Source organism: Lithobates pipiens, unplaced genomic scaffold (assembly GCF_037356315.1).
Source record: "Lithobates pipiens isolate NorthernLeopardFrog02 unplaced genomic scaffold, aLitPip1_a1.2 Scaffold_4, whole genome shotgun sequence".
Lineage (NCBI taxonomy): Eukaryota > Metazoa > Chordata > Amphibia > Anura > Ranidae > Lithobates > Lithobates pipiens.
Window position 1 is genome coordinate 1279370 of NW_027507852.1, and position 121286 is coordinate 1400655.

General features: G+C 43.7%; 1 protein-coding gene across 1 annotated transcript; it reads right to left on the reverse strand.

Moving 5' to 3' along the window:
* Positions 1–1488: 1488 nt before the first annotated feature.
* LOC143956684 (Fc receptor-like protein 5) lies at positions 1489–107556 on the reverse strand. Its single transcript, XM_077466878.1, has 9 exons — positions 107350–107556; positions 97583–97651; positions 95545–95580; positions 57343–57615; positions 36205–36495; positions 27800–28081; positions 15541–15600; positions 13875–13971; positions 1489–9430 (listed from the first exon to the last, which is right to left on the reverse strand). Exons 2-9 carry the CDS (start codon positions 97608–97610, stop codon positions 9394–9396), a joined length of 1104 nt encoding a protein of 367 aa, XP_077323004.1. The 5' UTR covers positions 97611–97651; positions 107350–107556; the 3' UTR covers positions 1489–9393.
* Positions 107557–121286: the final 13730 nt, after the last annotated feature.

Below are 121286 nucleotides of genomic sequence, written 5' to 3' on the forward strand. Positions count from 1 at the left end.
GCTCATTTACTGAAAAAATGCAACAGAGGGTCAAACACATATGCTATCTGCATACAAAAGGAATAATTAAGTATTGTATGGTAACAGAGGATTCACACCCCCATACATATCACCACACCAACCACACTAAAACTATTTATTATTTTTTCCACATCTTCAGCACACAACTAAAATATATATATTTTTTCTCATTTTCTTTTTTTTTTTTTAAATCAAGGTCAAACTGCATCAGGCAGACTATATAATACTTTCAGCGCACCCCTTTTCTATTGCAACTCTGCATAGGGCAGAGGGTGCAACACATAAGAACCTATTACTTTATTCAAAATATGATTTTTTTTCTTTCACTTTAAAGGGATTTCCACGTGGGACTCTGCAGTAAGTGCAGATTTCCAGCACCCTTTTCTATTTTGGAAGTTTTTACAAATATTTGATTCTATTCTCACTGATTAAAGTATCATAACTGATTACTCTTAAGAGGAATAGCGCCACATCTACACCCCTTCCCATTCACATTTATTTGCTCCACCTGGGTGGTAGTAATATGTAGAGGCAGCAATTCCTTTTTCACCTTCTTTTTGACTATCAAAAACCTTTTTTTACTTATTTCACCTCAGTCTCCTGTTTTGTGTACTCCATGGCGCAGTATGGCCGCGTACACACGCGGGGACTGTTCGCTCAACTTTGTCCGTCAAACAGTTTCAGCAAACAGTCCGCTCAAAATTAGCATGGACGGACTTGCCCACACACGACGAACGAACAGTTTGCTGAAACCGTGCACGATGACGTGAACGGCACGTACGACGGGACGGAAAATACGACGTCCTATACACTGCATTACAACTTTCGGCGTATAAATCCTTTCTGAGCATGCGCGGAACTTAGTTTGACGAACAAGCCTACACACGAGGGGACTGTTCGCTGAAACCAAGTTTCAGCGGACAGTTTTTCGGAATTTCCGAAAAACTTTGTTCAGCAGACTGTTCGCTGAAACTGTCCGCTGAAAGCCCACACACGGGCGGACTGTCCGCCGAAACACTGTTCAGCGGACAAAGTTGGGCGAACAGTCCCCGCGTGTGTACGCGGCCTATCACACACCATTATTACTTACTGATTACCTTGCACTTTGTATTACTTATCACTGATCTCTAAACTCTGCATTACTTACTACTGTCCCCTGAACTCTTCAAACCCTGCTAGGTTATTACCATGTTGTTCAGGTAGATCCCCACCAGGTTGCCTGCCCTCGCAACTTGCAGTTTCTGATCCAACTATTCATTTTTTATCATGTCAAAGTGTGTTTGATGAGAATGTAAGGCCATTTGTCTGAAAGTTGAAGTTGAAATTAATTGTAGTGCCACCCCCTGAAGGAGCTGTTTGAATATGCTTGGTTCTGTACTCTGCCTCTCAACTCCAAGAACAGTCCCTCTGGCACACCTAGTAAACAATGGCGATGCAAGCACAGTAATAAAGAGACACAAACTGTGGTGAACCAGAAAATTTGTTTACTGGGAGATTTTCCACCAACAAAAAAACAGTAATAAGGTGACCCAGTAGTTGGAGATAGCAAGACTCTGATTTATAATAGTATAACACAAAGCCACATGCAGTTTTCAAATAGCACAATCAAACCAACTTAAATGGCTCTAATGTGGCCTATGTGCTCAGGGATGAAGGGAAACAGGACTGGCTTAATGAGGGTCAGTCCATTTCCCTAAAATCCAGAAAACACAGGCCCAGGTGGCAAACACATGATGCAACAGGCATTAATATGAATTATCAACTTTAGGGTTAACGTTAGAGTTCCTCCTTAGTGAGTTTAACTATGAACACTGAGTCACTGCTAAATTAAGAAGAAACAGGAAAGGCCTCAAATGTCAAGTATCTTCAGCTAGAGCTGCATCGGTACACTTGATGTCCTGTTTGACAGGATGAGCAAAGTGTATTTAAAGATATCCTGGCAGACAAAGTGATGTAAGTATGTTGGCAGTATCCTGGCAAACAAGATGGACACTGTGACTCCTCAGCAGAGTGTAAGTGTTTCTACAGGTGTAGGCACAGGTAAGAAAAGATTGTCTGTATGCAGTGTCTTTAAGGTGGGCAAGTGCCCGCTCACCAATCCTGCGACCAAGGGAGATGTCCTGACAGACAGGTTCTTCAGGTGGCCTGACTGGCTACCTTGGTACAAGAACACCTCATGTCCTCAGGAACACCTGGAGATACACCCAGAGTCTTCCCTCAGATGGAAAGGCTGAACCGTCTGACCATAACACTATGGCAGAAGGCATAACAACACCTGGAGCTGTGGCAGGAAGGTCCCCCTGATGGATAATGGCAACCCCTCTGGTCATGTCCGTCTTCCCTTCTCTCCTCATGGTGTTTCCTCACCTTGTGGTCAGATGCTCAGCTCCCAGGCAGTCTTTAGTCCTTCCCTCTCCTGTGTGCAGGCTAGGGTGTGTAGTCTCTGCCCCCAGGGATTGCTATGGGGCTGCTGGCGATAGCGACTACATATCCCACAATGCTTTGCAGCTGCTGGAGTCTTTTTGGTAATTGTCTCACATCCTCCTACCAATTGGGAAGCAGGGGAGGGAGCAAGGCAGGTAGCTGCCTGTGTGAGCGCAGCTCTCACACTGTGCAGAGTCAGTGAGGAGATGGAGGGGGAGAAATCCCACGCAGCAGGTGACAGGGAGAGCCTGTCTGTGTGTATCTCGTCAGTGGCCAGCGGGAGGTGCAGGGCCTCAGAGTGACAGAGCAGCACCTACTGCAGAATATTTCAAAATGATAATGATTTGAAGCACACTTGCAAATCCACCGAGTAATAGCTCAAAAAGAAGAAATACAAGGTATGGACTGGATGCAAGCCCCTAATTTGAATCCTACCGAAATATTGTGGGAAATTTAAATTGTACATGCAAGGAAACCCACAAACATCTTGCAACTGATAGACGTTTGCATGGAGGTGTGGTCCAAAATATCAGAGACTAATAGGCAGTTATGTAAATGCCCTATAAAATAAAATTTTTGCTAAATGGGACAATACAACTTTTTGAGGCCAAGAGTATACTTTTTCCACGGTACATACAATATATTGTTATTTTTGCTGAATAAATGATTGAAAATGCAAATTTTCATTGTGTTTTTTTTTTCAGGCATTCACCTTTTAACTGTAGAATATGTATGGGAGGCAATAATTTTACAATTTTGTGCGCCACATCCAAGGTTATAGACCAGAATCTTGGAATGCCCCTAGTGGTGGACTTTTAAGGCACATACAATAGATATCAAATTTTAAAGATACAAAGAAGTTTTTTTATTGAAAAGATTAAAGGAGTACATAAAGCAAGGAATGTATAAATACACTGATAATCTGTACATATATAGGTTAGTTAAAATACCCTACGCGTTTCGGAGAGACTAAATCTCCTTCTTCAGGGGGTATGTACAATTGTAAGAGATAATCTTTTGAAACAGAAAATAAGATATACATTAGAGAGAAATTCCTATCTTCAAGAAAAACGTGTACATAGTATATTCCATATACTTCACTATTGTAATAATCACTTACATATTCATAATAGTGTGTTGAATAGACATTCCATCAGAATTATGATTAAAACACGACAGAAAACCAGGGAGGGTGTTGCCGATGGTTGTTTTGCCCCCCTGAGACCTTCCAATGTGGTCACTCCGACAGTAGGGGCCTAAAGACCAGCAAGATGTCAAAGAGAGACCAAACCCCTAGCATTGATGGGTAGTTGGAGCTGAAAGCTCCCAACCTGGGAGAGACACTGGGGCAAAGCAAACGGTCCTAGGTAGGAAAGAGTAAGACAAAATAAGATATCATTTTTCAAACCCATCGCAGGGAGAGGGATAACTAGGTATATCAATGCATAAGTAAGTAAAATAAAAATGAATAAATAAAAAAATAAAAAGAACATCATACCTGAAAAACAAAGCATAGTCCTAGAGGTGATATCAACACATAGAACAGCACCTAAAGGAGTTTATATTTATAACAATATTATAATTGTAGTTATATATTTATTCTCAACTAATATATAGTAAATAAGCCAGAAATATTGTGGTTAGGCAAGCCGCTATGGCTGTCAAAATGAGTCATATGAAAATATGGATCTGATCCTATAATGAAGCGTTTCTAAAAGACACTTCTATAGGGGTCAGACTAACATATTGGTCTTTAATGTTTAAATATGATATGTAGCCAGACGGCACTATTAAAGTGACCAAAATATTACAAAGGCCACCATATTGTACAGATATCTTATTATAATTATTTTAGATCGTGTTAAAATAAGGGGTAAGGTAATTCTAATTAAGAAAAGCCAACAGAATTAATTATAATAAACAAATAAAACAAATAGGAATTATGCTAGTAGAATTTGAATGCCACCAATGATGTAAATATATTTCATTCCTTAATAATTATCATTAAATTTAAATGTAATTTTAAATTTAAATTATGCTAGTAAAATTTAAATGCCATCAGTGATGTAGATATATTGATATATTTCATTCCTTAATAGTTATCAATAAATTTAAATTGACCAAATATTAGTTATTATTATAAAAAATTCTCTCATTGTTTTTACATGATTTTATCTGGAAAGAATAACCTGGGCGGCTTGGTGTGCCGGGCGCTGCCCCGGGAATACGTACCCAACATAACACAGGAAGGATGATCAACAAACAGGTGGGGGCTAGATTGGGATCCTCTATCGGAGAGAAAACATATAGAGGGACAAAATATTATACAAGTGGGAAAAAGAGACCATCGGCATGAATTTAAGCATAAGCTCTCAAAACATGTTGCATGTATAGGACACAGCACATATAAGCCTAATGAACAGTATACATGATAAGGTGATAAATGAATCATACATACTTTTAAATTAGCACGAAGCATATTAGATGTACAATAATCAACACAACTATGCCTAGTAGACAGTATGCATGATATAATAATAAATGAATTATACATAATCTTAGTTATACATAATCTTGCCTTTTAACTGTAGGTACTGTTTGAATGAAGGGCTAATGTGTTCCTAGCAAATATGTTGCAAAAGTGAACAATCCCCAGGTGTGGATTGCTTTTTAACATAGGTAAATACTTCTGTGATTTAAGACATCTGTAAAAGCCTTTATCACCCATTAGGCAGCACATTTGAACAAATGTCAGACTGAGGCTGTGGCACAGAAGACCTCCAAAGATTAAAAACATGCTACAGAAAACCACAGACACGCCGCATAGGATTACAGACAGGAAACACAAGAATACAGACATGTTCCTGGGGATTGCCAGATGCCCTCTTTTGTGCAGTATTTTATACTGAATTTAAATAGATTCCTGTAAACTGTACACTAGAAAATGTCTTATTGGTTGGCTATAAGTATTATACACAAAGCAATACATTTCTAAGAGAAATCAAAAGAACTAATTTATGTCATGAATGATAATGTCATTGATACACCAAGTAAGTATGTAACCCTTATTTATTCACATGGGGAGGTAATATTTGGGTGCCCCCTTTATGTTAAAGGGTCCTTCCAGATTCCCATAAGTACCTTCACGTAGACCCACACAGCTGCTAGGCCAGGGTTGTGGGAAAAATCCCCCATGTTGAGGGCAAGTGGCCTGGTATGCTTTAGGATGGGGCAAATGCTCAACTCCCACTTTTCTGGCCGGACAGGCTGCATGATCAAAATAAAAAGGGTCTGGCATGGATTTTTTAGGGTGACCCCACGCTTCTTTTTTCTTGATTTTCGTGTGGGGTCACCCCCTGACGGGTCTGGTATGGAATTTTTGGGGGACCCCACGGCATTTTTTTCAGGTGAGGTCCCCCTTGACATCTGGGTCTGGTATGTGTTTTTAGGGAAACCCCATATTATTATTTTTTTTTGTGTGGGTTACACCATCACCATCTATATCAGACCCTCATCTAGGATAAGGGTCAGGTATAGATGAATGGAATTCCCAGCCTTTTTCTTACGAACAGATTGATGCATCCATCTTTCTGATGCAACCATCATTTTGATGACAAATTAAATTTCTTTGTAAGTGTTGCTATAGTAGGTTGTATACAGTACATTGTACAGATTAGCAACCTCACAGGCAAGGTCAGGGCATCTCCCAAGAATTTTATTTATAGGAATCTTTGTATTCCTAATGTTGAACCTAAAGCATTACTAAAATAGCTGCTCCCCACAAAACAGACATTTAAAAAATGTTTTTTTGCTTTGGCAAATGTCCCCACAACAGTGTCTAACACTCCATTTGTTTGACAATGCCTTGCCTAGTAGTCTACAAAATGACTATTGATGTTTTTTACCATTCACCTCTCAGTGACTTCAATGGAGTTTGGATTTGTCACCCATATTTTACCTATTTATGTAAATTTAGGTATGTTCAGTTCAGGTTAAAGCGGGGTTCCCATTTAAAAAAAAAATTAAAAATTAAAAGTCAGCAGCTACAAATACTGCAGCTGCTGACTTTTATTAATGGGACACTTACCTGTCCCAGGGTCCAACGATGCGGGGAATCGAAGCCCTGCTCGTCCCCCCCTCCATTTGGCGGCACTGGCATTGTAACTGTGGGTGCCCGGCTGTGGCTTCACAGCCAGGCACCCACTGCACATGCGCGAGTGGCGCCGCATGCCGTGATTGGCCGCGCAATCAACTGGGACCTGTCACGTGTCCCAGATGATTGACAAAAGGAAGGGGGCAGAGCTGAGCCCTTACTGCACCAAGGGGAAGTGATATCAAGAGCCCAGGCACTGAAGGAGGCAGACTACAAGGGACCCCCTAGCAACAGGCATTTAGACGTGAGTAAAAAAAAAAATCCAATTTTTTTTTAGACACATTCATGATTTTTCTTTTTTTTTTTTTTGGGGTGGAACACCACTTTAAGTTAAATAGTCTGCATCTCCACTGTACTCACAGTCCTGCAGCACCTTAGATTTAATTGTAGTTTTTGGTGCATCCATAACATGGGCTTCTACTGCACCACCCATGCAATTACGGTCTCCACTGCATCTACAGTCTGAGCCTCCAATGTGCCATTTCTGTACCCGGTACTTCCAGAATCCCCCCTGCATAAAGCTACATGGTGCCCCTTTCTTCTTTCATGTTCCAATACCTGACACCTACCCGCCTCCATGACTGTGAGTACCTGTTGCATAACCTGTGGATAGTTTGCAGCCAAATCTAAACTCCTGCGAGGGGATCCGTGGAAAACACCATCTACATAAAATAACTACATCTTATACCGCGTACACACGACCGGACTTTCCGGCAGACTAGGTCTGATGGTCTTCCTGACGGACTTTCGGCGGAGTTCCGAACGAGCGGACTTGGCCACACACAATCACACCATACTCCGACAGATTCGACCACGATGACATACGACTGGATAAGGAAGTTCATAGCCAGTAGTCAATAGCTGCCCTAGTGTCGATTTTCGTCCATCCGACTAGCATACAGACGAACTGATTTTTCGACCGGACTCAAGTCTGTCGGAAAGATTTGAAATATGTTCTAAATCGAAAGTCCCTCTGATTTTTTTTTTTTTTGAGGTCAAAAAGTCCGCCCGTGTGTACACGGCATTAGATTCCTCTCTCAGGAAAGGCATGGATGCTTTTGCTCATTGAGGAGCAAGGTGTAGTTGGACTTGTATTAACAGGGGTGCTTTCCATTGATTTCCAGTGCTCAGTTTTGTTATATTTATGGTAGGGCCAAAGGCATGACTTTCTATTACACAAATGAAGTCCGACATGCTAAGATGGACAAATTGTTATGAAATACTTGTAGGACTCAGTCAATGTCTGTGGCAGCACTTATTGCAAACATTAATCCATCTTAGCACAGCTATATCCATTAAAAAGGTTTTATTGATTTATACTTCAAAAAAAGGAAAAAAAAAACACAATGCATATATCCCTTAGGATTAATTTGTTGAAAGCAAATAGTATGTTCACTTTTCAAGGGAATTCCCCCCTAGCTATGGTTAATCCCCAGGCCCATGCACTGTCATGTAGCGAAACATGACTGTCCTAAACTAAATGCAAATACCAATTAAAAAAAAAAAAAATTAGTACAGTATATATGAATTTCACGTCTCATTCACTTGAGCCCTCTAAACAGTGCTTCTCTGTGGATAAGCGTTTGATAAGCAGGGAGGAGGCTCTATCTCGTCTACTGACCACCTGTTTAAACCCCCAAGAAGTCACACCACCATGCACTGCACATGGTTGTAATGCTGTACCATGCAGTTTAATGGGTTAAATTCAGTGGGTGCTATGGCACTGAACTTGACGGGGTGGGGGGTTGGGGGCAGTTTTCGATGCACCCTGGCATGTTTACACTCCTGTCCGCTGTCTTTGCATAATTGGCTTGGGCTCAACTGGATTTTTTTACTGATCTTCAACTGCAATTGTAAATGAGGCCTTAGGGAGTTGCATCCCCAAATCATGTATAAAGGTGTCTGCTATGCAGTTTGCATGTCTTAATGACAGGTTTGCTTTAATGAGCTCAAAGCCTTAAATAACTTAACAACGCACTTTGAAGTCAAAAGAAATTATCTATTTTCTTGGAAACCCACTTTAATCTGTATTTTTTGCCTCGTTTTAGATTTTCATTTGTATTTTGTGTCTGCATGGCAAAACCAGACGATTGATGACAAAATTATTATTAAACATGAAATACATGATAAACGCCAATCATTCTACTGGATTTTACTCAGCTTTGATATTATAACATAGGTTGTTAGACCATAAAGATGTAGGTTGGACTAATGAAAGGTGAACGCTCATCTACTGTATGTCTTAGCCCTTGTACACACGGTCGGACATTCCGACGGAAAATGTCCGATCGGACCGTGTTGTCGGATAATCCGACTGTGTGTGGGCTCCATCAGACTGTTTCTGTCGGAATATCCGACGGACAAAGTTTTAGAGCTGGGCTATAAAACTTTCCGACAACATGATCCGATTGTGTGTAGAGAATTCCGATCAGACAAAGTGCCACGCATACTCAGATCAAATTCCTAGACCAAAGCTATTGGCTACTAGCCTGAACGTAGTTCCGTCGTAACGAAATAACGTCATCGCGTTCTGAACAATCGGATTTTCTGACAACTTTGTCCGACCGCGTGTAAGCAACACAAGTTTCGGACAAAATCCCACGGATTTTGTTGTCAGAATGTCCGACCGTGTGTACAAGGGCTTATACATTTATAACGTACATTCATATCAGACAAAATGCTTTTAAGTCTGATTAATAACTTCTGGGCTGAAAGGGAATAAATACATGCATGGTGAATGGCATTGCAAGTTCTTGTAAAGGAAAGCAGCAGAATTTTTTCCTTTTTCAGTTGTATCACTGTGCCTGTGCCTGTGCCACGGACTTCTTAATTCTGAAATAAAACAAATAAATTAATTCATTAATTTAAAAAAAATGTTGAACAAACAAGAAGCTTAATAATACAGAGGGCAATGTTGTTCCCAAATAAAAAATATTTTTAATCATATCTCTATTTATTATATATCTTAAATTGAATTATCACAGCCTATAGGCTATTTTTCTCCTGATAAGTCTGGTGTTCGGTCACTGCAAATACTTGTATGCTTTGCTGATACTGGCAAGCATGTACATGATTGTTTTAAAAAAACGATTGTTTGGCAATCAGGTCTATCTTTGGGCACCTTTGGATATGTATAGTTAATAGTACAGCATCTCTAATAAGTCACAGTGTCCTCATTCTTCTGAGTAGGGACGCCCTCCCAGTTAGGCACTACTCTTCCCACCAATGCACTGTTCATTTCAATGGTAAGTTTGTACACCTCTTGTCCCTCTAGCATTAATATATAAACTTTTGGAATGAATGGAGATCACAGCATGCATAGCCCTATCTGGGAGGATTTTGAGGAAGTTGTGAAGCACTGAGCAGGTCACACAGTAAAGATCTCAGAAGAGTGGGGACACTTAGTTATGTGGTTTTCTGGGGGTTCTGAGGGAGGGCTTAAGGTTCACCCAGGGTAACTGCACTAAAAATAAAGTTGCCCTTTAATTACAATAAGTAAATAGTAGAGCAGTTTGAAGAGAAGCTTTAGCAAACAATAATAATCAGAATACAGATTCATTTAGTCAGTTAAAAGATTAATTACATGTATTTGCATGTAACTGGTCAACTTTCCTACAGCATATGTACTAATTCAGTAAGCCAGCATAAAGTGAATGATTATGTGCACAATGCTGTAAACTATTAGCAATCAGTCAAGATTATTGTGTCTAATTGATTCAGTGGATTGCTCTGCATTACATTACTGTACTCAACAACTATGTTTGTCATTCTTTGTACTGTCCCAATGGACAAGCCCAATCCGCTGCCCTTTGGGTGCTGGAGCACATGGGCCTGTTCATCCAACACTGTTCACCATCTATTAGACACATAGAAAATCCCTGATACCCACAGAGTTAAATAATGGAACTGATTATTTATATGCTATGCCTGTAAGGATTCCGTTCACCTGTTGGTGGCACTGTGCTGCTTTGGGCTGTCTGCTGCAGTTCTAGTGTGCACCAGCAGGTGTCCCCCAGAAGCTAGTAGGCTGTAATAATCAGCCACACCTGCATTCAGCCATTGGGTGGCTATTTAAGGCTGCTCTTCCCTTACCCCGGCGTGTCACTATTCCGATCGCCTCCTTGTTGCCATTCATGCCTGATACCTGTCCTAAATAGGGATGAGCCGAATGTACGTAAGTTTGACGCAATCATCGGGTGTTCGCCCGTTCATCAAACAGCAAACAATATGCGCCGTTCGCGGCAAATTCGAAAGCCACAAATGATATTAAAAGTCTGTTACTAACATGAAAAAACAAAAGTGCTAATTTTAAAGGCTTATATGCAAGTTATTGCCATGAAAAGTGTTTGGGGACCTGGGTTCTGCCCCAGGGGACATGTATCAATGCAAAAAAAAGTTTTTAAAACGTCCGTTTTTTTGGGAGCAGTGACTTTAAAAATGCTTAAAGTGAAACAATAAAAATTAAATATTCCTTTAAATATTCTGCCTGGGGGTCTCCTTGGTTTGCCTATAAAGTAGCACATCTTTCCTGTGTTTATAACAGTACCATAGAGCCCCCCCCCCAATCAGTCCATTACCAGGCCCTTTAGGTCTGGTATGGATATTAAGGGAAATCCCATGCCAAAATTTAGAAAAAAAATGGCGTAGGGGTCCCCCCCAAAAGTCCTACCGCCGCTTCAGGTCTGGTATTGATTATAAGGGGAACCCCAAGCCAAAATGAAAAAAATGGCGTAGCGGTCCCCCCAAAATCCATACCAGACCCTTAACCGAGCATGCAATCTGGCAGGCCGCAGGAAAAGGGAGAGTGGGAGAGCGCTGTACCACGACACATGCCCTCAACATGGGGAAGATGGTTCGGGGTCCCCCCCAAAACACCTTGTCCCCATGTTGATGGGGACAAGGACCTCATCGCCACAACCCTTGCCCGGTGGTTGTGGGGGTCTGCGAGTGGGGGGCTTATCTAAGTCTGGAAGCCCCCTTAAACAAGGGGACTCCCAGATCCTGGCCCACCCCTATGTGAATGGGTATCGGCTACATTGTACCCCTACACATTCACCCAACAAAGTCACAACATATTAAAAATGACAGTAGACAATTTGGGACAAGTCCTTTATAACAAAAAAACTGTCCCGCGATTTCCATTCATCTTCAATCACAGCATCCAATAATCCGATAAGAAAAAAAAACTCTGCCTCCATGGGAGGCTCCCGCTGACTGAAGCCTCTTTGCGATGACAGCTGCTCTATAGCTTAGGGTGGGACCACCCGGTGACGTAAATGGATGACCCCGCCCTCTAATGTTATATGACATCACATAACTTTAGAGGGGGGTGGGGTCACCCGTTTTACGTCACCGGGTGGCCCCACCCTCAGCTATATGACAGTTGTCATCACGAAGAGGCTTCAGTTAGTGGGAGCCTCCAACAGAGGCAGAGGTTTTTTGTTTTTGTTTTTTTATCGGGTCGTTGAACACTGTGATTGAAGATGAATGGACATTGTGGGACAGTTTTTTTTTTTTAACAAAGGACTTGTCCCAAATTGTCTACTGTAATTTTTGACATTTTTAATTTTGACACTTTTTTGGTTGAATGTGTAAGGGCCTCCCAATTCCCAACCCCCCCACCCATGTGAATGGGTATCGGGTACATTGTACCCCTACACATTCACCCAACAAAGTCTCAACATATTAAAAATGACAGTAGACAAGCCCTTTATAAAAAAAATAATTTTAAATAAAAAAAACTGTCCTTTGATGTCCATTCATCTTCGATCAAAGCGTCCGTTGACCCGATAAGAAAAAAAAATGGGAAAAAATCTCTGCCTCTACGGGAGGCTCCCGCTGACTGAAGCCTCTTTGCGATCACAGCTGTCATATAGCTGACGGCGGGGCCACCCAGTGACGTAAATGGGTGACCCAGCCTCCTTCTAACGTTATGTGACGTCACATAACTTCAGAGGGGGCGGGGTCACCCTTTTACATCACTGGGTGGCCCCTGCCCTCAGCTATATGACAGCTGTCTTTGCAAAGAGGTTTCAGTCAGCGGGAGCCTCCAACGGAGGCAGAGGTTTTTCCGTTTTTCTTTTTTTTTATTGGGTGATTGGACGCTGTGATCGAAGATGAATGGACATTGTGGGACAGTTTTTTTTTTAATGAAGGACTTGTTCCAAATTGTCTACTGTAATTTGTAACATTTTGACACTTTTTTTGTTGAATGTGTAGGGGTACAATGCACCCGATACCCATTCACATGGGGGGGTTGGGATCTGGGGTCCCCTTGTTAAAGGGGGCTTCCAGATTTCGATAAGCCCCCCGCCCGTAGACCCCCACAACCTCCGGGCAAGGGTTGTAAGGATGAGGCCCTTGTCCCCATCAACATAGGGACAAGGTGCTTGGGGGGGACCCCAAAGTACCCTGCCCATGTTGAGGGCATGTGGCCTGGTATGGTTTAGGAGGGGGGTGAGCTCTCCCCCCTCCTCCCTTTTCCTGTGGCCTGCCAGTTTGCATGCTCGGATAAGGGTCTAGTATGGATTTTGGGGAGCCCCTACACAATTTTTTTTCAATTTGGCTCGGGGGTTCCCCTTAAAATCCATACCAGACCTGAAGGGCCTGGTATGGATTTCGGGGGGAACCCTATGCCATTTTAAAAAAAGATTTGGCGCAGGGTTACTCTTAATATCCATACCAGACCTGGGGGAAAGCTCAGCTGTTACTTTTAATGGCAGAAGCCATACTGTGAGTGCAGGGCTTCCACATGTCTGAAAAAAACTCTGGTCAGCAATTTATAAGCGTGCTGTTTCCCTATACGCTGATTGCTTGACAAAGGGGCAGATGTGAGTAGCAGTCCCACCCATCCCCGACATCAAGGTTTTAATCTGACAGCTGCACAGAGAACATCCAGTGGGTTTTCTGGCCAATCCCTGGCTGTGCTTGATATTCACACTTGTGCTGTAAGTTACTACATAATTAACTTATGGAGTAATTCCGGACAAAGTCCTTGTGCAGCGGGATAGTGGGACAGTGTTATAAATGCAGGAAAGTCCCGCCCAGTTTGGAACTGTTGGGAGGTATGATAAAACAGCTGAGACTGGATACTGGATGTCCTACTGTGGAGTGTAAAAAAGGAGAATATATATATATATATATATATATATATATATATATATATATATATATATATATATATATATATATATATATATATATATAGTCTGATATTAACATTTTGGGTTATTTTGCAAACTGAGTTAATCTTAAATGCTGTAAATGCTGATTATACCTTTGTTGAATTACATGTAAGTAGACACCGAAGATAGCAAGTACACATATCAAGACTATAATTTTTCCAGCAAGTACGCTTCCATACAACTTTAAACCTGTGAAACAAATAATGTTTATTACAAAGAATTATATATATTTTTATTAATTTTTTTGATCATAATGCCATGTGGACCAAAGTAAATATATGAAAATATGAATACCTGGAATAGTTAACATGCCCAACAGCTACAGTATATGAATAAAAGCTTTTATTATTGTAGCACCCCTACGTTTATGTAGGTTTAGGTAGGTGCTTAGTGTTTTTTTTTTGATAGTGCGGGATATAGAGACAGATAAAATTGGCCAGGGTCTTGCTCCTTTTTTGGCCTGGTTGTTTGTTTGGGGATGGGAGTGTCAGAGTAGATGGGGGTGTGGCCGTCTACACTTGGGCTCAGGGATACCTCCTCTGCTTGACAGTGGATTTTTCTGGAAAGAGAGGAAGGACTGAGGCCTGAGTGGCTGGAAACTCATGTGAGAGAATTGACCAATGGTTATTTTCTTTGGTCAATGAGAGGTCTTTCATAAAAAGGGGGTTCACATGCTCCAGTGGAGTCGAGAGGGAGATCACCAGGAGTCTGAATGCTGGAGGGCTGGGGGTTCAGAGACCCCGGAGCCTCCGGAAGGAGGCTTGAAGGCCCGGGGGTTCAGAAACCCTGGAGCTGGATAGCCGGAGGAGGAGTCCAGGGAGGCCAACGTCTGGTCCCTGGAAGAAAAGTCGTCATGTAGTACTGAAGGAAGACCGAGTGTCCCACGCAGGGATGCGCCGGACAGCAAGGAGGAGGAAGTAGGAGGTAAGCGGACAGAGAAAACTTTCTGTGAGTAACATGGACTGTTGATTGGGAGAGAGCAAAGGGAGTGCAACCCAGTGGTGCTAATCCATAAATGAATATTGTGCATCCAAGGACCACAGTATCAAGCACTTTTCCAGGTCTGACGGGGATTTGATAACAAGAGTCATGGAAATAGGCAGTGTGGCCTGTGACTTTGGAGTCTACATCCACAGCATTATTCAGCGTAATGCTTTTCTGCCCATATTGGAAGTGCCAAGGTCTGAAATAGTAATTGGAATCAGGAAAGGATCGCTAGAAGGGTGTTAACTACCAAATACTACGGCAACAAATCAGTACCCTTTTTTGGATTCAAAGCTGGGGTCGGATGGGGCATCTCATATATTCCATTCAACAGCCCACAGATTTACGCCTAGAATAAAACCTTATAAAATTCAGAGTTTGTTTGGTGTCCTGATGTTGCATGGATGATTGAAAGCGGGGACATTTGACAAAAAGGTAATGAACAAACACAGCAGCTCCTAAGGGTGTAGTGCACTACACTATTTTTTGTTTTTAAAGTTATTAGTGCTAATGACGGGCTGTATAACATAGTAAATGCATGGTCACGGCATAGTGAATACATAAAATTGTGGTCATTTATATCACAGGAATCATTCTTAAAAGCCTGATTTATAATATGACATGCCCCTCTTTAACATTTTCTGCTCGGTTTTACTTGTATGTGGTTGAAAACTTAAGCATACCTTGTTTAATAACGTTTTCTTTTATAAAAGACAATAAAAATGGAAGAGCTCTTAAACATATCTACTAGGATAAATGTCTGTGAAACTATACCTGCTTTTGACAGAATGCTGTCTTTGGAAGTATTCTCCTGGCATTGTCTTTGGTCTCTTCCTAAAACAAGGACATCATTATATTTCAATTAGAATTAAAAAAAAACAACTGATTTGCTACATTATAGATCAAATCCATACTTTGGGCTTAAAGAGGAACTGCAGTCTGCTCACATAATTTGTAATGAAAACATCTTTGCCATTCTGAAGCTTCCCTCCAACCACTTTGCATATTACTTTATATATACTGTCATTCTGTACTTGCCAAATATGCAGCAGAAATCTCCCTCCACTAAGTTTGGCTGCAACCATTGTAACTGTGGGCAGCTGAATCTGCTGCCTGTTCACTTCCTGGATTTACACAGAGACACAGAGGCACACCTCCAGCTCTGCAGCTCACATTGGCCCTCTTATGACTCAACCCTCCTCCCTTCCTGGCAAACTCTCATGAGAGTGAGAGAGAGAGAGCTGTGTATGATGTCATAAGCCTAGGCTAATGACGAGACAAGAAACAGGAAGTGGGCTGTATAAGGTATTTACTGGCAGAATTTTTTTTTTTAAAGTAAAATCTAAAAGAACCAATTGCCTTCAGAAGTCACCGAATTAGTAAATAGAGTCCACCTGTGTGTAATTTTTTTCTTTAAATACTCTTTATTAAACTTTTCCTTTATCTTTTTTTACACAACACATACATACAATTTAATAAATAAAACACTTGTTTCCAGTTATCTTGATAGTTCACAAAAAGGAAGTAAACAGGGTCACTTTTCCAGCGCTTAGGTATAAAATTACGGTAATCCTAATTAAACTAAGCAGCTGCTATATAGATACAAAACATTATAACATTTAAAACAAAATAAATCAATTGATAGTATGTGAATTTAGGTGAAAGATAGTTTGGAATATCTGTGCGACAGTTCATATAAAAAACATCAGCTGTTTGGACGTTCGACCATCACCCTTCCACTCCCTTAGGAGTTGCACTCACCGAATTCCCAATTAACAATCGCCTTTGCATATATATTAAGCTTTTACGATCGCTGCCAAAAGAACATCAGCCCAGATCTCCAATAATGATCAACCAAAGGATATCAAACGTTCTGGTCCTATGATTCGCTCAGAAACCTTTTAAGTAGCTCGGGCACAAAGAAGGAAAAAAATCCTCATAGTCTGAAACTGTAAAACTTTTACTCAAAATAATCCCCTTCTCTTATGCCAATGCACTTACAAACATAATATCAAAGCGTTCAGTATAAAATATTGCACTGTGTATTCAGTTCCGATACTCTCACCGCCTCTCGTGGAGATATGATTGTTCTTGGTGGTTCCCGGGTAGGAGAACGGAGCCAGTGACAGATGCAGCAACCGGTGTGGTCATGCCTTGATGTGTTTCATCATTCTCTCTTTGTCAATAGGCCCACACGGCACAGACTTTATAGCCTACCAGTTTTGTACATTAACCCCTTCTGCATATCGGTGCACAATCCTCACTGGTTCCCACCACCAAATGGTCAAACTCGCACTATACAACCCTATGTGTGATATCTACCAAGGGTCAAACAGGCATTTTCATAAACTATGGGAATGGTGGTCGCCAAAACAAGCAGATCAACATGTCAGTGCCTGTTCAAAAGAAAGCCGTTGTAACCACTGTCCCCCAAAGTTTCCAAAATTAAATACATGCACATACATACGAAGAGCTCCACATATCAATTCATGATTAGTTAAAGTGGTTGTAATCCCTTACAAACCACTTTGACCTACAGGTAAGCTTAGATTAAGGCTTACCTGTAGGTCAGAGAAATATCTCCTAAACCTATACGGGTTAGGAGATATTTACCTGAAGGCATGTTCTGTAGACAGCGGCGCTCAGGCACACTGGGCAGGCCGCAGATCGCGGCGATATGCTGTGAGTGTTGGCTCCTGTGCGCATGCGTGGGAGTGACGTCATCGCTGCTCCGGCGAATCACAGCGCCGGAGCAGCGAGACCCACCAAGAAGATGGACGCCCGGAACTACAGGGGACAGCGGTGACTTCGCTGGCTCCTGTGTCAGGTAAGTGACGCAAAATGGACTACTATGTGATGCATAGTAGTCCATTATGCTTTACCTTTGCAGGGAATCAAAGCGGAAGTAATCCCCTCTTTAATATAATGTATTTCATAGACTTTAAGCAATAATAATAATAATAAAAACTTGGTATATTAGAGGGTGACTGCACAATCAAAAACTCTATCCATTAACATAAATCTGTTCGATAATGTAAACAGTTAATTAATCGATGACCTCCAATAGTTTTCTACATTATTCATTCTGCAAACATTATTATTTCAAATGTGTCAGCACCGCAGAAAAAATTGTAACCTAATGTGACCCAAATTCTAAAATATTCCAAGAAAAAGAATTATTAATAATAATAAGAAAAAAATGTATATTTGTTTTAAAATTGTGACATAAGTTTTAAAATTAAAAATTGGTTCTAAAATATTCAAATTATATTGAACATCACGTAAATGAAACATGTTAAGTGTAAATGATATAAAATAAACCTAAAATAAAATTTATTAAAAGAGACTGGATCTTAAACCTATAAAATTGAATAGTATTTTAATTCCCACATTCAAAACCACCTCTGTAAACCAACCTTTAAAGGGGTGCCCCCACCCTAAAGGGAAACCCAAATTTGAAGGAGGGGAGGGGGAGGGTATGTTCATACATTCATGACTAACGGGACAAATAGAAAGAACTACTATAAATTCCTCATGTATTCTTTTCGCTTGTACAGATAAGCATATGTCCATTATGTTAGATGTAAGAAGTAAAAAATGAATGAATGTATTAGTGGTTAACCTACTTTCATTCACATGACTGAAATAGCTAATGATAACTAGGGTTTATATATCAGAGACCTATACAGTAATATATCATGTAACGTGAACTTGATCAATAATCACTAATAAAGCAGTTAAGCAATTAAGATTGAGTTCAACGTTCAAACCTGAAGGTTGGAGAGTTTTAGTGAGATATATCCATTTTGTCTTATACATGGATATCTCTCTTACCATATTTGAACCCCTCCATGTAGGGCTTAGTTTCTCTATGCCCCAGAGCAAAAGACCTGAAGGGTCTCTATTGTGTTTGTGTCTGAAATGGAGTGCCAGACTATGATCCTTGCACCCAATCAGGATGTTATAAATGTGTTCTGAGACTCGTTTGGCCAGAGTTCTTTTTGTACTTTTGTATGTCTATATACATAAGGCTGCACGGGCACTGTAACGCATAAATCACGTGTGTAAAGTCGCATGATATACATTCATTAATATCGAACTCCCTGCCATTCGCCATGGAAATAATAGACCCTAATCCTCTAATATGAGTGTTGGTCTGTTGGCACGCCTTACATCTTCTGCAGGCATAGAAGCCATTCCTTTCCCAAAATATTCTCGATTTTTCGGGTTGAATACTTTTTTAACGACTCTATCCCCGAAAGAAGGTGCCTTCCTATAAATGAACATTGGTTCCTTAGGTAATGCTTTCTTGAGGATGTTGTCCATACTTAGACTCTCCCAGTGTTATTTGAATATCTCCTCTACCTCTCTAAATTGAAACTGGAATTTACTGATGAATCCCCACTCTTATCTCTCATCTTTAGCTCTCTCTTTGTCTTCCAAACACAGGGTTTGTGAAAATTATCCCACTTGTTGAATCCAAAACATCTGTTTGATATTCGATCTCCACAAATCTGTTTTTTAAGATTTCGGATTGGGCCTGATAGTTAAAACCATTTATCATTTTCCTTCCACTTCACAATTACGTGCCACTTTGTGTTAGTCCATGGGTCTTCAAACTATGGCCCTCCAGTTGTTCAGGAACTACAATTCCCATCATGCCTAGTCATGTCTGTGAATGTCAGAGTTTTACAATGCCTCATGGGATGTGTAGTTTCACAACAGCTGGAGGGCCGTAGTTTGAGGATCCCTGTGTTAGTCTATCACAGTTACGTTTTTGGTTGTGATATGACAAAATGTGGAAAATTTCAAGGGGTGTGAATACTTTTTCAAGGCATTGTATATACAGTGTGTGTGTATATACAGTATCTCACAAAAGTGAGTACATCCCTCACATTTTTGTAAATATTTTATTATATCTTTTCATGTGACAATGATGAAGAAATGACACATTGCTACAATGTAAAGTAGTGAGTGTGCAGCTTGTATAATAGTATAAATTTGCTGCCCCCTCAAAATAACTCAACACACAACCATTAATGTCTAAACCGCTGGCAGCAAAAGTGAGTACACCCTGAAAATGTCCAAATTGGGCCAAAGCGTTAATATTTTGTGTGGCCACAATTATTTTCCAGCACTGCCTTAACCCTCTTGGGCATGGAGTTCACCAGGGCTTCACAGTTTTCCACTGGAGTCCTCCTCCATGATGACATCACAAAGTTGGTGGATGTTAGAGACCTTGCGCTCCTCCAACATCCATTTCAGGATGCCCCACAGATACTCAATAGGGTTTAGGTCTGGAGACATGCTTGGCCAGTCCATCACCTTTACCCTCAGCTTCTTTAGCAAGGCAGTGGTCATCCTGTTTGGGGTCATTATCATGTTGGAATACTGCCTTGTGGCCCAGTTTCTGAAGGTAGGGGATCATGCTCTGCTTCAGTATGTCACATTACATGATGGCATTTATGGTTCCTTCAATGAACTGTAGCTTCCCAGTACTGGCAGCACTCCTGCAGCTCCAGACCATGACACTCCCACCATCATGCTTGACTGTAGGCAAGACACACTTGTTTTTGTACTCCTCACCTGGTTGTCGCAACAAACACTAGACACCATCTGAACCAAATAAGTTTATCTTGGTCTCATCAGACAACAGGACATGGTTCCAGTAATCCATGTCCTTAGTCTGCTCTTGTCTTCAAAAAACTGTTTGCAGGCTTTCTTGTGCATCATCTTTAGAAGAGGCTTCCTTCTGGAACGACAGCCATGCAGACCAATTTGATGCAGTGTGTGGCCTTTAGTCTGAGCACTGACAGGCTGACCCCCCCCCCCCCCACCCCGTCAACCTCTGCAGTAATGCTGGCAGAAATCATATATCTATTTCCAAAAGACAACCTCTGGATATGATGCTGAGCCCGTGCACTGAACTTCTTTGGTCGACCATGGCGAGGCCTGTTCTGAGTGTAACCTGTCCTGTCAAACTTCTGTATGGTCTTGGCCACGTGCTACCGCACAGCTTCAGGGTCTTGGCAATCTTCCTATAGCCTAGGCCAACTTTATGTAGAGAAACAATTCTTTTTTTCAGATCCTGAGAGAGTTCTTTGCCATGAGGTGCCATGTTGAACTTCCAATGACCAGTATGAGAACGTAAGAGAGATAACATGAAATTTAACACACCTGTTCCCCATTCTCAGCTGAGTCAGCTGAGTCCTTGTAACACTAACGAGTCACCTGACATCGGGGAGGGAAAATGGACAATTGGGCATAATTTGGACATTTTCACTTAGGGGTATACTCACTTTTTTTGCAAGTGGTTTAGCCATTAATGGCTGTGTGTTGAGTTATTTTGATGCAACAGCAAATTTACATTGTTATCATTGTTATACAAGCTGTACACTTACTAATTTGCATTATAGAAAAGTGTAATTTCTTCTGTTGTCACATGAAAATATATAATAAAATATTTACAAAATGTGAGGGGTGTACTCACTTTTGTGAGATACTGTATGTATATATATATATATATGTGTATATATATATATATATATATATATATATATATACACACACACACACACACACACACACACACACACACACACACACACACACACACACACACACACACACACACACACACACACTTATGCACACAGAATATACTGAAAAAAACACATTCACTTATTCCTAAAAAAGCAAACACTTCCCCAGCTTGGCAGTGTCAAACTGGAGGATATTTGCTGTTACAGATAAGTCCATCACAGTTAGTTTTGGGCATGAAACAATTATGTTCCAGAAATGATTGTCATTTGAAATGCATTTCTCTAACAAAATGTAACTAGGCTAATTACTAGTTAGTTTCTTTAGGCTGTACATTGCTCCTTGCTTTAGGCTACCCTTACACAGGCAGAATAGGCTAGTTGAGACTTCATGTCAGCCATAGAAGCCCTAAAAGACAACTGTCTTGGCTGCCCAAGGTGATAGACACTGGTACTGTCCATCACTCAGGTGAAATAAAAATGATCACACAAGAGTTGCATCCATACTATGGTGCACATATCAAACAATCACAACTTCCATCTTGGCTATTTAAAGTGGTTGTAAATCCACAAAAAACAAACAAAATAAACCTGTGCAAAACAAAGGCATAATGAGCTAGTATGCATAGCATACTAGCTCATTATGATACACTTACCTTAGATTGAAGCCCCACAGTGGTCCCACTACACAGCTCCAGCCAGTGGCATCGCTCCCGGAGTTACTTCCTGGTATTGCGGGCTCCGGTGCTGTGATTGGCCGGAGCCGCAATGACATCGCTACTGCATAGGAGCCGCCACTAACGGCACACTAGCTGAAGCAATGTCACGAACGAGCCATTGCTTCAGTGCGCATGTGCTGATGACGTCGGCACATGCTGATACAGGGGATGTCTCCTAAAGCATGCAGGTTTAGGAGATATCAGGGGTAGCTACAGGTAAGCCTATTATAGGCTTACCTGTAGTAAAAAGTGGATTGTAAGGGTTTACAACCACTTTAATATAGTTAAGCATTCAATAGAAATGTCAGGTGTACAGTACGTACCTATCTGATTACTTGGAAAAATACTAAAGTCAGCTTTTTAAATATTTACCAAGGCGACAATTTCCCTTTTCTTTCTGTATAAAATTACCTGGGGACCATGCCAGTGCAAGGCATTTTCTTCAACAGGGTAACAGTGCAGCCTGCAGAATTCCCTGCAGTGAAATAACTGCAGCATTGTTAACCTAATGAACTCTGCACAGTCACACAAGCAAAGTAGAAGGGATCCTAATTAGCATTGTTACCACTGGGAACCATCTTTCCCAAAACTAGTGAGTTTTGGCCATGCTTACAGTATCTTCCACCCTAAGGTGTTGTGATTCACAGCATAGCACTGCCCATACCACCTGGAGAGGAGGCCATTGGAAATTAGGGAGCTTCTATTATCCTTCCTCTCAGCTGCAATGGCCGGAAGAGTGTGGTAGAGCCCAGCCCCTGAGATGACATAACGGAGGCTATGAAGGGGATTTCCAGCATAAGGTACTATAATTAAAAAAAGGAGTGCCCATAATTAGGGGCAAAGAGCTGAAGATAAAAAAAATGACTATAGGTGTACTTTAAAGTGGATGTAAACCTTCACATATATCCCCCATGAAGAAAACAGACTTAGATGATACACAGAGATGAAACAATTCTCCCTATATACATTTTCTACAGCTTTCTACACTCTTAAGAATGTGCAGATCGTGTTAGAAATTTTTCTCCCTGTTTCAGAAGTGGGTGTGGCGTCTGGGCATACACTGTGTGTGTGCTGATTGGAGGAATGGCACACACCCCCCCTCCACATAGGCAGAGAAATTAAGAAACTTGCAGAGCTACAGTGTGAATAGGCCAGCTCTTTGCTTATATATCTCTAAGCTGCCTTCCTGACACAAATTTCCAACTGCTTTTAACTCCTGTGTCAGAGAACTTGTCAGAAGTTATCATACTGATAACAGAGGAATGGAAGCAGCAGAAAGACACGGTACTTAGTGCTTTGGAGAAAGATAAGTAAACACTACAGATATATGTGCCTAGGTCAGATTTCATGAATGGGGTTTACAACCACCTTAACCACTTGCCTACCAGGCACTAACACCCACTTCCTGCCCAAGCCATTTTTCAGCTTTCAGCGCTGTCGCACTTTGAATGACAATTGTGCGGTCATGCTACACTGTACCCAAACACATTTTTTATCATTTTCTTAACACAAATAGAGCTTGCTTTTGGTGGTATTTAATCACTGCTGGGTTTTTTATTTTTTTTCTGTCAGTAATTTTTGTAACTAAGTAAGATAGGCGGCACTGGTGGGCACTAATAGGTGGCACTAGTGGGCACTGATAGGCAGCATGGATAGGCGGTACTGATGGGGATTGATGGGTGGCACTGATGGGTGACACTGATGGGCATTGAATGACAACAGTGATGGGCATTGATGAGCAGCACTGATAGGCGGCACTGATTGCCAGCACTGACTGGCATCACTAATGGGATCTGATTGCTGCCACTGGTGGGCACTGATCGCTGGCATTGGTGGGCACTGTATGGTGACTGTATGGTGACACTATTTTTCACTATTGTAATCAGAGCACTGATGATCAGTGCCCTTATTACATTCCTAAATGCCTCCCTGGGTGGAGATGCCGCTGATTGGCTCTTCTGTCAGTGTGAGGCGAGGAGCGCTGATTACCAGCACTTACTTGTTTACATGTGACCGGCTGTGATTGGACACAGCCGATCACATGTTTAAAGAGCCACGGACGCGGCTCTTTCCACAGATCGGTGTCGCGACGTGTTGATAGCTGCGCTGCGTGCCCTCTCGGGCGCACGAGAGTGGCTGTTCTGGGACCCCGTCATATGTCGGGGTCCCAGAACAAGGGCCCCACTGCCCTGCTGTCATTTGACAGTGGGCAGACGCCAACCAGTTAATATACTGATGTGCTAATAATTGTATTAGAATTACACATCAGTAATGGGGTTGTATTTAAAGTGAACCCATGCCTAGGCTATGTACATTAAAGTATTTACATATTCTGAACAAGCAGTAAAAGCACCCAAAACAAGCACTTATTCACCTCTGTATAGACATCGTAGGGAAATTAAAGAGTAACTCCACTTTTATTGAGAAAAAACATTCTCCTCTGGGTGATCATGTACATTACAAGAATTATAACAAACTTTGTTGCAGATTCCTACCTTTTGTTATTCTGAAGAAATCCTTGTGTGTTTGCCTGTGTCCATGTGGTAAGTGTATTTAACGGGAGTTGTTTCATAATTATAAACAAGCTGCTGCACCTGCAGGGCTTGAAAAAAAAATTGCAGGGCCTGCATCCCTTTAGATGTGATTTCCTATCAGGAGTATCGCACAAAAAAATGTAATTTTGTTGCAAGGGATGCCAGAAATCAGACATTTTTTAATGCAGGCTTCAGGGAAAATCAGTGAGTCAATCACACAAGCAGGAAATAACATACCTGGGGCCGTTATGTACATATTCTGCTACGTTGCATTGTATTTTACAGAATATTATAGAGTTGCGGATTGAAAAGGAAAGGTAATTTTTAACCACTTGCCGCCCGCCATATAGCAGAATGACGATGGCAAAGTGGTTTCAATATCCTGATTGGGCATCATATGATGTCCTAAGGATATTATGCCACTGCGCTCCCCCGGAGGGCACACATTGCGGCGATCATTGTTGCGGTGTGTCAGTCTGACACCTTGCAACACCGATCTAGGTAAAGAGTCTCTGACGGAGACTCTTTACCATGTGATCAGCCGTGTCCAATCATGGCTGATCACGATGTAAATAGGTAGAGACGGAGATCGGATTTTCCTCACTCGCATCTAACAGACGCAAGTAGAGGAGAGCCGATCAGCAGCTCTCCTGACAGGGTGGTCTGTGCTGATTGTTTATCAGCGCAGCCCCCACCTCGGATCTCGCCCAGGACCACCATCATGCTGCCCAGGACCACCAGGATGGCCATCCATGCTGGACCACCAGGTATGCCCCTCCTAGCCCCCAGGGAAATGCACATCTGTGCCCAAGCAGCTGCCAATCAGTGCCCACTAACAATGCCTACCACTGCCAGTGCCACCAGGGATGCCCATCAGTGCCTCATATTAGTACCGTGTATCAGTGCCCATCAGTGCCACGTATTAATGACCATCAGTGCCCTGCAGTGCCGCCTATCAGTGCCACCAATAGATACCCATCTTTTCAGACTTTCAGTGCCAATCAGTGTCGCCTATCAGTGCCCATGAGTGCCCAAAAGTGCCGCCTATCAATGCCCATCAGTGCTGCATATCAGTGCCACCCATCAGTGCCACCTACCAGTGCCCATCGTCGGTGCCCTTCAGTGCCCACTCATTGGTGCCACCTGATCGGTGCTGCCTTATCAGTGCCCGTCAGTGCCGCCTTATCAGTGCCCATCAGTGAAAGAGAAAACTTACTTATTTACAAAATGTTATAACAGAAACAAAAGAAAAACCGCAGAGGTGATCAAATACCCCCAAATAAAAGCTCTATTTGTGGGAACAAAATTATAATAATTTAGTTTGGGTACAGTGTAGCATGACCGCACAATTGTCATTCAAAGTGCGACAGCACTGAAAGCTCAAAATTGTCCTGGGCAGGAAGGTGTGTAAGTGCCCAGTATTGAAGTGGTTAAAAACATTCAAATACAATATGAACAGGTTGCAATTTTGATGCAGTGCGGAATCTGCAGCAAATTTGCTGTAAATTTGCACTGCATCTAGTGTGAATGAGGCTAAATTTCACAACAGAATCACTAAAATGTTTTTTTCTGCTTACTTTCTATTGCAACAGAATCTTGGCATGTTGCCAGCCCTCTGCCAATAAATACACAGTAGGTGTTTCTATGCTGTTAGAAATCAACTGAAACTTGACTTTAAAGTGGATATAAATCCCCCCAAAAAATGTTTCATTAAGACTCATATCTGTTACAGCAGAGGATGTCATTTCATCTGTGCCCAGTCTTGCCATGAAGAGTTAATCCAGTTCTGAGCAATCCTCTTATCTTTCTTAAAAAAATTAAGATAGAAACAGACACACAGAAAAATAAGTGTCTGTTCTTCCCCCTTGCTGTGAGTGACAGGTGATTTACTTATCTCATGCACAAGTGTGAGAGAGGCATTCTGTGTACTTCACAACCCCCCTCCTTTCTTCTTCAGCTCTCCCAGGATTGGCGGCTCCACACCTCAGCATGATTGGGCATGCTGAAGTAATGTGGTGACTTTCCTGGGTTTTGACTGGATGTTAGTGATCATGGGGCATAATCCACAAGACCAGCAGAAGTTCAGTGTAAGAAATATCGATGCCTGGCAAAGGGGAATGTAGAGGTGAGCGTTGAGTCTACATGTATTCTGCTGCATATGTTTGGTAAAAAATACCAATAAGCGGATACTGATTGGTTTGCGCAAAGGTTATAGCACCTACAAACTATGGTATATATATTGGAATTTGTATTCATTTTTTTTTTATACTAGTAATGGCAGGTATCAACGACTTATAGCGGGACTGCGATATTGCGGTGGACAATCTGACACTAACTTACACTTTTGACACTTTGTGGGAACCAGTGACACCACTACAATGATCAGTGCTAAAAGTATAGACTGTCACTGTACTAATGACACTGGCTGTGAAGGGGTTAAACTTCTAGGGCTATCAAAGGATTAAATATGTGCCTAACCAGTGTTTTTAAGTTTACTATGTGGTGCTTTCACTGGGGGATGTGCTGGTTTTTATTCCATGCTTTACAGGGAAACAAAATCCAGCACATCCCCACTGACAGGACAGAGCTCTGCCTTGTTTACATAGGCAGAGCTCTGTCCTGTCTTCCTCCTCGCCGATCAGTGGGTGCCGGTGGTGATCCATTGACCAGCACTTGTTGATTGGCTAGTGCTGTGACTAATCACAGGCCTAACAGTGTGCTCACGGTGTGCTTGAAGCCCCCTACCCGGAAGAGCAGAATAAAGTATATATCCCCATATTTCTGCGCAGCTGGCCTCAAATGAACCAGTGCAGCTACAGTGCATGGTCGACAACTGGTTATAGTCTGTGTGGCAACATTTGAAAATGAATTACCTCTCAGTACAAGCAGCTAGAGAGGTCAGGGTCAGGGATGGGTTGTTTAAAGTAGAGAGAATCGCCGGTTGTCATCAGGGTCACCAGAACTAGTGTCCCCATTGGAAGATGTCACCTCTATGCCTATTGTGGTAACAACCCAAAATTTGGGATATTCTTTCACTTTCACTCTAGGTGATAACTGTAAACAAAACAAATTGAATGCATGAATCTTGCTAATGGGGCACAGACCGCAATAAAAAAATTGGCAAGTGTTCTATTTCCTCTCCACTTCACCCAAAACTAAAAAAAAAATTTTTTTGCTTTGTCAAGGCATTTGTCTGATATATTCAACATTTAATTGTCTCTTAGCTAAAAACCAAACCTACCTTCTACTGACAAGAATTGCTCAAAACTCCTTTGAGATAAGATCTCTTCTCCTAATAGTGTTACAGATGTCTGACAGGAGTAGCATCCATCAAAACTCAGCGTGTAATTGAAGGTAAAATGATTAACCTGATTACTTGATTCAATTTTTATTCCATTTCGATAAAATCGAGATCCATGGATTTGGGAAAAGGAAGAATTCAGTACGTCACATACCAGTTCTACTTGCCGAGTTTGGCTTTGTTGGCTGTAGGCGTAACGCAACCTTGGCATTGGAGGCTTCTCTGAAAAACAGTTTATTGCATGATACAGTGACAATTACACATATGAACTAAATAACCTTACATAATTATTAAAATGCAGGCTTTATGACAGGGATTGGTTATATGCAAAATGAATAAGTGCAGTTGAGATGAGCTGGGGGAAAGAATGCTTATGCTGTACACTTGACTGTTTTTTCCATCAGAATAAACTCTGACGGTCTTTCCGGCAGAGTTCCTACGGAGTTCCACTGAAACAGGCTTGCCTACACACGATCACACCAAAGTCCTTTCATTTAGAACGTGATGACGTATGACGGGGCTAGAGAAAGGAAGTTCAATAGCCAGTAGCCAAAAGCTGCCCTTGCGTCGTTTTAGCATACAGACGAATGGTTTTCCCAATAGGAATTGATTCTGTCAGAAAGATTTAAAACATGTTCTATTTCTAGGTCCATCAGCATTTTTGAAAAAAAAAGTCAGATGAAGCCCACACACGATCGGAATATCCGATGAAATGATTCCCTCTGACTTTTTCTGCTGGAAAGTCTGACCGTGTGTACATGGCATTAGAACAAAAAAAGTCTAGAAAAGCTAGGGTGAATGTTAATGATTTTTTTTAAAGCTAATGATAAGGTTAAAGAAGAACATTGCATGGGAACCAGTGCACATAATAGACATATGCAGAACATAAAAATGTGTTTCTTTTTGTTTCAGATAGATTTGCTATGTTACTAATTAAATTTTGTTTATTTGTCTCAAACTTTGTTTTGTTTCGGAACGATTCAAAATCAGATCGGTTGAATTACATTTGGATGAATCGATTTCTGTGTGAAGAATAGCTGGAAGTTAACGAGTGGGCCTGGAAGCCGACCGTTGCATCCTTGTCAACATGGGGTCCCCCCCAACCCAAAGCGCCTTTTTTCCATGTTGGTGGGGACAACATGGAAACTCTGGGTGGTGGTTGTGGGGATCTGCAGGTGCAGGGGCTGATCAGAATCTGGAAGTCCCCTTTAGGAAGGAGGTCCCCAGACAGTGGCAACAATGGGGGGGACTGAGGGGGCCATGACTCCCCAATATTATAGTGTGTCCCCCCATGTGCCCCCAAATATACTCATTAAAACAGCCGGTGCCGCAGCTGTCTAACTCATCACTTGTCTGTCAGTCTCAGAGCCGCTGCCTCAAGAAATTCGGAGCTAGGTGACTTCATATGATGGCCGCTGGCCACCGCTTTTGTTAATGGGAGTTGCAGTCTGCGGCGTTGGCTGCGTGCAGAAGTTCTCTGCTCCCGGTGCGTGGAGTCTAGAGAGCCAGCCAGAGATAGCTACAACTCCCGGTCACCTTGGTCGGATCTCTTGGATCTGGACAGTGGACACACATGTGGCTGGCCTGGGCATGCCACTGGTAACTGCAGTACACTGTGCAGTGTGCACACACCAGAAGGTGACCCTAGGACACAAGAGCATCACCCACCCCCTTAGGACTAAAGGAGGCCATGCAAGGAGGAGGACCTGTCCTGCAGAGCCCTGAACCTGAGTTGGCAGCTGCCGATTCAGCCCATAGCTGAGGTGAGAGACCCTGACACCCCCAGCTGGCCCCCACATGATCATACCATCTATCTCCTCCCCCATACACCTCATTTACCCTGCTCCAGTGCCCATGGCCTGTGAATCCTGCTAGGAGCTGGTCACGGACCTGTGAGTTCCATTGGCCAGTCATCTGTGGGTCCTGCTGGCTGCTGGCCATGGCCTACAGGCCAGTGGCCAGCCGGACCTACAGGCCAGCAGGACCCATAGGCTATTGTCCATTACCAAAGGGACCCACAGGTCAGCAGCCAGCCTGTGGGTCCTGATGGGAGCTGGCCTGGGTCCTGCTGGCCCCTAGCCTAGGGTGACCAGAAGTCCCCGGTTTCCAGAGACAGTCCTGCTTACAGACACAGCACGGCCGCTGTGTGCAGTCTATCATAGGAACCCATCCAGAAGGTGGGACTTCATATGACAGCGGCTGCCGGGTAAGTGGGAGATCCGCACTCTTTGTAATCCAGCGGCACTGGCCCCCCCTTCCCTCTTATCTCTCTAATCACCATGCACTGGTGAGGCTGCATTGATGGGCACTGGGGAGGCTGCATTGATCTACATTGGTGAGGCTGCCTTGCTGGGCACTGATGAGGCTGTGCTGATGGGCACTGGTGAGGCTGTATTGATGGGCACTGGCGAGGCTGCTTTGAAGGCACTGGTGAGGCTGCTTTGATGGGCACAGGTGAGGCTGCTTTGATGGGCACCGGTGAGGCTGCTTTGATGGGCACTGATGAGGCTGCATTGATGGGCACTGGTGAGGCTGCATTGATGACCTCTGGAGTGCATTCTTTTTTATTTTTTTTATTTTTTTCCATAAAAGTTTTATTTTTCATAAAGGAAAAAATTACAGATTGTGTTACATAGTATGCCAGAGGTACAGTCAGGTAGATAACATATAAGTAACCATCCCATACATAAAAAACTATGAAGCAAACTTGTTACTGGGTATGTGGTCTAATGAACACGCAAAACATTTCGATTGGAAAAGTAAAAAGGTCCCCTAACCCCAAGAGCTCTGGCTAAAAAAGTGAGTGTAAACTTCGGAGGGGAGAGAGGAGAGAAGGTGATGTCTGCCTTTGCGCCGAAAAGAATTCTATCCGAAGTCAGGGGAGAGAAAAAGGCACCTTGGCGCTTGGCGTATTCGGGGTCTGATTGGTCCTTTCCTTGGAATAGGGTGAGCTTTCCTGGGTATAGCGTGTGCCTAATGGCCTCAGATTTACCTGGTAATTAGAGCGGTCGTGTCAGTCTTCCGTGTAAGGGGAAGGGGGGTAAGCATCTGGCGTCAAGTCATAAAGCACGAGGGTACTGTCAGGGGATCTGGGATGGGAGGGGAAGGAAAAGGGGGAGGGGACAGGGGGGAAGGGGAGCACATAAGAGGGGTCAAAGAGAGGGAAAGAGGAGAGGGAATAAGGACCTTTGTGGTCCACCCTCTGACTCCCACCAAGACAAGTCTTTCATAGGGGCTAGGTATGGTAGCTCCAGTTCCGGGTATGAGAAGCCCCATTAGCTTTGGGGCTGATATGAGGGTGATATGAGGGGCCCCCTCCAGTCCCGGACGCGTCATCATGTCAGGGGGTCATAGGATCAGTTTCATTCAGAGGCTTGGGCGTTCCTGGAATCATGTGTGAATGGGCTTGTAGGGGACCCGATATCCGCCGAGGAGCGGAATTGGGTCCAGCGTTCCCATGTACGCGCGTATTTGTGGGGGGAGTCTCGAGCAATATGGATGAGCTCCTCCATTTCCGCTATCTTCCCTACCCTGTTCAGCCATTCAGAGGTGGTCGGGATCTCAGTGGATCCCCAATGTACCGGAATGCATAACTTGCCTGCGTTCAGCATGTGCATGCCCAGGGACTTTCTGTAGGAGGGAGTAGAGTTGGGGGAGTGGTGGAGAAGGAGCCTAGCTGGTAGAAATTTGCTGATTTGTAACTTGAGAGGTGATTGTGTGGACCTGCGCCCAGAAAGTCTGGATTCTGGGGCATGACCACCAGATATGAATGAAGGATCCCGGTTCTGTCTGGCATCTCCAGCAAGTTTCCGGTATTGCGGCATTAAATTTATGTAGGCGAAGCGGTGTGCGATACCACCTGGAGAGAAGTTTGTAGTTGTTTTCTTGTGTATGTACGTTTAGAGATCCCTTGTGTGTGGTGATCAAAATGCTTTCCCAGTCAGCTTCTGAGAATTCTGCCTGAAACTCTCTCTCCCAAGCAGGACAGGCCCTTCCATCCTTCGGAGAGTACAGCCAGAACAACATAGCGTGTATACTTGATATCAAATGTCGTTGTGGAGTGGCTTGGGAACAGAGAGTTTCAAACGGGGTAAATGTCCGAGATAGAGCTTCCGCTCGGTTAGACGCTCTAAGAAAGTGGCGTATTTGGAAGTACGACCAAAATGGGAGAGGCTCACTATCGGGCCTAACAGGGAGGGAGTTATGATCTAGAAGCTTTCCACCCTGATAAAAGTGGTGAGCTTGTATATCTTCATGGGGCCATTCAGATTTCAAAAAGCCTTTGGTCATGCCGGGGAGAAATGCAGGGTTCATGCGAATCGGCGTAAGTGGACCTGAATTCGACGATAATTGGAATTGTTTGCAGGCTAACCTGAAGCTATTAAGGGTAGCTCCTATGAGGGGGTGTTCTTTCGCTAGCTTAGGTACATGGGAAGGGAGAATCCACAGCAAGGTCTTAATAGGTAGGTTGGAGAACTGGCTCTCAAGATGAACCCAACCCTTGGATTCCTCTTGGGTAACCCAGTCCACAATTCTACTCAAGTGGCAAGCAAAAGAGTAGTTCCGTAGATTTGGGAGGCCAATGCCACCCAAGTGTTTGGGCTTTGTGAGTTGGGCGAAGCTTATCCTAGGCTGTTTATTCTTCCAAAGGAATTGTTGGGACAGACGTTTGATGCGTTGGAAGAACGAATTGGGGATCGTGATAGGGATTGTCTGTAGCAGGTAGAGAAAGCGCGGGAGAACGTTCATTTTTAAAATGGCCGCGCGGCCAAACCATGAAAATTGGGGTTTGTCCCATCTGCGTAAATCTTCTGTCATCGTGTGGGCTAGTGGGAGATAATTTTTAGAGAATAGGTCGGATAAGTGGGTTGGAAGCTGGATACCTAGGTATGTAATCGAGTCAGTCTTCCAGGAAAATGGGAAGTTCTCTTTGCATTGTATAACTATATCTGGAGGGAGGGAGATGTTTAGGGCGTTGGATTTGGAGAAATTAATTTTTACATTAGAAAGGCGGTTAAACAGAGGAAAGTCTTTCAGCAAGTTGGGGATAGAGGTTAACGGTTCACTAAGGAATAGGAGAATATCATCGGCGAATGCCGCTAGTTTATGAGTGTGTCCTGCTACGTGTATTCCTTTGATATTGTCGTTCGCCTGGATGCATCGTAGTAGTGGCTCGAGTGTCAGGATGAAGAGGATGGGAGAGAGAGGGCAACCCTGTCTCGTCCCGTTCCGGATGGGGAAGGCGTCTGACAGGTGGCCATTGACCCTGATTCTTGCTGTTGGGGTGGTGTATAAAGACATAATCAAATTGTATAACCTATCTGGTAGGCTCTGGTAGGCCCAGGTAGCGTAGAACCGCCCCTAAATAGTCCCAGGCCAACCTGTCAAACGCCTTCTCCGCATCCAGAGACAGGAAGAATCCCTTTTGTTTATTAGATAATATCCAATGATGAAGGTTGATCGCTTTTATGGTGTTGTCCCTAGCTTCATGGCCAGGGACAAAGCCCACTTGATGGTTGCCAATTAACGTGGGGAGAAAAGGAAGGAGGCGATTTGCCAGGATCTTGGCGAATATCTTAAGGTCTACATCCAATAATGAAATTGGCCTGTAATTAGTGACAGCTGTTGCATCTTTTACGCTTTTCGGAATCACTGTAATGTGAGCCTCCAAAAGCCTATGAAAGGGCGGTGTTGTCGCGTTTAGTGAGTTGAATGCTCTAAGGAAAGGTTTTGTTAAAATATCGGAGAAGGTTTTGTAATAGGGAGCTGAAAGGCCGTCTGGACCAGGGCTTTTGCCTGGTTTAAGCTGTTTAATGGCCGATTTAAATTCTTCCTCAGTAAGTGGATGGTCTATGTCTTGAGCAGTCTCTCTAGGTAGCTTAATAGGGCTATATTTTTGTAAGAATTGCGTGATGAGTGTCTCTCTGTGTATGCGTTCCTTATCATTTGCGTATGTAGGGGGAAGATTGTAGAGCCCTTTGTAATATCGCTCAAACTGGGTTGCTATGTCCTTAGGAGAGTTGTAGTGCATTCTATTCTTGTCAACGCCACTGTCCCCAGATCCTGCCCCCCCCCATGTTAATGAATATGGGGTACATAGTACCCATACACATTCACCAAAAAAGTGAGTGAAGACAAAACACAAGTTTTTGACAATTCCTTTATCAAAAAATAAAAAAAGTTCCCCACTGTAGATCCATTGTCAATCATGACGTTTGCCGTGCTGCTGGACCCGAAAAAAGAAAAACAACAGAAAAATCCCCTGTTCTCCCTGAAAGCTCCCGCCGGCTACCTTCTCTGCAGTCTGACATTTGTTAAATAGATAAGGGGCCAAATCACCAGATGTCAGAGAATGACCTCGCCCCCTTGTGACGTCACAAGAGGCAGGCTCGCCCGCTGATGTCCTTGGGTGACTCCACCCTTTAGCTATTTAAGAAAAGGTGGAGTAGGCAAATGGTGGAAGCCTTCGATGATATTTTTTCCCCCTTCGGTGGTGGCGGCAGGTGGCATGATTGACTATCAATCTATACTGGGGGACATTTTTATTTTATTTAAATGTCATTGGGTGACTCCACCCTTTAGCTATTTAAGAAATGTCAGACGGTGGAGTAGGCAAATGGTGGAAGCCTTCGTTGATACTTTTTCCCCCTTTGGCGGTGGCAGTGAGTGGCATGATTGATGTTCGATCTATACTGGGGGACATTTTTATTTTATTTAAATTATTTGAATTGTCAAAAACTTTTGTTGGGTCTTTCTTCACTTTTTAGGTGAATAGGTAGGTGCACCCCATGGAGTGGAGGGGGCAGAGCCCCAAAACACCCCCCCCCATGTTGACAGCATGTGGCCTGGTATGGTCGGGGGGCTGCTCGCTCATTCTCCCTCCCTTTCCTGGCCTGCCAGGCTGCATGATAAGGGTCTGGTATGGATTTTGGGGGGGGGGACATTTTTGGCGTGAGGTTCCCCTTAAAATCCATACCAGACCCAAAGGGCCTGGTATGGATTAAAGGGGACCCCATGCTGTTTTATTTTCTGAATTTTTCATTACCAGCATTCTTTTGTTTACATTTCAGCACTCAGCGGGAAAGCCCATTGACAGCTGATGAATCATTGGTTGTTAAGGATGTGGTGGCCGGCTTTCTGACTTGCTCCTTAAAGAGGGATTCCACCAAAAAAAAAAATATTAAAAGCCAGCAGCTATAAATACTACAGCTGCTGACTTTTAATGAATGGACACTCACCTGTCCCGGGTTCCAGCGATGCCGGCAGCCGAGGCCGATCGATCGCTCGGCTCTCGGCTGCTGTAGTCACCATTCTAGGTGAGGGAATCAGGAAGTGAAGCGAATCGGCTTCACTTCCCGGTTCCCTACTGCGCATGCGCGAGCCGCGCCACGCAATAGGAAATCTCCGCGCTGTCACTGGGACCCGTGTGTCCCAGCAGACAGCGCGGCAGGGCAGGAAATGGCGTAGACTCCCACGGGAGTCTATGCCCGGAAGTAGGTGAAAATACCTGTCTTTGACAGGTATCTTCACCCCCCTCCCCCCTGAAAGGTGTCAATTGTGACACCGGAGAGGGGGAGGGATCCGATCAGCGGAGGTTCCACTTTAGGGTGGAATCCCACTTTAACAACAAGCTATTCTTCACACATAATTCAAAACGGTCGATCATTTTTCAGCTGATCCGAATATGAATCGTTTTGAGAATTTGGAATTTGTTAGAAAACAAATATACGAAATTAAATTAAATGAATTTCAACTAAATTCATTACTATACATCCAATAACATATAGACTGAAACACGCATGTAGCACATAACACTTGCCTTGTTAACATCTGTGCAGTGGATGCCTCAGATACTTTACATATTGCATAGTTCTCCAATCTGTATCCTGCATAAAACCTTTCAAAAAATGAACTCCCTATTCCACGACCCAATATAGAGGGAAAAAAAACACCCAAACATATCTGTTTGGAAACCTACCAAATACCCTAAAATACCCATATCCAAAAGATTTAGATGGTCTATCAGTCCCCAATCCCAGTTTATATTTTCTCACTTTGCAGCTCCAACATATTGTGGGCTGGGTCCTGGAAGACATACAGTATTCAGCTTATATCATTCTTGAGTACCTATTTGGAGGCCTTATCCGCTTACCACTATATGCCAAAAATTCGCTCCCAGTGCCCTACTGTACTACTTGAACTTATGGGGAAGGTCTGGGAGACATGTACTGTAAATGCATTATTCATACTGGAAGTTCCACAAGACTTGCTGCCATAAGGGCAAATGACTCACTATCAGAATTAACTTATTTTGTTTCTTGTTGTTGGCATTGTGGTCATCTTACCTATCACAAGCAAAACTTCTTCTTTGGTAAGTTGAGATTGGATGATTCTTCCTGAAATATTAACTGTATAGTCGCAGGAGTAATTTCCAGTGTTCTTTATCTGTAGTTCAGAAAAACTCAGAACTCCAAAGTTATCAGATTCATATGTTTCCCTTCCATTTTGATAAAGTGTGATTCCAGTTGCTGCTGAAGACTGTTCTTTGGGTACTTGACATTGAAGGACTGCTGATTGATCTTTTATAAAGACATGTCTCTGGGGTGTCACAAAGAGTGATGGTGTGGGAGGTTGCTCTGGAAAATAAACCATTACATTAAACAGAACCAGTCAGTTAATTTCAGTAAATTGTTTTTTGCTTCACAGTTTGTAATTTACATAGACTTCTAGATGTTATACAGTATATACCATAAACTTACAAGAAAGTATCTATACCAGTCCCGAACAGTTCTAAAAAAGACCTATGATACGTCTAGGGATGAGCTTCGTGAGCTCATCCCTAGGATGAGCTACGTTTGACTCGAACATTGGCTGTTCGCCCGTTCGGCGAATTCCGAACGTTATGGGCCGTTCGCACCAAATTCGTGTGGCGCTCACGGCCCACAATGCACTGCGTCATCGCAGTGCATTGCTGGCTCATGATTGGCCAAGCATGCACTGTGACCCCGCATACCAATCACAGCGCCAGCAGCGAGGAGAGCCATGATTGGCCACCGGCAGGATGCCTGTGGCCAATCATAGCTCAGGCTGTGTAGTACATGCCCCACACTATATAAGGCCGTCAGCGCGGCGGCCTTGTGTAGTGTGTTGGCGTCTGAAGCAGTTAGTGGGTGTTCTGTGTACCTTTAACACAGTACACACCGATCGTTATCGGCCGATTTTCGATCTTGCTCTTCTGTAGTGGTTGTTGCCTGCTTGCCCTGACCGCAGTATACACTGCTATATTCACCTCACCTATATAGCTAGTGATCTATCTTTTATAATAGAGCTTGCAGTCAGTAGTGTTAGGAGCTTGTGCGCGCTGTCTGCGTGCTCTGTACCCAGTACACACCGCTATATCCACCTACATAGCTTTTCTCTATTTGAGCCCACTTGCCATCTGCAGGAGTTATTGGAAGTTGTGTGTGCCTCCAGCACAGTATACATCTGTATATACCCCTTTATCTCTGGTGTTCTATAATAAAGGCATCTGCAGGAGTTAGTGGGTTTTTTTGTGCCTCCAGCACAATATACACCTGTATCTACCCTTTATTGCTGTTCTCTAATAGAGCCATCTGCAGGGCTTAGTGGGTGTTGTGTGACTCCATTACAGTATACCCCTTTATCTCTGGTGTTCTATAATAAAGGCATCTGCAGGAGTTAGTGGGTGTTGTGTGCCTCCAGCACAATATACTCTACCCAACTGCTGTTTTACCCAACTCCCTTCAGGCCATTACCATGTCTGAAAGGCCAGCAAGGAGAGGCAGGCAGGCGCGAGCCGATAAAAGAGGGCAAGCAGGCTCTGTGTCTAGAGACAACAGTGCTGGTCGTGGACGCGGTGCATTGCCATCAGCACGTGGCCATGGGACACGCTTGTCCTTCTTTTTGGCAGCTGGACATGTTGAACCGCAACATGCCAACGACTTGGTAGAGTGGATGACCAAGCCCTCTTCATCCTCCTCATCCTCTCTCACCCAGTCTCAGGGTACTAGCAAAGCAGCTGCCAACGCATCGTCTTCCCTCCTCTCAATGTCATCATCAGTGACTCCTTCCCTAGACCCACCACGTCCTCCTGAGGAGTCTCCTGAACTCTTTGAGCACAGTGTTGGGTACATGCTCCAGGAGGATGCCCAGTGTTTTGTAGGCTCTGATGATGACACTCAGCTAGAGGAAGGCAGTAGCGTGAGCGCAGAGAGAGGGGATGCTCAAGAAGGACAGCAATCTGGCAGTCATGTTCCACAAGCTGCAGCATACTGCCAGGTTTGCTACAGCGATGAAGAGGGAGGGGATGATGAGGGCACTGACTCCACGTGGGTGCCTGGTAGGAGAGAGGAGGAGGAGGAGGAGGAGGAGGCACATGTCCAACGAGGCAGGATGCCCTCCGGGGGCCAGCTTAGGGGCAGCACACCGACTGAATCACACCGCAGAGCTCCGCCTGTGCAGGGCGCTGCCTCTGCGCGTTATTCTAAAAGTTCTTTGGTGTGGGCCTTTTTTGAGACGAGTGCATCAGATAGCACAGCTGCTATTTGCAACATATGTCTCAAGCGTATCTCGTGTGGCCAAAACATCAGCCGCTTGGGCACCACATGCTTGACCAGACATATGTTGACCTGCCATGCAGCTCGTTGGCAAGCGTACCTCAAAGACCCACACCAAAGAACAAAGCGGACCTCTCCTTGCTCCTCATCAGCTGGCATCTCCAAACCCCCTAGACCTTCAGTCCTCTCTGAAACCTGCTCTGAGAGGAATGAAGGTGTAGAATTAGGTGTGTCACAGCCAAGTGCTTCCGGGCACTCTGCTAGCAGTACACCCACGTCCGATTATAGCAGGCATGTCACTGCCCCAGCTGCTGGACCGGCAAAAGAAGTTCACTCCCAGCCATCCACATGCCCAGCGGTTGAATGCTAGCTTGGCTAAATTGCTAGCACTTCAACTGCTGCCTTTTCAGTTGGTAGACTCGGCCCCCTTCTGTGCGGTTCCTCAGTGGCAGGTCCCCAAACGCCACTTTTTCTCACGGAGGGCGATTCCGGCTCTCTATCGGCATGTGGAAGGCAATGTCCTTGCCTCGCTGGACAGGGCGGTCAGCGGTAAGGTGCATATTACCGCTGACTCATGGTCCAGCAGGCATGGACAGGGACGTTACCTGTCTTTCACGGTCACTCTTCTGGCAGCTGGGAAGGATGCAGGACAAGGTGCAGTAGTGTTGGAGGTTGTTCCGCCACCACGCCTCCAAAATGCTACTATTGGTTGTGACACACCTCTCTCCTCCACCCCCTCCTCTTCTTCTTCCTCCATGGCCTCTTCCAGTGCTCTGTCCTCAGAACCAGCGGTGCTCCGTAGGCGTTCCAGGGGCTACGCAAGCAAAATGATGCCCTGCCGTGCTTGCGCTGGTTTGTTTGGGGGACAGGAGCCACACTGGGGCGGATGTTTTGTCAGCTCTGCAGGGGCAGGCCGAGAGGTGGTTGATGCCACGCCAGCTTAAGCCAGGAATGATGGTTTGTGACAATGGCACCAACCTCTTCTCCGCCCTCCGACAGGGACAACTGACCCATGTGCCCTGTGTAGCTCACGTCCTTAACCTGGTGGTGCAGCGGTTCTTGGGCAGGTACCCCGGCTTATAGGATGTCCTGAAGCAGGCCAGGAAAGTCTGTGTGCATTTCCGCCGATCATTTAATGCCTGTGCTCGGCTGGCTGAGCTCCAAAAGGAGTTGAACCTGCCCAAGAACCGCCTTATATGGGACATGCCCACCAGGTGGAACTCAACGTTGGCCATGCTGCAGCGGCTGCACACGCAGCAGAGGGCCATCAATGAGTACCTGTGCGACTACGGCACCAGGACAGGGTCAGGGGAGCTCGGTTTTTTCTCACCACGCCAGTGGGGCATGATCAGGGATGCATGCACTGTCCTGTCACCGTTTGAGGAGGCCACAAGGATGGTGAGCAGTGACAGTGCATGCATCAGTGACACTGTACCTCTTGTCCACCTCTTGGAGCATACGCTGTGTGGAATAATGGACAGGGCACATGAGGCAGAACAGAGGCAGGAAGCGGAGGACTTCCTTGCCTCTCAAGGCCCCCTTTATCCAGACAGTGTTCCTGCTGTGCCACCCATCACACAGGAAGAGGATGAGGAGGAGGAAGAGGAGGAGGAGGATGATTGTGTCAGCATGGAGGTGGAGGCTGGCACTCAGCATCAGCAGCAGCAGTCTTGTAGGGATGATTTACAGTCCCAGGAAACACGTGGACTTGTACGTGGCTGGGAGGAGGTAGCTGCGGATCATGTTGCCCTTAGTGACCCAGAGGACTCCGGACCGAATGCCTCAGCTAACCTACGCTGCATGGCCTCCCTGATCCTGCAAAGCCTGCGGAAGGATCCTCATATTCTTCGGGTCAAGGAGAGGGACCATTACTGGCTGGCCACTCTCCTTGATCCACGGTACAAGGGTAAGGTTGCCGACCTTATCTTGCCATCGCAGAGGGAGCAGAGGATGAGACATCTCCGGGAGGCCTTGCAGAAAGGTCTGTGGAACGCGTTCCCAGAGACTGGGAGGTTACAAACTCCTGGTCCTGGACAACGTGTTGCTGAGGCATCGGTCAGAAGGAGCGGTGGAGAAGGTGGCCGTCTGACTGATGCTTTCAGACAATTTTTTAGTCCGCAGCCCCAAGGTATGATCGGTTCCAGCAACCATCGCCAGCGTCTGATTTACATGGTGCAGGAATACCTAGGGGCAAGGTCAGACTTGGACACCTTTCCCACCGAAAATCCTCTGGCTTACTGGGTCTTGAGGATGGATTACTGGCCAGAGCTTGCACAGTATGCAATTGAGCTACTGGCCTGTCCTGCATCCAGCGTTCTTTCGGAACGCACCTTCAGTGCTGCTGGTGGCTTTGTTACCAATCACAGGGTGCGCCTGTCCACCGAATCAGTTGATCGACTGACCTTCATCAAGATGAATCAGTCTTGGATCACCCACAGCTACCAAGCACCTGAAGCTGATGTAACCGAATAATTTTTTTTTAAATATCACATCCCTTCAAGACTGCCTATGCTGATGCTGAGTGACTGTCCTGTTATGTTGATTGTCTATCCTCTTCCTCCTCCGCTGATATGTTGGAAGAACATTTCTGGTTCTGGGTGATGCCATCAGCCCAATTTTTCTGCCCCTGTTTAACAGGGGCGTTTAATTACAATTTTTTATGCAATGCTTTGCAGCAGGGCTAATTCCTGCAATAAAACTAGAGTATATGGGAGAGGTTGCAGTGTGGTGGCACCAGCACCAGTGCCTAAAGCCCAATTGTTCTGCCCCTGTTTAACAGGGGCGTTTAATTACAATTTTTGATGCAATGCTTTGCAGCAGGGCTAATTCCTGCAATAAAACTAGAGTATATGGGAGAAGTTGCAGTGTGGTGGCACCAGCACCAGTGCCTAAGGCCCAATTTTTCTGCCCCTGTTTAACAGGGGCGTTTAATTACAATTTTTGATGCAATGCTTTGCAGCAGGGCTAATTCCTGCAATAAAACTAGAGTATATGGGAGAGGTTGCAGTGTCGTGGCACCAGCACCAGTGCCTAAGGCCCAATTTTTCTGCCCCTGTTTAACAGGGACATGTAATTACAATTCTTGATATAATATTTCACAGGAGGGCCCGTTCCTGTGCCCACCCAGAGTAACTGTGAGGACTTATAGTGTTGTGGCACCAGCACCACAACCACCAAAGGTCAATTTTTCTACCACTGTTCAACAATGGCATGTAATTACAATTCTTGATATAATCGTTCACAGCAGGGCGCTCCAGCATCCACCAAGAGTCACTTTGAGGGCTTACAATGTTGTGGCAAAACCAACACCTTGTTCCGCCATTTCTGCAGAGCATATAGGGCAGGCCCCTACTTTCAAACATCCAACTTACAAACATCTCCTACTTGCAAACGGAAGGAGACAACAGCAAGTGAGATGAAAAAAGATGGTCGACAAAACAAATTATACAGGGGTGATAACTCTTTCCTATGTTTTCCAAAAAGCTTAAAAATAGTTTTTTTGACTAGAGCTACACTTTAAAAATGTACCAGTTGAAAATTACAAACAGATTCAACTTAACACAAACCTACACAGTCCCTGTCCTGTTTGCACCGCCTGTATACTGCTGTTCTGAGTATATAGGGCCTGGGGGCCACACGCATTTCCTTTTTTTAATATGGGTACGGGGTTCCCCTTAACCACTTGCCGACCGCCGCACGACGATATACGTCGGCAGAATGGCACGGGCAGGCATATGGGCGTATATATAAGTCCCTGCCTGCCCGCGGGTGGGGGGCCCGATCGCCATTCGTTCGGGAGAGATCCGGGATGAGGGGACGGCCATTCATTCATGGCCACCCCCTCGCGATCGCTCCCGACGAATGGAAATCCTTCGTGACATCACTTCATCTCCTGTATTGTAAACACAGGCAGAGGAAGTGATGTAATCTCTCCTTGTGTCGGTCTTTTCGTTCCGGCACCGAGGAGAGAGGATCGGTGAGTTGCACCCAACACTACACATACAGTAGAACACGCCAGGCATACTTTTCACCCCCCCGATCACCCCCCAATCACCCCCCCCCCCCAATCACCCCTGCCCCCCCAGTCACAGTGACACCAAGTGCATTTTTTTTATTTTTAATTTTTTTTAATTTTTTTTTACATTGGTGTCATTTGTGACTGTAATAACTGTTAGGGCAGTTAGGGTTAGCCCCCTTTAGCTCTAGGGTGCCCCCCTAACCCCCCTAATAAAGGTTTAACCCCGTGATCACCCCCCGTCGCCAGTGTCACTAATAAGCGATTTTTTTCTGATCGCTGTATTAGTGTCACAGGTGACGCTAGTTAGGCAGGTAAGTATTTAGGTTCGCCGCAGCTTTTTATAGCGTCAGGGACCCCCATATACTACCGCATAGCCCCCTGATTGCCCCCCAGTTAACCCTTTCACCAGTGATCACCATATAACTGTTACAGGTGACGCTGGTTGGTTAGTTATTTTTTTTTTTGTTTCAGGGCACCCGCCATTTATTACCTAATAAAGGTTTAACCCCCTGATCACCCGGCGGGTGATATAAGTTTGAGGGTCAGATAAGGCCTGCGTCGCCCCAGCGTCAGGTTAGTGCCAGTACCGCTAACACCCACGCGCAAAGCATACACCTCCCTTAGTAATATAGTATCTGATCAGATCTATATTAGCGTTGTCTGCATTTTAGGTTTCCCAAAACGCATTGTTAGCGGGATCAGCCCAGATACCCACTAGCACCTGCGTTTAGCCCCTCCGCCAAGCCCAGCCCAGCCCACCCAAGTGCAGTATCGATCGATCACTGTCACTTACAAAACACAACACACATAACTGCAGCGTTCGCAGAGTCAGGCTTGATCCCTGCGATCGCTAACAGTTTTTTTTGTAGCGTTTTGAAACAGTCGCTGACAGGCTAGGTGCTTTTTTACCTGTGAGTCTCACTAGTGTACCCCTAAATTTAGAGCCCAAAATGGCAAAGCGAAGGTACACTAGTGAAGAGGCCTACACGTTTCTGAGCATGACAGATAGTGAAGAGGACGTCACTCATCTGTCAGATTCAGGCTCAGAATACGATCCTGTAGAGGACAGCGGCTCCATGACAGATAGCTCTGACGACGGAGATGAGGCCGCTGCTAAGAACAGGTGTGCCCAATCCCGAATGTATTCTGTTGTTGAGGTGCAGGAACCGCAGGTCACTCGTATGGAGCAGAGACGTACTAGAGCCGCTCAACCTTCTGGTGAACTGGAAAGCACCAGCGGCCTAGTACACCCTGGACGTACATCCAGCACTGCAGTAACACGTGGTGACGTGGCGAGTCCCATAAGTGCAGTTCAAGCTGGCGAGGTGGCAAGCACAAGTAGTGTCCCGCTGCCACCAAGAAGAAGACAAAGACAGGCCCGTCGTACCCATAGTGCCCTTCCTGCAGAATTCGCCAATCCTATTTGGGTGCCCACATCTTCTGCAGAACCCGTACTTCCCCCATTCACTGGCCAACCTGGCATTAACGTGGAAACAGTTGATTTTAAGACACTTGACTTTTACTCACTGTTTTTCACCGAAGATCTCTATAGATCTATTGTGGACCAAACCAATTTGTACGCTGGTCAACACATCGCCACTATTCCCCAGTCCGCCCTTGCCAAACAATGGAAACCAGTTACGGTTTCCAAATTTAAAATCTTTCTGGGCCTCTCCCTCAACATGGGCATAACCAAAAAGAGTGAGTTGCGGTCATATTGGTCCACTGACCCAATTCACCATATGCGCGTGTTCTCTGCTTCCATGTCCAGGGCACGATACGAGATGATTTTGCGGTTCATGCACTTCAGCGACAATGAACTCTGTCGTCCTCGTGGAGACCCTGAATACGATCGGCTCTACAAAATTCGGCCCCTCATAAACCACTTCAACCAACGTTTTGCAGACTTGTTTACTCCCCATCAAGTTGTCTGCGTTGATGAGTCCCTGATTAAGTTTTCTGGTCGCTTGTCATTCAAACAATACGTCCCCAACAAGCGTTCCAGATACGGGGTCAAGATGTATAAGCTCTGTGACAGGGCCACAGGCTATACACGTAGTTTCATGGTTTATGAGGGTAGAGATAGTCACGTAGAGCCGGAGAACTGCCCTGATTACATAGGAAGCGCTGGCAAGATAGTGTGGGACATGGTGTCACCCTTATTCGGAAAGGGGTACCACTTGTACGTGGACAATTATTACACAAGCGTGCCACTGTTTAGTCACTTGTTTGATCAGCAGATTGGAGCATGTGGCACCGTGCGACCTAATCGCCGGGGCTTTCCCCAGCGGCTTGTAGAGTCCCCTCTTAGGCTGGGGGAGAGAGCCTGCTTGCGCAGTAATAATTTGCTCGCTATGAAGTGGAGGGATAATAAGAATGTTTTCGTTCTTACCTCCCTTCATGCAGACACGACGGTCCAAATTCCTACGGCGACTGGTATTGTGGAGAAACCCCTCTGTGTCCACAAATATAACCTTAACATGGGAGGGGTGGACCTCAATGACCAGTTGTTAGCGCCGTATCTAGTTGCCCGTAAGGCCAGACGCTGGTACAAAAAAGTGTCTGTTTATTTATTCCAATTGGCTATACTGAATGCTTATGTACTACACAAAGCTTCAGGACGGACTGGATCCTTCCTTAAATTCCAGGAGGATATCGTCAGAGCCCTTCTGTATCCAGACGGTGCTCCACCTCACCTTCCCCTACCAGATGCAGTAAGCCGGCTGCATGAGAGGCATTATCTTTATGCCCTCCCGAGTACCCCTACCCAACGAGCCCCCCAAAGAAAATGTCGTGTCTGCAGAAAGCGCGGATTTAGGCGTGACACCCGTTATTGTTGTCCCCGCTGTCCTGACAATCCTGGTCTTTGCATTGGTGAATGTTTTGAACGCTACCATGAACTAGTTGAGTATTAGCGTAGGGTACAGCATTGCACAGGCTAGGCACACGTTCACAGGGTCTCCCAAGATGCCATCGCATTTTGAGAGACCCAAACCGCTGGAACCGTTACAACAGAAGTGTTAAAGTTACATAAAAAAGTGTTTAAAAAAAAAAAAAAAAAGTAAAAAAACCAAAAAAACAAAAAAAATATAAAATAAAAAAACCAAAAATAGTTGTCGTTTTATTGTTCTCTCTCTCTCTATTCTCTCTCTGTTGTTCTGCTCCTTTGTACTGTATTCTATTCTGCAATGTTTTATTGTTAACCATTTTTTGTTTTCAGGTACGCCATTCAGCTGTAGCGTGGATTTATTTATCTTGACAGCAACAGCGTTTGCTCCCACGATATGTAAAGCCACGACTCCAGCGCTGTCGGAGGTGATTTCACCACCACAGTTAAAAAAGAGCATATATGCCGAAGCATGGGGGCATAAGGGGTGGAGGAGCGATTTTGCTCCTAATGCCGCGTACATACAGTCAAAATTCCGACGGAGGGCTTGCCCGTGGAAAAGTTTGAATGTATGTACGCGGCATAACTTTTTTGTGGGAGGATGCCCCCATGCTTCGGCATATATATATTTTAGGCACAGATTGTGTTATATGTGTTATTTTTTGCTATTTTTTTTGTATTTTCTTTGCAGGTATGGTAAGTCCTACTGTTATACTGTAATGTTACTTTGTTTTATTGTTAACCATCATTTGCTTAGCAGGTACGCCATTCAGTTGCAGCGCGGATTTATTTATCTTGACAGCAACAGCGTTTGCTCCCACGATACATAAAGCCGCGACTCCAGCACTGTCGGGGGTGATTTCACCACCACAGTTAAAAAAGAGCATATATGCCGAAGCATGGGGGCATAAGGGGTGGAGGAGCGATCTGCTCCTACCTTTTGCGGGAGGATGCCCCCATGCTTCGGCATATATAAATGGTGCATGTATGCCCACCATTAGAAGTGGGTGGATGAAGGGAGGTATCTAATGGTGGGCATACCCACCGATCAATATTTTTTTTTCGTTCAGCCCACAGGCTGCATGAAAAAAAAATTACAATATATGCCCAACCAGTTCCAGCAACATACTGGTATGTTGCGGGACTTTGAGTGCTTATACCAGAATGATGCCTGCAGGTTTAGGTATCATCTTGGTATCATTCTTTTCAGCCAGCGGTCGGCTTTTATGTAAAAGCAATCCTAGTGGCTAATTAGCCTCTAGACTACTTTTACAAGCAGTGGGAGGGAATGTCCCCCCCCGCACCATCTTCCATGGTTTTCTCAGGCTCTCCTGTCCCAACAGGTAACCTGAGAATGCAGCCGGTGGTTCCGCCAGCTGACCATAGAGCTGATCAGAGACCAGAATGGCTCCAATCATCTCTATGGCCTAAGACACCGGAAGCTACGAGCATTTCATGACTTCGATTTTGCGGGATGTAAACAGCGCCATTGGGAAATTGGGAAAGCATTTTATCACACCGATCTTGGTGTGGTCAGATGCTTTGAGGACAGAGGAGAGATCTAGGGTCTGATAGACCCTAATTTTTTTTTAAAAGAGTACCTGTCACTACCTATTGCAATCATAGGGGATATTTACATTCCCTGAGATAACAATAAAAATCATAAAAAAATATATATAAATGAAAGGAACAGTTTAAAAATAAAATAAAAAAGCAAAATAAATAATAAAAAAAAAAAAAAAAAAAAAACACCCCTGTCCCCCCCTGCTAAGGTGCAACATCGAACGCAAGCGTTGGTCTGGTGTCATATGTAAACAGCAATTGCACCATGCATGTGAGGTATCACCACGAAGGTCAGATCGAGGGTACTAATTTTAGCAGTAGACCTCCTCCGTAAATCTAAAGTGGTCACCTGTAAAGGCATTTAAAGGCTTTTAAAAATGTACGTAGTTTGTCGCCGCTGCACGTTTCTGCGCAATTTTAAAGCATGTCATGTTTGGTATCCATGTACTCGGCCTAAGATCATATTTTTTATTTCATCAAACATTTGGGCAATATAGTGATTTTTAGTGCATTAAAATAAAAAAAAGTGTGTTTTTTCCCCAAAAAATGCGTTTGAAAAATCGCTGCGCAAATACCGTGTGAAAAAAAAAATGAAACACCCACCATTTTAATCGGTAGGGCTTTTGCTTTAAAAAAACACTTCATGTTTGGGGGTTCAAAGTAATTTTCTTGCAAAAACAAAATATTTTTTCATGTAAACAAAAAGTGTCAGAAAGGGCTTTTTCTTCAAGTGGTTAGAAGAGTGGGTGATGTGTGACATAAGCTTCTAAATGTTGTGCATAAAATGCCAGGACAGTTCAAAACCTCCCCAAATGACCCCATTTTAGAAAGTAGACACCCCAAGCTATTTTCTGAGAGGCATGTCGAGTCCATGGAATATTTTATATTTTGACAAAAGTTGTGGAAAAAATACATTATTATTTATTTATTTATTTTTTTTTGCACAAAGTTGTCATTAAATGATATATTGCTCAAACATGCCATGGTTATATGTGAAATTACACCCCAAAATACATTCTGTTGCTTCTCCTGAGTACGGGGATACCACAAGTGTGAGACCTTTTGGGAGCCTAACCGCGTACGGTACCCCAAAATCCAAGCACCACCTTCAGGATTTCTAAGGGTGTAAATTTTTGATTTCATTCCTCACTGCCTATCAAAATTTCATGGAAGATAGCACAAAATCCCCCCAAGTGACCCCATTTTGGAAAGGAGACACCCCAAGCTATTTGCCGAGAGGTATGGTTAGTATTTTGCAGACCTTCATTTTTGTCACAAAGTTTTGAAAATTGAAAAAAAGAAAAAAAATATACATTATTTTTTTTTTTCTTCATTTTCAAAAACAAATGAGAGCTGCAAAATACTCACCATGCCTCTCGGCAAATAGCTTGGGGTGTCTACTTTCCAAAATGGGGTCATTTTGGGGGGTTTTGTGCTATTTTGGCATTTTATGGCCTTCAAAACTGTAATAGGTAGTGAGGCGTGAAATCAAAAATGTACGCCCTTAGAAAGCCTGAAGGCGGTTCTTGGCTTTCGGGGCCCCGTACGCAGCTAGGCTCCCAAAAAATCCCACACATGTGGTATCCCCGTACTCAGGAGAAGCAGCAGAATTTATTTTGGGGTGTTATTTCACATATGCCCATGGCATGTGTGAGCAATATATCATTTAGTGACAACTTTGTGAAAAAAAAATAAAAAAAAATAAAAGTTTGTAATTTTCCCGCAACTTGTGCCAAAATATAAAATATTCCATGGACTCAACATGCCTCTCAGCAAATAGCTTGGGGTGTCTACTTTCTAAAACGGGGTCATTTGTGGGGGTTTTGTGCCATCTTGGCATTTTATGGCCTTCAAAACTGTAATAGGTAGAGAGGCGTGAAATCAAAAATGTACGCCCTTAGAAAGCTTGAAGGCGGTTCTTGGCTTTCGGGGCCCCGTACGCAGCTAGGCTCCCAAAAAATCCCACACATGTGGTATCCCCGTACTCAGGAGAAGCAGCAGAATTTATTTTGGGGTGTTATTTCACATATGCCCATGGCATGCGTGAGCAATATATCATTTAGTGACAACTTTGTGAAAAAAAAAAAAAAAAAGTTTGTAATTTTCCCGCAACTTGCGGCAAAATATAAAATATTCCATGGACTCAACATGCCTCTCAGCAAATAGCTTGGGGTGTCTACTTTCTAAAATGGGGTCATTTGTGGGGGTTTTGTGCCATCTTGGCATTTTATGGCCTTCAAAACTGTAATAGGTAGTGAGGCGTGAAATCAAAAATTTACGCCCTTAGAAAGCCTGAAGGCGGTTCTTGGCTTTCGGGGCCCCGTATGCAGCTAGGCTCCCAAAAAATCCCACACATGTGGTATCCCCGTACTCAGGAGAAGCAGTAGAATTTATTTTGGGGTGTCATTTCACATATGCCCATGGCATGCGTGAGCAATATATCATTTAGTGACAACTTTGTGAAAAAAAAATAAAAGTTTGTAATTTTCCCGCAACTTGTGGCAAAATATAAAATATTCTATGGACTCAACATGCCTCTCAGCAAATAGCTTGGGGTGTCTACTTTCTAAAATGGGGTCATTTGTGGGGGTTTTGTGCCATCTTGGCATTTTATGGCCTTCAAAACTGTAATAGGTAGTGAGGCGTGAAATGAAAAAATTTACGCCCTTAGAAAGCCTGAAGGCGGTGCTTGGTTTTCGGGGCCCCGTACGTGGCTAGGCTCCCAAAAAATCCCACACATGTGGTATCCCCGTACTCAGGAGAAGCAGCAGAATTTATTTTGGGGTGTAATTTCACATATGCCCATGGCATGCGTGAGCAATATATCATTTAGTGACAACTTTGTGAAAAATTTATAAAGTTTGTAATTTTCCCGCAACTTGTGGTAAAATATAAAATATTCCATGGACTCAACATGCCTCTCAGCAAATAGCTTGGGGTGTCTACTTTCTAAAATGGGGTCATTTGTGGGGGTTTTGTGCCATCTTGGCATTTTATGGCCTTCAAAACTGTGATAGGTAGTGAGGAGTAAAATGACATATGTATGCCCTTAGAAATCCTGAAGGCGGTGCTTGGCTTTCGGGGCCCCGTACGCGGCTAGGCTTCCAAAAGTCGACCACATGTGGTATCCCCGTACTCAGGAGAAGCAGCAGAATTTATTTTGGGGTACAATTCCACATATAACCATGGCATGTGTGAGCAATATATCATTTAGTGACAACTTTATGTAAAAAAAAAAAAATATATTTTTTTGTCATTATTCAATCGCTTGCGGCAAAAAAATAAAATATTCAATGGGCTCAACATGCCTCTTATCAATTTCCTTAGGGTGTCTACTTTCCAAAATGGGGTCATTTGGGGGGGTTTTGTACTGCCCTGCCATTTTAGCACCTCAAGAAATGAGATAGGCAGTCGTAAACTAAAAGCTGCGTAAATTCCAGAAAATGTACCTTAGTTTGTAGATGTGACAACTTTTGCGCAAACCAATAAATATACAATTATTGACTTTTTTTTTTTACCAAAGACATGTGGCTGAATACATTTTGGCCTAAATGTATGACTAAAATTGAGTTTATTGGATTTTTCTAATAACAAAAAGTAGAAAATATCATTTTTTTTCAAAGTTTGCGGTCTTTTTACGTTTATATCGCAAAAAATAAAAATCGCAGAGTCAGTCAAATACCTTTAAAAGAAAGCTCTATTTGTGGGAAGAAAAGGACGCAAATTTCGTTTGGATACAACATTGCATGACCGCGCAATTACCAGTTAAAGCAGCGCAGTGCCAAAGTGTAAAAAGACCTCTGGTCATTTACCAGCAAAATGGTCCGGTCTGAAAGTGGTTAATATGCGTACAAGACCCAAAGGGGCTGGTAATGGGCAGGGAGGGCTACCCATGCCATTTTTCTCAATGATTTTCAACCAAATTGCAGGAACCAGATATAACATTAAAACCGCAAGCAGTTTTCAATGATGTTATTTCTGTTTAATGTCATTTTGTGCAGGGACTGTTCTAAACACGGGAAACACGTGGCACTTCACAGGCATACTATAGACACCCCCCAGGCACCATATTTAAAGGAATATTTCACTTTTTTTCCACTTTAATCGTCAGTAAAATCAGTGCTCCCACCTAAACGGCCATTTTTAAAAACATTTTAGGCATTGACCCATGTCCCCTGGGGCAGGAGCCAGGTCCCCAAACCCTTTTTAGGACAGTATCTTGCATATTAGCCGTTAAAATTAGCACTTTTAATTTCAAACGTTCGAGTCCCATAGACTTCAATGGGGTTCTAAAGTTCGTACGAATTTGGGGTCCGTTCGAAAGTTCTGGTGCGAACCGAACCGGGGGGTGTTCGGCTCATCCCTAGATACGTCTAAAGAGGCCTTGATATAGGAAAGTTGGGGGGGGGGCACTCTCTTTTTTTATAATTTTTTACACATTTAGGGGTCAATAAATAAATTGTCCACTGTACAGATGTCATACGTGTACCGCTACCCCCTGTTGTGAATTTACAAAGAAATAATACATTTTGCTCCCAAAAGAACACTTCTTCTCTCATGAGAATTAGGTAACTAATTTATACGACCCATTGAAAAGCTGGGATGCAAGAAACGAGAACTCATATTGAAACAGACTTGCGGGAACATTAAGGTCCCATTTCACAAAACAAAGAAGATGGGTACCTATATGTGGGGGGTAAATAAAAACTACAAAACCTTTTAATTCAAGGAGAATTTGGGTAAATGTGCCCTATTGTGTCAGAGGATGATATTGCTTTCCTAGTCAAACCACAATGTTGACTCAGGCTTGTTCCCCAAAACAATGGCAGGAGACACCAGTTAATTATACGCCAGGATGACAAGAAACCAAACCAAAGTGAAATGACAAATACATATATCTATATATGATATGAACATATAATATGTTATGTTACAATGTTGCAATGGATGTTATAAGAATCAAGGAAGGTATACCAGAGTCTTCCATATCTTTGATAAATCATTTACATTATCTATGATATTTGTAGGTCACAAAAGATAATTATAATTTTAGTATCTGATGATCTAAGAACTTTGTTATAAAGAAAATATATATGAATATGAAAGTGTGATTTTATAAGTAGAAATGTATTAAGAAACTAATTAGTATTATGAAAAACATATACCGTATTTTCCGGCGTATAAGACGACCTTTTACACGTAAAAAAATTGGCCAAAAAGCAGGGGTCATCTTATACGCCGGGTCAGCTCCTCGGATGCCAGCTGGGTGTTCGGTAATACTGTATGTAGCTTCGGCTACATACAGTATATACCGCTGAGCCAATCCTGGTGAGCGATGTATTCAAATGAATACAAAGCCTGCTCGGATTGGAGTAATGACCTCTGCCAATCCGAGCAGGCTACTCTGTAGCCTGCTCTGATTGGCTTGGAGAGTCAGAGCGGCGCGGGCTGATGATGTTACAGCCTCTGCCAATCCAAGCAGGCTTTGTATTCATTAATAGAATACATTGCTCGCCGTGATTGGCTCCAGCAAATGCAGGAAGAAGGAAGAAATATGAAGCCTCGGAAGCCTCGAAAGCCGGGTCGTCTTATACGGTAAGTACAGATTTAAAAGCATTTTTGTCCTGTAAGATTAGGGGGTCGTCTTATATGCCGGGTCGCCTTATACACCGGCAAATACGGTAATCATAATTATAACCATATAAAAATGTAACCTACGTTTAGATTAACACATACTCATTGGATATATCAGAATTATTCAGTTATCCATATAGATAATCATTCGGTGTGATATTGATTCATATGTATAACCTGTAACCTTCCTAGATAGACCAGATTTAATAGATATACATGTATATATAAATATAGAACTATTTTATGTGATGTAGATGAATCAAAATTATGTTAAGATTATTTTATATTATGTCGGTTACTAGCATCCCTGAATACTATATATATATATATATATTGTGAGGGGTTAGCTCGGCAGCGGGTGTGTGTGACCCCCTGGATGGGTTCACAACACAAAATCAGGCACAGCAGACAGCGTTGTAGGTGCAAAAAACAAAAGATGCGGTTTATTTATGCTACATGCAGTGAAACATATAACAGCCAAACAAAAATAAAACATGAAAATAAATCCTGGTCAGCTTGACCTCTAATTACACACTTAGATTCCCTGTCTAACAACTGAGTGCAGCCTTGTGCTGCACCAGTCCCTGTCTCTGTTGTAGAGGTTTGCCACACAGGCGTTAACTCACCGCACAGAACAGGTGTCACACTCCCCAGTCTATACAACACAAAACTGGTTCCAGGATGGAGCATCTCCCTAAGCATGCTGGGGTTTTTTGTAGAGGTCTTAATGAGCCCACTTACTTCAGCTGGGCTCATTAACTCTTCCCCTCTAGTTGTACAAGTCTGCATAAAGCCTGAATCTAGGGCACACATATTTCCCATCCTGGATACAACCAGGTGACTTTACCTGCCTGCTGCCACAATATATATTAGTATAGTATACAGTATATTGTAATATATATATACACAGTATGAAAAATAGAACATATTATTTAAAAGATAGTTCAGAACACATTTTCTACTCTCAGACATGCCTAGTGGTTGAAGGTGATATTACCTGAAAATTCACCAAAGTAAATCATTAGTTTTTGCTTAACCAATAGGGCTGAGCATATTATAAGTTTTATGATCTTATTGTCTGAGAGGGTATTTAGAAGCAAGAAAGATGCAATGAAAGGAGAGAGGCTCAGGGACCCAGCCTGACGGACACTCAGGGACACACCCTGAGAAGGGACACTGGGAGATACAGACTCCCAGACAGACTGACACCCATGCACCATGCATGAATACATATTTTGACATGCATGAAGATTCTTGAGCCCTGATCCTTGGGACTCGGAGGTCCCAAGAAGTAAATCCTCTTTAAGAGTATCCATTTTTGAAAGCTACAGCAGCCATCTTAACTCTGGTAACCAGCCATTAGGAACAGTAGCCATCTTGGAATGGGTAATTATGTCATGTTGATTTTATCATGTATGTTCTCTCAAATATTGATGTATTGAATGTTAAACTACTAATGATCATTCTCCCGAATCAATAACCGCCTTTTAGATTTTTCTCTAAAGATTCAGTTTTTCATTATACTTTTCTTTTTGCATAGTTGCCAATTTTATTGACAAAACAAACATCTAATTTATATCACATTGTTAACCACTTACTTACCTGCAGTATAGTAATGCTTGCACGTGTGAAATACAGACGTTCTACCAAGAAGTTATCATGGTGGTATTATGTCCAAGGTACTACGCCCATTTTGCGGGTGTTTCCATTAATTTTCAAGATGTTCATGTGACACAATCAATATTTTAATTTCATATAAATATTTGTTTTTCTTTGTCAACCAATAAATGTAACTATTTTATATGATCACATGTCTCCGTGAATAAGTTTCATATGTATAGACCGTGCCATATAGATTGATTTTGTATCTTGAAAATATCCTCGTTAAAAATTATTTAATGATAAATACTGTGCAGCAAAACTATCCTTAAAAAGCAATACACCCCATAAGGGCCACTGAATTTTTGGGTCCCCTTTGTAACCACAGCCAGGCAACAGGAATTTTTAACATTCACTTAGTAGTCAAAAAACAGTCCAGGGTGCTTTGTTTTGTTTTTAATTCATTGGGGAATAAATTTGGATAGGGGTGGTATGTGTGGGATGCCCATAACTATAGTTAAATGTAACCTGAGGTCTTAAAATGGTCTCTGCTATCCAAAAATCACACACCGCTGTCTTCCCATAGGATGTGCCGATCAGCTTGGCTGGTAAAGAAAGGATTTCAAACACTGAATGCAGGTGCTTTTCCTTTGTAGAAAAATGCCAAGGCACCTGTTTTCTCTTTAGAATTCCCAAGCAAGAGGTGTAGGGTAGCTGCACTGGCTCTAACTTGCCCCTCTGTAGATTGCTGGCTGGGTATTTTACCTGGCTGCTTCTCCTCTATAGGCTCTGGGGTGTCATTGGTTAAGCTACTCACCCAGTCCCTTTAAAAGATCCTGTAGCTCATGTGATAACTGCTGAACAGGCCTCCTGCTGGACATGTCCCAATGGCTCCCAGGGTGACTTAGCTAAGCCTAGCTGAGGCTGAAAGGGTGTGAGGCTTCCTCTGCTGTTTGCTCGCTTCCTCTTTGGCTCCTTCTTCTGGCTCCTTTTGCCTGGAGGCAGAGCCCCCCAGCACAGGGGTCCCCTCCCAGGTCACTGGGCTATGGACTCTCACATGGCCAGGCTCCAGATGACTTATGGTCTATCTCTCCACCTTCTGGGCCATCCTCGCCCAGGGACTGGTGGATACTCCATAAATATTCAGGCCTCCTCTCTGCCCTCTAAGTTCTAGAACTCTCCAGGAGCTTCTAGAATCCATGAGGTGACAGAGACCCAGTCCTTGGAGCTCTGCCAACCTAACTCTCAGCAAATTAACCCTGGCTCCTCTGACTACAGCCAGAGCCTCAACTAAATTTTCCTACTGTACGTAGGGGTGCATAAGCATAATAAGTGTCCAAAACGCAGTATCTTCCAGAAGTATCAAAAACATAAAAAACTGTATTATGGATACTAGATGGAACTGAAGATTCTAGGAGATAAATGTAATACAAAGAATATGGCAGACTTTCATGGTTCCCATTAGAATTCTTAAAACATACGCACAGCAAATGTTTATTACATAGCCCCCTTAAAGAGGAAGTAGATTCTAATGGGTTTTATTTCCTCTTTATTCCCTGCAAAATAAAAGCATTGCATGCTAGCCAATTTTGTGGCACTTACCTGCAAACGAGGCCCGCGATGTCCGCGATTTCCCTGCTGGTGGAAGCATTCATCTTCACCCCTCTTCCTTCCTGTCACTGGCCAGACCCGCGTGACGTCACTCCAGTGCATGAGCGCGGGAGTCCCCAGTCACGGCACACGCTGGGGAAAAAACGGCTCAGAGGGCCGTTTCTTCAGTGCGCATGCACCGATGACATCATCGGCGCACTACAAGGTAAATGTCTCCTAAACGGCGCACGTTTAGGAGATATTTTCAGTACATATAGGTAAGCCTTATTATAGGCTTACTTATATTTAAAAATGTCTCAGACGGGTTTACAACCACTTTAAGGTATATCTTAAGCCTACATTTTTTCTTTAAATAATAAGTTCACCTTTCTCAGATTACATGTCACACACGTATTTAGGGTGTAATATGTAACATGTTGAGCATCTACCACCTCTCCGCCAAATCCACCTCCTCCTTATGACAGCGGGTGGGGGAACTTTTCCATGTGTCCACTGTCACAATTTTAAAACAGCATGGCTTTGCAGGGCCTCACCCACACAGCCACATCATTCCTTCTGTGAATGAATGATGTGGCTGTGCGGGTGAGGCAGAGTTGATTATGTCCTATGCTTTTCAGTTCCAACTATTGGCCAAAATACAGTATCTTCCTGAAATACCCAATTAAAAAAATGCATTATTGCCACTAGATGGTGCCAAAGAATACAGGAGATAATTGTATTACAAACAATGTGGCAGACTTTCATTGTGCCTATACGAAAAATTAAAACATCTACAAAAAAAAAAACTTTTAATATATGGGACCCTTAAAGTATATCTAAAGCCAACAATTTTTTCTTTCATTTTAGACAGAGTAGAGAAGGTTAAACCTTGTCAGGAATTTTTCTGTCTTGTGTCCCATTTGGTACCTATAGGTACACCCTGAAATAAGAGGAAAATACCCTCTGTTGCTCTCAATGACCCCATTGGAAAATTTCCCTCTATTTCTGTTATGGTGGCAACTCAACATTTTAATACTGGTGACCGTACTTTCCAGGGCAAATAGAGAGAGTTAATTTCCCAGGGGACACAAGGAGCAATAAAAACCTTGGAATAAAAAATGCCCAACACTCCAGCAACTATTTTGACGATATGCTGGATTTAGGCCTAACAAGATGCAATGAGTAAAACTTTTGATTAAATTGGACCTTGTGCCCATCATGCATTTTGGTGAAAAGGAGTAGGTTTGATTACTAAAGCAATAAAAAGTAGTGGGCTAAGTTACACCTGAAGTTTTATGTAAGATTCAACACTAGATTGAAATGTACTCAATTTTCATACTTTTATACAAAGTATTGGTAACTATGCAGCCAAAGTATGTGTGGTAACAGCATGCAAAAAACAGGGCCTTGGTGATTCCAAAAATGAAATCCTGTCCTGACCAAAGAGCATATGATGCCATCCATTACTGTAAAGGGGAAACCAATATAATTCTGGATGGGATGAAGCAAGGGTAAGCAGAGTTCCCAACTAATGCTGCCAGTTAGCCGACATGGCATAGCATAAGTGCAAATAACTACAATAAAGTGCAAAAGGTAACAGACTTCTTCTACTTACCCAATACTCTAAGATCTACAAAGTTGCTTTCTGATGATTTACTTCCATTGTTTGTGTAATATATGCAGAAATAATTTCCAGAATCGCTTGTTTTAAGGTTAAAGGTCAGTATATTACTTGAAGTACTATTGGAGGTTGCTGCTGAGTCTTTGTAAAAAATGTATCCAGTAACAGTGGATGGATTGTTAGCCACACATCTCATTGTGATAACTTCTCCCACTATGTATACCGCCTGCTCAGGCTCAAACTGAATAACTGGACTGGTGAGTGCTTCTAGAAGGCAAAGGAAGTTACAATTATAGTACAAAAAAACATTAGGACCCATGTCAGCAGACTTGTGTTGATAGCATTAGTTTGAGATCATTCAGAATTAATTGACAGGTGCATTTAAAGTGATAATAAACCCATACATAAGCCTGTTGGTAGAGTATTAATATTATGCGGTGGAAGCTTCTTGAATACAGAAAACAACTTTACTTGCATGGAGGATAGCAGAACATGTGTAAACAGCATGGAAACAGAAACACAACTGAACACTGAGGAAAGCATGTACTTTCATTACATCATGCCATAGATTTACATGCACATTACACTACAAGATTACAGTGCCACCTGCTGCATAAACAGGTATAATGCATATATTGTCACAGTATATAAGCGACTTGCTGTTGTTCTTCCAACAAAGCTCACTAAAGTAACTAGCCTCGGGGGATTGACAAATCCTCCTACATACATTATCTGCAGCCCTCTCTTTTCCAGAGTCTTTGAACGTACAAAAATCAGATGGTATTTCTCAGCTTCCAGGAGTTAGGGGCAGGGATCTGATGTCGCACACTGCACAGTACAGAGCAGAGAAGAGAGCTGAGTGTAATATGACACTTGAGTGGAGGGCATGGGCACCTCCCCCATCTGCTAAACAACATGAACATGCTCATCTAAGCCAGTGGATCACCTTCTGAGTGCAGGTAAGGGACAGAGGGGTGATATGTAACCCTAGATTGCCTGGTGTCAGAAAAAACTGTCAAAAGTGTCTCATGAAGAATGCAGGGGAAAGAGAAAGGAGTCAATGTGCTATGGATTGAGGCAAATACACACTATATGAAAATATGCTTTGTTTATTTTTCACTCATTTCACTCTGTTAGGGCCGGTTCACACTGCGAGGCGAGGCGAGGCGACACGGCTCGCCTCGCCTCGCTCCCGCAAGTCGCCCCCATTCAGTACTATGGAACCGTTCTGAGAGGAGCGACTCGAGTCGCTCCGACTCAGAAAAAAGGTTCCTGTACTACTTCGGGGCGACTTCGGGGGCGACTTGCATTGACTTCTATGCAGAAGTCCTCTGCAAGTCGCCGCTGACCCCCCCTGCAAGTCGCGGCGAGGAAGTCGGAGACGCCTCGCCGCGGCTCGCTGTGTGAACCGGCCCTAATAGAAACTAGCACAGGTGGCACAGATAGACCGTAACAAAGAAGTATGGATCTTTTCTTCATTTTAGAATCAAACTTACCAAGGTGGATGCAGCATCGGCCCGATGCTTAGGGTTTCAGGTTCTTGAATCCTGTGTCCGGTTTTCAGGCAGGCTGAAAACTGTGCACATCATAATAGGGTGCCCAGAGCCTCGGGTCCTCCCTGGCAGCTGTATGATGCTTAACAACTCACACAAACACTTAATGAAAGTGCATGGGGCGCTGCGAAGGTCTGTGTGTATGGCTGTGCCCCACCCCGACCCCCTCTCCTCCCCCTCAGTCCTAGCTGTGTGTCAGCCCCATATTTGCCGCCTATGCCCGGGCCAGGCTAAACAAACAAAAAAAGATGCAAAAAAAAAAAAATCATGTTTAATAGTTTGTTATAAAATTTAGCAAACAGGTCATTTTTCTCCTTCATTGAAGTGCGCTGATGAGGCGGCACTGATAGGCTGCACTGGTGGGCACTGATAGGCTGCACTGGTGGGCACTGATAGGCATAGTTAAGGTGGCACCAATAGGCACAGATAAGGTGGCACCAATTGGCACAGATAAGGTAGTACTGATGGGCACAGATAAGGTGGCACTGATGGGCACAGATAAGATGGCACGGATGGGTGGCACAAATGGGTTGCACGGATGGGTGGCACTAAGGGGCACTTATAGGTACCACTGATAGATGTAACTTATGGGCACTGATATGTGGCACTGATAGGTGGCTCTGATAGGTGGCACTGCTGGGCACTGATGGGCGGAACTGATGAGCACTGATGGGCACTGGTAGATGACACTGATGGGCACGGATATGTGGCACTGGGATGCAGCACCGTTGTTGAGGCAGATTGCGGGCACTGATGGGTGGCACTGCGGGCACTGATGGGTGGCACTGTGGGCACTGATGGGTGGAACTATGGGCACTGCTGGGTGGCACTGACGGGGGGCACTTATTTATTGATGAGGTGGCACTGGCAGGGCTGGCCATGATCGGGACTGATGTCGGCCCTTTTTTTTTTTTAATTATGAATTCTCTTTTTCAGAATTGATCTGGGTATTAAGACCCCTTTCACACTGGAGGCATTTTCTTTTTGCGCTAAAGGGCTAAAAATAGTGCCTGTAAAGTGCCTAAAAAATGCCTCCCCTGCAGCCCTAGTGTGAGAGCCCGAGTTCACACTGAGGTGGTGTGCTTGCAGGACTTTAGAAAAAGTCCTGCAAGCATCATCTTTGGAGTGGTGAATACACCCCGCCCCCAAAGCACTTCTGCAGCAGGGCTTTGTGGGCGCATTTAACCCTTTCTTCGGCCGCTAGCGGGGGTTAAAAGCGAAAAGCGACGCTAAAATGATGGTAAAGTGCCACTTAAACGAACAGCTCTTTACTGCTAACACCCAGTGTGGCTCAGTGTGAAAGGGCTCTAAGAGATACAAATGCAGCAGATGAGCATATAGTGGCATAGCTGGAGAGGGCACAGCAAGGAACTCATCCAAGAATTTCATCCAATCATAAAGATTTGAAAGAGTACGTTTCCACACAGAAAAAAAAAACAAAATGATATTACTAGAAGAGCTATTTGTGAATACCATACCTCCCAACTTTTTTAGATAGGCACGAGGGACACCTATTAGCAAAAGTATGTAGGCATTAGTAACACCCCTTGCCATGCCCCATTAAAGGAGAATTATACAAAAAAAATGGTTCGTTAAACCCATAAGTGCTTTATTTTTTATTTTTTTACCACTATTATTCCTTTACACTGGCTTTTGAAATTTACAAATGCAGCAATTTAGACATTGGGTGAAAGGTTTAGCACTGGGAAAAGATAAAAAGTGCATTTTATATACAACTATATAGATCAGACCAAAATGAGGGGCAAATTAGGAGGTAAGAGGGACAGAGGGGGTTGATTTACTAAAGGCAAATCCACTTTGCACTACAAGCACACTGCAATTGCATTTGTAAGTGCGGTCACTGTAGATCTGAGGGGAAGATCTGCTGATTTTATCATCCAATCATGCGTAAGCAAAAATGCTGTTTTAAAAAAAAAAATCACCTTGCATTGCCCATAGCTCCCAACTGTCCCTGATTTTGAGGGACTGTCCCTGATTTGGAGCAATGTCCCTCTGTTCCACATTCCACCTCATTTGTTCCTCATTTTGGTCTGATCTATATAGATGTATATAAAATGCACTTTTTATCTATCAAAAAGTGTTGTGCTCTTTGTCTCCCCCTACAGTGCAGTACCCGGCAGGAAGAGCACAGGTAAATGCCTGCCGTTTTTTTTTTTATAAGACTAGCTACTGTATTTGTGTTTATATGTGTTTGCATTAGGGTTGCCACCTTTTCTTCAAGTCAAACCCGAACACTTTATCTGCGCACAGCATTTTTTTTTTTTTTTATAGTATAAACTTTAGATATATTTCGCTATTAAATAACATTTCTAATCTTATGACATTGATAACAAGAGTTCCCCTTTACATCAGAGTCCACAGAGTTCCCCTTTTACATCTGAACTTGCAGAGTTCCCTTTCACTGTAAGGGGAGACTCTTCAGACTCTGATGTAAGGGAGAACTCTGGGGACTCTAACATAAGGGATGCTCTGGGAACCCTGATTTAAGGGGGAACACTAAGAACTCTGATGTACGAAGAGGACTTTGATGTAAGAAGGAACACTGTGCCCTTTGGTGTAAAGGGGAACTCTGATGTAAAGGGTGCTCTAAGAACCCTGATTTACCTAAGTGTACTCTCTCAGAGGCAGGAGAGAGAAGGGGGGAGACTTCAGTCACAGACAGGGATGAATGGTGAGCTCACTCACCCCTTGGTAGTCAGCACCTCTCACCCAGATGTACTGTATCTGAGGCTGCCAGACTTCTAATTAAGAGAGTAAGAGATACAGATCAAGCCCTTTCTCCTTTCCTGTCTGTGTGTGTGTTTGGGGGCGGGGGGGGGGGGGGGTGCTGGCTTTAGGCAGTGTGAAAGAGGGTGTAACAGACACTCTCAGCTTAGATAACTGCAGCCGATAACCCTGCTGGGAAGCCATGGTCTAGTCTGAATAATGTGTCCGGGTTTCAGGCAGTCTGAAACCTGGACGCATGGTTCCAAACCCGAACTGTCCGGGTGAATCATGGACAGGTGGCAACCCTAGTTTGCATGCATGTGTGTGGGGGTGTGCATGTGTGTGTGAGCATGCATGTATGTGTGTGTGTGCGAGCATGCATGTATGTGTGTGTGTGTGCATATGTGTGTGTGTGTGTGTTCATATATGTATGTGTATGTATTAGGGTGACCACATTTCCAAACTGCCATTCAGGGACGCCACCTTCCCCCCCCCCCCCCCCAGCACAAAAAAGATGATTTTTGATATTTTTTTGCCGATTTTTGGGGCAGGGGCATATGAAATCAGCGGACCCCTGTGCAAGATCAAAAGTGGGCCCTAGGCATTAAGAACAACAACAATATGGCACGCAAAGCGTGTCGTAGTGGACATGTCTTAAATTGCGCTAAATATTGGCTTAAAGGGGGTGTTGTTAAAGAGAGTCTGAAATGACTTATATAGTGCAGAATTTGGTAATGCTAAATAGGGAATGCAGAGTGTATGGTGGTGAGTAGTATGTACAGGAGAGGAGTGCGGAGTGTATGGCGTGGAGTAATATGTACAGGAGAGAAGTGCGGAGTGTATGGCGGGGGGGTAATATGTACAGGAGAGGAGTGCGGAGTGTATGGCGTGTAGGTAATATGTACAGGGGAGGAGTGAGGAGTGTATGGCGTGGGGGTAATATGTACAGGAGAGGAGTGCGGAGTGTATGGCGTGGGGGTAATATGTACAGGAGAGGAGTGCGGAGTGTATGGCGTGGGGGTAATATGTACAGGAGAGGAGTGCGGAGTGTATGGCGTGGGGGTAATATGTACAGGAGAGGAGTGCGGAGTGTATGGTGTGGGGATAATATGTACAGGAGAGGTGTGCGGAGTGTATGGCGGGGGGGTAATATGTACAGGAGAGGAGTGCGGAGTGTATGGTGTGGGGATAATATGTACAGGAGAGGAGTGCGGAGTGTATGGAGGGGGGGGTAATATGTACAGGAGAGGAGTGCGGAGTGTATGACATGGGGGTAATATGTACAGGAGAGGAGTGCGGAGTGTATGACATGGGGGTAATATGTACAGGAGAGGAGTGCGGAGTGTATGACATTGGGGTAATATGTACAGGAGAGGAGTGCGAAGTGTATGGCGGGGGGGGGTAATATGTACAGAAAAGGAGTGCGGAGTGTATGGCGGGGGGTAATATGTACAGGAGAGGAGTGCGGAGTGTACGGCATGGAGTAATATGTACAGGAGAGGAGTGCAGAGTGTATGGCATGGGGGTAATATGTACAGGAGAGGAGTGTGGAGTGTATGACATGGGGGTAATATGTACAGGAGAGGAGTGCGAAATGTATGACATGGGGGTAATATGTACAGGAGAGGAGTGCGAAGTGTATGGCGGGGGGTAATATGTACAGAAAAGGAGTGCGGAGTGTATGGCGTGGGGGTAATATGTACAGGAGAGGAGTGCAGAGTTGATGGCGTGGGGGTAATATGTACAGGAGAGGAGTGCGGAGTGTATGGCGGGGGGTAATATGTACAGGAGAGGGGTGCGGAGTTTATGGCGTGGGGGTAATATGTACAGGAGAGGAGTGTGGAGTGTATGGTGGGGGGGTAATATGTACAGAAGAGGAGTGCGGAGTGTATGGCGGGGGTAATATATACAGGAGAGGAGTGCGGAGTTTATGGCGTGGGGGTCGTTGGTGGAGAGAGGAGGAAGAGGAATGCAATACCACCTCCTGATAGTCTGTCAGCCACTGCTATACCACTTGGTGGTGGGGCACTCCGAAGGATGTAAGGGGGCACTCTGGAGGCACTAAGGGGGCACCCTGGGAGGTTGTAAGGGGGCACTCTGGCGGTACTAACTTAGTCAAAGCCCCCTTACATCCTCAGGAGTGCCCCCTTACATCCTCCTACAGAATTGCACTGAATCTTTAGCAAAGTTCCCAGGATTCCAGATGGTACAACTGCCCTCTCAATAGCAGCCAGATTGTCTTTGAAGATGGGGAAGGAGGCAAGTTGTCAAAGAAGAATACTTGCAGTGATTTGGGGGGATAAGAGCGTGCTGTATGTGCTAGGGGGGCACACTTTGGGAGGGGAGAGATTGTGCTGGTTGAATAAAAAATCTGAACCCCCCCCCCAGCACAATTTCTCTCCCCTCCTAAAGTGCCCCATAGCACATACAACATGCTCTTATCCCCCAAAATCACTGCAAGTATTCTTTTTTGACAACTGCAAGTGCCAAGCATTAATATTCTGTACAAACCTCAGATCAGCACGTCCCGTCCTGTTGTGTCCAGCCTCCTCCCCCTCCTTCTTCTGTCTGTGACATCAGAGCCGAGGACAAGGGGGGGGGGGGGACTTCAGTCCGTTTGTTAGTGTGAGGTGGGCAGGAGGGGGGAGGAAGGGAGAGATGCCATGCAGTACACACACTGTAATCGCAGCGTGTGGGAACAGAAACACCCCACACAAGCTGCAAGCCAGTCACTGGAGCCAAGTGCGGAGGTAAGAGAACCAGCAGTGACTCCCAGCAGCACTAGCGCGGAGGAGGAGGATGTGAAATCCTCCTCCGCTTTCAACGCTGGGCAGTGACGTCACTGGTTGCCAGACGCAAGGGGGCTATAGCAACCAGTGATCAGGAGGAGGTGGAGGCGGAGCTAGAGCCAGCGCTATGGCAGCTCGGTCCGCCCCTGTTCTTAGATTGTCAGTTTCATTCCGGGACACTGTATTGTCCCGGAAGGAAGGTGCCCGGGACCGGGGACAAAGATATAAATTACGGGATAATCCCGGGCAATCCGGGACACGTGGGCACCCGAGTATGTATGCATGTGTGTGTGCATGTATGTGAGTGTGCATGTATGCATATGTATGTGAATGTGTTTATCAGTGGCGGTGCATCCAAAAGGGTACACAGGTGCCGCCCCCTCTCTCTAGCCACCCCCTCTATGACCAATGGATAGATTCATGCATAGCATAGCATGAATCTATCCATGGCCACCGGTTCCACCCCAATATTTAGGTGTCTGGTCCCTTTTGGGGTGCCGGGCTCCTGAATTACAGTGGCGGGGGTGTTTTTGAAGCACCCGATTAGAGCCATTGGCACTAATAGGCTTCAAAATAGGTGAACTGCCCAGGTGTGTTAGAAAAGTGAATTAATATTTACTTTCCTAACACTGAACTGCCTCTCCACCAATCAGGTGTGCGGGTCTGTTACCTGTCACCTGATTGGCTGAAACGATAGGCGCAGCTATTGGACACCTATCAGGAGGAGAGGATGGGAGATGAGGATGGCAGATGCATGGAGGACCCCGCTCATGGCCGTGACCCGCTGCCCCACCAAGACAGGGTAAGTGGCGGGCAGACGGTGAGCAGGTGGTGGGGATTCACAGTGGCAGCATTTGTTGGCACACTGCCAGCATTTAATGGGCACACCGGCAGCATTTAATGGGCACACCCACCGGCAGCATTTGATGTCCACAGTGGCGGCATTTGATGTGCACAGTGACGGCATTTGATGGCACAGTGGCAGAGGTTGATGGGCACAGTGGCAGCATCTGATGAGTACAGTGGCAGCGTTTGATGGGTACCCTGGCAGCATTTGGGTACACTGGCAGCATTTGATGGGCACACTGGTGGCATTTGATGGGCACAGTGGCAGAGTTTGATGGGCACACTGGCAGCATTTGATGGGCACAGTGGTGACATTTGATGGCACAGTGGTGGCGTTTGATGGTACAGTGGCTGCAATTGATGGGCACAGTGGCTGCAATTGATTTTTTTGTTTTTCAGAAGTTTGCTTGCGCCCCCCTAAAAATTTTGAGCACCAGCTGCTACTGGTTTATATGTGCATGCATATGTGCATTTATATATATATGTGTGTGTTTTTATATATGTGTGTGTATGTGTATATATATATATATATATATATATATATATATATATATATATATATAGTATATGTGTGTGTATTATGTGTGTTTATGTATGTGTCTGTGTCTGTTTACATGTATGTATGCACATTTTATATAAAATGCTGTTTCTCCGAAAAGCGACCCATGCTCAGATTGCTTTTCAGAGGCATTTGACAGCCGGTAGAGAGGCAATATGTTGCCTACTGACCACCTGTTTTAACCCCTTAAATGCATCATCACTATGCTGCAACTGCATGCAATGCACACAGTTGCAGGGGGGTTGGAGTGCAGCCCCATTCACCTAGGGGTATACTTCAAGGGTGTCCTGACTTGAAAAAGATTGTGAAACACCTACATAGAGGAACCGGTCTCTCCATTTTCCTCCTGCAGCCGCTGAATGCCTGTGGGTGGGAGAGGAGGAGAAGAGGGGGGAAATGGAGAAATTGGTTCCTTTATATGCAGCCACCCACTTGGGACTAGGCCCTGGTGTTCCATCATCGGGCTCGGAGAAAAAAGCCCTGTCCGGAGGTCGGGGGGGGGGGGCTCCATGGTTTCTTGCATCGGACCCTGAAGGTTCCAGTTATGCCACTGGTAAATCGACCCCTTTATTTCAAATCAGGAATAGCTGGGAGCTATGGGACAGATTTTGCATGTCTACAAAGAAAACAGTCCATGGGGGTTATTTACTAAAGAAAAATCCACTTTGCACTGCAAGTGCACTTTGAAGTAAAGTCGCTGTAGATCCGAGGGGGTCATACAAGAAAAATAAAAAAAAAACAGCATTTTAGCTTGCACATGATTGGATGATCAAATCAGCAGAGCTTCCCCTCATTTTAGATCTTCCCCATAGATTTACAGTGACTGCACTTCCAAGTACACTTTCAGGGCAAATTTGGCTTTCGTAAATAACCCCCTCCCCCCATGTCTATTTTTGATGAGGCAGATGTGGAAGGAGGGGGCTGCTTTCTATTTAACCCTTGTAATATGTGCTGGTGTATGGAAATAAGGAATTCAAACATATTCAGCACAGCGGTTTAGATATTGCATAATAGTTAAACTTTGTTCCTGTTTTTAATGTTGGAAACATCAGAATATGATGTGATTTTTCTTGCTGCTTAAACATTGCAGCGCTACATACACCACAGGACTCTGAGTGGTCAACATGGACAGGAAAGCAAACAGATCACAGTAAGCGGAAGCCAAATATAACCACCAGATAGTACATTGTGCCATTAGTAATATAGTTTCATACAGGAAAGGAAAAAATGACACATGCTGGTACTATTATATGAAACCTTTGTGTATGTATAAATTGTTTTACCAGCACATATAGGGGCTTATTTACTAAAGGGAAATCCACTTTGCACTGCAAATGCACTTGGAAGTAAAGTTGCTGTAGATCCGAGGGGGACATGCGAGGAAAATAAAAAAGCAGCATTTAGCTTGCACATGATTGGATGATAAAATCAGCAGAGCTTCCACTCATTTCAGATTTACCCCTTAGATTTAGAGCAACTGCACTTCCAAGTGCAATTTCAGTGCAAAGTTGAATTGCGTTTGTCTGTATGCTGACGGACCAAATACGACGCAAGGGCAGCTATTGGCTACTGGCTATTGAACTTCCTTTTCTAGTCCTGTCATACGTCATCACATTCAAAACGAACGGACTTTCGAACAGACTTTAGTCCATTCGTGTGTGGGCAAGTCCATTCGTTTGGAAGTCTGTTGTAACTCTATCGAAAGTCCGTAGGGAAGACCGTTGGACCTTTTCTGCTGGAAGGTCTGGTCGTGTGTGTACGCGGCATTATTGTGACTTGCTAAAGCTCCTAAAATTATTATTACATCATTTATTTAATACTTACACGTTATGTTAATTTGTCATGGAATAATACCCAAGCAATGTCCAATAACTCTTTAAAGCCTTACTAAAAGAGAAGAATGTTTTTGTTTTGTTTTTAGAAATCATACTTACCTAGGTGGATGCAGCATCAGTCCAATTCTGCATCTGTCCCCGTTGGCTCTAATACTGAGAAGTGAGCTATCAAAGACCACTGATTGCTCAGTGAGCAGAGAGCGGTGACTATCAGTCACCACTCTCTGCTTTGCCCTCCCCAGAGCCCACTGCGGGAGCAGCTGGCTCAGGCTTTCAGCAGCTCACTGAGAGGCTGAGCCAGGTGACGTTCCAGGCTCCTGGGTGGATCCCGACCATATGATCGCAATCTTTCCTCAGGCTGGACTGGCTCTGTGACGTCAGTCGACAGCAAGCTGAAGTCTGCTGTTGGCTGAAAACTTGTCACAGGAGTGCAGAATGAACTGAACTCAGACAAACTTTGACTGTACATCTCCTTTAAATAAAGAGTTATTTTTTAAGTGTTAATTCTTAAAGTCCATCTAAGCTAAGGTTAAATACAATCTAGGTACATCAAAGCATCAAAGCAAAATATGTGCAAAACTTTTTTTTTTTATTCTTTCAATAAAAATCCGCCTTGAAAAGCATGTATCCCCCAACAACTTGCTGTAGAGAATGGCTCTTAATCTATGTGTGGAAGCAGTGGTCTCTGTGCAAAGGTCCCACATGCCCCCTGTTGAGTTAGATTTTGAGCTCTCCAATTAGCAAGGAGCATGAGCTCTGCTGATTAACCTGTTCATAACCGAAGGTAAAACAAACCTTAAAGCATAACTCCACTTTTGTTGAGAATAAAGCATTCCCCTTTGGGTGATTGATGTACATTGCATGGGTTATAACAAACTTTGTTGCAGATTCTTACCTTTTGTTATTCTGAATAAATCCATGTGTGTTTGCTTTATAGTTACAAATTAGGTGAGGCTGAAAAAAGTCCAACCTATGTGTGTGATTATAGGTCAGTATTACATTGTATATCCCTGTATGTTGTGGTCGTTAAGGTGCTCTAATAGTTTTTTGAAACTATCGATGCTCCCCACTGACTAACTAATATCCTCCAGACCCTTTATTAGCTTTGTTGCCCTTCTTTGTACTCGCCCTATTTCCAGTACATCCTTTCTGAGGACTGGTGCCCAGCTCTGGACAGCATACTCTAGGTGCGGCCGGACCAGAGTCTTGTAGAGCGGGAGAATTATTTTTTTATAAGGGGAGTTGATCCCCTTTTTAATGCATGCCAATAATCTGTTTGCTTTGTTAGCAGCAGCTTGGCATTGCATGCCATTGCTAAGCCTATCATCTAATAGGACCCCCAGGTCCTTTTCCATCCTAGATGCCCCCAGAGGTTCTCCCCCCAGTGTATAGATTGCATTCATATTTTTGCCACGCAAATGCATTATTTTACATTTTTCTACATTAAACCTCATTTGCCATGAAGTTTCCCACCCCATTCATTTGTTCAGATCTTTGTGCAAGGTTTCCACATCCTGCAGAGAAGTTATTGCCCTGCTTAGATTAGTATCGTCCGCAAATACAGAGATTTAACTGTTTACCCCATCCTCCAGGTCGTTTATGAACAAATCTAACAGGATCCATGTACTCACCCTATGGTCCATGCCAACGGACCTTATTTTGCACAGTAAACATTTATGGGAAACTGTGTCAAATGCTTTTGCAAAATCCAGATAAACCATATCTACGGGCCTTCATTTATCTAGATGGCAAAGAAGGTTAATAGATTTGTTTAGCAAGAACGATTCTTCATGAATCCATGCTGATTATTGCTAATGATACCGTTCTCATTACTAAAATCTTGTATATAGTCCCTTATCACCCCCTCCAAGAGCTTGCAAACTATTGATGTTAGGCTAACTGGTCTGTAATTCCCAGGGATGTATTTTGGGCCCTTTTTAAATATTGGTGTTACATTGACTTTTCTCCAATCAGCTGGTACCATTCCAGTCAGTAGACTGTCAGTAAGAAATAGGAAAAATGGTCTGGCAATTACTTGACTGAGTTCCCTAAGTACCCTCGGATGCAAGCCATCTGGTCCCGGTGATTTATTAATGTTAAGTTTTCCAAGTCTAATTTTAATTCTGTCCTCTGTTAACCATGGAGGTGCTTCCTGTGATGTGTCATGAGGATAAACACTGCAGTTTTGATTACTAAAGCCCCCCAATTCCCTCGTGAAGACTGAGGAGAAGAATAAATTCAATACCTTCACCATCTCCCCTTCCTTTGTAACCAGATGTCCTCATTCTTTATGGGGCCAATATGGTCTGTGCTCCCTTTTTTACTGTTTACATACTTAAAGAATTTCTTGGGATTTTTTTTGCTCTCCTCTGCTATGTGTCTTTCGTGTTCTATCTTAGCCACCCTAATTGCACCCTTACATTTCTTGTTGCATTCTTTATAAAGTCTGAATGCTGATAATGATCCCTCAACCTTGTATTTTTTGAAGACCTTCTGCTTTGCTTTTATATGCATTTTTACATTGGAGTTAAGCCATCCAGGACTTTTGTTTGCGCTTTAAAATTTATTACCCAATGGGATGCATTGGGTAATGCCCTTATTTAATATGCTCTTAAAATAAACCCATCTCTCCTCCGTGTTCTTTGTTCCTAAGATTTTATCCCATTTCATGCCTTCTAGCAATGTTTGTAGTTTAGGGAAGTTGGCTCTTTTGAAATTCAGTGTCTTTGTATTCCCCTTATGTTTCCTATTTGTATGATTTATACTGAAGCCAATTGACATGTGACCACTGTTTCCTAAATTGCCCCGTATTTCCACATCCGTGATCAGGTCAGTATTGTTGGTAATCAGTAGATCCAGTAACACTTTATTTCTAGTTGGTGCGTCTACCACCTGAACCATAAAATTGTCCACCATGTTTGTCTGTGCCTCTGTACTGAATGGGTCTAATGGGAGTGGTTTCATAATTAATTGTCAGGCGTGCAGCTAAAGGGCACTAAGGAGGAAATCTGCTGGGCCTGCATCCCTTTAGACATGCTCCTATTGAAAGTATCTCTCCAAAAATAAAATTTTTGTTGCAAGGGATGCCTGAAATCTGACTTGTATTTTAGGCAGACTTCTGGGAAAATTGGTGAGCCAATCACGCAAGCAGGAGATTATGTTTCTAGGGAGTGGCCAGTACACACTCTGTGTATAGAACAACTCCAGGTAGCCATATTGCAATGCATTCTCAGAAAATGACAGTGGCTGCAGATTGAAAAGGAAAGGTAATTTTTAATAACATTCAATTACAATATGATTAGTGTCACAATTTTATATGTGTGATATTATTTTTTCTTTATGTGCTATTTTTATTCCCCATGAAAGTGGAGTTACCCTTTAACGCCCAGACCAAATTTTGCAACTTTGACATGTGTTAGTAAAACAAGTACATATGATTGAAACTACTTGGTGTACCTAGGTGGATTATACCTTGTTCTTTTCAGTACAAATTGGGCTTTCATTTGGTGTTAAAGGTCCAAGGAAAACTGACTCAAAATAGTAAAAAAAAAAAAAAACATTTCTTTACATTTAGTGGTATATTTGTTGCTATTACCATAACTTACCACCAAAGAACAACCTAAAATAAATTCTCCTTCTCCTGATGATTGTAGTGATACCACATATGTGTATGGTTTTTGTTGTTTGTTCCCATAGCAGGGCCCAGAAGAAATCGCACACATTTTGCTTTTTTCGACAGTACATAAAACACACTGACACTAATTGACACTGATACTAATTTTAAAAATGCAGCTTTTATTAAGATTCTACCTAAAATATGCTGACCCTGCCCTTTGACCCTGACATTGATCTTTTACCAATACATTGGCCCTAACATTAAGCCTGACACTGACCTAGATCAAACTTTGATCTAGCTATTTTTTCTTAATTTTTTAAATTTTATTACTTTTTTTAACACAATTTGTTTGTTTTCATCTTCCTCTCCAGCAGGGAGATCAAGATACCATGTACAATGTATCTTTCTCTCAATTAATAAGAGAAAGCAAACACATGGGCAGGCTCCACAGTGACAGATCCCTATGATAGCCAATCAGAGGCTATCACAGCAAACAGTTGACTGGGAGTCCCGGGTCCCAATCATAATACGAAACCTGGGGGTCTCAGTGAAAGGTCAGTGTCTGTGCTTGGAAGGTGCTGTGCGGCACGTTCCCATCACAAACAGGAACATATATAAGTGGCGCCCAAGTTTAAAGCCCACCTCCTGGATGCTACACATATATTGCTGTGTCATTATTGGATTTAAGAGTTATAGGTCTGACTCAGCAGGGGGTGCAGAAACCCCATTGTTTCCATACAGAAATCAGTAAGCTGTGAAGCATGACTTATCTTTTACAATTGTGAATGAACAGTGAGTGATGGTGGGGCTGTGCAACCTATTTAACGGTGCAGTATTTGTTTACTAGCAGCCAGCAGATCTATCACACAACAGTGCAGTGCAGCAACCACAGTATTAACACCTACAACACAAGCACAAACAGAAAAAATTTAATTGTATGTACAAAGGGCCACAGGTCATAACGGGAGATTAGTAGAAGTAGCAGTAGTTTCAATACTTATTCTTTAACTTCTGCCAGAGTGTCAAAAGCACCTGTTTTATGTTTTAGTTTCACTTTGCCTTCACGACTCCACCTTATGAGTTATTACAAGCAGAACAATTCTGCTGCAGCAAGAAATTACATTAGTTCTTATATGAATCCAATGTACAAGCGTAAACTGGTCTAAAACCAGTTATATTCTGCTAAAACCACTACAGCTGTTGCTGCAGTTACAGAAATTTGATGTGGCTTATGTCATGGCAAAGATATTCATTGAAGATGTAGAGCAGGGGTGCCCAACCTTTTGAAGAGCGAGGGCCACTTAAGCGACTTAGTAACCAGTCGTGGGCCACAATAAGCAGATGTCAGTTCTTCGTCTACTTTGCATATGCAAAGCGGACACAGACACAGCCCACTCTACTCTACTCTACTCTATGGGCCCTCTCATCTGATCAAATTGAAGGGGACGGATCCACTTTCCATTTTTTTAGCAGATCGGATTGGAAGGAGGCAGGTGTAAATGACACAAGTCTGTTTACATCTGCTGCTCCATAGAGATGAATGGAGGGTCCGATTGGACAGATCATGTTAAAGGGGTCTAAGGCTACTTTTACACAGGATGGTCTGTGGTCTACCCACACCTGTGGCTTTCCTGCAGGTTAACTGTACTTTGCCATAGAATTTCTTTGTGAAAGTGCACCAAACCCACAGGTAAGATGAGAAGTCTATGGCTCCGTGCAGGTAAGCCACAGGTACACTGCCCTACACCTGCGAATCAGTTTAAAAGCAGCCCAGTAACCACTGCAGAACAGATGTGTCCATATATACACTGTGATTTTAGTAATAAACTTGCTGTCCCAGACAGACTGCATTTGGTATCACTCTACCTATGACAGGAGCCGGTGCTATACAGGAAGCATTGGCTTATGCAGCTCTGCTCCACAGCTGCTTGCTTCCTCTACCGCTGGCTTCATTCACAACACAATCTGGGCTTGCCAACCCACCATCCCAAAGCAGGAGGTCGAGGGTCACATCAGAGGGCTCCGCGGGCCACATGTGGCCCCCGGGCCACTTGTTGGGCACCCCTGATGTAGAGACACTCTCCAAAGCAGCTGACACCAAAAGGATAATTGGGTGAAACATTTTGGTTAGAATGTAGTTAACACTATGCAGTCATACAGTATAAAGTTCTGAGCTGTTACAAAACTTAAAGGAGGAAATAAAGCAGAATGACAGTTTGCAAGCAATTAAAGTATTGCATAAAAAATGCATAGCTCACTTGAAAAAAGCTGCATCTCAGCTTACTGGATTTTTGATATTGATTTTCAATAATCTTATTTTATTAGAGGATGGAACCTTAGCTCTAGCTCTGAAGATCTGAACTATTAAAGAGAAAGCATAATGTGTTGCCTGCTTGTCCAGTGACATTAAATAAGTGGTGAAAAGCAGAACCTTTCCAAGAAACAGATTGCCTGACCAAGAAAAGGGGTTGTGATGTCCCATGACATACTGTACTTAATCTACAAGGCAAAGTATAGTAATGTAAAATTTGTTTTCAGAGGACTTGTTTTAATGCTGATTTTGGGCTGTTCAACATACTAAGCAGCAGTTCCAAAACTACCAAATTAAATATTTCACGCATTTATAACATTTTAGTTCTATTTAGCATATACAGTTTATTCTTTGGGAGGTGGTTTTAGAAACACAATTTTCTCCAGCAGAGAGATATTTTGCACCCCCATGGGCAATTCAACTTGTTCACTCTAGCACTGTGTAGCACCCTCTTAGATAGGTAGTAGGGTTAGTTAGATTTAGTGCTGAGAGTGGAGCAGTGTGTGTTTTTGTGAGGTAAATTTAAATTTCCTCACTGTAACCAGTATGGCTGTAATCGCTTTGTTAGGCATATCTAGCTATGCTCACTGTAACCAGTGCAGCTGATTAATTAGCTCAGTTCAGTGTTCTCAGCTGCTGCTAGACTGATAGCCCCCTCTGCCCTCCAGAGAGCTGTAGAATTCTCTGGAACATAGGTTGTGAATATTTTGGCAGACCTGGCCAATCCCAGGGTGCAGGACCCTGAAGGCTGCTGGGAGACTTCATAAATACTCTGAGACACTGGGCTTCTGGGTCTTTTCCTGCAGTGGATCAGTCCAGTTTGAAGGACTGCTGAACTCCAGGACAATGCTGTGATGTGCTTGCTGTTCTGAGGCCTCTGATAGGCAACCTGAGGGCCTGAATGCTGAAGCTAGTTTGGTATTAAAGGAGAAAGGTGTCACTTGGAAAGAGGCAAACAACTGTCCCTGGACATTCAGTCAGTACAGACTGCTATGAGAGATCTTAGAGACTTTTGGGCTGTTGCCACCCCTCTTGTGCTAGAGAGTTGGCTGTGTGTTTGTCTAAAGGGGGCATCGGCTGGTATTATGGACTGATGGTCCTCAGTCAATCAGTCCATCAGATTGTATGTGAAGGGACTGATAGTGTGTATGGGGCTTTAGTTTTGGGGGAGCAGTTTGGACAGAGCAAAAGTTCAGGGGGAGGCGCAAAATGAAAAATTCTGTCACTGTGTCCATAAAAATGCAGCCTCTGTGCCCATCATATGCAGCCTCTGTGCCCATCATATGCAGCCTCTGTGCCCATCATATGCAGCCTCTGCGCCCATCATATACAGCCTCTGCGCCCATCATAAGCCTCTGTGCCCATCATATGCAGCCTCTGTGCCCATCATATGCAACCTCTGTGCCCATCATATGCAGCCTCTGTGCCCATCATATGCAACCTCTGTGCCCATAATATGCAGCCTCTGTGCTCATCATATGCAGCCTCTGTGTCCATCATATGCAGCTTCTGTGGTCATAATATGCAGCCTCTGTGACCCCCCCCGCTCTCCTGCTCACTTACCCCATCCTGGTGGCGGGTCAGGCAGCAGGTGATGGCAGTGAGCTGTGGGACATGCAGCGGTCAGCCAACGGCTCCTGATGCCTCCATGCTTCTCTGTCCTCCTGTGCGTCTCTTCTTCCATTCAGTTAGGCATCCAATCGGAGCACCTGTGCCTTCAGCCAATCAGGTGACTGGTATTAGACCCGCGCCTCCTGATTTTCTGAGAGGCAGTTCAGTATTAGAAAAGCAAATATTTTCTAACACACCTGGGTGGACTGCGAGTGCAATGTTCTGCGATCCAAGTCCTCCTTTTTCGAAGCCTTTTAGAGCCTGTAATTCAGGCACCCGGCGCCTGAAAAGGGTCCGGACTCCAGAACAGGGGGTTGCTACAGCTACCATGGATCGATTCATGCTAAGCATGAATCTATCCATTTTACAGAGGGTGGCATGACAGAGGGGGCAGCACCCGTGCTCCCTTAATGAATGCACCGCCACTGGGAGTGTGAGCATCGTGTGAGTATAATGTAGTGTGAGTGTAGTGTGTCAGTGTAGTGTATATATATATTGTGTCAGTGTAGTGTGAGTATAGTGTAGTGTCAGTGTAGTGAATATAGTGCAGTGTTAGTTCAGTATTAGTGTGAGTGTAGTGTGAGTGTAGAGTAGTGTTTAACATCAATACATTACATTTAGTGGTGTATACACTTTTTTTTGATTGCTGCATCTTTTTTTTTTGTTCTGTGCCTGCCCCCTTTTTTAATTGTCAGCCACAGTTTTTCTTACTGCAATGCTGGTGCTCTCCATTTTTTATTTACATTTTTTTATAGTTTTTTAATTTCTGTCAGTGGCAGTCCTCAATTTAAAGTTCATCAAACACCACTTTTTATTCAATAAAGTGCATCCAATCACCCATTTCTTAGTATCTATTAAATTTGGGTAATAAGCCCCCCATCTTGTCTGGAAGGCCAACAAGGAGAAGCAGACATTCCCATGCCACTATGAGGGGGCAAGCAGCGTCTGTGCTAACAGGCAAAGGTGGACATTGTCCGTCCTCAGTCATGTTTGTCTCTGTTTAGGGATGGTGCCCGTACTATCCAGCCACAGCATGCAAAGGAGGTGGTGGACTGGCTTACTAAACCATCCTCACCATCCTCATCCTCCTCTGTCACCCAAGCTGACACTAGTGCCAGAGTGGCCTATTCTGCCTCCTTGTGCACAGCTTCTCCTGCCATAGCCTCACCATCATGCACGGCGGAGTCAGCTGAATTATTTGAACACAGCATCAGCCACTTGCTACTTAAGGATGCACAGCCATTACTTGATTCTCGTGTTGGTTCTGAGGTTGAGGAAGGTAAGAACACCCTACAGAGAGGGGGAAAACACTGATAAACAAATTGGTTGAGCAGAAGAGGAAAGTGAGGGGAAGCCACAATCCCAACGAGGCAGGATGTCCTGCAGAGGCAGCCATCATGGTACAGCAGGGAGCAGCCATCCTATCCTAGATTGCAGAGCTCTTATCCCTTGGCCCACTTCCCACAGCTTAGCTGTATCAGCCTTCTTTAGCATATGTTGCAATTTGCAATCTCTTCCGCAAGCAGATTAAGAGTGGCAAAAACACCAGCCCTTTAGGTACCACATGCTTGCAAAGGCATTTAAACTTCCACCATTCGGCCTCTTGGCAAGAGCACCTGAAAGCCACACCAAAGGGACACAATTCTTCTCGTCACTCCTCACCTTTCATCTCTACCCCCACTATAACTTATGACCTCTCAGCAGCCACCACTGATAGGGAAGATTGTATAGCAAAGGGTGTCATAGGTCCTTGCAACAAGTCTGTCAGCAGCCCATCACCAGTTGTAGAGTATAGCAGGTAAATTTCTGTGTCCCAGCTTCTGCAGCGGAAAAAAAAAAACACTCCCTGCCACCCAGATGCCCAAAGTCTAAATTCCAGCTTGTCCAAATTACTGGCTTTACAACTCCTGCCTTTTCGTCTGGTGGATTCTGTCCCCTACCGTGAATTAGTAGAATGTGCTGTACCACAATGGCAGGTTCCCAGTATGTATTTCTTTGCACATAAAGCCATTCCAGCTGTGCACGATCAAGTGGAAGGCAATGTTTTGGCATCGTTGGGCAAGGCAGTCAGCAGCAAGGTCCACATTACTGCTGACACATGGTCCAGCAAGCATGGTCAGAGACTATATATTTTGTTCACAGCACACTGGGTAAATCTGTTTGCAACTAGGAAGGATGCAGGACAGGGCTCAGTGCTGGAGCTTTTTTTGCCGCCACATCTTCATACAGCTAGTAGTGATGATGCAAGGTCTGTCATCTCCACCCTCTTCTCCTCCTCCTCCTCAATGCCATCTTCTACTGAATTGTCCTATGAACCACCAGTACACCTTAAGCGTTCAAGGGGCCGTTCAACGAGTCAGGCTAAAAGATGCCATGCAGTGCTTCAACTGGTCTGGCCCTTCGACAGGGAAAGTTAACACATGTACCATACCTGGCACATGTCCTCAATTTGGTGGTGCAGCATTTCTTAAACAGGTACCCAAGGTTATATGATCTTCTAAGGCAGACCAGAAGAGTGTGTAGCCATTTCAAGTGCTCATACACAGCCAGTGTTAAGTTGGCTGAAATGTAGTGTGAATTCCACCTGCCCATAAAGCGCCTGATTTGTGACATGCCCACAAGGTGGAACTCAACTTTAGCAATGCCGCAGTGGCTACACATGCAGCAAAGGGCCATCTATTAGTACCTGTGTGAGTATGGCACAAGGACAGGCTCAGGGGAGTGCATGCACTGTACTGTGACCATCTGAGGAGACGACAATGATGGTGAGCCGTGACAATGCATGCATCAATCAGGGCTCAAAATTTCTAGTCCTGAGCTACTAGCCAGGCCTTAAGGGTTACTCGCCACCAGTTTCCCTACCCAATCCCTACCATGCACCACCTCTATACACGCCCTCATAAATGATCTCATGAAATTACACTTAAATGTTCTAAGCAGAATTAAGTTACAAAAATAAATATTAACAACAACTTTATCAGTGCCCACCATTGCAGCCTCAGCTCACCTGTGCCAACCATTGCAGCCTCAGCTCAACTGTGCCCACCATTGCAACCTCAGCTCACTGTGCCCACCATTGCAGCCTCAGCTCACTGTGCCCACCATTGCAGCCTCAGCTCACCCGTGCCCACCATTGCAGCCTCAGTTCATCTGTGACCACCATTTCAGCCGCAGCTCACCTGTGCCCACCATTGCAGCCTCAGCTCACCTGTGCCCACCATTGCAGCCTCAGCTCACCTGTGTCCACCACTGCAGCCTCAGCTTACCTGTACCACCATTGCAGCCCCAGCTCACTGTGCCCACAATTGCAGCCTCAGCTCACTGTGCCCACCATTGCAGCCTCAGCTCACTGTGTCCACCATTGCAGCCTCAGCTCACTGTGCAGAGGATCATCGCGGGGAAGAGGAAAGCCGCCAGATCACAGAGCGATAGCCTGCTGTTACATCCCACATTACAATTGCCTCCGCTCATGTTTACACACAGCCCTGCCCTGCTGAATCCGCACCTGTGATAGACAGAACGCTAGTCCAATTCTGGGATATGTTCTGTCTATCACAAGCGTGGGTCAGGAGGGGGGGGGGGCGTGTGTAATCATGAGCGGAGGCAATTTTAATGTAATGCCCTGTACACACGACCTGACTTTCCAGCAGACTAGGTCCAACGAACTTCCCACCGGAATTCTGGCAGAGTTCTGACAGACTTTCCGAATGAACGGACTTGTCCACACATGACCGGACTTTCCGGCAGACTAGGTCCGCTGGTCTTCCCGACGGAGTTCCGGTGGACTTCCAAATAAACAGACTTGATGTAATTGTAATTGTAATAAGGACTCCCTTATTCTTCAAAGCCTGCAAAAGGACCTGAGAATTTGGCATCAAGGAGAAGGATCAATATTGGTTGGCAACCCTCCTTTACCACAGTTAACTGGGGAAAGTCTCAGAACTCATCCTATCCTTGCAGAGAGATCACAGGATTAAATATCTTGAGGACACCTTAAAGAAGAATTTATGTAACACCTTTCCAAACTCTGGTAGGTTACACTCTCATGGAAAAGGTATTTTTGAGGCTTCTGTTGTTCAAAGGAGAAGTGGTGAAGAAGGGGCAACCAAGTGATGCATTTAAAACATTTTTTAGTCCTTGGAGCCCAGGCCTGTCAGCTTCAACATCCCATCTGTAGATGAAGACTATCTATGGGCCAAAACAGACATGGAGAGCTTTCCAGTAGATGATCCACTGGGTTACTGGGTCATGAGAATAGACCACCGGCCAGAACTTGCCCAGTATGCAGTTGAGCTGCTCAGTTGCCCTGCTTCCAGTGTGCTTTTCAAATGGGCTTTCAGTGCTGCCAGAGGTTTTGTGACAGATAAAATAGTGTGTCTGTCCACAGACTCTGTTGACTGGCTGTCATTTCTCAAAATGAATCAGTCCTGGATTTACAGCCACTATCAAGCCCCTGATGTCGATGCCGATGCCGCTGATTAAATGTGTTTGAGATCTGGAATCTCCGCAAGACTGTCTAGGCTGCCTAGCTTTGTGGGGTTTGATTTTATCTTGAAGTAATTTTTTGGAATAGGTTTTAGGGGCACAATTAACACCCAAGGACCAATTTTTCCACACCTGTATGACAGTTTACATTTTTTACAGCAAGCCCAATTCTTGCTTTCAAGTACCTCTAACGTTACGGTGTAAAGGCACCACCAACTCCCAAAGCCCAATTTTTCCACACTTGTTACTTCTATCCAAAGTCTGCGAAAGAGACACCAGACTTTATCTTAAACAAATGTAATCTCCGTCCGAGTGTACTAGACTTTGGGTTCTTCACAAAAGGCTTGCTTACTGTTGTGCAAAACTTTGTCATTTCCATCCAAAGTCTTCCACTAGAATCTATCCCAAAAAATCTCTAAGTTTGTTCAGAGTGTGCCAAAATGTGGCCTCATCATACAGACTTACTCCCCAAGCCTTTTTTACAAAATAAAGAAAGCTAAAGAAAGACAAATAGAAAATAAATATTTATTTTTACCAGGGGGGCAGGTGGTCACACATGGGGGGGGGGTGACTTTTTCATTATAAATCAGCTAATGCACTTGCAGTGCTCTAATGAGGAAAGTAACAGCGTCAGTATACCTTTAAAAGTGATTAACCTTTTGAGAGTATCTCACCAAAAATATTTTTTTTGTTGCAGAGGATGTCTAAAAGGTGACTTGTATCTTAGTGTTGACTTCTGGGGAAAAAGTGAGCCAATCACACAAGCAGGAAATGACAGTTCTGGGGAAGTTCTGTACACCAACTGTGTATGGCACATCTCCGGGTTGTCATATTGTATTGAATTTTACAGAAAGTACAATGCTGCAGATTGAAAAAGAAAGGTATTTTTTTTAAATGACAAAATTTTAGTATGGCTTGTGTAGCAATTGTATATGCTATATATGCTATATAACTCTAAAATGGATAGAAAACTGGCTAAAAGACCATATTGAGAGAGTAGTGATTAATGATTCATACTCTCGTCTAAGGTTATTAGTGGTTTACCCGAAGGTTCAGTGTTGGGGCCCTTACTTTTTAACCACTTAACAACCGGCCCATAGCGGAATGATGGCTACAGGGCGGTTGCTTAACTCTGCGAGGATGTACTATGACGTCCTCCCAGAATTCCACTCTCACGCGCCCCCTGGGGAGCGCACTTGAGTACATCTGTGACCGCCGGGTCCACCGGACCTGGCACATCATGGTAAACAGCCGCTCATCGTGGCCGTTTACCACGTGATCGCTCCGTCAAATGATGGAGCGATCACTTGTAAACAAAAAGGCGTCACGTCATGATGCCGGTTCCTCCCTCCCCTCTCTGTATCGATCGGTACAGTGTGAGGGGAGAGATCAGTGACAGCAAAGCTGTGGGCTAGATCTGTAGTGCCCACAGCGCTGCTCACTGACAATTAACCCTGCAATACCCTGCCAATACTCTGCAATATCCAACAATGCCCTGCCAATACTCTGCAATACCCAGCAATACCCTGCCAATACTCTGCAATACTCTGCAATACCCAGCAATGCCCTGCCAATACTCTGCAATACCCAGCAATGCCCTGCCAATACTCTGAAATACTCTGCAATACCCAGCAATGCCCTGCCAATACTCTGCAATACCCTGCAAATACTCTGCAATACTCTACAATACTCTTCAATACTCAGCAATGCCCTGCCAATACTCTGCAATACCCAGCAATGCCCTGCCAATACTCTGCAATACCCTGCCAATACTCTGCAATACCCTGTAATGTCCTGCCAATACTTTGCAATACCCAGCAATACTCTGCAATACCCAGCAATACTCTTCAATACCCTGCCAATACTTTGCAATACCCAGCAATACTCTGCAATGCCCTGCCAATACTCTGCCATAAACTTCCATACCCAGCAATACCCTGCCATACCCAGCAATACCCTGTCATACCCAGCAATACCATGCCATACCCAGCAATACCCAGCCATACTCTGCAATACCCAACCATACTCTGAAATACCCAGCCATACTCGGTGATACCCTGCAAAACCCAACCATACTCAGTGATACCCTGTAATACCCAGCCATACTCTGCAATACCCAGCCATACTCTACAATACCCAGCCATACTCAGTGATACCCTGCAATACCCAGCCATACTCGGTGATACTCTGCAATACCCAGCCATACTAGGCCATGCTCAGCCATACTCGGTGATACCCTGCAATACCCAGCCATACTCGGTGATACCCTGCAATACTCGGTGATACCCAGCCATGCTAGGCCATGCTCAGCCATACCCAGCCATGCTCGGCCATACTCTGCCATGCTCAGCCATGCTCGGCTGTACTCTGCCTCTGTATGTGGCCAGGCTGTGGAAGTTTCACACATGTGGCATCGCCGTACTCAGGAGGAGTAGGAGAATCTATTTTGAGGTGTTATTTTGGTATGTACATGCTATGTGTTAGAAATATTGTATAAATGAACAACTTTGTGTTAAAAAAAATGCATTTTAACCACTTCCCACCCGCCGCAGTCATATGACGTCCTTGACTTTGTGTGGGGATATCTGAATGATGCCTGCAGCTACAGGCATCATTCAGATATCAGCTTTTTCAGCCAGCGATTCTCAACACCATAAGAATGATCATAGTGCCTGTTCCACTGCTTGATCGTTCTTATGAAAGGCGGGAAGGGACACCCCCCCTCCCGCCGCCCTCCGGTGCTTCTACTGACTCACCGAAACGATCGAAGCCAGAATCCTTTTTTTCTTTATTTCAGGCTTCCCAGTCTAGAGGTGAGATGTGGACTCTTATTGACCCTATATCTCACTGTAAAGAGGACCTGCCATGCCATATTCCTATTACAAGGGATGTTTAAATTCCTTGTAATAGAAATAAAAGCAACCAAAAAATGTAGTAAGTAAAATGAATAATAATAATAAAAATTTTTTAAAGTGCCCCTGTCCCCGTGTGCTCGCATGCAGAAGCGAACGCATACGTAAGTCCAGCCCACATATGAAAAAGGTGTTCAAACCCCACACGTGAGGTATCACTGTGAATGTTAGAGCGAGAGCAATAATTTTGGCCCTACACCTCCTCTGTAACTCAAAACATGTAACCAGTAAAAAGTTTTAAAGCGTCGCCTATGGGGATTTTTAAGTAGCGAAGTTTGGAGCCATTCCATGAGTGTGTGCAATTTTGAAGGGTGACATGTTGGGTATCTATTTACTCGGCGTAACTTCATCTTTTATATTATGCAAAAATATTTGGCTAACTTTACTGTTTTTTTTTTTAAAGCACAAAACTGTTTTAAAAAAAACAAAAAAACATGTTAAAAAAATTGCTGCGCAAATACAGTGCAAGATAAAAAGTTGCAATGACCGCCATTCTCTAGGGTCTTTGCTAAAAAAACATATAAAATTTTTTGGGGTTCTATGTAATTTTCTAGCAAATAAATGATGATTTTTACATGTAGGAGAGAAATATCAGAATTGGCCTGGGTGCTCCAGAACGCCTGATGGTGCTCCCTGCATGTTGGGCCTCTGTATGTGGCCGGGCTGTGTAAAAGTCTCACACATGTGGTATCGCCATACTCGGGAGTAATATCAGAATGTGTTTTGGGGTGTAATTTGTGGTATGCATATGCTGTGTGTAAGAAATAACCTGATAATATGAAAGTTTTGTGAAAAAAAAAGGAAAAAAATATCTTGATTTTGCAAAGAATTGTGGGAAAAAAATACAACTTCAAAAAACTCACTATGCCTCTTACTAAATACCTTGGAATTGTCTTCTTTCCAAAAAGGGGTCATTTGGGGGGTATTTGTACTTTTATGGCATGTTAGGGTCTCAAGAAATTAAATAGGCCGTCAGTCCTTCAGGTGTGATCAATTTTCAGATATTGGCACCATAGCTTGTGGACTCTATAACTTTCACACAAACCCAATAATATACATTTTAATTTTTTCAGCGTTGGGGTTCCCCTTTAAGTCCATACCAGGTGGCGGGGCCAGCGGCGTCTCCTTCGCGGGCCCCGCCTACCTGCAGACCCGCTCGAAATGAGCGGACTTTTCTCCGGGCGGGAAAAGTCCGCTCATTTCAAAAGTACGGCGGACTGGCATACACACGGCCGGAATGTCCGCCGAAATGCGAGTCCAGCGGGAAGATTGGAGTGCAAAACTTCTTTCTAAGTCCGCCGTACTTTCGGGTCAAAAAATATGCCGGAGGCTACACACGGGGGGATTGTCTGGCGGACTTGAGTTTGCCGGACTTTTCCACCCGCTTGTTTGATCGTGTGTACGCGGCATTAGAGGAGCTCAGCTATAAGGAGCGATTAGAGGAACTGAATTTATTCTCTCTTGAGAAGAGGAGATTGGGGGGGGGATATGATCAACCTGTATAAATACATAAGGGGTCCATATAGTGAACTTGGTGTTGAGTTATCCATTTTAAAGTTATCACAGAGGACAAAGAGGCACTCTTTACGTCTGGAGGAAAAAAGATGTCATCTCTAAATATGGAAAGGTTTCTTCACAGTAAGAGCTGTGAAAATGTGGAATATACTCCCTCAAGAGCTGGTTCTGGCCAGCTCATTAGATTGCTTTAAAAAAAAGCCTGGATTCTTTATTAAATGTACATAATATAACTGGGTAGTGATGGCCGAACGGTTCGCCCGGCGGTCGTTTCGCGGCGAATTTCCGACTTTCGCCGTCCGCGGGTTCGAACGCCTTTTTCCGTCGTTCGCCCCGGCGGACTTACGTGTTTAATGTATACAAGAACTTTAACCTTTCGTGACACGTTTATCATGTGTTACAGGACAACCAATTGAGACATGACAGCTCATGGACACTTGGACATTCCCCCTAACCTATAAATACACCCGATCCGGTGGCCATTTTACATTCTTTCTTCTGTCACTGTAGGGAAAGGATCCTGTGTGGAGTAGGGACAGAGAAAACGCTAGCTATTTGGTACACAAAAGTTCTTTTCAGGACTGGTATAGGTGTTAGGTCAGCAGCCTGAGTTTCTTTTGTCAGTTTAGATAAAGGGACAGAGCGCTGTATGCTGCTATTTTAGGGACAGCTCAGCCAGATTAGTCTTTCTTCATCATCATCATCATCATCATCATTAGCTGTTACTATCAGGTCCACAAAAGAGCTGTTCCAGCTAATCGTTCCAGCCTACTCTTTTTTGCCAATTTGTATAGGGACAGGCAGGAAGCAGTGTGTCAGGCAGTGAGGATAATTTTAAAGACTTGCTGTTACTATTAGTTCCACAAAGGTTCTTTTCAGGACTGGTATCAGTGGTACGGTAATAGGCTTGTACACGTATAATATTCTTTCTTCCAAATATAGAAAGAATATTATACTTGACTGCTGCCCTTCTGCTGCAGTCTGCTAATCATTCACAACTCACTTGTTCCACAAAGCTCTTTATCAGGACTGGTAACTTGGTCTGTCTAGGGTGCTACGGTACATAGGCTTGGGTGCGGTACAGTCTGCTGTTCTGTAAGGACCGCTATCGGTCCACAATACATAGGGTTGCCGTGCACTACTGCTGACCGCTGCCCTATACTGCAGCAGTCCTTCATTGGTATAGGGACTGACGTACAGTCTGCTAATCACTAACACACAACCTGCTTGGTCCACAAAAGTTCTTATAAGGACTGGTAACTTGGTATAGGGTGCTACGGTACATAGGCCTGAGTGCGTTACAGTCTGCTGTTCTGTAAGGACCGCTATCGGTCCACAATACATAGGGTTGCCGTGCACTACTGCTGACCGCTGCCCTATACTGCAGCAGTCCTTCAGCGGTATAGGGACTGACGCACAGTCTGCTAAACACTAACACACAACCTGCTTGGTCCACAAAAGTTTTTATAAGGACTGGTAACTTGGTATAGGGTGCTACGGTACATAGGCCTGAGTGCAGTACAGTCTGCTGTTCTGTAAGGACCGCTATCGGTCCACAATACATAGGGTTGCCGTGCACTACTGCTGACCGCTGCCCTATACTGCAGCAGTCCTTCATTGGTATAGGGACTGACGTACAGTCTGCTAATCACTAACACACAACCTGCTTGGTCCACAAAAGTTCTTATAAGGACTGGTAACTTGGTATAGGGTGCTACGGTACATAGGCCTGAGTGCGTTACAGTCTGCTGTTCTGTAAGGACCGCTATCGGTCCACAATACATAGGGTTGCCGTGCACTACTGCTGACCTCTGCCCTATACTGCAGCAGTCCTTCATTGGTATAGGGACTGACGTACAGTCTGCTAATCACTAACACACAACCTGCTTGTTCCACAAAAGTTCTTATAAGGACTGGTAACTTGGTATAGGGTGCTACGGTACATAGGCCTGAGTGCGTTACAGTCTGCTGTTCTGTAAGGACCGCTATCGGTCCACAATACATAGGGTTGCCGTGCACTACTGCTGACCGCTGCCCTATACTGCAGCAGTCCTTCATTGGTATAGGGACTGACGTACAGTCTGCTAATCACTAACACACAACCTGCTTGGTCCACAAAAGTTCTTATAAGGACTGGTAACTTGGTATAGGGTGCTACGGTACATAGGCCTGAGTGCGTTACAGTCTGCTGTTCTGTAAGGACCGCTATCGGTCCACAATACATAGGGTTGCCGTGCACTACTGCTGACCGCTGCCCTATACTGCAGCAGTCCTTCAGCGGTATAGGGACTGACGCACAGTCTGCTAAACACTAACACACAACCTGCTTGGTCCACAAAAGTTTTTATAAGGACTGGTAACTTGGTATAGGGTGCTACGGTACATAGGCCTGAGTGCGTTACAGTCTGCTGTTCTGTAAGGACCGCTATCGGTCCACAATACATAGGGTTGCCGTGCACTACTGCTGACCGCTGCCCTATACTGCAGCAGTCCTTCATTGGTATAGGGACTGACGTACAGTCTGCTAATCACTAACACACAACCTGCTTGGTCCACAAAAGTTCTTATAAGGACTGGTAACTTGGTATAGGGTGCTACGGTACATAGGCCTGAGTGCGTTACAGTCTGCTGTTCTGTAAGGACCGCTATCGGTCCACAATACATAGGGTTGCCGTGCACTACTGCTGACCGCTGCCCTATACTGCAGCAGTCCTTCAGCGGTATAGGGACTGACGCACAGTCTGCTAAACACTAACACACAACCTGCTTGGTCCACAAAAGTTCTTATAAGGACTGGTAACTTGGTATAGGGTGCTACGGTACATAGGCCTGAGTGCAGTACAGTCTGCTGTTCTGTAAGGACCGCTATCGGTCCACAATACATAGGGTTGCCGTGCACTACTGCTGACCGCTGCCCTATACTGCAGCAGTCCTTCATTGGTATAGGGACTGACGTACAGTCTGCTAATCACTAACACACAACCTGCTTGGTCCACAAAAGTTCTTATAAGGACTGGTAACTTGGTATAGGGTGCTACGGTACATAGGCCTGAGTGCGTTACAGTCTGCTGTTCTGTAAGGACCGCTATCGGTCCACAATACATAGGGTTGCCGTGCACTACTGCTGACCGCTGCCCTATACTGCAGCAGTCCTTCATTGGTATAGGGACTGACGTACAGTCTGCTAATCACTAACACACAACCTGCTTGTTCCACAAAAGTTCTTATAAGGACTGGTAACTTGGTATAGGGTGCTACGGTACATAGGCCTGAGTGCGTTACAGTCTGCTGTTCTGTAAGGACCGCTATCGGTCCACAATACATAGGGTTGCCGTGCACTACTGCTGACCGCTGCCCTATACTGCAGCAGTCCTTCATTGGTATAGGGACTGACGTACAGTCTGCTAATCACTAACACACAACCTGCTTGTTCCACAAAAGTTCTTATAAGGACTGGTAACTTGGTATAGGGTGCTACGGTACATAGGCTTGAGTGCGGTACAGTCTGCTGTTCTGTAAGGACCGCTATCGGTCCACAATAGATAGGGTTGACGTGCACCACTGCTGACCGCTGCCCTATACTGCAGCAGTCCTTCAGCGGTATAGGGACTGACGTACAGTCTGCTAAACACTAATACACAACCTGCTTGGTCCACAAAAGTTCTTATAAGGACTGGTAACTTGGTATAGGGTGCTACGGTACATAGGCTTGAGTGCGGTACAGTCTGCTGTTCTGTAAGGACCGCTATCGGTCCACAATAGATAGGGTTGACGTGCACCACTGCTGACCGCTGCCCTATACTGCAGCAGTCCTTCAGCGGTATAGGGACTGACGCACAGTCTGCTAAACACTAACACACAACCTGCTTGGTCCACAAAAGTTTTTATAAGGACTGGTAACTTGGTATAGGGTGCTACGGTACATAGGCCTGAGTGCGTTACAGTCTGCTGTTCTGTAAGGACCGCTATCGGTCCACAATACATAGGGTTGCCGTGCACTACTGCTGACCGCTGCCCTATACTGCAGCAGTCCTTCATTGGTATAGGGACTGACGTACAGTCTGCTAATCACTAACACACAACCTGCTTGGTCCACAAAAGTTCTTATAAGGACTGGTAACTTGGTATAGGGTGCTACGGTACATAGGCCTGAGTGCGTTACAGTCTGCTGTTCTGTAAGGACCGCTATCGGTCCACAATACATAGGGTTGCCGTGCACTACTGCTGACCGCTGCCCTATACTGCAGCAGTCCTTCAGCGGTATAGGGACTGACGCACAGTCTGCTAAACACTAACACACAACCTGCTTGGTCCACAAAAGTTCTTATAAGGACTGGTAACTTGGTATAGGGTGCTACGGTACATAGGCCTGAGTGCGTTACAGTCTGCTGTTCTGTAAGGACCGCTATCGGTCCACAATACATAGGGTTGCCGTGCACTACTGCTGACCGCTGCCCTATACTGCAGCAGTCCTTCATTGGTATAGGGACTGACGTACAGTCTGCTAATCACTAACACACAACCTGCTTGTTCCACAAAAGTTCTTATAAGGACTGGTAACTTGGTATAGGGTGCTACGGTACATAGGCCTGAGTGCGTTACAGTCTGCTGTTCTGTAAGGACCGCTATCGGTCCACAATACATAGGGTTGCCGTGCACTACTGCTGACCGCTGCCCTATACTGCAGCAGTCCTTCATTGGTATAGGGACTGACGTACAGTCTGCTAATCACTAACACACAACCTGCTTGTTCCACAAAAGTTCTTATAAGGACTGGTAACTTGGTATAGGGTGCTACGGTACATAGGCCTGAGTGCGTTACAGTCTGCTGTTCTGTAAGGACCGCTATCGGTCCACAATACATAGGGTTGCCGTGCACCACTGCTGACCGCTGCCCTATACTGCAGCAGTCCTTCATTGGTATAGGGACTGACGTACAGTCTGCTAATCACTAACACACAACCTGCTTGTTCCACAAAAGTTCTTATAAGGACTGGTAACTTGGTATAGGGTGCTACGGTACATAGGCTTGAGTGCGGTACAGTCTGCTGTTCTGTAAGGACCGCTATCGGTCCACAATAGATAGGGTTGACGTGCACCACTGCTGACCGCTGCCCTATACTGCAGCAGTCCTTCAGCGGTATAGGGACTGACGTACAGTCTGCTAAACACTAATACACAACCTGCTTGGTCCACAAAAGTTCTTATAAGGACTGGTAACTTGGTATAGGGTGCTACGGTACATAGGCTTGAGTGCGGTACAGTCTGCTGTTCTGTAAGGACCGCTATCGGTCCACAATAGATAGGGTTGACGTGCACCACTGCTGACCGCTGCCCTATACTGCAGCAGTCCTTCAGCGGTATAGGGACTGACGCACAGTCTGCTAAACACTAACACACAACCTGCTTGGTCCACAAAAGTTTTTATAAGGACTGGTAACTTGGTATAGGGTGCTACGGTACATAGGCCTGAGTGCGTTACAGTCTGCTGTTCTGTAAGGACCGCTATCGGTCCACAATACATAGGGTTGCCGTGCACTACTGCTGACCGCTGCCCTATACTGCAGCAGTCCTTCATTGGTATAGGGACTGACGTACAGTCTGCTAATCACTAACACACAACCTGCTTGGTCCACAAAAGTTCTTATAAGGACTGGTAACTTGGTATAGGGTGCTACGGTACATAGGCCTGAGTGCGTTACAGTCTGCTGTTCTGTAAGGACCGCTATCGGTCCACAATACATAGGGTTGCCGTGCACTACTGCTGACCGCTGCCCTATACTGCAGCAGTCCTTCAGCGGTATAGGGACTGACGCACAGTCTGCTAAACACTAACACACAACCTGCTTGGTCCACAAAAGTTCTTATAAGGACTGGTAACTTGGTATAGGGTGCTACGGTACATAGGCTTGAGTGCGGTACAGTCTGCTGTTCTGTAAGGACCGCTATCGGTCCACAATAGATAGGGTTGACGTGCACCACTGCTGACCGCTGCCCTATACTGCAGCAGTCCTTCAGCGGTATAGGGACTGACGTACAGTCTGCTAAACACTAATACACAACCTGCTTGGTCCACAAAAGTTCTTATAAGGACTGGTAACTTGGTATAGGGTGCTACGGTACATAGGCTTGAGTGCGGTACAGTCTGCTGTTCTGTAAGGACCGCTATAGGTCCACAATAGATAGGGTTGACGTGCACCACTGCTGACCGCTCACCTATACTGCAGCAGTCCTTCAGCGGTATAGGGACTAAGAGTTTTGTCACAGGGTCATTTAAAAAATGACATGCAGAGGAAGAGGCAGGCCCTTCCGCAGGGGTGGTAGGGGTAGGGCAGGAGCAACAGGCTTGAGCCAAAGTGGGAAGTTGCAGAAGGTGCGTTCAATTACTTTAAAGGATGCACCAGACTTGGTTGAGTGGCTCGCTCAGCCTTACTCTTCTGCACCCTCCTCATCCTCTCGATCTGCACCCTCTTCTTCACTCTCTGCTATGTGCACCCCCAAAGACACTACCACCAACAACACGACCACCACCACCACCACCACATACCTTCCGCTTGAGTCACTGGAATTATTTTCCGATCCATATCAAGAGGACATTTCTGATGCGCAGCCACTCTTGGTATTGGATCAGGAAGAGGAGGTAGCAACAAGCGCTACTCAGCAGTCTGACGCCAGTACCCAGATCAGCCCAAGGAGGAGGTTGGTCCCCGGTGTTGCTGCCTACTCTACTTATAGCGGTGGGGAAGGTGACGTTGATGATGACGTGTCTAGTGATGTCACGTGGGTGCCCACAAGAGAGGAAGAGGAGGGGAGTTCAGAGGGAGATATGGACCAGCAGATAGGGAGGAGAAGCAGCAATGACTTACATTGCACAGCAGGGACAAAGCAGACTGCAAATGTATCAGGAGCGAGTCATCGACCATGTACGGTCACATCTGGCGCTCCCAGGACACCGGCACATGGCTCCGCAGTGTGGGCTTTTTTTAACGTGTCCGCTGCTGACAATAGCGTTGCCATCTGCAATCTTTGCAGTCAACGCGTTAGTCGCGGTAAGCCCAATACTCACCTAGGGACGACCGCCTTAAGAAGGCACATGAGCAGCCATCACCGAGCCCAGTGGGAGCAACGGAACACACAAAGCCACACTGCAGGCTCTCACCGTCCAGCCTCGTCTTCTACTTCTCCTTCTCCTCTCTCCTCACAATTGTCCTCCACTCCACCTTCCATCACGCCAAGCTCACATTTTTCTGCAAAAAGGCAGGCTTCCGTGGGCCTAATGTTTGAGCGTAAAAAAATGATGACGCCGGATAACCCTCTTGCCCAACGGTTGGCGGCTGGCTTGTCAGAACTCATAGCCCGCCAACTACTGCCATATAAACTGGTGGACTCGGAGGCCTTTCGCAAATTTGTGGCCATTGGAACACCACAATGGAAGGTCCCAGGAAGGAAGTATTTCTCAGAGAAGGGCATCCCAGAGCTATATGGCCATGTTCAGCGGCAAGTGAATGTATCTCTGGCACACAGTGTCGGTGCCAAGATACATCTGACCACAGACACGTGGTCTAGCAAACACGGGCAGGGAAGGTATATCAGTTTTACTGCCCACTGGGTGAACCTTCTGACGGCCGTCAAGCATGTAACCCGTGGCACCCGTGTAGATTTGGTTTTACCGCCACGGATTGCATGCAGGCCTGACTCTTCTTCTCCTCCTCCTACTCCATCCTCCTCCCTCTCCTCCTCAGCTGCCTCCTCCTTTTCCGCTGCTAGCGTCTCTTCCACTGCACCGCCCAAGCTCCCCAGAACCTATTCCACATGCCAGGTGAGACGTTGCCATGCCGTGCTGCGTCTGTTGTGCCTGGAAGCAAAGAGCCACACTGGCCCGGCACTCCTTTCAGCTTTGCGTTCACAGGCAGATGAGTGGCTAACACCGCTCAATTTGACAGTTGGTAAAGTGGTGTGTGACAACGGTGCCAATCTGCTTAGCGCATTGAAACAGGGCAAAATCACGCACGTGCCGTGCATGGCACACGTCTTAAACTTGGTCGTGCAGCGATTCCTTGTCAAATACCCTGGGGTCCAGGACATCTTGCGGCAGGCAAGGAAAATCTCGGCCCATTTCAGAAGATCTTACACGGCCATGGCTCGCCTTGCTGACATTCAGCGGCGACACCATCTGCCGGTCAGACGTCTTATTTGCGATTGCCCGACGCGATGGAACTCAACCTTCTATATGCTTGATAGGCTGCTCCAGCAGAAACGTGCAGTTAACGTCTACCTGTATGAACTCTGCGAAAGAAACGGTTCTGGGGAGCTGGGTTTTTTTTCACCGCGCCAGTGGCTGCTCATGCGCGACACATGCAGACTTCTGCGGCCATTTGAGGAGATCACCAAACTGGTCAGTCGCAGCCATGGCGCCATCAGTGACATGGTACCTTATGCCTTCTTTCTGGAGCGTGCATTGCGTCGTGTCATTGATCAGGCTGTGGAGGAGCAGGAGCGGGAAGATGAGGAAGTCGCAATGCTGGATGAATTCCCAGGGGGGGCTACTCTATCTGAGACAAGTCAACAACAGGAGTCTGATGAGGAGTCAGAGGAGGATGGTGCCGGGGCGGATGAGCAGGAGCAAGAAGAGCATGCTTTAAACCTTTCTGGGATCCCTGTTGTGCGAGGATGGGGAGAGGAGAATGAAGAGGACGACATTATCCTGGATGATGAGCAGGAGCCAGGCCACCACACCGCTTCCACTTTAGTGCAAATGGGGGCCTTCATGCTCCAGTGTTTTAATAGGGACCCCCGTATAAAAAGCATGAGGGTCAAGGACCAGTACTGGGTGGCAACGTACTTAGACCCCCGGTACAAACACAAAATGGCGGAAATGTTACCGCCGTCGCAGAGGGCTGTCAGAATGCAGCACTTCCAGGCCTTGCTTCGAGAAATGCTGCATTCTGCTTTTGCGTGCGCTGGCAGAGGAGCAATTCCCACTCCCAGAGAAGGATTTGCGGGTACCAATCCAACAGCGCCTGCAAGAAGAGGCCGGTTTGAAGATGTGTTGGTGACTTCGGATATGAGGTCATTCTTTCAGCCGACCCATCGACAGGTGTCATCCGGATCCAGCATCAGGGAACGCCTAGACCGTCAGGTGTCCGACTACATTGGGTTAACGGCCGATGTGGACGCTCTGAGGAGTGATGAACCCCTAGACTACTGGGTGGGCAGGCTTGACCTCTGGCCAGAGCTTGCCCAATTTGCAATCGAACTGTTGGCTTGCCCCTCATCCAGTGTCCTGTCCGAAAGGACGTTCAGCGCAGCAGGGGGGATTGTGACCGATAAGCGTACTCGCCTAGCTCACCACAGTGTTAACTACCTCACATTTCTAAAAATGAATGAGGCATGGATCTCGGAGGAATTCAACACATGTGATCAGTAGACCATGTATATGTCTATAAACAATTTTTGGAATCAAGCACACAGACCTTCTTAATTCATTTGGCTCACTTCCCTGACCCAAAAAAGCACACCGTACTATATGCCCCTACCCTCCTCTTTGAAGAGGTTGAGCGGTGTCATATTTCTACTGGGGCTGCTTATTATGAGGGGTTCCCACCATCCCTGTGCTGTGCTGACTTCCTCCTGGGTGTTCTTATTATGAGGGGCTCCCACCATCCCTGTGCTGTGCTGACTTCCTCCTGGGGGTTCTTATTATGAGGGGATCACACCATCCCTGTGCTGTGCTGACTTCCTCCTGGGGCTGCTTACGGTGCTGCTGTCAGCGCTGTATGTCACGGAGCTGCTGTCAGCGCTGTATGTCACGGAGCTGCTGTCAGCGCTGTATGTCACGGAGCTGCTGTCAGCGCTGTATGTCACGGAGCTGCTGTCAGCGCTGTATGTCACGGAGCTGCTGTCAGCGCTGTATGTCACGGAGCTGCTGTCAGCGCTGTATGTCACGGAGCTGCTGTCAGCGCTGTATGTCACGGAGCTGCTGTCAGCGCTGTATGTCACGGAGCTGCTGTCAGCGCTGTATGTCACGGAGCTGCTGTCAGCGCTGTATGTCACGGTGCTGCTGTCAGCGCTGTATGTCACGGAGCTGCTGTCAGCGCTGTATGTCACGGAGCTGCTGTCAGTGCTGTATGTCACGGAGCTGCTGTCAGCGCTGTATGTCACGGAGCTGCTGTCAGCGCTGTATGTCACGGAGCTGCTGTCAGCGCTGTATGTCACGGTGCTGCTGTCAGCGCTGTATGTCACGGAGCTGCTGTCAGCGCTGTATGTCACGGAGCTGCTGTCAGCGCTGTATGTCACGGAGCTGCTGTCAGCGCTGTATGTCACGGAGCTGCTGTCAGCGCTGTATGTCACGGAGCTGCTGTCAGCGCTGTATGTCACGGTGCTGATGTCAGTGCTCTGTATTACGGTGCTGCTGTCAGTGCTCTGTATCTCCTGCACCCTCTTGTTTGCCTACCCTGGTCCCTGACCTTCCCTCTCCTCCATTGCCTTCATTAGCTCCATAGTCCTGAATTGTCAGAACAATTTCCCAAATAAAAAAAAAATGCTTGTAGTTATCGATCCCAAATTCACCTCATACATGTATTATGCTATTGTCCAGGTGGTGGGACTACGTGCTACCCCCTAATAATTACCCCGTGGCCGCAAATTCGACCTAAAGGTTTGCGAAATTCGCCTCCCATTGAAGTCAATGGAGCCCGCGGCGAACGGTCGTTTTCGCGAACGTTTGTGTCCGTTCGCGTTTCGCGTTCGCGAAACGTCCCGTCGGAAGTTCGTCCATCACTATAACTGGGTACTAACATTTATAAGTAAAGTTAATCCAGGGAAAAACTGATTGCCCCCGGGGGATCAGGAAAAAAATGTTTCCCCTGCTGGAGCAAATTTGATCATGCTTTGCTTATTTTTCTTTTTGCCTTCCTCTGGATCAACTGTGGGGATAGGATTGCGTATAAAGGATTGTATAATTTTGTTTCCCTTTTATTGGTTTAACTGTATGGATTTGTCTTTACTTGGCTTTAGTCTTTCAGTAGAAAATAAATGTAATTACCTGGGTAGCCCCAGCCCTAGGTTGAGTGCCCAGTTGGCTGAGCCAACCACAGGTAGGTACTCGATGACATGCAAGTCACAGCAAACACAGTACTGTCCGTAATACTTTTTTTATTTTTATTTGCACTATCATACATTTTTTTCAGGACAAGCTTTTGGGGTATGTCCCCTTCTTCAAGGTCCTAGCAGTACTCATACGGCTACAATCACTTCAAGCATTCATTTTATTGAATGAGATGTTATTCATTTTATTTATTTAAGAAAAATATCAAAAGGCTACCATTTTTTTTTTTTTAATGCACAATTGTGGATTTCTTTCCCATTTAGACTAATAAATGTTTTTTAGGCACAGTACAACAGAGCAAATATCATTATGAATGCATTCATACATTACCTATGTACCAAGTAGTCAAACTCCATGATAAAAGCACTACAAGAGATAAGATGAGAAACTTACAGATCTTCAAGAAAAAAGAAAAGCCTGTGGTCGTGACTTAGGTAAGTACATTTGCCTAAACATTCATGAGCTAGAATCTGAATGGGTTTCTGTGTCCTGGATACGTGCACTTCTTAGCAACTTAGTTAGCTCTTAAATGGTATAGTACTGCAACTTTTGTTGCCTATTATGAAAATAATAATGTGTAGATTACATAGTACATCTCATATGTACTGAAACATATGAGACATGGGTATGTCTCATATGTTAAATTAATGTCCAAATTATCCAGAAAATAATAAAAAATATGGAAAAAAATACCACCTATTTTTAATGTCGTAATAATATGTAATAATAAGTAAATCTAGAATTGAAGTATCACAGTCCAAAAGGTGGGTTTATTTCAGACATACACTATATTACCAAAAGTATTGGAACATCTGCCTTTACACGCACATGAACTTTAATGGCATTACAGTCTTATCTCGTAAGGTTTAGTATTGGGTTGGCCCACCCTTTGCAGCTATAACAGCTTCAACTCTTCTGGGAAAGCTGTCCACAATGTTTAGGAGTGTGTCTACAGGAATGACCATTCTTCCAGAAGCGCATTTGTGATGTCAGGCACTGATGTTGGATGAGAAGGCCTGGCTTGCAGTCAAGGCTTTAATTCATACCAAAGGTATTCTATCAGGTTGAGATCAGGACTCTGTGCAGGCCAGTCAAGTTCATCCACCCCAAACTCGCTCACCCATGTCTTTATGGACTTTGTTTGTGCACTGGTGAGCAGTCATGCTGGAACAGGAAGGGGCCATCCCCAAACTGTTTCCACAAAGTTTGGAGCATGAAATTGTCCAAAATGTCTTGGTATGCTGACACCTTAGGAGTTCCCTTCAATGGAACTAAGGAGCCAAGCCAAAACCCTGAAAAAAAACAATCCCACACCATAATCCCCCCTCCACAAAATGATTTGGACCAGTGCCCAAAGCAAGGTCCATAAAGACATGGATGAGCGAGTTTGGGGTAGAGGAACTTGACTGGTCCTCACAGAGTCCTGACCTCAACCTGATAGAACAACTTAGATGAATTAGAGTGGAGACTATGAGCCAGGCCTTTTTGTCCACATCAGTGCCTCACCAATGAGGTTCTGGAAGAATGGTCAAACATTCCCATAGACACACTCCTGAACCTTGTTGACAGCCTTCTCGGATGAGTTGAATCTGTTGTAGCTGCAAAGGCTGGGCCAACTCAATATTGAACCCTATGAACTAAGATTGAGAGTCCATTAAACTTCATGTGCGTGTAAAGGCAGGGGTCGCAATACTTTTGGTAATATAGTGTATCTATCAATATAGATATCTATCTATCTATCTATCTATCTATCTATCTATCTATCTATCTATCTATCTATCTATCTATCTATCTATCTATCTATCTATCTATATATAGATATATATATATATATATCTTTTGCAATATAAATTTAAAATTGGTACAGACTTGTTTAAGAGTGAATTTAATAAAAATGTGACTACCCTATTGTAATGCTGAATAATAAAATAATAATAATACAGTGTTTAGAATGTGTTTTAACAGTGATAATCATGTACATAAAATAACAATAAAATATGGTATATATATATATATATATATATATATATATATATATATATATATATAAAATTTAAAAATAAAACATGATAAACATAATAAGCATATAAATAATATATATCTAAAAGGATAAAACTGAATAAAAATTATGAATTATACTCAATGTAAATCATGCTAAAAATAAAACTATACATGGATGAAAATGTGATTTATAATGGAGATAAATTACATCAATGATATTGATTATATGAATAAAAATAAAATGTAGTGATAATAATAATAATAATAATAATAAGAATCATAATATAATTTGCATTGTGTGGGCTTAAGTCAGTGGTGTAAGTTATTACCTCCACTAGTCCAACGTAGATTACAAAAATTAACTTACGTGTTAAATAATTTCTGGCTCCAGGCATGTCAGCAGAAGTTAGTAGAATCTTCAGATGAAGACTTTATCCTGTAAAACAGTTAAATATCCTAATCTGTTTATGTTTTCAACAATTCTTCCCTTTTTACTACTCTGGTATTTAAAGATTGATTCAATCCATTAAGTTTTCCATATGTTTAGTTCATTGTTTACATTTATAGACATTCACACTTTCTTAGAACCTTACCACCATTGCATTATAGCCAGGGAATCAGACCTTAGATATATACTAATGACACCCCACACAAATGGAAAGCTACATTGCTAAAAATATATTACAATTGTATTGAGTACAACAAAATATAAATTGTGGCCATAATAAGAATTTTTACACTATTAGCATAGGAGTTTATTATACTTCAGAATTGTCTTAATATTATTAATAACAATATATTTAACACAATAACTTAAATATTTTAAATAATTTAAAAGACGGTTTAAGCGCTTAAATAACTTTTGATTTTTTGGATTCAAAATCGGATGCAAAATTGCTTAAAGCTCACTATACACTTTACATTTGAACCATAAATTCATAAATTCATACAATCAATATATAATATGAGTACCCACCTAACTATCCAATTTATCTGCAGTCAGACAGGCCCTTGCACTACAAGTTGGTATAAAGATAGTATACAGTCAGATACAGTCAGATTGTAACTGTGTAATAAATTTATAAGATTGGCATTGAGATAAGTATTGCAGGCTACCATTGCTAACTTCTCCTTCTAAATGTGCTAATTTCCTGTTATACTGTTGCAATGTCATTAAAGCGGAGCTCCACCTGAAAGGGGAAGCTCTGCTTTTTTTTCCTCCTCCTGTTTTGGGTCTGTGACTTTGAAAAATTTGATCCTAGAGACATTACCACAACTAACATTTTCAAAAATGAGTCAGCAATAGGAAGGGCCATATTTCTATGAGCACAGATTTCCTTTAAAAATGACATTGGATGATCTCTAGTACCCTGTTTCCCTGAAAATAAGACCTAGCGTGATTGTTGGTTATGGCTGCAATATAAGCCCTACCCCCCAAATAAGCCCTACCCTGTTTCCCCGAAAATAAGCCCTACCCTATAAATAAGGCCTAAAAGGACTTTAACTTGGGCTTATTTTGGGGGAAGGGCTTATATTGCAGCCATCACCGACAATCACGCTAGGTCTTATTTTCGGGGAAACAGGGTAGTAGTTAATCACATTCAACTTGACTCTTTGAAGGTGTTTCAAAGCTTATCCAAGCCATTTTTTCAGTTCTAAAGAGTAGCACAAACACCTTACCTTAAAGTCACCATGAAAGGGCAGATGTTATTGTCCAAAAACAAGATGATGGATGTGCAAGTTGCAGAACCACCCAGTTCTAGATACATAATTGCATCTATGGTGTCAAAAAAGGCTTCATAATTTAACAAATAGTTAACACCATGTGTGGGTATGAGTGCTTGGGTATTTTCTTGACACTCATGAGAATCAAAGAATTGGCTTGGATAAACTTTGTAATGTCTTCTATATTGGAAAAACAAGTCCATTTGAATGTGACTAACTACTACTTGATATACCATGACCTGGAGAAATTAGAACTTTAAAAGACAATGGAGAGATTTCTTACATGTATCTTTTATGGCGCTTATAAATTATGTATTTTGTAATATTTGTTGTCATTTAAGGAAGTGATGCAACATTCGTGTGAAGTGATGCAATAATTTACTGCGTTCTGTAGGATACCTTGTTGGTAATGATGGCTCTACAACAGACCGCATGATTAACAAACAAGCTTCCTTCCAAATGTAATTGTTTCATGTTCAACTGTCTGCACAATATAATAGCACCAGTCTATTTCTAACCTAAAATGTAATAATATTAATGTATGATGTCTCTTACATGCATACCCCTATGCATGTTATCACTTTTCAGAGTGTATATATGTTTTAGTTTTATTTTAGAAAGTGTTGGTGTATCTACAGTACATGCTTTGTACTTATGTAGCGCCGGCTTCTGAAGAGCACGCGCTATGTGTTTTTCAAATTTAAGGTTACACCTGAACTGCAGTTTGGTTTGGGTACAATTGTCTAAATTTGGACTTCAGCATCAGTCTGACTGGACTATGAGATGTTCAGCCTGACCACAGGGGGCACTGTTTCTTCTGGCAGGCATGGAACTATGGTCTAGTCGGGTGGGAGTGGCACTTTTGCTGTGCTTTCTGGGAGAGTGTATTTAAGATGCGGATGTCATGTGGTTCGGGGTTCCGGTCCAGAAGGATGTACTGACTTCATGGTCCTGGTCCTCCTGACCAGCCCCCAGGTAGGCTATGGCCTGGGGTGCGGATCCACCCAATCCGAAACTAAAGGAGGATTCTGAGGTGTTTGGGTGCCGTCTCCGGTTTGGGAGAGACCCAGTGACTTCATGCTTTCCAGGGGAGGACTCTTCAGAAGAAGGCCACGTACGGGTTGGTTTCTTAGTAAGAGCCTGGAGGAGCTGAAGTATCCAAGAGAATCCGGTCTCATGGATATCGCCAAGCTGGCTCAAAGATTCAGGTATCACACGAGTGTTCTACAAGTTTAGTTTTCCTACGTGTTCTACAACAACGTCTGTGGTAGAGACTTATCCTTGTATGTTCTACAACACCGTCTGTGGCAGAGACTTGTTCCTGAGTAAGCACCTTGTTGGCTGCTAGACCTTGTGAGAGAGGGCCTGTCCAACTTGAGTGAACATCCAGTTGCGAATGGCTATTCTTTGGCTGCAATCAAAGTAAGCAAGATCTTCAATATTTACTTTGACACTAAGAGTACCTGAATTTCCTTTCCAACCCTCTGATCCCATTTTAAGAGACTGTTCATTGTCTACGTTTTTGCAAATAAAATCCATTTAAGTGGATCTGTCGTCAGTCTCTCAAGTTACTGGGCCATCTACCACAGGACACCCCTAGACGTGAAGTGAGGAGAAAAGAAGGTAACGATAAGCTCAATCTAACCAGGAGTTCCTTCAGGGGTTATTGCTACACTTATAAAGATACACCCAGGGGCAGACTGACCATTGGGCCACTCAAGCACTGCCCGAGGGCCCCATGCCACTAGGGGGCCCCATCAGGGTTGCCAGCCTCAGTAAAACCAGGGACAGTATGTAAAAAGTTGTGTTTTTTTTACATCTGTCTTTTAAATGTCCCTTACCGACATCCTTTTGGTCTAAAAATCCTGAGATTATAGCTGCCCCACCTCTCCAGTACCTTCTCAGCCAATAGAAACATGTCTGTGTATACTGTGTTACTGTATACTGTGTTTGTGTGTTTGTGTATACTGTGTGCCTCCATAATCTCTGATTGCCTGGGGGCCCCATAATCTCCTATTGCCTGGGGGCCCAATGAGTTGTCAGTCTGCCCCTGGATACACCTTGACCTTAAAAGAGTCACATCATGTGTTGGACACGGATAACATTCATGTCCATTACGGCATATCTATTAAATATGAATAGGCTGTCATAAGGGTACTGGATAAGAAAAGAAAGACCCCCCTCCTCTAGTGAGGAGGCCTTATTCTTTTTTTTATCCAGCACCCTTATATTAGCTTATTCATATATTTAGTAGATATGCTGTTATGGACATGAGTGTCATCTGTGTTCAGCATATGAGGCATTTCTTTTAAGGTCAATGTGTATGTCCATAAGAATAAAGAACCGCTCTCTAATATAAAATTAAAACATACATACACTCTGAAAGGTGGTTACATGCATAGGGGTTTGTACGTCAGACCCATTATACTTTAATACCATTGCTATTGTTCTGTGTACAGAAAAAAATCTTCCACGTGTGGTAACCTAAAATTCAGTGACCCACTAAACATTCTATTTTTTATTTTCTAAAAAAGGTAAACAGAAGGATTGATAAATTGCTAGACAGACAGGTAAGTTTATAATGTATTATACCAATTTTACCATGTGCAAAGTTTAATGTTATTTAATTTCTATTTTGCATATGTGTTGTAGAATAGAAGCTATGTTTGTGTAAAGAATCATGATAACTATAGCCAGATGCTTGGCTAAGAATGTAGAGTGAGAGAAACACTGGCTGATACTGCTGCGCTCTGTACCTGCTGTCCTGCGGTGCTGAACTGGTAACAGCTTTATCAGTGAGAGGAAGAAGCTGCTGAGTAGGAAGAGTCCAATAGACTGAATCAGGAAGCAATGCACTGTGGGAACTATAGTCTGGAGGACAGACTATGTTGTGGTGATCAGAAGCTTTTGAACTACATTCCCCATAGAGAATATGGGCAGGAGGAGAAAAGACTGGATTTACCTGTTGCTGCCAATTGCAGTCACTCTACAGCAAAGCTCAGACTAGGAGAGGAATAAGTAACGCAGAGGTTAATTTACAAAAATTTGAGAGGGAAAAATCTGGAAACAGATCAGCCTAAAGCTTTTTTTGTCAAAGTTTAATTAAACAAGCTGAGGTTGGAAGCTGATTGGCACAGCTGCACCAAATTTTTCCAGTTTTAGTAAATCAACCCCACAGTGCCAATCAGTAGTACTGTACTGCAAGAAGCATGATTACAGGAGGAGAGCGCAGAGTGACAGAGGGATGTACTTAAAAATATCATACTTTTCCATTCACTGTCCAACCACCAGCTTGGTGTGGTGATGCTTTCTATAAGTGTTACTGAACCGTGGTGCTCTCTTGTCCCCCCTCTGGATTTTGAGGGGGACCCCCACACTTTTTTTTTTTGCCGTGGGGTTCCCCTTAAAATCCATGCCAGACATGAAGGGCTTGGTATGGATTTTGAGGGGGGCCTCCACACCATTTTTTTTACGTGGAGTTACCCTTAAAATCTGTGCCAGACCTGAAGGGCCTGGTATGGATTTTGAGGGGGACCCCCACACATTTTTTTTTGGCACGGGGTTCCCCTTAATATCCATACCAGATCCGAAGGGCCTGGTATGCTCTTGAAGGGGAACCCATGCCGTTTTTTTTTTTACATTAAAGTCGTGTTGTAAGTCGCCCTGTGATTCACACTCAAGTCGTGTCCAAGTTGCCTTGCCTCCCAAAGTCATGCTGGAAGTTGTGTTGCCTCTATGTGAATGAATGGACTGTTATGATACAAGTTCAATAAACACAGATTGTTATTGTTAGAGTCACGTCAAATCTCCTATCTGTATTGAACTATGTCAAAACGAAAATAAAGCATTTCTTTATGTCGGATCTTTAACTTTTTCAGACTCTGTGCTTTCGTTATTGTTTGTCAAAACGATAACGAAAATACCTGAAATTCAGACAAAAATGCATTCGGACGAAAACAAATGCACATGTCTAATAATTACACATTCCCTTTGTCCCTAGTGGTCTGTCCAGTGTCCTGCATGCAGTTTTATATTATAAATACTGTTCTTTATGCCAGTAAATGGCCGTTTACATCAAAAGTGGTTATAGACCAGCTAGAAAACAGCAATAATAAATTAGAATCACTTGCAGAATTGAGCGATAGTAATTTGTGGGAAAATTCGTCATCAAACACTAAAAGTAATGACAGCGACACTTCCGCAACTCGGCATATTTCAGTGTTTTTGATTTGATTAAATTATTGAATAATTTTTAATATTATTATATTATTATTTTTTATAATTATTTATAGTTATTTATTTTATTATTTACATATATATATATATATATATATATATATATATATATTATAATTTATTATTTCATATTTCAAATTTTATCATACCCGGGATGTCTACTAGACTCTTGTTTGGATGGATTTAAGTGAATTCTTTCTAAGAATTACAGGACTACAATATAAAATGCCAAATTTTCATGCAAAATAATGGTACCGCTTTCAGCACCTAAAATCTGAAATAATCGTACCGTCAGGAAGGTTAAATCCATGATCCTTTTACCTTTTTAATATCTTTTTAAACAGCGGGCGGTCCCCTTTCAGATAAAAGTGGTCTCTGTGGTCTCTGCGGCGGATTCGCCACAAGATCACTTTTAATCGGTGGCGGGACTGTTTCCCGCTCCTTTCGCCGCTCCCTGGTGGTCTCCGCTGCTTACCGGAGCCGTCGGTAGTGGCGGAGACAATCAAGTCCTTTCCCCTTTGAGGCATGGAATTGAGTAAGGGAAAGATGGCCCCCGCTTGGCTCCATACCATTGGATGACGGAAGCGACGTCAAACGTCATTTCCGCCCAATGGTCTTAAAGGGGAATTTTTTTTTATTGCTTTTAACCACTTCAATACAGGGCACTTTCGCCCCCTTCCTTCCCAGCCCAATTTTCAGCTTTCAGCGCTCTAGCGCTTTCAGTGACAATTGCGCGGTCATGCTACACTGTACCCAAATGAAATTTTTATCATTTTGTTCGCACAAATAGAGCTTTATTTTGGTGGTATTTATTCACGACTCCGTTTTTTATTTTTTGCGATATAAGCGCAAAAAAGCGGAAATTTGGAAAAAAAAAACTATTTTCTTTTTTCTACTTCAATAAAAATCCAATAAAATCAAATTTTGTCATAAATTTAAGCCAAAATGTATTCTGCTACATGTTTTTGGTAAAAAAAAATCCGTTAAGTGTATAATAATTGGTTTGTGTGATCACGGACATATGTACGGAAATGATCATGTACATATGTGCAGGTGATCACGTACATATGTGTGCAGATAATCATTGGGACATGTGATTTTAGTGGGACATATGTGGGGGACATGTTTTTATTATTAGGGACATGTGTTTTTATTATTTGGGGACATGTATGTTTTGGGGACATGTGTGGGGACATTGTGTTTATACTGTGTGATGTGTTTACTGTGTGGTGTGTTTACTGTGTACACTAGACTGGTGATCAGTGAGTAAAAAGCTGTAAAAAGCAGCTCATACTCACTGATCAGCAGCCGGCTGCAGCGATCTGCTCTCCTCTCCACAGCGATGACTTCTGTGTGAGGAGAGGAGGAGCCGATTGCCTAGCAACCGGCTGTTTGTTTACATCACATGACGGCCGTGATTGGACACGGCCGTCATGTGATCAGGAGGGCCAATCACAGAGCCCTCCTGCCGATTTGAGATGCGCCGTGTCCGGGTGACACGGGCGCATCGGGATCGCGCCGCTGCGCGGGCGCGCGCGCGCGCGATCCCGCTACTCCTGAATGACGTTCCTGAACATCATATCAGGAGTAGGCGGCTCCCACCCGGCCGTATATGTGCATTGGCCGGGTGGGAAGTGGTTAAGCGTAAATGTGAGATCTGAGGTCTTTTTGACCCCAGATCTCACATTAAAGAGGTTATGTCAGGCTTTTTTTCTATTACAAGGAAAGTCTACATTCCTTGTAACAGAAATAAAAGTGACCCAAAATATGTTTTTGAAAAAGACAGTGTAAAAATAAAAAGCGAAACAAATAATAATAAAACATTTTTTTAAAGCACCCCATCCCGTCAAGCTCGCACAAAGAAGGCAACGCATATATAAGTCGCGCCCACATATGAAAAATGTGTTCAAACCACACGTGAGGTAACTCTGTGATTGTTAGAGTGAGAGCAATAATTCTAGTACAAGACCTCCTCTGTGACTCGAAACTGGTAACCTGTAGAAATTTTTAAACATTGACTATTGAGCTTTTTAAGGGTCAAAGTTTGTCGCCATTCCATGAGCATGACTTGTTGGCTATCAATATACTTGACATAACATTATCTTTCACAATATAGTAAAAATTGGGCTAACTTTACTGTTGTCTTATTTAATTCAAAAAAGTGTATTTTTTCCCCAAAAATTGCGCTTGTAAGACCGCTACGCAAATTACATAAAGTATTGCAACGACCGCCATTTTACTCTCTAGGGTGTCTGACAAAAAAAAAAAATATATGTATATATATATATATATATATATATATATATATATATATATATGCAACAAAAATAGAAAAAATACCGGCGCACTAGGGACAAGAAAATATAAAATATATCTGTTTGCTACAACCTAATACTGTATAGAGATATCACTATGTGAGTCAATCTAATTAATATGTGCGTGTGATGAGGGTTGCACTAACTTTATTTACTATAATAATGCCTTACTGTCTGAACCCCGCGAGTTGGAAGAGAGGTTGGGGCATATTCCTGTACATCCATGGGACACCACTGAAGGCTGTGAACGGAGGGTGAGGTAGAACTGTTTCCCACATCCACGTACATTGCTGGACAAGCTTAGTGCCGGCTGGGGCACTGGTCCATGTGAGTGCACACCTGATTGATTTTAAACGTTATTTTAAATACATTTGCATTTACTTGCTAAACTATGATGGTCCTTTGTATATCTCTTTGAGCCATATTAGTACAAGAGGTTTTACTTTCCCTGGGGAGAAATCATTGATGTGACCAGTGAAGGAATGGTTATCCTTAAATGAACCAAAGGCAATAACACAGACTAGGTCTGGTGAGTGGCCATTTTTTCCGGTGGTGGTGAAGCACTTGGTCGTTGTTCCTATTTTACACTTTGGGTGGAGATAGAAGCATTATCAAGAAAATCTTAAACACTGAAGAGACTGTTTAGATTTATGTACTATATGTATGCACGTAGCACTTTTTCTTACAGGAGATACTTAAGCACTTGTAATATTAATGGTATATTGGAGCATATTGTGGTTTATACTGTTTGTGGTATATAGCTAGCAGCAAAACATTTTTTTTATAATTTGTAAAAGTGGTGATTGAGTTGGTAGTGATATCAATGTATTTGAAACACATGGTCTAGATTTTATGGAATTTGTCTTTGGAATTAAGGCATTATTATAGTAAATAAAGTTAGCACAACCCTCATCACACGCATATATATATATATATATATATATATATATATATATATATATATATATAATGTTTGGAGGTTCTAAGTAATTTCCTTGCAAAAACAACTTATTTTAACTTGTAAACGACAAGTTTCAAACATAGGCCTGGTCTTTAAGTAGTTAAATACCTTTTTTTTTACATTTTTTTATTATTTTTTTCCAATCGGTGTGACTGCCGCAGTTGGTGGGAGAGGACTTTTACCCCCTCTGCCATCATCTAGAGCAGTGACACTGGCAAGTGATGTTGCTTTTCTACTGTTCCCTATTGTCAGCCCTGAGCCCGCCACAGTTCACAGAGCTGCCGAACATTTACAATCACAAGACTGAGTCCCAATGCCTTCTTTATGCATACTGGGCAATGTTTTCTTCCATAAACTGACTAAACCACAATTTTGAGCAAGTCTTACTTCAATTTTAGTAAATTAGGGTTTGATATTGGGGTTTATTTTGCAAATATTATCTTGCTTTAGGGCAAGGATCTAAAAAGTTTCTGTCTCAAAATATTGTAAAGCTCCCTAATTTCAAAAATAACATGAACTCTTGTTTGTGGATATTATTGTACATTGCTTATTTGGTGCAATGCCATAAAAGCAATATATAAATAATAACACACACACATTCCTAAAAAAAAATGTATTAACACATACAATTTTATTTTATAAAACACACTTATCAAGGTTTAAACAATGACAAAAGTATGGATTGCTTTAAAGATGTGACGCAGAGCAGTTTAAAACATTCATACCAAAGCAAAATATATTCAACATATGCTAATAATAGGGACATTATATATAAATTAGAGAATGATGTTGGGTTTTATTATGATCAACTTTTCAGATCACATTAAACAACATACTTGAGTACAAGTAAGCAGATAAACACATACTTATATATGCATTAGATCATATCATACATACCGATTTTATTGGTCTTATTCCCCTGTATTCACAGGCTAGCTAGGTTCTTCTTCTGTCTTGTAAACCAACATGTGTGCAAGGTGAACAGTTGTTATAAGTTCCTTATCCCTTCCTGTGTTGAAACTATTGTTAATTACAACATTGTGAAATGCAGGACAAATGAAGTATAAAAGAACAAAAATAACGACTTCAGTACTGATGTCACTTCCTAAAAAATAAAAAAAAAATAAAAAGATATTTTTTCCATGCTAAACATGAGTATATGTTTTGTTCACAACTATTCAATATGTTATACTAATACTAGCACATTGGTATCTCACGCATATTAGTCCCATTCATCTGTCTCTGACTTTCAGAGCAGCCACAAAGATTCAGTGTGCCAATGGTCCCAGTAAATGAAGCCTGCTTGTAGCGAGAAAAGATACTATTTGTAATGAGAAACATATACTATTTACTGTATGCAACTGTATACAGTGGCATGAAGGGGTTTTGTCATGCAAATTTGTAAGCTTCCAGATAGGCCAAACTTATGTAATTTGTTTAGAACCTTTAATACATGTTATGATTCTGCTGTCACGCTGAGGAAAGAGGCTTGTCTCTGAAAGACATCAGAGATGTATGCAGGGACAGAGAATTAAAGTCTTTTTTTTTAAATTTTAGGACAGGTTTCAGAATCCTTCTCAGATTCAACACCAGCTTTGCTCCCCAGCTATGAAATGTCAGTTCTCCTCCAAACATAGGTCATTCCTCTTACAAATCTAGGTCAGTGCTTCTCCAAACAAAGGTCAATTGTCACTTGTCATTCTCTTTTTTATTTTACCCATTAATTAATTGTCACATGTCTTCCTCATGCGTGTCCCCAATTCCTGTTGTCAATTGTGCTAATTTTTCAGCAGTACTTTCGTTCCTTCTATACTCGTTTTCAGCGGTCGTTCATCCTCTGTCCCAGCCTTCCATTTTACACTCGCTCCTCCCTCTTTGTCAGTCATGCTTATCCTAACTCATTGCCAACCATCCTTGTCCTCCTTCCTTGTTAGCCCTGCTTTTTTCTCAATTTGTCCATCCTTTCTCTCCTTTCTCCTTTTCAGCCTAGATTTCCCTCTGTCATTATCAGATAAGTTTTCACTACCTACTTGTCAGTAGTTCTTTACCTCCTTCATTGTTATCCCTAATTCTCTTCTCGCCTCTTCAAACTCTTTTGCTTCTCTTCCTGCCAGTGTTCTTATCCCTCCCTCAGTAGTTCTTCTTATCCCTTTTTGAAAGTAGTTCTTCTTATCCCACCTTATCAGTTATTCTCCTTATCCCTTCTTGTCTGTTTTATTTTTATCCCTCCATATCAGTTGTTCCTCTGATCCCTTCTTGTCAGTAGTTCTTCTTATCCCTTCCTGTCCATAGTTCTTTTTAATCACTCCTTGTCAGTAGTTCTTCTTATCCCTTCTTGTTAGATGTTCTTCTTGGGCCCCAAATGTAGCAAGGTCCCTGGCCCCCTTCAGTCTAGAGAGAATCTCCAGGTCCAGAGATAGCTGACACCCTTCTGTGTGTGGTGGGTTGCATGGCATAGTGGGAGTAAAGTAAGGTAGATTAATTGGGCGCCAGACACTTCTTGAATGCAAAAGAGATTTTATTTCTCTTAATAGAACTTAGGGAGAGAGTGTTAGGACCAGGATACTCTTTGGTAGTTGCAAGATTAATTGGCAGATGCCAAGACTTCAACAGGAGGACAGCCATGCAGGGAAACGCATCAAGCAAGACGCCACATCTGCATGTGTAGGAATGCTGTCTCCTTTGGCAGAAGTCTTTAACAGTTTCTAACACAAAGTGTAACAGTTTCTTTGCTTCCACTACAATCACTTCTTGTAGTTTGTCAGCTCTCTGAGTTCCGAGTCTCTTACTAGACTAGATGATTCACTGCCACTGAATGCCTTGAGCTCCTCCAATCTTCACTGTAGTATCTTCCTCAAGCATCACCCCCACCTCTCTGCTGGGTCCCTAGTTGGGCATTCAAGATACCTATCAAGCTTCACCCCACTGGGATGCTCAGTCCCTGGCTTGACACACAAGGATGCTTCTGCAAGCATCACCTCCGCTGGCTGGGTCCCTGGCTTAATACCCACTGAAGTTTCCGATTCTTCATCGTCCCTGGTTGGTGAAAATTCTGCTCCCCCCCGCCCCACACACACACACACACACAATGTTTTTTTTCTTCTCAATGCCGGTCTGAATGTCTAAATGGTATGGCTCTATCTCTGCATAGATTGCCCCTATTCTAAATTAGGCTCCCCAACTTTTTGGGGAATTGGCTATATTGCCTGTTAGGTTTTTTGTTTTCTGGGGTTACCCAGAGATATCTAATGCCGCGTACACTTGATCGGACTTTCCGGCAGACTTGGTTCGGCAGATCGGAATCCATTGGACAATTAGATTGTGTGTGAGCTCCAGTGGACTTTTTTTCCACAAAAGTCTGACGGGCCTAGAAATAAAACATGTTTCAAATCTATCTGACGCACTCAAGTCCGACGGCCTAAAAATCAGGAAAACTGTTCGTCTGTGTGCTAGTCTGATGGATCAAATACGACGCACAGGCAGCTATTGGCTACTGGCTATTGAATTTCCTTGTTTAGTCCTGTTTACGTCATCACGTTCAAAACAAACGAACTTTCGAACAAACAGTCGGGTCATGTGTGTCCAAGTCCGTTCGCTCAGAAAGTCCATCTGACCTCCGCCGAAAGTCTGTCAGGAAGACCGTCGGACCCAGTTCGTCGAAAAGTCTGGTCGTGTGTACGTGGCATAAGACACATTGCATGTCTTGGGACTGTGATGTGTCATATTTTAAATTACATTTTTTATTTTTTTGTGTGTGTGTTTTGTTGCAGAGTTGTTCTCACTCAACGGGGTTGTAACAGTGACTATTTTCTATAAATATTACAGCTGCTGACTTTCAATACATGGACACTGACCTGTCCCAGGGTCCAGCGATGTCGGCAGCTGAGGACGATCGATCGCTCGGCTCTCGGCTGCTGCCGCCGCCATTCTCGGTGAGGGAATCAGGAAGTGAAGCGTTGCGGCTTCACTTCCCAGTTCCCTACTGCGCATGTGCGAGTTGCGCAGTGCAATGGGAATGGTCCGTGCTGTCTCTGGGACCCATGTGTGTCCCAGTAGACAGTGCGCCGAGACAGGAAACAGCATAGACTCCCGTGGGAGTCTATGCCCGGAAGTGGGTGCAAATATCTGTCTTAGGTATCTGCACCCCCCTCCCCCCTGAAAGGTGCCAACTGTGACACCGGAGGGGGGGAGGGTTCAGATGAGCAGAAGTTCCACTTTAGGGTGGAACCCCGCTTTAATAAGGAAAAAATTGATATAGTGTTTTTTCAAGAAACACATTTTTGTTTGGATGCTATCCCAACTTGTAAAAATAAATATTATACTACTTTGTTTCATAGTACATATCCATATGCTAAATCCAAAGGAGTATCAATTGCTATACATAAGAATGTGAAGTGTCAAGTTTTAGATTCAAAATCTGACTCTGAAGGTAGATATCTATTTCTAAAAATGTAAAATGGAATAAAAGTATATACAAGCATACCCCACTTTTAAGTACACAATGGGGTTTATTTACTAAAGCTAAAAAGTGCAAAATGTATTATAGCTAATGTATATTTCCTGAATACCTCTCAAGTTTCTGAGGGTCTTAAATACATATGTATTCTTGAAACTTTTGCAGAGGGTGATATTATTTTCGGGGGTGATTTTAATTTAGTTTTCGATCACCAAATGGATTCATCTTCGGGAAAGACCCATATTTCATAGTTGGCTCTTCGTAAATTAAAGCAGAAATGATCTTGAATGCAGTTATTTAATTCATGGCGTATATTACATCCTTCTGAGAGGGGTTATACTTTCTTCTCTCCAGTCCATAAAACTCATAGTAGACTTGATCATATTTTTATTTCACAATCTTTATTAGACGCTACTCTGACAATTAGCATTAAACCTAATATTTGGTCAGATCATTCACCTGTTTTTTGTCACCTTAATTTCAGAGAACTTCGTGCCAGGAATAGATTCCTGGCAACTTAATGATAATCTACTAGTAGACTGATATTAGTGTAACTGATATTAAAAAAACTATGCATTTTATGAAAGATCATGAATTGGAAAATACTACCATCAATTAAAATAGAGGCGCTAAAATGCATCCTGAGGGGAATTTTCATATCGTGTGGATCAAGATTAAAAAAAAAAATAGAACTGCAGAACATCTAGCTTTACTACAGAAGATTTCTGATTAAGAATCAATCCATAAAAATATTAATAGTGATAGAGTTAGAATTGAACATGCCAATACCAGAAGTCAATTCTTGCGTTCTCTTGATTATCATTCTTTAAGGGCTAGGGATAAAACCTTGAGGACTTCCTACGAATAAAGTAACAAGAGTGGTGCCTTTCTGGTGCATTCTTTTCATCCTAAGACACCATCATCATCTGTTTTGAAATGATCTGTTCCTGGTAAAGGGTTGGTTAATACTAACTCTGCTATCGTAGAGACTTTTTGCAATTATTATTCCTCATTATATAATATTTCACAAACTAATTCTGAAATTGACTATTCTTTTATTCTTTTCATAGTTGGAAAAAAAAACAATCTCATATATGAAAGACACGGCTTTGCCAAGTCTTGACTTGGACACTAGTTCTTTAGAGGTTCCGTTTACTCCTGAGGAACTACTAGCCATTATTAAGACTGTTAAGACTGGTAAAGCGCCAGGTCCGGACGGCTTTTCTAGCCGGTTCTATGAAACGGACAGATCTGTCTCCAATTCTTTTGCATTCCTTTAATTCTATTTCAGAGTCTCAATCTTTTCTCCTAGAAGCCTTGAAGGCTTATATTTCTGTTATTTTGAAACCGGGTAAAGACAAAACAAACAAACAAACCCAAATAGTTATCGTCCTATCTCATTGTTGAATCAAGATATAAAACTTTACGATAAACGTATTGCTAATAGGCTTCAACCAATAGTGCCTCGAATAATTCATACAGACCAGACTGGTTTTGTGAGGTTTACCAGTGCCCATCAATGCTGACCAGTAAACACACCTGCCTGACACTGACCATTAAACTGACCTGCCTGACCTACATGCACTGACCACTGACCTGCCTGACCTACATACACTGACCTGCTTGACCTACATACACTGACAATGACATACACATACACACACTGTGTGTCTGACCTACCTCAGCTCAGCTGTGGTATGCGGTCACAGCCGGCAGTCAGTCAGTCACTCGTCACCATCAGAGAGGAGCCGAGCCGAGGAGGAGAGGAGAGCCGCCCGCCTGAGCAGGGATGTCTTCTTTGGTGGGCTTGTCCTTCTATTTATAAACTTTGGGATCAAGTAATCAATTTATATAATACAGCTGCGGATGAGTCGGTATGCAACTCTTTTGATTTAGCTCTTTTTTCTTTTTTTACCACGATTACTGCCTAAAACCCAAAAAATCTCCCTCCTGTTTTTTTCTTTCAGCAGTTAGACAATTGATACCAAGATATTGGAAATCTCTAAGGCTGCTTTCACACTGAGGCACTTTGCAGGTGCCAAAAACAGCGACTCCAAAGCGCCCTGAAACAGCTGCTGCTGTGTCTCCAGTGTGAAAGCCCCGAGGGCTTTCACACTGGAGCAGTGCGCTTGCAGGGAGGTCAAAAAAGTCCTGCAAGCCGCATCTTTGGAGTGCTGTAGGAGCAGTGTATTCATCACTCCTAAAGCGCCATTCCCATTGAAAACAACGGGGCAGCGATGCAAACCCACCTGCAAAGCGCTTTGCGAGCGGTTTTAACCCTTTTTCGGCCGCTAGCGGGGGTTAAAACTGCCCTGCTAGAGGCTGCATAGCGCCGCTAAAACAACCATAAAGCGCCGCTAAATATAGTTCATAGTTAGTTAGGTTGAATAAAGACACCAGTCCATCCAGTTCAACCTGAGTGAGTGTCTACTATTGTCCCTTTCCCTGTACATTGCTACACCCACATCAGTCCCTATCCTCAAGGAGCCCACGATCCAAGGTCCCCATCCATATACTAGGGCCAATTTTGGACAGAAGCCAGAAGCCAATTCACCTACCTGCATGTCTTTGGATTGTGGGAGGAAACCGGAGTACCCGGAGGAAACCCACGCAGGCACAGGGAGAACATGCAAACTCCAGGCAGGTAGTGTCATGGTTGGGATTTGAACCAGCGACCTTACTGCTAGGTGAGAGTGCTAACCACTACACCACTGTGCCGCCCATAACGCCGCTTTATCGTCAGCGTCCGCAACGCCCTAGTGTGAAAGTAGCTTTACCGTTCCTTCAATTCTGGAGTGGATTGAGACTCATAATGGTATTATGCATATGGAGGAATTGGTAGCCAAAAATAATGATACTCTTCAGAAGTTTAAAGGGGTGTGGCAGATCTGATGACATTTAAAGACTCATCAAAGTTCTTTGAATGTTTTAATTTCTAAGTTCACTGACGCCTGAGTGCATATATTCTATTTTGTTTTAAATTAGTAAATGCTGAAGAAGAAAGATCCTATACTTTATTTCGTATATTCGTGTGAGACATTCTTGTGTGTGTGTTCCTTTTTTTTTTTTTTTGTGTTTGTTGTTTTCTCGGTTATAGAGGGTTCTTGTGGAGATGTATTATTATGCAATTTTTTTTTTCCAAAGGTGTTTATTTATAAGTTTTACAAGTGAACACAAGAGTAACAATACAGTAAAGTAAATAAAGGGGGGTAATAAGGTACCCGTTACGTATTGCAGAAAAACAAGTACATCTTTGTGGGTCTTGGTGACCCATTGAGAGCAATGACATGACACAACGATCACAATCATAATCATAATCCCAGTTCCCTGGAAAAATATTCCTCTCTTTCCCTATATCAGGGGAAGTGATGAAGGAATCAGGATGCAGCCAGCAGGGTACCCATAACAAAACAACAGCAGTCACGCACACACTTATACACACTTATGCACCTCAAATGTACACTGGTCTCAGCCCACCTCACTCTTGATTTCAAAAGAGCCAAAAGATTGATATTATATGAAGCTAACTAGTTAATTACTTCTTGGAATGTGGGTACTACTCACTGTAACTCAAGCTTGATTGGTTTGTCTGGGACGACAAGACTGTGCCCCAAAATGAATTAGTGGCATCCAGCCATGGCTGCCATATTTTAGTGATTTTTTTTTGTACAAGCTCAACTTTTATATATTGTATTGACCATCATGTCAGGGGCCATCAGTGCCACTTGTCAGGGACCATCATGTTAGGGGCCACCAGTGCCACTTGTCAAGGACCACCAGTCAGGGACCACCATGTCAGGGAGAACCAGTGCCGCTTGTCAGGGACCACCATGTTAGGGACTACCAGTGCCACTTGTCAGGGACCACCATGTCAGGGCCCACCAGTTGCACTTGTCAGGGACCACCAGTGCCACTTGTCAGTGACCACCGAGTGCCACTTGTCAGGGACCACCATGTCAGGGACAACCAGTGCCACTTGTCAGGGACCACCATGTCAGGGACCACCAGTGCCACTTGTCAGGGACCACCATGTCAGGGACCACCAGTGCCGCTTTTTAGGGACCACCATGTCAGGGACCACCAGTGCCACGTGTCAGGGACCACTGCTGCCACTTGTTGAGATCACCATGTTGGGGATAGAGTGGCGGGGGATGGAGTGGAGGTGGAGTGGAGGGGCGGTGACTGGCAAGAGCAGAGGAGGAGTAGGGAGGATAGAGGAGAAAAAGGACACCTCCTCAATGGGCGGCACAGACCGGGGGCTGTGAGACCCCCTCCGCCCACTACATGTCTGCTTCCTCCCTGCTCAGCTTTCAGAGGACTATAAAGGGGCATGTCAGACCGTTGGCTGAGCTTCGGAGAGGAATAGAAGTCAGCGGTCTTATAAACAGGAAGTCAGCAGGCAATAACGATTTTTGAGTAAGTTCAGCCGCCTATTACAGAGAATAAAAGCTTGTAGGTTGATCCGCGCAGTGAAACTGCTATGATATAAAAAACAATAAAACAAATCAGCCAGAAACTGACGCCCCCTACTTGCCACCACCCTAAGGTTGGGTAAATAGTAAGACAAAAATATGGTACAGTAGGGTTTGGCGCTGTTCCTTAAGCTGATAAAAAATTATATATATATATATATATATATATATATATATATATTATGTTCCTTATGACTGACATTCTTTGCAAGGAGAAAAACGCTTTATACTAGGCTAGAAAAAAAACTTCATAAACAATAGCTCATCCAAAGGTTCCATATACCCTTATCTTACGTCAAATAAAAAAGAAGAAAAAAAAAGGGACTTTTTTTTTGTGTGTTTGTGTTAGAACCTCAGCCTGCATTTGGTTATTGCCCAAAAAGTATTTTTAGGGCTTTTCCCTTATATTGGGTTACATAAATGGTATCAGGTGGCATCAAATATTTTGGTAAATAAGAAAGCTTTTTTAAAAAAAAAAAAAAAACTTTTTAAAAAATGCTCTGTGTTAGAACTTCTGTGCTTTTTTGGGGTAGACCCAAAAAAATGTTTTTATTTATTTATTTATCGTGTACTTTTAATCCTACTGTTTATCTCTGGAAAAAATGAACCTACTATGAATTTAATTAATCATACTAAAATCCTTTGTGGAAAAAATACAAAGGTGATGGCAATCATGGATAATTAATAACAACTCAATCCCCCTATATTTTCATATAACATTATTCCAAATGGCGGGAAGAAACACCATGATTCTGCCCACGATTTGAAATAGCGGCAAATTGCGGGACACCTGTGCGATCCCCATAATTTCCAATAGCAGCGTGATTTTGCCCACGATTTGTATGGCGACAATCATAGTAAAATCGTGCAAACAGAATCGCGGAGTGCCTGTCGCTTGTTGTGGAAAGTCCTGAGCTACTAGCCAGGCATCAAGGGCTACTTGCATCAGAATAGGGAAGAAGGGGGGATATAAGTGAGTTTGAACATGGCATGGTTGTTGGTACCAGACAGGCTGGTCTGAGTATTTCAAAAACGGCTGATCTACTGGGATTTTCACAAACAGCTATCTCAAGGGTTTACAGAATATGGTCCAAAAAAGAGAAAATATCCACGACAGTTGTGTGGACGAAAATGCTTTGTTGATGTCAGGGTTCAGAGAATGGGCGGATAGAAAGGCAACAGTAACTCAAATAACCACTTGTTACAATCAAGGTATGCAGAATACCATCTCTGAATGCACAATACATCGAACCTTGAAGCAGATGGGCTACAGCAGCATAAGACCACACCGGGTGCCACTCCTATCAGCCAAGAACAGGAATCTGAGGATACAATTCCACAGGCTCATCAAAATTACACACTAGAAGATTGGAAAAACATTGCCTGGTCTGATGAGTCTCGATTTCAGCTGCGACATTCAGATGGTAGGGTCAGAATTTGGAGTAAACAACATGAAAGCATGGATCCATTCTGCTGTGTATCAATGGTTCAGGCTGGTGGTGTAATGGTGCGGTGGATGTTTTCTTGGCACACTTTGGGCCCCTCAGTACCAATTGAGCATCATTTAAATGCAACGCCCTACCTGAATATTGTTGCTGACCATGTCCATCCCTTTATGACTACAGTGTACCCATCTCATCTTCTGATGGCTACTTCCAGCAGCACCAGGCCACAAAGCTCAAATCATCTCACCACTGGTTTCTTGACCAGGACAATGAGATCACTGTACTCCAATGGCCTCGTCAGTCACCAGATCTCAATCCAATAGAGCACTTTTGGGATGTGGTAGAATGGGAGATTCGCATCATGGATATGCAGCTGACAAATCTGCAGCAACTGTGTGATGCTGTCATGTCAATATAGACCAAAATCTCTGAGGAATGTTTCCAACACACAAGTGTCCGAGTTATTTCACATTTGTTTTTGGTGCAGGAAACCCCAGTCTCAAAATTATATCAATATTTTTGCAAGGTCAGAGGATAATGTTTGTGGTCTCTGGAAAAATATTGTGTGACCTGTCAGCTACTTTTTAACTGAAATTGAAATTTTACTTTGGTTTTAAAGTTTGCAACATGTGTTGGACTATAGTAGTCATTGTTCAAAATATAGGGGGTTATTTACTAAAGGAAACTCCACTTTGCACTACAAGTGCACTTGGAAGTAACGTCGCTGTAGATCCAAGGGGGACATGCAAGGACAATAAAAACAGCATTTTAGCTTGCACATGATTGGATGATAAAATCAGCAGAGCTTCCCCTCATTTCAGATCTACCCCTTAGATTTAGAGCGACTGCACTTCCAAGTGCACTTTCAGTGCAAAGTGGATTTGCCTTTCGGAAATAACCCTCATTGTGTAGGTAAATGTGAGCTGCATGCAATGGGGATTATTTACTAAAGGAAAATCCACTTTGCACTACAAGTGCACTTGGAAGTAAAGTCAGTGTAGATCCGAGGGGGACATGTAAGCAAAATAGAAAACAGCATTTAGCTTACACAGGATTGGATGATAAAATCAGCAGAGCTTCCACTCATTTCAGATCTACCCCTTAGATTTAGAGCGACTGCACTTCCAAGTACACTTGTAGTGCAAAGTGGATTTGCCTTTCGTAAGACCCCTTTGACACCAAGGGCTTTTTTCAGGCGCTATAGCGCTATAAATAGCACCTGCAATCCGCCCTTAAACTGCTGCTCAGTTGTCTCCAGTGTGAAAGTCCGAGGGCTTTCACACTGGAGCTGTGCGCTGGCAGGACGTCGGGAAAAGTACTGCCAGCAGCTTGTTCACCGCTCCTCCACCGCTGCTCCCCATTGAAATCAATGGGGCAGCACTGCAATACCGCCGGCAAAACGCCTCTATCGTTTTAACCCTTTCTCAGCCGCTAGCGGGGGGTAAAAGCACCCTGCTAGTGGCCGAAATGCGCTGCAAATCCCCCAATGTCATGTCTCTACACCTGGCAGAAAAAGGTCTGCTAATGTTTATTTTTGTCACTTGGATTTTCATTGCCTTGGTAAATAAAAATAAAAAACCTGCAAATGCTAATAACATAATTTAAATTTCCTGTAATTTTTCTAAAAGTTCTGTTTTTGAAATAATATTCTAATTAGAATTGTATTTTGAGTTTCATCAATTATTTCAACTTTATTTTATTATAGACAGAAAATGCATCTTTTAAAAACATCAGTCTTTGAAAAAAAAAACTCACTGGGTACTATCAGCAAGATAAGTCTACAGAAAGTACAATACTGTCATCTGCTGGTCATCCCCCTAAAAACGCTTGGGATTTTGTGAATACCATTTACTCTGATGCTGTCATTAATGTTACAGTGTTTGTGTTTCTTGGCCTACCTCGCATCACGCTTGATTGCTTTTTTTTCTGCGTAGGTATATTACCCAACATGATAAATATGATTTGGAAGCTCCATTATGTAAACTTGATGTGGAGGAACAGTGACCCCAGGTATGGTTCTCTTATGCCGCATATACACAATCGGACTTTCCGGCAGACCAGAGTACGTCGGACAATCCGATCGTGTGTGGGCTCCAGCTGACTTTCTCTTCCCAAAAGTCCAGCGGACCTAGAAATAAGACTGGCTTCACATTTGTCCACCAGACTCGGCTTTTAGCGGACAATCCGTTCTTCTGTGTGCTAGTCTGATGGACTAAAACCAACTCTAGGGCAGCTATTGGCTACTGGCTATGAACTTTCTTATTCTACGTCATCACGTTCGAATCCGTCTGACTTTTAAAGGGATTGTGTGTGGCCAAGTCCGTTCGTTTGAAAGTCTGTTGGACCTCAGCTGCAAAGTCCGTTGTATTGTCCATCGGATCAAGTCCACCGGAAAGTCAGATCGTTTGTACGCGGCATAAGGCTTCGGTCCCATGGGTGATGGATGCAAAAAAGCCACAGAGCCTATGATATGTCAGACTCTGTAGAGTAGACCCATTGTGGTAGTACTGAGGTTGGGGTTGATGTGAGAAGTCTGTACAGCATTACATAAATGTAGGACTGGTAAGGGATCCAAATAGCGTTGCCACCTCATTCCTTTAAAACCGAACACATATTAATTACCCCGTTTCTGTGGTTGATTAAGGTGGTAATTAAACTCACTTGGCTCCTTATCTGCATTAAATTAGCCTCAAATTAGCCTGTGTAATTCATATGTGTTTGGGTTTAAAAGAATGAGGTGGCAACCCTAGATACAAAGGACTTTTGCCAGTAGTAAGATTTTTTTCTCCCCCTTACAGTTTACTCACCAGTATCAATGCTGTTCCTGAGAACTACACCAATATACACAAATTATTCCTCCCACCCTACATGAACCAGTCCTATCCTACTTTTGGGACAATGACATTAGAATGGCTTCAGATCCACCTCTCCTAAACTTGTACACATCCTGGAGATGTAGTTGTGTTCCTTCTTGGCCACGGAACACCAAAAACCTTCCGAGGACCTTTGTCATTTCTTTGTCCCTATGGGGTTGATTTACCAAAACTGGAGAGTTCAAAATCTGGGGTACAATCTGGGGCACCTGTTCATGGTAGCCAATCAGCTTCTAACTTCAGCTTGTTGAACTAAGCTTTGACAATAAAACAATAAAACTTGGAAGCTGATTGGTTTCTATGCAGAGCACTTTCCCAATAGTCATAAAGAAAGCATTGTGACCACATAGCCCTATCCAGCTGTATTGTGACAGTTCAGGTGAGTGACTCGGGGACCATAAAACCACCACTGCTCAGCCACCTGTCCCCCCCCCCCCCCAATATATACTGTCTATTTATTTATTTTTAATATGGAAATTCTGCCTAAATTGTTTGATGCTGTAAATGCTGTTTATGTTTATTTAGTGATATAAAAGACAAAAAATTGGTTGCAACCAGCTTGAAATTCTGTGTGGGCTCTCCCTGCCGGTACCCCATTGCACAGGGAAAGCAAGGCTGCTATACCCTTGGTAAAGAGTAAGGCAAATGATCAAACAGTAAACTATAGATGTATAGAGAAGATGTGTAGAGGCCTTAGATGGTAACTGACCTGGTATGTCCATTGTCCAATCTAAGTACTAAATAACACTTTTGAAAGATTACAAGTTTGTGTTTGTAAAACTTTGTATTTTTGTGCTAATGGGTTATAAAGACCCCATTCTCCCTTTCTTTCTCATACCCCTCCTCGCCTTTTTATTTGTGTCTCTTCTCTTTTTCTCTGTCTATATTTCTTCGCCCTTTCCACTCCTTCCTTCTTACCTCTTTTAAGATTACAGCAAGTCTACCGGTAGATTCACTACACTTTCAGGCCTTAAGTGCTGAGCCTTGTTTTTTTTCTGTTTTCTACACCGCTGTTTCTAGTTGTCTACTGGTTACTTGGTTTACCGTTACTTGGTTTATTTCACTTATTTTTACATTCCTCGAGGATTTCCACATGACTATGATTACTTTATACATGTTCTTTTAATATCCTTCTGATTCTAACGTATACTTGTACACTCAATGGAACTATGTTATTCCTTGCCTATGTTTATTCAAGTATGTTCACTCTTCAAGGGAATTCCCCCCTAGCTATGTTTAGAAGCTAAAAAAACAAAGGGGCAGTCCCTGATGCCACACATCTGAGGAATCCTATGGAAGTGTATAGAGTGGCAACCTCAGCCTAGACTCCGACCAGGCCATGCCCCCAATGCATTTTTCTCCGCTCCTGAAGCTTAGTCATGGCCCCATGACTAAGTTCCTGGGGTGGAGCGAAACATGTTGGGGGCGCGGCCTGGTCAGAGTCCAGGCTGAGGTTGCCACTCTATACACTTCCATAGGATTCCTCAGATGTGCGGCATCAGGGACTACCCCTTTCTGTTTTGAGCCACTGCAGGAGCCAAGATGGGCTCCATCCCATGCCAGCACTCTCCGCAGCAGATGCAGAGGG

Coding starts and splice junctions, on each gene's coding strand:
- LOC143956684 (XM_077466878.1), bottom strand. CDS start 97,610: ATGCCTGGAGCCAGAAATTATTTAACAC. Junction 36,496..57,342: donor TGTAGATCTTAGAGTATTGG/GTAAGTAGAAGA, acceptor TTTATTTTCCAG/AGCAACCTCCCACACCATCA. Junction 15,601..27,799: donor GCAATTCTTGTCAGTAGAAG/GTAGGTTTGGTT, acceptor TCCTTGTTTTAG/GAAGAGACCAAAGACAATGC.